Consider the following 144,179-nt stretch of genomic DNA (forward strand, 5'->3'; position numbering starts at 1 on the left):
CTTAAATAGTTCTGTGGATGTGGTGTTGGTTGGCAACAAAAGTGCACATAACATATCCTCATGCACATCCTCCTGAAAATAAATCGCACTGAAACAAGCATTGTTGCCTTGTCAGCATTGGTAGACTCTTCAACCTGGATTGTATGCCATGGTGATACATGCATTAATCCTTGCTAACAGTTGTGCCTCAACATTCTCTGCTATTTTACCAATTCTTCTAGCTTTGGTGCTAGTTGAAAGAGGAACACGTACTACCTTTTGAAATGTAGCCTCTCCTAAAAGCTCATGACAAATGTCCTCAGGATTAACTCCTCACCAGTAGTAAATGGCTTATTAGCTTTAGCAATGTGGTTAGCCGATAAGAATGATGCTTTCAGTGCAGACAGATTTGATGAAGTGGTGGCCTTCAATAGTCGCTTCTGTTCTTCACATTCACATTTTTCTTTTGAAAAACTCCAAGGGCTTGTTTTTTAAGGCAGGGTGTTTGGTCTCCATGTGGTGAAGCAGTTTTGAAGGTTTTATGGTTTTGTTGGATAGCTAGTCTCCACATATTATATTAAGCAGGCTTGGGCAATGTGAATCACCTGTTGCAATGAACCTGGAACTTAAGTAGGACTTGGTGTTTTCTTTCAAATGCAGTTTTCTTTTTGTTGGCACGCTTAGCATCTTTTTCTGTTGCATCATTGGGTCTTTTCTCCTTTTCAAAGCAGCTCCCCAGTGGTGTTTGTTTCCCACTCATTTTTGCTAGGGTTAACTTGTCAGCTTACCAAAATGTGAGTGAGACAAGTGCACAGTGTGGGAAAGAGGCACAGATGGAAGTGGTAAATAAAATAATAGGAGGGCACATGCAGACTAAAATGCGATTCTGACTTAAAGCCTGCCACCAAATGCAGCTTAATTATCACTTGCCACTCATGGATAAGATTATGGTCTCTGTGCAGTCGAACGTCTCTGCTAATGATAATCTGTATTTGCAGCCACTGTCCAGTACTAATATTACCACCTCAGCTCCACCTCAGATCAGGCATTAGATTCTCACAAGCAGTGTGGAACTTAGAACCCTTGCGTGTAGCGTTCACAGTAGGGTTCATGCTCCTATGAGACTCTAAAGCCACCACTGATCTGACAGGAGCAAGCACTCAGGCAATAATCTGAGTGATGGGGAGCAGCTGTAAATACAGATGAAGCTTTACTGGCTCACCTGCCACTCACTTCCTGCTGTGTGGCCTGATTCCTATAACAGGCCATGGATCTGTACCAGTCAGTGGGCTAGTGGTTAGGGATGGTTGCTCTACCCCATCGGTGATAATTCAAGTTAACACAATGACTTTGCATGCTATAGTTTACCTAGCGCACATTTTCCTCTTGTTAAAGAGATTGGAGCTCATGGCAACCAATTCATAATCTACATTGAGGGTCTATTTCCTGGGGTCACCTTGGGAGCACATCAGTCTATGTTCAAGGAGGAAATGGATGGCATCCTTAAAAAGATGAAACTGGAGAGCACTTAATGAAAGGATTGTTTACCAGGGTAGGGGCAGGGGTAAAATACAACCAGGGATGGTGAGGCAGTTAGGTTTCAGCAACAATGAGAAACTGTTACCACTCATAGATCTGAAGGCTCAAGAGGATGAAATAGTCTTGCCAAGCCTGGGAAGAGGTCAAGCTCTGAGAAGAGAGGATGTTGGACACAGGCTGCCTGATAAGTTTGGGCAACCACTGTCCAAACCACAGTTGGACAGGGAAGGAGTGGCTGACTAATACCCTGACCTTTCTCCAATCCCACCAGCTGATTTCCTGGTATGCTGCTTCCCATTGGTCAAAACCAAATGGTAAGGGAGCAAGGATGGTGTGGAGACTATCAATTATAGGCAACTCACCTCTCTTCCACTTCCAGGTAAAAGGAAATGGAGACTATGGCAACCTGAAATATTTTGCTAAGGCAAAAGCTTTCAATATATACACATATTATATTTGTTTTATATATAAATATGATGTGAATAATATTTCAGGCCTACTCTCAGATTTCTAAACCTGTTTATATTTTCATCAATTTTACTAAAAATTTTTGATTAAAACTTTGCAATATTGGCAGATTAGTACAGTTGCAAAGGATGATACAGAATGAAGAGGTGGGAGAAATGACTAAAGTTCTAGAGAAAAATATAATTTAAGATAAGATCTGATCAAATTACCACTCCGAATTACACAGTCTGACTACAATTTGACCTTTTTACTTTAACTTCCTTTAAGGGGAAAAGCTCAGGAGAACACTTGCCTATAAGTTATTACTTGAATAAGTAATTCAATAATGAATACTTATTATGTTTTGACAAGCATAAGTGTATATAAAGCAACTTGAAAGTGTTCACATTGCATTTGAAATGCTCCAATGTTTAAGAGAGTTAAGGTATACTAGCTGAGGGAAAACATGTTTTGAAGTTGATTTATGTTTAGAAAACACTTCAAGGACTCCCTCTGTAATCCAACAAAACCACTTGTAACAATAGTAGTTATAATAGCTTATTGCAAGTACCTCTTTAAGTCTCTCATCTAAATATAGACCCATAGTTTTCCTTTAACCTTGACTGATACATTTTGATGAGGTAGAGAGAAAGATTAACTTGGAAAAGATGAAAGAGAAAATGTATATCTGGGGGTAGCCAGGGGTCTCGGACAAATGAAAACAGGCACTTCTGTTTCATATTTCCACTTTGTGTTGAATACTTCTACTTTACAAATAAAAAGATTACTTTACACCTATAACAAAAGAAAGTGATAGCTGTGAAAGGACAGATCAACTGGGAAATTCATGAATTGCATTTTGTTTTATCAGGCAATTCGTCAATATCTGTGACACTACTTAAAACACTGATATTATCCTATTGAGTCATAGTACAAAAACACTGAGCATAAAAAGTGTACAATAGAAACCCTGGAAAACTTAATCTCATTTTAATATTGAGTCATTTAAGTTTTATGTATGTTTTGTATGTTAACCACTTATTAAATATATGGTTTGCAAATATTTTCCCTCATTCTGTATGTTGCCTTTTCAATTTTTTGATTGTTTCCTTTGCTGTGCAGAAGCTCTCTAGTTTCCCATTAGTTTATTTTAGTTTTTTTTAGTTTCTAGTTTATTTTAATTTCCAGTTAATTTAATTTCTAGTTTATTTTAGCTTTTGTTGCCTGCATTTTTAAGGTCTTATCCAAGACATTGTCAAGACCAGTGTCAAAGAGATTATTCCCTATCATTTCTTCCAGGAGTTTTATTGTTTCAGGTCTTATATGTTGTTTCAGGACTTAAGTCTTTCATCTATTTTGAGTTAACTTTTCTGAGTTGTGTAAATAGGAGTCTGCTGCTGCTGCTGCTGTTAAGTCGCGTCAGTCGTGTCCGACTCTGTGCGACCCCATAGACGGCAGCCCCACCAGGCTCCCTCGTCCCTGGGGTTCTCCAGGCAAGAACACTGGAGTGGGTTGCCATTTCCTTCTCCAATGCATGAAAGTGAAAAGTGAAAGTGAAGTCGCTCAGTCGTGTCTGACTCCTAGCGACCCCATGGACTGCAGCCCACCAGGCTCCTCCATCCATGGGATTTTCCAGGCAAGAGTACTGGAGTGGGTCTAGTTTCAATTTTTTGATATGAATATCCAGTTTTCCTAGCATAATTTATTGAAGAGACTATTGTTTCCCCATTGTGTGTTCTTGTTGCCCTTGCCAAAAATTCATTGCCCATATATCCATGGATTTATTTCTGGGCTCTTTGTTCCATTCCACTGGTCATGTGCCTGTTTTTTCTATGCCAAGCCTATAGCAATTTTGATTGCTATAGCTTTGTAATATAGTTTGAAATTAGGAAGTATAAGGCCTCCAGCTTTGTTTTCTTTTTCAGGAGTGCTTTGGCTATTTGGAATCTTTCGTGGTCCAATACAAATTTTAAGATCGTTTGTTATATTTTTGTGAAAAAATGCCCTTGGGACTCTGACAGAGATTTCCTTAAATCTGTAGATTGCTTTAGGTAGTATGGACATTTTTAATAATGTTACTTCTTTGAATCCATGGGCACAGAATATTTTTCTATTTATTGGTGTCTTCTTCAAGCTCTCTCATCAATGTCTTATCATTTTCAGTGTACAGGTTTTTCACCTCCTTGGTTAAATTTATTCCCAAGTTTTTATTATTTTTGATGCTTTTATAAATGATATATTTTGTCTGATTTTTAATATAGCCATTCCAGCTTTCTTATGCTTAGTGTTTCATGGTATATCTTGTTTTCCATCCTTTTACTTTTTTAACCTATGTCTCTATATTTGAAGAGAATCTCTTGAAAACAGCCTGTAGTTGGATATTGCTTCTCTGCTTTTTAACTGGTTGTCTAGTACCTCTACATTTGACATAATGATTGACACGGGTAGGTTTAAGTCTATCATCTTACTATTTGTTTTCTATTGCCCCATATACCTTTTTTCTATTTCCATCTTTTCCTCTCTTCTCAACTGAGCATTTCTTAATATAACATTTTAAGCTCTTCTTTTGGCCTATGGCATTTCACTGTTTTATTTCTTTAATGGATCCTTTAGGGATTACATTTTGCATCCTTGGCCTGCACCTTGCATTGACAGAATAACACTTCACATATAACATAAAAACCATATATAAACGTGCTTCCATTTCTCTCCCCACTTCTTTGCGCTATTTGTGGTGTATCTCACTTCTATACATTACAAACTCCACAACATAGTATTATCATATTTCAAATAATTCATTTATTTTTAAATAAGTTAAGGAAGTAAAAATGTTTAGTGTTCTTTATTTATTCAGGTAGATTTGAGTTTCTAATTTTGGCATAATTCCCTTTAACCTGAGTGAGTTTATTTAACACATCTTGGAGTACAGGTCATCACTTTAGATTATCTGAAAATATATTCATTGGATTAAAATTTTGATGAAAAATTTTGCTTTATTTCAATTTTAAATTCATAATTTATTTGTTATTTAGCATTTTAAAAACTGCCATTCCAATGTTTTCTGGCTTGTTCTGTTTCTGATGAGAATGTAGTGGTTATTCTATTGTTACTTTCCTGTGTGTATTATGTCTTTTTTCTCTGAATGCTTTGAAATTTTTATTTTTAATTTGGTTTAAAGCAATTGTACTACAGTATGCTTAGATGTGGTTTTCCTTGTGTTTATCCTGTTTGTGGCTTATTCCTTCATCATGGCCAAAATGAGAATTTGGGATTTTCAAAACTAAGTTTTAAAATGTTCAGTTATTACTGAAGAGATGAATGGTTGTCCTAGGGGACATTAGTTATTTGGAGATGGAAAATGTCCTCTGTGTTTTTATTTTTACTGTATTAAATTTGGGGATTTTCTTTACTATTATTTCTTTTAACACTTTTTTTTTTCCTGCTAAAAGTTCTCTTCTGCCTCTGAGATTTCTATTCCACAAATGTTAGATGACTCTACAATACCCTGTAGGCCATTGAAACTCTGTTCATTTTTTTGTTCAGCCTATTTTTCTTTATTGTATATATTTCAGTTTGCAAAGTTTTTATTTATCTGTCTTCAAAATCTTTTCTTTTGTAGTATCCAAACTGCTGTTAAGATATCACAAATCTTTAAATTCCAGGTTTATTTTTTAGTTCTGCACTTTTCATTTGATTTCTTGTCTCTTTTTTATTTTTTATTTATTTATTTACTTAGATCCCACATCTGTTTACTCGTCTATTTGTCTTTGTCTCTAGATTTTTAGCCACTTTTATAATAGTTGCCTGAAATCATTGTCTGAGAATTCTGACATGTTTGTCATCTCTGGATCTGTTTCTACAGCCTTCTCCTCCTCCTATTTTGGTTATATTTTTCTGATTCTTCACATGTCTAGTAATTTTTAAATTTTCATGCTAGACAATGGAATGTTACATTGTTCAGATTCTAGATTTGCCTTCCTGTAAAGAATGTTGGATTTTATTCTGGCAAATAATTAATTTACTGGTGGCTCAGCATGTTTTACCTAAGGTTTGGGTTTAAGCTTTGTTACAGTGGGGCCAGATAATCCCTAACGCTAGGGCTGGAGGAGTCCTTCTAAAACTATGATTCTTCTGGGGCCTTAGCCCTGGCTTGTTGGCATTCATTCCACTGTCTCCCAGCATTGTGTATTCTCTGGGATTTCTATTCAGCTCACAGCCCCAAAGTAGCCACTCCTTACTAGGCCTCTCTGAATTTGACCACATGTACACACAAGTACTCAAAGATTCAAGAGAATGGTAGTACAGATTTCTGGGGTGCTTTTCTTCTAAGCACCCTTATTTTTGGTGCTCTGAGATGCAAATTGCAGCTACTTCAGTAGTCCAAACTTTAATTTCTGTGTCATATGGTTGGCAAGACTGCTGTTGTCTGTTCAGGCTCCATTTCCCTGGACCACAACTTGGAAATTGCATTCCATGAATCAGAATGAACTTGGTGTTCACCTGGGCTTTGTGTCTCTCAAGGATCACAGCCCTGAGCTCTCTATTAACCGAGCTGTCTATTAACCAAGGCCTGAGAAGAGCTACTTCATGTGTTTTTTATCCCTTCCCAGTTTTAAAGTTGTTAATTGCAGGAGAGTAAGTCTAATATCTATTCCTTCAATCATAACTAGAACCAGAAGTCAGGATTTTCAGAACTCAGTTCATTTCTTGCTCAGTAAATGACTGAATGTCCTCCAAGACATTAGATATTTGGTGACTGGAAAATATCCTTTAATCACAAAAACACATATTTGTTGAGCAGTCTCTTGTGCCAGGCCTTATGCTAAATGCTTTGCATACATTTTCTTATTCAATCTTGTCAATAAATAAATGAGCTGTGGGTATTCCTATTAACTTCATTTTGGAGATGAAGAAAATATTTAGAATGTGTCAAAGAATTGCCCAAGAACCCATATCTGATGAATGTTACAGCCAGGAATTGACTAGGTTAGTAACTCCAGGTTCAGTTCAGAAGCTCAGTCATGTCCGATTCTTTGCGACCCCATTGACTGTAGCACACCAGGCTTCCCTGTCCATCACCAACTCCCAGAGCTTGATCAAACTCATGTTCACTGAGTCAGTGATGCCATCCAACCATCTCATCCTCTGTCCTCCCCTTCTCCTCCCACCTTCAATCTTTCCCAGCATCAGGGTTTTTTCCAATGAATCAGTTCTTTGCATCAGGTGGCCAAAGTATTGGAGTTTCAAGCTTCAGCATCAGTCCTTCCAATGAATATTCAGGACTGATTTCCTTTATGATTGACTGGTTTGATCTCCTTGCAGTAACTCCAGGATCAGACTCTTAAAAACCATGCTAGCTTGATTATTCTATTTCTAAACAAATTTATATAACCAAAGCTGTTTTCTCAATGAAAGTTGTTTATTTACTTTCCACAAAGAAAAATACAGCAATCTCTTTTTATTTGGGCTTACTACCTTTGAAATGCCTAATGGATTTTTATAATAGTTACCAAAATATCTTTATTGTAACTCCAAATACTTGAGAATGTGGAAACTGAAATTCCTGCATTTGATTTTTTTTTTCTTCTAAAAGAAAATAATTGATTTCCTTGAACTGGAATAAAACGTGCAGGGCAACTTACTGTTTTCCAAAAAAGGCACACATATGTGCTTTTTAAATTAATATTTTATTTTTTAAAGCAGTTTTAGGTTCACAGAAAAATTGAGCATAAAAAAGAGTTCCCACATGTCCCTATGTGTGTGTGGCAGAAAGGGGGATATCCCTTCTAGGGCCAGGAGTGGGCTCTCATCTAACATTTGGAAATGAATTGTCCAAGGAGACACACGTACTTAACAAAGCAAGAGACTTTATTGGGAAGAGGCACTCAAGCCGAGAGTAGCAGGATAAAGGAACCCAGACAAACCGCTCTGCCACATGGCCTGCAGTCTCAGGTTTTCATGGTGATGGGGATACCAGGTCTCTCGCCTACCCACCAAATTGGCTGGTCCCGATTTGGTGACTCAGGGTCCTCCCTGGTGGTGTGCTCCTTTTAGCCAAAATGGACTCCAGTGGGAGGGTCAATGAGAGGTTGATCATCTCCTCCCTCTTGTGGCCCCTCCTGAATTCTCCCAGTTAGTTTTCAGCACAGCACCATGTTCCTTATTGTGAGACAACTCAGGCAAGTGGGCAAGGGGGGTGGTTTCTGTCAACAGTTCCCTGACATAAGCAGTGCACCACCCACCATCAACATCATGTACCACGGTGGTACATTTGTTACAGTCAATGAACCAACATTGATACATCACTGTCATGCATAACTAGCATTTGGGTTTACTCTCTGTATTGTACATTCTATGAGTTTTGACAAACATATAATAACATATACCTATTACTATAGTATCATGATTTTCTAAACCAGTAAAAAATAAAAACAAGTAGCTCAGTGCCAAAGCCCATCAGAGGTTCATTTTCACCTTACACTGAGAGCTTCATGAAAACAAAACAGTAAAGGTGACTCCAGTCTTTGACAGAGGCTGCATGAAACAGGAAATTGTGTGAAAACACCTACTGAATACTGAACTAGTTGTCAATGACAGACAAGGAAACCAGCAAAAAATAGGCTTTCTTCATTGCTGTGCCCAATGGCTTGTTTTGTCTTATTATTTTATGCCTCTTCTTCCTAAGGCTTTGTTGTTGTTTAGTCTCTAAGTCATGTCCAACTCTTTGTGACCCAATTATGGGGTTCCCACAGTAAGAATACTGGAGTGGTTTGCCATTTCCTCCTCCAGTGGACCATGTTTTGTCAGAACTCTTTACTATGACCTGTCCATCTTGGGTGGCCCTGCCAGCACACCTCACAGCTTCAATGAGTTATACAAGCCCCTTAGCTATGACAAGGCTGTGATCCATGAAGGGGATGACCTTACTCCAATTATTCTCTATCTTTATTACCATTAACCCCAATGCCTCATTCTGCAACTAAAACGACATATTTCTTCCTCTTTTTTGCCCTCTGTCTATAATTGATTACCATGTCCTGTGGACTTTGTCTTTAATCTAGCTCTCTTTCTCTCTCTCATACTACTTTTAACTATAATCTCACTACTTAATAACCAATTAACCCTTTCTCCCACCAGCAATACCCCCCCATTCCAGTTCCTCTTCCAGATTAATGATAGTGAGAATGTAAGTTCATCTTGGGCTTCCCTGGTGGCTCAGATGGTAAAGAATCTGCCTTCAGTACAGGAGACCTGGGTTGGATCCCTGGGTCAGTAGGAACCTCTGGAGAAAGGAATGGCTACCCACTCTAGTATTCTTACCTGGAGAATTCCATAGACAGAGGAGCCTGGTGGGCTACAGTCCATGAGGTCACAAAGAGTCTGACATGACTGAGTGATTAATATACACACAAGTTCATCTAATTTGATCAGGATATGAAAAACGATGATCTACAAGACAGAAGTTTATTTTTGTTTCATATAAATTCCCAGTTTCCATTCTTCAAAGTTGCCAGAGCTCTAGAGTCCTTATGGATCTACAACCCTTTGGATTATGCTCATTGGCATAATCTGAGAAGGCTCATGACAAGGTTGAAATGTCTCTATTATTCGTTGACACATTTTTGTCTTTCAGACTTTCCTTTCCTTCAGTTTTCTATCTCCAATACAGCCTGCTTTCCAACCTTTCATCATAAAAATTTCTACCCACCTCTTCAAGATTAGCTAAAATGCTATTTCTTCTAGGAAGCTACCCCTTGCATCTCTGGCATCTTGAGGTACCTGAGTCTCTACAGTGCACTCATGGACAATGGAAGCTCTCAGGAACTGAGACCCCCCCCTCCCCCGCCACCGTCCTTTGGTCTAGACTTCACTTAGAATATACATTGTTAAACGTCTGTTTCATGTGCCAGATTGTGATTCCCTCCAGGGCAAGATGATAAGATGATATCTTACTCACAGATGTATACTTGCCTAACAATATACATGGCACATGAAATGTGTTCAGAGATACTGTGTTTGATTTCTAGGGCTGCCAAAAAATTAGCACAAGCTCAGGTACAACAGAATTTTATTTTCTAGCAGTTCTGGAGGCGGGGAGTCTGAAATCAAGGACTCTCTCCGAAGGCTCTAGGGGAAAATCTTTGCTTGTTTTTTTGAGCTTCTGGTAGCTCTTTGAGTTCCTTGGCTTATGTCTGCATAACTCCAATCTTTGCCTCAGTGGCCTTCTCCTTCTGTCTCTTTCCTTTGTGTGTCTCCTGTCATTGGATTTAGAGTCCACTCAGGTAATCTGGGATGATTTCATCTCAAGATTCCTAGTTTATCACAAAGACCTTTTTTCCAAATAAGGCTATATTCAACAAATTTTGTGTGGATTTATCTTTTGGGAGAGAGGACAACATCCAACCCACTAAGTGAGTAAATGAATGAAAGGGAAAAAATGTACTCTATGTATTTATGTATTTGCATACACAAAAGATGAAAATAACTATTTGCTTTTACATTTTTATTTGTTACCTTCTATCCGTAAGTTCACTTTGTAGACAACACAACATCATGCTTGTTGCCCTATTCATGTTGATAGAATTGTTAAGTCAAATAATATAGCAGTTATTTTTTAAAACTGTTCAAAAGTTGTTAAATCACAATTTAACAAGACACAATTAGAAAAACTATGCAGTCATTCTAAGTATATGGCCTTCTTTTCAGACATGAGTTTTTCTTTTCTAAAAAAGAACGTTTAGAAACCTGTTTCATACATGGCTTTCTTTTTTTCTCATGGAGTAAGACATAACTTGGGAGGTTACCACACAAATAGAACAAGAGCTTTCAAATAGGCATTTCTACATATAGTCACCTTACTCTTAGTCCCTCAAAACAAGTCTGCTTTAAGAAACAGGGCTTGAGAGACTGACAGCTGTTTCTTCTTGTGGAGAGTTATATTTGTCTATTTTCACAAACAGAACAGGTTGGGAAGTTACAGACCTAGAAAAATATAATAAAAAGATCCAGATTCATTTTCTGTTTGGTTTTAATATAGTCATTTTCTCTTTCCACTTTCAATGACTGCAGGATTTAATTTGAGTAATGCCACAGGCATGTGGTTTCAAGGAGAAAAAAATAGTTCAAATAGCCACTTCTCTGTTCCTCACTTTGAAAAAAAAAGAATAATTTGCTATAGTATATATTGAAAGACTTTTGAGATGTTTTCTTTTTGCTGGCATTTGTGTTCTTATTTAAATAAACAGATGCCACTATATTTAAATTTAAAAAATATAGTTCTTGAAAAAGGCCTCTTAGCAAAATACAATCATTACTTTGATGTATTTCAAACAAAAGCACAACTAAATTTTGTTATGAAAATAATAAAAAAAGTTTACTACCTTCCCTTATGTTTACCTTCCTTTTATCTCTCTCTCTCTATATATATATACATATATATATATACACGTGTATATATATACACATATGTATGTATATGTATCTATATGTGTGTATGTATGTGTGTGTGTGTGTGTGTGTGTGTGTGTGTGTATATATATATATTTGTTTTTCAGTATCATTACCTCCCGGGTGGTGCTAGTGGTAAAGAGCCCGCCTGCCAATGCAGGAGACATAAGAGACAAGGGTTCGACCCCTGGGTCAGGAAGATCCTCTGGAGAAGGAAATGGCAATCCATTCCAGTATTCTTGCCTGGAGAATTCCATGGACAGAGAAGCCTGGCAGGCTACATACAGTCCATGAGGTTACAAAGAGTCGGACACAACTGAAGCAACTTAGCATGTCTCCTGAGAATGCATATTGAATTCCTTCCTGAGAAGTTCATGGATCTTTATAAATAGCAAATTGGAAACATGGGATACCTAACTCCAAGCCTTTACTTTGCGTACATGGACAGCTGGGGCAATTAGAACACTACTTAATTCTTAAGAAGGCAACAGATTGGGGAAAAGAGATAGATTTAATTGACCTAGGCAAATTCCCTCTATTCAGTTCAGAACTAGATGGATTTGCCCCAGATGTCTCTTTCCTAGCATCTCCTAAAAGTTATCCCTTATTAACACTTCCTTTTTATATAGACCTTCTTCCTTTTTCTTCAACTCTGTCTTAATTCTTCTACTAAACCCAAGAATCAAAATTGGTCTGATGTCACTTCTCCCCCTAGTACTCATGGCAGACATCACCAATAGATCATGATATTCTTTATTTATATTCTTTATCGCTTAGCCTAAATTTGGTCTCAAACAGAAAGCTTTAGATAACCATTTGCTTGCTCAGAAATTGTACAAGAGACAAAAAGTTTGCCATTTTGCTTTAATTCATGAGATGGGATCCTTTTAGCCCACCTAATTCTTGCCAAATTCCTTTCCCAAGGAGGCCGTATCTTGCTTCTTGTATTGTCCTGCTACCACAACGGTCCCATTAAGAATCACAGTGCCACCCTCTGTATGCCTGGCTTCCCTTGTACCCTGGATGCTTGCAGGATTGGAGTCCCTGGGACAGAGGCCTGCTTGAATCACATATGAGATTACCACACCTTTTAACTACTATATCCTGGATTCCATTGTGAGGATAAGCCTCTGAATGGTGTTCCTTTTCACTGCCCCTAGACTCCCTCTTCTGGCTTCTGCTCTATTCCCATTGACGGGGATTCCTGAGATCCGGACACACTTTCTTCCGAGAAAATTCCTGTGAAAAAGCCCAAATACCAGTACCAGTTATTTCGTTTGCCGTATATGTTTTGTTGGAATAAAATGCAATAATTCTTATGAGACTCAGTATGGTTACTAGTCTATAACAGGCACTCAATAAATATCAGCTGCTAAAAGTTCTTTTGTCATCATAATCATTATTACCTCTATTAGAGTCTCCACCTGAACTCCAAAAAGATTTCTTATAGACCAACAAGGAACACGCTTCAAGTCTCAGAGATGCTTTGGCCACAAATGGACTTAGAGACAATCCTAACAAGTATTCAAATTGGAGACCAGAGCCAATTAATAAGACTTGCCATTTACTGATCTCCTGTGTTCCCATCACTTTCCACATGTCATCTTTTACTTAATCTGCACAAAACCCAGTTGGGTGGGAATTAAAATTCCCATTTTATGGATGAGAAAATGGAGGGTTTGAGTATCCCATGCCCAACAGAAACAATAGATAGTGAAAACAAAATCAAACCCAGCCCTTCTCAATTGAATGTGTTATTTCTCTGCACACAGCCTGTGTCCTAGATCAGATCAGATCAGTCGCTCAGTCGTGTCTGACTCTTTGCAACCCCATGAATCGCAGCACGCCAGGCCTCCCTGTCCATCACCAACTCCCGGAGTTCACTCAGACTCATGTCCATCGAGTCAGTGATGCCATCCAGCCATCTCATCCTCTGTCGACCCCTTCTCCTCTTGCCCCCAGTCCCTCCCAGCATCAGAGTCTTTTCCAATGAGTCAACCCTTCGCATGAGGTGGCCAAAGTACTGGAGTTTCAGCTTTAGCATCATTGCTTCCAAAGAAATCCCAAGGCTGATCTCCTTCAGAATGGACTGGTTGGATCTCCTTGCAGTCCAAGGGACTCTCAAGAGTCTTCTCCAACACCACAGTTCAAAAGCATCAATTCTTCAGCGCTCAGCCTTCTTCACAGTCCAACTCTCACATCCATACATGACCACAGGAAAAACCATAGCCTTGACTAGACAAACCTTTGTTAGCAAAGTAATGTCTCTGCTTTTGAATACGCTATCTAGGTTGGTCATAACTTTCCTTCCAAGGAGTAAGTGTCTTTTAATTTTATGACTGCAGTCACCATCTGCAGTGATTTTGGAGCCCCCCAAAAATAAAGTCTGACACTGTTTCCACTGTTTCTCCATCTATTTCCCATGAAGTGATGGGACCAGATGCCATGATCTTCATTTTCTGAATGTTGAGCTTTAAGCCAACTTTTTCACTCTCCACTTTCACTTTCATCAAGAGGCTTTTTAGTTCCTCTTCACTTTCTGCCATAAGGGTGGTGTCATCTGCATATCTGAGGTTAGTGGTATTTCTCCCAGCAATCTTGATTCCAGCTTGTGTTTCTTCCAGTCCAGTGTTTCTCATGATGTACTCTGCATATAAGTTAAATAAACAGGGTGACAATATACAGCCTTGATGAACTCCTTTTCCTATTTGGAACCAGTCTGTTGTTCCATGTCCAGTTCTAACTGTTGCTTCCTGACCTGCATACAAATTTCTCAAGAGGCAGATCAGGTGGTCTGATATTCCCACCTCTTTCAGAATTTTCCACAGTTTATTGTGATCCACACAGTCAAAGGCTTTGGCATAGTCAATCAAGTAGAAATAGATGTTTTTCTGGAACTCTCTTGCTTTTTCCATGATCCAGCGGATGTTGGCAATTTGATCTCTGGTTCCTCTGCCTTTTCTAAAACCAGCTTGAACATTAGGAAGTTCACGGTTCACATATTGCTGAAGCCTGGCTTGGAGAATTTTGAGCATTACTTTACTAGCGTGTGAGATGAGTGCAATTGTGCAGTAGTTTGAGCATTCTTTGGCATTGCCTTTCTTTGGGATTGGAATGAAAACAGACCTTTTCCAGTCCTGTGGCCACTGCTGAGTTTTCCAAATGTGTTGGCATATTGAGTGCATCACTTTCACAGCATCATCTTTCAGGATTTGGAATAGCTCAACTGGAATTCCATCACCTCCACTAGCTTTGTTTGTAGTGATGCTTTCTAAGGCCCACTTGACTTCACATTCCAGGATGTCTGGCTCTAGGTGAGTGATCACACCATCGTGATTATCTGGGTCATGAAGATCTTTTTTGTACAGTTCTTCTGTGTATTCTTGCCATCTCTTCTTAATATCTTCTGCGTCTGTTAGGTCCATACCATTTCTGTCCTTTATCGAGCCCATCTTTGCATGAAATGTTCCTTTGGTATCTCTGATTTTCTTGAAGAGATCTCTAGTCTTTCCCATTCTGTTGTTTTCCTCTATTTCTTTGCATTGATCACTGAAGAAGGCTTTCTTATCTCTTCTTGCTATTCTTTGGAACTCTGCATTCAGATGTTTATAACTTTCCTTTTCTCCTATGCTTTTCGCTTCTCTTCTTTTCACAGCTATTTGTAAAGCCTCCTCAGACAGCCATTTTGCTTTTTTGCATTTCTTTTCCATGGGGATGGTCTTGATCCCTGTCTCCTGTACAGTGTCACGAACCTCTTTCCATAGTTCATCAGGCACTCTATCTATCAGATCGAGGCCCTTAAATCTATTTCTCACTTCCACTGTATAATCATAAGGGATTTGATTTAGGTCATACCTGAATGGTCTAATGGTTTTCCCTAGAAGTGGTGTCCTAGAAGCAGAGCTTAATTTCTGGGATTCCAGATAATCAGGTTTTATCTTGTGGCTTGTATGTTTTTGCTCAGCCTTACATGAAGTAAGGCCTGAAACTTTCCTCTGACAACCTACCTTTTGATTGCTTTGTTCTCCTCCTCTAGCCAGACTCCTCGGCCCAATTATTCTTAGCTACTTTGGTTCTACTGTTTGACCATGATCATCCTTAAAGGCCCAAATCAGGTTTAAGTTTTACATTTGGTTTTCTTAGAGTAGTCCAGTCCACATCTACGCTATTTTACTCTCTCCTTCCAATTTCCTTTACCTTTCTAGTACTCTGCATCCATTGCTACACAATTATTGTCCTTAATGATTCCTGTTGTTTCCAGTACTCATTTATTCAGTCATTCATCTACTCAACTACTATGTATTTGAGTATATGTTATCAACCAGACACTGAATTAGGCAATGGATATAGAGGTATTTAGATAAACAACTATTTGAAATGCCTTAGGATACTTTTAGTGGGGTGAATAAGAAATATACACTAATATCTAGAATATTGTGTTGAATAAGAAAAACACAATGAGAAATAGAGCTAAAAGGATTCAAGCAAGGGAAGAATTACTTCTACCTAGAAGGGAGTAAGGAGGAGACAATGATTCCATTGAACTGAGGTAGAAGACAGGAGGTGTTGAAAAAAGTGGGTTCTTACTGATAGGTGCTGTCTGAACACAGGCACTGAGCTCAGAGCTAGGTAAGGGACTGTCACAAAGTAACAAGTAGCCATGGTTTGTCTGGACATTAGAGTATATCACAGAAAGCTGTGAGGATCAGGCACATGGTAGGGGCCCCTAAATACTGTGGGAGGATGTAATGATGTCATTGGGTAGGTAAAAGAAGGATCATATGTTTTTTAAATGATATATAAGAACTGTGTTTTGCATCCCTCTCCCCAAGTACACAGAAAGTGCATTAAGGTTTAAGTCATGATTTTATGTGTCTTTCACATTTCTTTAGAACTTAGCACAAACCTGGACACAAAAGAGTATTTAGTAAGTAGAGTATTTAATAAATAGCCAGATGATTGAAAAAAGAAGCAATTTATAATAATAGTTCTATTATATATTTTCCTACAAATAAACTTTCATGTTTATTTGAAACAGAATTTTTTTAATTGAGAAGTTTACCTTCCAATTAGAGGTCATGATATTTATGGGGAAAAAGTCCTTTGCCTCTGAATCAGTACTGATCTAAAGAAAATACTGTCTGTGTGCTCGGTTGCTCAGTTATGTCCAACTCTTTGCGATCCCATGGATTATGGCCCAGAAGTCTCCTCTGCGCATGGAATTTTCCAGGCAAGAATACTGGAGTGGGTTGCCACTTCCTACTCCAGGAGATGTTCTGGACCCAGGAATCAAACCCGTGTTTCTTGCGGCTCCCGCATTGGCTGATGGATTCTTTACCACTGCACCACCTGGGAAGCCCTAGCAGTTAATTTCATCTTCAAAAATATTTATTATTATAAGAAAAGAAGCTCTAGACCAGCTGCACATAAAAATGTGACAAATATTTATTATATCAACCTCATTTGTTTCTATCATAAATTTTAAAATTTTATTTAGAACAAGAACCTGGGAAAGATTCTTATTTTTTAATTTATTTTTATACAATTTTGAAAGATTACTTTACATTTACAGTTATTACAAAACATTGGCTATATTCCCAAGGACATATTGTACAATAAGTATTGTACATATTGTACATATGTACAATTGTACATATTGAGCCTTACACCCAATAATTGATACCTCCCACTCCACATGCCTATGTTGTCCCTATTCCCATTGGTAACCACTAGTTTATTTCCTATATCTGTGAGTCTGCTTCTTTTTTGTTATTACAGTCACTAGTTTGTTGTATAGTATAACAAACTAGTCATTCCACATACAAGTGATATCATACAATATTTGTCTTTCTCTATCTGATTTACCTAGCATAATATCCTCCAAGGCAATTAATGTTGCTGCAAATGACAGCATTTCATTCATTTTTATGGCTGAATGGTATTTCATTCTGTATATATGTACCACACTGTCTTTATCTATTCATCTGTTGATAGACACTTAGGTTGCTTCCATATATTGGCAATAATGCTGCTATGAGCATTGTATGTGTATGTTTTTGAACTAGTGCTTTTGCTTCTTTCTAAAATATATATATCCAGGAGTAGTACTGCTGGGTCATATGGTAGTTCTATTTTTAGTTTTTTGAGAAACTTCCATACTGTTTTCCACAGTGGCTAGACCAATTCACATTCCTACCAACAGTGTACTAGGGTCTCCTTTTCTCTGTACCCATGCAAAATAACATTTGTTATTTGTGTCCTTTTTTGATGTTAGCCATTCTGACTATGTTATCTTAAAAAGCCATTTATCTATTTTTTCTTCAAAAGATATTCAATCACTTCACATACTCCTTTTTCTGGTGAAGATCACTCAGTCGTGTCCGACTCTTTGTGACCCCATGGACTGTAGTCTACCAGGCTCCTCTGTCCATGGGATTTTCCAGGCAATATATCAGTGGGAAAGAATGTTTTCTTGAAGCCATTATCATCAGAACTGGCAGTTTGTACAGGACCAGTAAGTCCAGGAAAACCCATGATTCACACTTTGAACTCCTGAGCAAATGACAGTAGAAGCATCCAGGCTGTTCAAAGACCATAAATAAATAAAAAGTGCCTCTTCTCTCTTCTCCAAGGATTCCCTCACTGGAACTATGTGCATCCTCCAGAGGCCAAAAGTCAGGAGCTGAAAGATAGAAAAGAGTAGGGCATTAGTTCCCTCAAACAAGTTTCTCTGTGAAAAGCACTTTTATTTGAGTGGAAAGGGTCCTTTCATTTCAGATTTTGTGGTGAAGTGAATGATGTAGAGGTCATTTCCTGACCTCTGTTCCTATGTGTCAGCCTCTGATCGCTCTGGTGAGAGAATGAACTTAGGAAAATGACCCCACATTGTAGAAGGGGAGACATGTTTATATAACTTTTCCTACCTAAAATAAAAACATACTTTTCTTGGACCAAATTTGTTACTACTGGTCAGTAAAATATGCTTTAGGTAAAATGAATTTTCAGCCAGATAATACTTTAAAAGTAACAAGTAATTATAGAGATGTTTGGAACATTTATTTAGAACTGGAAATTTTCTTCAGGAAAACTCAAAGTTCCCTCAGGAGAGATGGATGGGATGTTTGAATCTAGCCTGTTAGTCTGCCAGTTGAGCAGGTTGTGCTGTTTGCAAATATCTTCTTTTTTAGGGAGGAACTACGTGTTTATTCTTAAAATGTCATCAATATTTCTTGCTTTTTTTCATTTGTCCAACTATTCCTATTGCTTGCACAGGAGAGGACTATGTGTACAGAGAGTTTTCTCTAATTGAGAAATTGTTTGGTCTGACCTTTGGAAAAATAATTACACAGAGTGTCCAATACAGATATTAACATTGGCGACATCTATTCCTGTAGCAACGCAGGGTTAGGAGAGATTTGTTTGAACTGAACTCATTGCATAAAAGACTAGCTTCCTTTCTACATTCATGAAGGACTATTGTTGCAAAGTGAGTCAACATCCCGCAGTGTATCGGGCTGAGACGTTATATTTTCTTTCTCATATGTGGTACTGTCTATAATGTCTCCCTTCTTTCTAAATCTGCTCTTCCCAGACAGAGTTGGTCTAGCAGTTGTTTGTACTGAGTGGTTTTTTTGGGGAGAGGTGGTTAAAAATAGCAAGTACAAGCACATCATTATTATTTTCAGCCCTCTCTTCAAAAAATGCCATGCACCGTATGTATTTACTTTTATGAAGTAAAAATGATAATTCCTGGTAAAAGTATGCTGTGGCAGATGGGAAAAAGATGCTTTGGTCAGATTCAGGGACTAACTATAAGCTACCATGGAAACATAAAAGAACAAGAGAGCACAACACTCTGACTTAAAGGAACTGACTGACCAGATGACAAGGATGTACCTTGTTTCAACAGTGTTACCACAGGCTGGCCTGATTTTCTACAGGGATTCAGGGGACATTTTAATATAGCTGGTTTATCCTATTCATCTCTGTTGACTACACTTGGGTGAGGAGATCTGTATCACAGGGAGGTACCCCTTCATTTAGATAGAGAAAAAGCAAAGTCTTAGAGAATGACTGAGTAATAACCAAACTGCCAGATCACAAATTTGTTGCAAACATGGAAAACCTTCTCCTACTGAATTGATAGAGACCTCTGTTTGTTAATTTTTCAATTCATTAGATAAGAATTTGTGAATTTCCATGTCTGCCTGCTACCACTATTCTAAATACTTTATAACAAGTTATACCACTATTGAATGGACTACTTAAACGGAGGGTGGCTGACTCCATCTAAGATTCCTCTGCCTGTTCTGACAACATTACCTACAACATTACTAAAACAATTAACAACGGGGTACATATTACTTTGTCTACTCAGCATCTTTTTTCTAAGAATCATCCTGTACATCCCTCTCCGCAGTCACACGATTACTGTCCCATTCCTGCACTGTGACCCTGCACTGTGACTCTCTTGTCACAGCTGATTGGTTTATTGAGCTCATCTTCCCTTTCTCTGTATCAGCAGCAGTAAATTCTTCATCAACAGGTGAAAGAGTAAAAGATGATTAGACCTAAAACTTAAAAAATTCAAAGCTATAACTGGCTACATGTTTTTTTTCCTCCTTTGAAATGTAGATCAGGAAACAGAGAGCTGGGATGCAGAGAAAAAGACTGATGAAGCTGACCTGCAGAGATGGATAGAAAAAAGAGATGGAGAGAATTTTAACAATTTTGAGTTCCTGATTTCAGTCTGTTCCTAAAGCCTGGCTGCATTTCTGTCTGTGTTTTATCCATTATCCTAATATCCTTCTAATAAATTTCTTATTTTCTTAGGCTAGCTACAAGGATTCACATCCTTGTAAGGAAAAAGTACTAATTAGAAATTGATATAAAAGAAATGGGGTGTTTCAAAAGACAGACCCTGACATGTGGAGCTTGATGAATTCAGATGAGAAGAATTGAGGATTCCATTGCCCTTAATGCAGGACAATGGGGAACCACAGGTATCGTGCTATGGCAAAGCAGGCAGCTAGACCATTCTGCTGCCTCTAGGAACTCAGACTTCATGCCCACTGACGCTGAAGCATTGAGACTTGTTGGCAACTTGGCGGGATGCCTGTATATTTAGAAGCTGTAGGCAATATTGCCTTTAGCAAGGGTTACAGAGACAGGAGCTCCCTTCAGGTAGGCCTATTGGAAAAGCAGATAAGGGACACCAGTTAAGTGTGTAGTCTCATGAAGAAAAGCTATTTTCCACCTGAGGCTAGCTAAGGAAATTTGTGATGACCAAAGCCTAGCTGAATGGCAACTGCCAAATTCCCTGAGACCTACAAAAAATCAGTGCATTGTTGAAGAAAATGAGGGATGTGGGGTATTTGAAGTGGAGCTATCTGGGGGACAGCAAAAGAGTTAGGAAGCACTGATCATCTTTCAAAAAATAAATAAATAAAAACCCTCTGCTGCAAAGCCCTGGTCAGTCCAAAGACTCAGTGCTTCTCACTGACCAGTATATGGGTGGGAATACAGCCCAGGAGAGGCCAGATCACGGAAAGATCTGCCCCACTTCACCACCACTGCCTGGCCTATCACAGAACCTGAGGCTGATTCCGTAAACGTCAAAATGAGGAGAAAGGACAGAATTTTCACTTACATTGTAAAGAAGTCAAGAGTATGGGGCCCAGTTTCAACCTGAGATTCAGAGTGTGATAGAAAACCCTTCTGTCATTGATACAAGTTTTGAAAACCATATAAACGATCAGCTGACTACATTTTTAAGCGAAGTGTGAAAGTCACTCAGTCGTGTCTGACTCTGCAACCCCATGGACTGCAGCCCACCCTACTTCTCTGTCCATGAAATTCTCCAGTAAAGAATACTGGAGTGGGTTGCCATTCCCTTCTCCAAGTTTTAAGGGAACTGTGTTGCAAAAAAACCACATGCCTTGCTCATAGGACACTGGGCTTTTTCAACCCTCAAACAATCTCAAGAGCCAATAGGTCATGGACTGTTAGGGTGGTATGATCCTCCCACCCAAAATCCTTCTCAATTCTCAGAAATGACCCTTGGGACTTCCCTCGAGGTCCAGTGGTTAAGAATCTGCGTGCCAATGCAGGGTACATGGCTTTGATCCCTGATCCAGGCAGATTCCACATGCTGCAGAGCAACTAAGCCCGTGCATCACAGCAATGAGCCAGAGCTCTACGCCTGTGCTCCACAAGAGAAGCCACCACAGTGAGAAGTCCTTGCACAGCAACAAAGAGTAGCCCCTGCTCACTGCAACTAGAGAAAGCTCACTTGCAGCAACAAAGACCCAGAGCAGCTAAAAATAAATAAAATTTTAAAAAAGAAAATAAATAGCCCTGGAAGACTGGACAAGGGAACTCACCCTAGCAGGTAAAACCTAAGGCAGTCAGACTGGCACAGCAAAGAACTCACTCTGATTAAAACTGCTACAAGGTATTTTTATAGATGAGGTCACCAAAGTTAATTTCTTACCCAAGGTCACAAAGCTATTAGAATTGGGCTATGAACACAGGCAGACTAGTTCTAGAAAACCCACACCCATGGCATTCACTGATTCTGTTTTGCCCATCAAGATGAATCTAGAAGATGAATTCTGGTTCTGCCACTCGTAAGTTGTGTAACACTGGATAAACTGCTTAACGTCTCTGTACCTAAGTTTCCCCTCCTTTAAGTGAGGATAACAATACTGACTTGTATCTAAAGAAGCCTCCTCAATGTTTCATGACTAGGTTTTGACAAACTGTGATCAGTTAGATCTCCAAATGGTTTGAAACATTAGATGAAGAAACACTGTGAGGTCTAGATCTGTTTGATATCTTCTACCAAATCTTATCAGGGGGCTTCCCAGGTGGCTCAGTGGTAAAGAACCCGCCTGCCAATGCAGGAGATGCAGAAGATGTGGGTTTGATCCCTAGGTTGGGAAGATCCACTGGAGGAGGAAATGGGAACCCACTCCAGTATTCTTGCCTGAAAAATCCCATGAACAGAGGAGCCTGGCAGGCTATAGTCTATCGCATTGCGAAGAGTCAGACACGACTGAGTACACAACACACCAAATATCATTAATTCAGACCACTGGAGGATGTGTTTCAATCAGGGAAAGAACTATGTTATCAGATCAGATCAGATCAGTTGCTCAGTCGTGTCCGACTCTTTGCGACCCCATGAATCGAAGCACGCCAGGCCTCCCTGTCCATCACCAACTCCCGGAGTTCACTCAGACTCACGTCCATCGAGTCAGTGATGCCATCCAGCCATCTCATCCTCTGTCGTCCCCTTCTCCTCCTGCCCACAATCCCTCCCAGCATCTGAGTCTTTTCCAATGAGTCAACTCTTCGCATGAGGTGGCCAAAGTACTGGAGTTGCAGCTTTAGCATCATTCCTTCCAAAGAAATCCCAGCGCTGATCTCCTTCAGAATGGACTGGTTGGATCTCCTTGCAGTCCAAGGGACTCTCAAGAGTCTTCTCCAACACCACAGTTCAAAAGCATCAATTCTTCAGTGCTCAGCCTTCTTCACAGTCCAACTCTCACATCCATACATGACCACAGGAAAAACCATAGCCTTGACTAGACAGACCTTTGTTGGCAAAGTAATGTCTCTGCTTTTGAATATGCTATCTAGGTTGGTCATAACTTTTAACTTACATGCAGAGTACATCATGAGAAACGCTGGACTGGGAGAAACACAAGCTGGAATCAAGATTGCCGGGAGAAATATCAATAACCTCAGATATGCAGATGACACCACCCTTAAGGCAGAAAGTGAAGAGGAACTCAAAAGCCTCTTGATGAAAGTGAAAGAGGAGAGTGAAAAAGTTGGCTTAAAGCTCAACATTCAGAAAACGAAGATCATGGCATCCGGTCCCACCACTTCATGGGAAATAGATGGGGAAACAGTGGAAACAGTGTCAGACTTTATTTTTCTGGGCTCCAAAATCACTGCAGATGGTGACTGCAGCCATGAACTATGTTACAGAGTATTCTAAATTTAAATACAGTAGAAAACTCACTAAAATCCTATATGTTATCCAAGTAAACATGATTTAGTTCTTATCCTATTGGAATTGACAATTTAGTGGAAGAGACAGATTAAAGCTTAATATGATGTGACAAGGGCCAATAGTGGTTTACAAAGGAGATCAGAAGGAAAGATGTATTGGGGGGAGATTTGAGAGATGAGTGATGAGGACATTCCAGGCCAAGATGACAGTGTGAACAGTCATGTCGAATTTTTAAAACTTCATTATATATTTAAGAGTGCTGTGGTGTATTGTGTAGCAAGCTACAGCAAGACACAAACAGTGGGAGATGCATCCGGAAAGGTAAACTGGATGTTGAACAACATGAACTTCAGGCTTTAAGTGCACATATGGGCAATGGCACCCCACTCCAGTACTTTTGCCTGGAAAATCCCATGGATGGAGGAGCCTGGAAGGCTGCAGTCCATAGAGTCGCTGAGAGTCGGACACGACTGAGCGACTTCACCTTCACTTTTCACTTTCATGCATTGGAGAAGGAAATGGCAACCCACTCCGGTGTTCTTGCCTGGAGAATCCCAGGGATGGGGAAGCCTGGTGGGCTGCTGTCTCTGGGGTTGCACAGAGTCGGACACGACTGAAGTGACTTAGCAATAGCAATGCTACTAGCATTAGCGAGAAAAGGCCACTAGTGAAACAGAGTGGGCCTTCATGCCCTCCATGCCTTCCACCTGCCTTTTATCGGTGGGAAAACTTTAGTCAAAGAATAATTTTAGTCAGAGAAGTGAGAAAATACAGAAAAAAAGACAAATACGAAACAAATACAGAAACAGTCAAAGGAGACCACATAATAATGGTTTAGTCATTAAGCAGAGTCGAGGACCTTTAGTTCCTTCTCAAGGGCTACAGATAATATTCTGAGCCATATCCTGTGAGCTGTCTTATAGATACTGAAACCTCTACCAGGTGGAAAAAGTTAACTACATGGTGACCAGACTGTGGCCATGACAAAAGCTGCCACAATTCCAAGAACTGGCCTTAAGGAAATGGGAACAAACTTCAGCCATGAACTTAAAAGACGCTTACTCCTTGGAAGGAAAGTTATGACCAACCTAGATAGCATATTCAAAAGCAGAGACATTACTTTGCCAACAAAGGTCTGTCTAGTCAAGGCTATGGTTTTTCCTGTGGTCATGTATGGATGTGAGAGTTGGACTGTGAAGAAGGCTGAGCGCCAAAGAATTGATGCTTTTGAACTGTGGTGTTGGAGAAGACTCTTGAGAGTCCCTTGGACTGCAAGGAGATCCAACCAGTCCATTCTGAAGGAGATCAGCCCTGGGATTTCTTTGGAGGGAATGATGCTAAAGCTGAAACTCCAGTACTTTGGCCACCTCATGTGAAGAGTTGACTCATTGGAAAAGACTCAGATGCTGGGAGGGATTGTGGGCAGGAGGAGAAGGGGACGACAGAGGATGAGATGGCTGGATGGCATCACTGACTCGATGGACGTGAGTCTGAGTGAACTCTGGGAGTTGGTGATGAACAGGGAGGCCTGGCGTGCTGTGATTCATGGGGTCGCAAAGAGTCAGACATGATTGAGCGACTGAACTGAACTGAACTGACTGTAGAACTGTAAAACAATCAAGGTGATACTGATCAGACGATGATCAATGTCAAGATGCTTAGTCAGAGCTGACTGCCATTTCTGCGTGTAGCTCCCTCCCTCAGCCTATATAGCTTTGCCCACAGATTGTCAGTAGGGAGAATCAGCCTTGGACAGGAGTGTGGCGTACAGCACCCCCTCCCAATTGCCGGCATTCAAAATAAGATAAACTTTCCTTTCCACAAACTTTGCTTCTTTATCAGCTTTTGAGAGGCCAGCAGTCAGACTCCACTTTCAGTTACACTAGGAATTACTTCAATGAGTAGGTAACAATATTTTAAATTATCCTGATAAATTTAAGGAGACAAATATTGTTAAAATATTTTAAACTAGTAGATTGTCTTAAATTTCTAAAATATTTCCTTTGAATTGTCACTTATGTTACTAATATGCTTACATACTCTATCTTGATCCAGAAACTGTGTTATTATCAATGTTAACAATCAAATGTTATTATTCCAAAGTATCCTAAGGCTTTGCTCATCTTTGTTCATAGATGATCACCAATTTACTTTTTCTTAATCTTATTGGAATTACAAAATTTGCCATGATAATGTCTGAAGCACCATTTCCAAGATTGTATCTTATATAAAAAGTAAACTGTGTCAAATAAATTTGGGAACCAGTAGAATGCACAAAATTAATGGGCTGTTGATAGCAGGACCATTCAGGGTCTTTAGTTTGACAATATTTCTTGTGAAACACCAAAAAAGGATGGAGAAAATAGCAGTTTCCTGTGGCAGATTCATTTTGATATTTGGCAAAACTAATACAATTATGTAAAGTTTAAAAATAAAATAAAATAAAAATAAATAAAAATAAAAATTCCATGATAAGTATTTACTTTGCGGACCACCTAGTAACCTTTTGAGGAAGTCCTGAGGGGGTTAACCTTTTTGGACTCCTCCAGGTTATCACATAATGCAGGTTCTATGAGCAGCCACAGCTGTTCGCTCCCTGCCATGCACACAGCTGAATGGTGACAATGAATCCCCCTTTCATAGAAAACCCTCCTATAGGATGGTTTGTAGAACAGTAATTAATTTTATTATAGCTTGGATTTTTCCTCTAAACCATTATTTTTTCAATAAATACTGTCTGCAGGTGCTTATTTTTATAATAACCACTTCTTTTATTTCCAGGTGTTTCTGAGCTTGGCAATTATCCGTTTCTCTTAGTCACAAAAGGTCATGACAACTAAGAAAATGGAAGGTACTTTCTGTCTTCAGTCATGCATCTCCAAGTTCAAGAAATACACCAAGCTTTCTTTTCTTCTGTAAGAAAAAAAAATAAAGTGTGCACTGAGGTGGTGAGGGGTGAAGGTGTTAGGAAGAAGTTTCCATAGCTGGTAGAATCATGGACTGAGAAAGCTTTTAAAAATACTGAGCCCTGAACCTCATGCAAGACTCCCTAAATAAAAATACACAGGCAAGGGCTTGGAATGTTTATCTTTAAAAAGCTTCCCAGTCGATGAGGGTGCCACTGGCTGGCAGACTGACAGTTGGCGTGTGCAGTGGAGATGTGTTAAAGCTTGTCCCGTGACCTCCTTCCCACTCAGGTTTATGTGGCATGTGAGTCAGATTTACTTCAAATGTTTTATATTGTTTTTCTTTTGAGAATATAATGATATTCCAAAAATCTTTGATTTTTTTCCTCTCCTTATGGATTTCTCTTAATCTAATCATGTATTATATACTGAAGTTTCCTCAGAGAATTTTGCTTCCTTTTTTGTTGTTCTTTTTTTTTTTCCCAATGTATTTTGTGTTTCCTGGATTAAATGATGGGTTTCTTTGTTGTGATACTTGGACTGAGTTCCAGTTCTTGGATGTTAGAACTCACTGTGTGTACTAGGTAACTAAAATTTGTTCATCAACTATTTATTTCTTACTATATGCCTGGGGATGGGAAAGGGTATTGAGTGCAGAGGGGCTTGATAAAACTTCATGGTGATGAAAATATCGTATCCATTAATCAATTGTGATGGTTCCAGGATTGTCAAAACTTATCCAACTGTATGTTATTATATGTAAGTTGCACCTTAATAAGCCTGACATTTTAAGAAGCTCCAAGTGCAGGAGTTGATGCACCTGAGCAGGGCCTGTTGACCAGGAGAGGCAACTGAAGCACAAGAATATCGGGCTGCTCAAAGTCATAATGTGGAGTGTGGACCACCAGAGACCACCGCACAGGCTGACTGCTCAGGCCTAGGATCCGAGACCTGGCAGCTTGGATCCTACTGCCAAGGCTCCGCCGGTGGGGACTGTAGGCATGAGCCTGCCCCAGTGAGGTGGAGAATCCAGGCCCCATAGGACCATGGATAGTGGATGGTGAAGAGCTCAGTGCTCCTTATGCTACTCAGGCTTCGCAGAGCTAAGAATCCACATGCTTGGGCAACCTCCTTCATGCTGTTTACAGATATTATATAGCAGTGTGTTGAAACAGATCAGCCATATTTTGGTGGGTTTTGGGTTTATGGATGGGTTGAAAGAGGAAGAAATGAGATGCAGAGAAAGAGAGGGTATACAGAAAAGATTCTCTGACACACTTACATCTGAAAAATCCAAGAAAGTAAATTCGAGAATAAGGGCGTCGATTAATTAAAGAAGGACATAGGCAGCAGGAAAGAAACACTGTGTAGACTGTTCCCCAAAACCAGGAAGGTTTAGCTATTTTCCTCCAGAGGGTAAGTGATGCTTTGGATACAAAGCACAGTTGTGCTTTGTTGTGCATATGTGCTAAGTTGTCTCTGACTCTTTGCACCTCCATGTACTGGAGCCTGCCAGGCTCCTCTGCCCGTGGAAAATTCTATGCATGGATACTGGAGTGGGTTGTAATTTCCTTCTCCAGGGGTATCTTTCCTGACCCAGGGATCAAACCACATCTCCTGTGTCTCCTGCATTTGGCAGGCGGATTCTTTACCACTGAGCCACTTGGGAAGCCCTACAGAGCACAGTAGGTTTTGTCTATTTAAAAACTGTTGCTGTTGTTGTGTTTTCTGGTGTACCATAACCAGGTGTTTGAAATTAGAAAAGAATGCCTGTATTTCTGGGAGGGATTCCATAAAGCAGAATTATATGTATTTAGATATATTTAACAGAGAAGGTGATGGCACCCCACTCCAGTACTCTTGCCTGGAAAATCCCATGGATGGAGAAGCCTGGTAGGCTGCAGTCCATGGGGTCGCTGAGGGTCGGACATGACTGAGCGACTTCACTTTCCCTTTTCACTTTCATGCATTGGAGAAGGAAATGGCAACCCACTCCAGTGTTCTTGCCTGGAGAATCCCAGGGACGGGGAAGCTTCGTGGGCTGCCGTCTATGGGGTCGCACAGAGTCGGACATGACTGAAATGACTTAGCAGTAGCAGATATATTTAATCATATTCATATTTATCACTGAAGAGCAATTATTATGGAAATACTATAATAAGAATGAATTATTTTATGTTTAATAATACAATGTAACCACTGAAACAAGACAGGTTTGAAGGGAGTAGAATGATGTTTTTGATTCTTTGCAGAGTTTAAGTTTGCCAGCAAACCATACAAATCTAGCAGAAAGGCATGGAACAGATTCTTCTTCATTTTCCTCAGAAGGAACCAACCCCTGGACATCTTGATCTTGGGCTTTCAGCCTCTAGCATGGTAAAAGAAAAAATATATGTTGTTTAAGACATGCAGTTTAAAGTATTTTGTCTTGGCAGCCCTGCAAATATACTGGGGCTATGAAAAAAACAGACAGTAAAGGGTATTAGGAATCCTTAACAGGGGCCTACTTCACACAGGGCTTCCCTGGTGGCTCAGTAGTAAAGAATCCACAGGCCAATGCAGGACACACAAGAGATGCAGTTCCGATCCCTGGATCAGGAAGGTCCCCTGGAGAAGGAAATGGCAATCCACTCCAGTATTCTTGCCTGGGAAATCCCATGGACGGAGGAGCCAGGTGGGCTACAGTCAGTCCATAGGGTTGCAAAGAATCAGACAGGACTGATCACATACCTTACCCTGGTCATTTTTATATAGAGTCTCCAAGAGGTGACCAGTTGTTTTCCTGACCATTCATACCCCTTGCTAGGGAACACTGAGTTTTGGTCTTCCCTCCTTGCTCCTAGCACTCTGTAAACATCTTCATCATTGTTCCTATAAAATTATCCTGAATGATTTATGTCTCTCCTAATCCCACCAGACAGGGAGCATCTCAAGAGCAAAGACTCTCTCGTTCCCCTTTATATTTCTTAATTTCTAGCACATATTCTGGCACATGATAAGTGCTCAATACACACTCATTAGATAAATGAATGGATATATTATATAAAAATGAATGGAGAATGTGCATCATTCAATGAGAATTTAATGTGTGTATGCAAGCTTTCCATTATCTTATAATTAATATTCAATATGAATTGAATCTAGTTTGTCATGAAACAAGTCAGCACTGCTTTTCTTCAGTGGGCACAGCAGCAGCTTATCTGGAACAGACTTCCCAGGCATGCAGGCTGGCTGTGGACACAGGCTCTGAGCGTTTTGACGCTGTGTGAGACTTATGCCTATTTTCCAATCTGAAAACCAGGGTTGTTGGGAGAGTTAAATAGGCTAACACATGTCAGAAATGCTTCTAATAGTGCCTGGCATAGGGTACGTGCTCAAAGAGTGCCAACCATTATTACTGGAGGGAAGACTCACTTGAGAAGACTTCTAAGGCACTTAATAATGTATTGGATAGCTCACTACGTGCCTGAGTCACTGTGGATAAAAGGAAGGTACAGATTTGTTCTCACTGCTCAGTGATCTGAGAGCCTAATAGGAAAGGCAGAGGTAATAAAATAACTGCAAAATAAACAATTCAATTGTGATCATTTCTGTGAATGAGAAATGCCTGGTACTTTGAGACCAACAATGGAGGATTTAACTGGCTGGCAAAGTCAGGCATAAGGAACTGAGATCTGAGATGTTTGTGGAAGTTGGCTGGTGAAGATGTGAAGAACAGTACTCCAGACAGAAAGAGTGGCTGTCCAAAGGCCCCAAGGCAGTAAGGGCTTTAGGGGCTTAAGAAAAAGAAAGGAAGTCAGTGTGGTTGGGGTGCAGAAAGTGAGAGAACTGGCAAACTTATGGTTATCAAAGGGGAAAGGTGAGGGGGGAGGGATAAATTAGCTGTTTGGGATTAACATATACACACTGCTGCTGCTGCTGCTGCTGCTGCTGCTGCTGCTAAGTCGCTTCAGTCGTGTCCGACTCTGTGCGACCCCATAGACGGCAGCCCACCAGGATCCCCCGTCCCTGGGATTCTCCAGGCAAGAACACTGGAGTGGTTTGCCATTTCCTTCTCCAATGCATGAAAGTGAAAAGTGAAAGTGAAGTCGCTCAGTCGTGTCTGACTCTTAGCGACCCCATGGACTGCAGCCTAACAGGCTCCTCCATCCATGGGATTTTCCAGGCAAGAGTACTGGAGTGGGGTGCCATTGCCTTCTCCTAACATATACACACTACTACACATAAAATAGATAATCAACACGGATCTACAGTATAGCACCAGGAACTCTACTCAATATTCTATAATAACTTACATGGGAAAAGAATCTGAAAAAGAATGGATATATGTATAACTTTGAATCACTTTGCTGTACACCTGAAACTAACACAACACTGTAAACCAATCATATAAAGTAAAAGTTTAATTTTAAGAAGATGAGGGTGTATGAAAACACAGCAGCCACCTCCCATGAACTTTATCAAGTTGATAAAAAACGGTCAACCCTGAAGAATATTAAGTTTCAGTTCAGTTCAGTTCAGTTCATTCGCTCAGTCGTGTCCGACTCTTTGTGACCCCATGAATCGCAGCACGCCAGGCCTCCCTGTCCATCACCAACTCCCAGAGTTCACTCAGACTCATGTCCATCGAGTCAGTGATGCCATCCAGCCATCTCATCCTCTGTCGTCCTCTTCTCCTCCTGCCCGCAATCCCTCCCAGCATCTGAGTCTTTTCCAGTGAGTCAACTCTTCACATGAGGTGGCCAAAGTACTGGAGTTTCAGCTTTAGCATCATTCCTTCCAAAGAAATCCCAGGGCTGATCTCCTTCAGAATGGACTGGTTGGATCTCCTTGCAGTCCAAGGGACTCTCAAGAGTCTTCTCTAACACCACAGTTCAAAAGCATCAATTCTTCAGCGCTCAGCCTTCTTCACAGCCGAACTCTCACATCCATACATGACCACAGGAAAAACCATAGCCTTGACTAGACGAACCTTTGTTGGCATTGGACTTCAAAAATAGAGAATCCTTTGGGTATCCAGGCAAATCAGATTGTAAGCTCCCAAGTTAACTTACAAGGGGAAAAAAATGTCAGAATGCTCTCAGACTTCTTGACAACAAAATTGCACATCAAAAGGTAATGTAGCAAAAATCTATAAAATTCTTAAAGAAAGAAAATATGACCCAAAGATTTCATACAAAGCCAAACTGTATTTCATGTATAAAGAAAAGAGGTAATCTATTTTGAAAATACAAAAATTCAGGAAGCACATTCTTCAAGGTGAAGGCTTTAAAGTCTTCTTGAAGAGTTCATATATTGTTAGGCTTCTTTCTCAGCATGTTGATTTGTAGTCTGTTTTTAAGTACCAGTGGTATCAATCAGGGTGCCTCTAGATCCTTGTTTAAGAGAGTGATGGCTCACAGTGATGGCTCACAGTGACCTGTTTTATAGTTGCTATATCAATGACTCTGAACATAAAGGAAAAGTTGAGTACATACTTATTCTCTCGGATTTGAATTATTTTATTCCCAATTTTTATGTAAAGCTAGTTTGTAATCCTCATTCAGCAGCTCACATTTAACTGAAGCTTGTAATTCATTGGCTCTTGAGACATGTAAATATCTTCCTGAAGTGAAGTGTTAGTCTCTCAGTCATGCCCGACTCTTTGCGCCCCCATGGACTGTACCCACCAGGCTCCTCTGTCCATGGGATTTTCCAGGCAAGGATCCTGGAGTGGGTTGCCATTTCCATCTCCAAAATTGTCTTCCTATCCACTGGCTAAAAATCACTGACAGAACTCATTCCTCTCTTCTTTTCTCCTGACTTACTAGAGCATACAACTCAATATTAGAATATCTCAGAAGACACTGCAAATCTCAAAGCTGTGTCTGAACCTATTCACAGCATAACTGCTACTAGCAGTTGGTTCAATATGAGAACTTGGAATTCATGTGCACAATTGGTATATCACATAACTGCATTTAAATCCCTTTGTAACATGCCATATTTCCAGCAATTCATGACCCTTACTTTTTTAGTTGTAACTCCTCCAGGACACAAAGACCAAAAAGAAAGAAACCATTGGGTGGCTGCTTGTGCACTGACCTCAGAACTAGTCCCAGAAGTTGGGTGTCCACACCATGAAAAATAAACACACCCCACCTTTGTTGACACTAATTGTGTCCTTCACTTGTATCTTCTCAGAAGAAAAGCCAAGAATGCAATTGCTGTGAAGGACAAGCTCCTTCTCATCGCTGGGGCTGGCCTCTTTACTACAGGGTTGAAGTCCAGCTCTTGCTTGCTATGAGCTCAGTGCACATGGCCAATGCCTGTGCTATGCATAGTGTGTGGAGAAGGAAGGCAAGATTACCTCCTAGGACATCTAGCTTCCATGACTCAGCTGCAAATCTTTTTGCAAAAGTTAAGAGAAAGTAGAATATGCAAAAAATAGGTGAGAGGAGACTAAATGTCATTACTCAGAACTTTCTTTTATGATACATAATTATCTGTGATATGCCATCACTTAACACAGTTTTACATACTACCAGATTTGTAAGTTATCAACTTTTTGAACATTGACAGAATTGGACTATTGATAGGAAAATGTGATACTGGTCACCAGTAGAATAAGTAAGTCTGAGTTACCAGGCTCATTTTACACGTTCTACACTGGTTCCACTGTAACCACATTGGTACTTAGACTTCCATATACCCAAGGCTGACTGCATATACACAGCTTGCTTCCTGAACAGTTGCACAGTTAGAAGGTTTCTGTGCTTAAAGGTACCTAGGCTTGGTTTATGCTCTGCTATCCCTGTCTTGAAATTCAAATTAGAATTAAACAAAGAGATTCATACTTTCATTTTGTACTGAGCCCTCAAATGAGGAAGGTGTTTTGCATATACCATCCATTAATTTTTATTTGTTACTTTGTTATGCTTAGGTATGCTTAGGTGACGCTTCCCTTGTGGCTCAGATAGTAAAGTGTCTGCCTACAGTGCAGGAGACCCGGGTTCAATCCCTGGGTCAGGAAGTTCCCCTGGAGAAGGAAATGGCAACCCACTCCAGTATTCTTGCCTGGAAAATCCCAAGGACAGAGGAGCTGGGTAAGCTATAGTCCATGGAGTTGCAAAGAGTCGGGCACAACTGAGCGACTTCACTTCTTCTTCTTCACTTCTGTGCTTAGGTGAAGAAGAGGGATGCTATTTATTGAGCAGCTCCCCCAAATCCCAATACATCAAATCATATAAAGAAGGAGATTATTTAACAATTAAAAGCATAATTTAGGGAATTGCATGATTATACCATGAACTATAGAAACAAAATGTATAAATTCAAGTATTAAAAGACAAGGAAAATGTGATAAAAATATGATTATAGTTAAAGACTTTAATTATACACCTCTGAAATAGGATGACAGTATAGTTGAAAACATTAACAAAGACATGGAGAAAATGAGTATCCCTATAGTAGAGATTCACATTTTTCTCTTTGTCTATGAAACATTTACAAAAATTAATGGTGTGCTTACTCAAAGAAACTTTAAAAAATTAAAACTTAGGGATTTTATACCTTACATTTGATTTGTTTTTGTTTTCAGTTGCTAAGTCATGTCCAACTCTTTGCGACCCCATGGACTGCAGCATGCCAGGCTTCCCTGTTCTTCACTATCTAACAGAGTTTCCTCAAATTCATGTTCATTGAATTTGTGATGCTACCTAACCATCTCATCCTCTGCTGCACTCTTCTCCATTTGCCTTCAATCCTTCCCAGCAGCAGGGTCTTTTCCAATGAGCTGGCCCATCACATCAGGTGACCAAAGTATTGGAGTTTCAACTTTGGCAACAGTCCTTCCAATGAATATTCAGGGTTGATTTCCTTTAAGACTGACTGGTTTGATCTCCTTGCTGCCCAAGGGACTCTCAAGAGTCTTCTCCAGCACCACAATTTGAAAGCATCAATTCTTCAGCACTCAGCCTTCTTTATGGTCCAACTCTCACATCCATACATGACTACTGGAAAAATCATAGCTTTGACTCTTCAGACCTTTGTCATCAAAGTGATGTCTTTGCTTTTTAATACTGTTTAGGTTTGTCATAGGGCTTCTCTGGTGGCTCAGAAGTCTAGACGCATCTGCCTGCAATGTGGGAGACCTGGGTTCAATCCCTGGGTCGGGAAGATCCCCTGGAGAAGGAAATGGTTTGTCATAGCTCTTTTTCCAAGGAGCAAGTGTCTTTTAATTTCATGACTGCAGTCACTATCTGCAGTTATTTTGGAGCCCAAGAATATAAAACCTGTCACTGCTTTCAATTTATCCCCTTCTATTTGTCATGAAGTGATAGGACTGGATGCTATTATCTTTGTTTTTTGAATTTTGACTTTTAAGCCAGCTTTTCACTCTCCCTTTTCACCCTCATCAAGAGGCTCTTCAGTTCCCCTACACTCTCTGCCGTTAGAGTGGTATCATCTGCATATCTGAGGTTGTTGATATTTCTCCTGACAATCTTGATTCCAACTTGTGATTCATCCAGCCCAGCATTTCACATGGTATTCTGCATATAAGTTAAACAAGCAGGGTGACAATATACAGCCTTGTCGCACTCCTTTCCCAATTTGGAGTCAGCCCATTGTTCCATGTATGGTTCTAACTGTTGCTTCTTGACCTGAATACAAATGGTTTCTTGGGAGAAAGCTAAGGTTGTCTGCTATTCCCATCTGTTTAAGAATTTTCCAGTTTGTTGTGATCTACACAGTCAAAGGCTTTAATGTCGTCAAAGCGGAAGTAGATGTTTTTCTGGAGTTCCCTTGCTTTCTGTACGATCCAACAGATGTTAATTTGACTCCCAACTCCTCTGCCTTTTCTAAACCCAATTTGTAATCTTGAAGTTCTTGGTTCATACTGCTGAAGCCTACCTAGCTTGAAGGATTTTGAGTATAACCTAATTCGCATGTGAAATGTGCATAACTGTACTGTAATACAATTATGAACTTTCTTTGGCATTGGCCTTCTTTGGGATTGGAATTAAAAATGACCTTTTCCAGTCCTGGGGCCATTACTGAGTTTTCTAAATTGGCGACATGTTGAGTGAGGCACTTTAACAACATCATCTTTTAGAATTTGAAATAGCTCAGCTGGAATTCCATCACTTCTACTAACTTTGTTTGCAGTAATGCTTCCTAAGGCCCACTTGACTTCACACTCCAGGATGTCTGGCTTTAGGTGAGTGACCATAGCATTGTGGTTATCTGGGTCATTAAGAACTTTTTTGTATAGTTCTTCTGTGTATTCTTGCTACCTCTTTATCTCTTCTGCTTCTGTTAGGTCCTTACTGTTTCTGTCCTTTATCATGCCCATCTTTGCTTGTAATATTCCCTTGCATTGGTTCTTGAAGAGATCTCTAGTCTTTCTGACTCTGTTGTTTTTCTCTATTTTTGTATTGTTCCTTTAAGAAGGCCTTCTTATTTCTCCTAGCTATTCTCTGAAACTCTGCATTCAGTTGTGTATGTCTTTCCCTTTCTCCCTTGCCTTTCATGTCTCTTCTTTCCTCAGCCATTTGTAAGGGCTTCTCTGACAGCCAATTTACCTTCTTTCCCCTTCATGGATCACAGCCTTGTTGTGGCAAAGGGGCTTGCATAACTCAATAAAGCTGTGACCCATGCCATGTATGACCACCCAAGATGGATGGATCATAGTGAAAAATTCTGACAAAATGTGGTCTGCTGGGGCAGCAAATGGCAAATCACTCCAGTATTCTTGATGTGAGAACTCCATGAACAGTATGAAAAGGCAAAACGATATGACACTGGAAGATGAGCCCTCCCAGGTCAGAAAATGTCCAATTTGCTACTGGGGAAAAGCAGAGGACAATTATGATACAATAATAACTCCAGAAAGAATGAAGTGGCTGGACCAAAATGAAAACGACACTCAGTTGTGACTATGTCTGGTAGTGAAAGTAAAGCCCAGTGCTATAAAGAACAATATTGCATAGGAACCTGGAATGTTAGGTCCATGAATCAAGGTAAATTGGACATGATCAAGGAGATGACAAGAGTGAGCATCGACATTTTATGAATCAGTGAACTAAAATGCATGAGAATGTATGGAGTTAATTCAGATGATCATTATGTCTACTACCGTGGGCAAGAATCCTTTAGAAGAAATGGAGTAGCCCTCATGTCAACAGGAGAGTCCAAAACAGTTCAGTTCAGTTCAGTTGCTCAGTCGTGTCCGACTCTTTGTGACCCCATGAATCACAGCATGCCAGGCCTCCATGTCCATCACCAACTCCCAGAGTTTACTCAAACTCATGTCCATCGAGTTGGTGATGCCATCCAGCCATCTCCTCCTCTGTCATCCCCTTCTCCTCCCGCCCCCAATCCCTCCCAGCACCAGGGTCTTTTCTAATGAGTCAACTCTTTGCATGAGGTGGCCAAAGTATTGGAGTTTCAGCTTCAGCATCAGTCCTTCCAGTGAATACCCAGGACTGATCTCCTTTAGGATGGACTGGTTGGACCTCCTTGCAGTCCAGGGGACTCTCTTGGGTGCAATCTCAAAAACACAAAATGGTCTGTTCATTTCCAAGCAAACCATTCAACATCACAGTAATCCAAGTGTATGCCCCAACCACTAATGCTGAAGAAGCTGAAGTTGACTGGTTCTATGTAGACCTATAGCACCTTCTAGAACTAACACCCCAAAAGGTATCCTTTTCATCATAGGGAATTGGAATACAAAAGTAGGAAGTCAAGAGATACCTGGAGTAACAGGCAAGTTTATCATTGGAGTACAAAATGAAGCAGGGTAAAGGCTAATAGAGTTTTGTCAAGAGAACATATGGGTCATAGCAAACACCCTTTTTCAACAACACAAGAGATGACTTTACACATGAACATCACCAAATGGTCAATAATGATTTCAGATTGATTATATTCTTGGCAGCCAAAAATGTAGAAGCTCTATATGATCAGCAAAAACTAGACCTGAGCTGCCTGTGGCTCAGATCGTGAACTTCATATTGCAAAATTTAGGCTTAAATTGAACAAAGTAGGAAAACCACTAGGCCAGTTAGGTATGACCTAAATCAAATCTATGATTATACAGTGGAGGTGCCAAATAGGTTGAAGGGATAAGATCTAGTAGACACAGTGCCTGAAGAACCATCAATGGAGGTTCATAACATAGTACAGGAGTCAGTGACCAAAACCATCCCAAAGAAAAAGAAATACATTTGACTAGCATAATCTAATAAAATTAGAAATAAATAATGAAAAAAACCACCAAAATTTTAATGATGTGAATATAAAGAATCATTACCTTGGAAAATTCTTCAACTAAACAGGAAATCAAACTGAAAATTATATCAAGAAAGCAATGAGGAGGAATTCTTATTCTGAAAACCAATGGAACTAAGATGAAAATCCATAGCTGTGATTGACCTCATTTTTAAAGATTAAAAACCAAAAAAAGGAGCAAGGTACTCATGTTAAGAAATTAGAAAAAGAAGCATAAAATAATCCAAAGTTATTGGGCAGATGGAATTATTTAAATAAAAAGATGAAACAAAGCATAGTGAAAGTTGCTCAGTTGTGTCCGACCCTTTGTGACCCCATGGACTACACAGTCCTTGGAATTCTCCAGTCCAGAATACTGAATTGGGTAGCCTTTCCTTTCTCCAGGGGACCTTCCCAACCCAGGGATCAAACCCAGGTCTCCCTCATTACAGGCGGATTCTTTACCAGCTGAGCCACAGGGGAAGCTCAAATAAAGCATAATAAAATACTAAATAGAAACAAGAAGTATATATGCAAAGTACTGTTTTTTTTAAAACAAACGAGATAGCTAACCCACTCTCAGATGAGCATAACTTAGAAAAATTGATGGTAAAAAATACATGACATTAAGAATGAGAAATTACTCAAAGCCACAGATACGGGAAAGATTAAGTTCTCCATAGGAACAAAATTGAAAATCTATATTGAAAATTGGAATCCACTCCAATATTCTTGCCTGGGAAATCCCATGGACAGAGGAGCCTGGTGGGCTACAGTCCAAGGGGTCACAAAGAGTCAGACACAACTGAGAAAATAACATATATAGGATGCTCTGGGCTTCCCTGGTGGCTCAGTCAGTAAAGAATCCACCTGAGATGCAGGAGACTGCCCGCAATTCATAGATCCAGGTTCAATTCCTGGGTTTGGAGGATCCCCTGGAGAAGGCAACTCACTCTGGTATTCTTGCCTGGGAAATCCCATGGACAGAAGAACCTGGTAGGCCACAGTCCATGGGGTCGCAAGAGTCAGACACACCTTAGTGACTAAACCACAACCACAGGATTCTATGAGCATGATGAAGAAGTATACGGATACATACTAAGTTGTTATGAATGGGAACATGATTTGTGTGGGAGAGGAGCAGGTTATATATTATAGAAGGGAAAAATGAGAACCAAAAATGCAAAAAACAAGACTGAACTTAAAATAACCAGAACTTATAATACAATCTGCATTATGCATTCATGTAAAATTATTCCCACATAAAGAAAATAAAATTTTTTTAAAACAGAGGACCAGAGCCTACGGCCAGCATGCAGGTCTTCCAAGAAAAATTCTAACTGAAGGCAGAACATGGAATTAAATCCAGCTCCTGGCCCCAGCCCTAGCCTTACTTCTGTGTCATTTCCTTTTTCAGATTCATTTCCAGCATAAACTGGTTTGAATTTCCACACAGGACCAGGAGATGGGAGCACCTTTAGGAAGGTGAAAATAGTATGAATGCAGAAAAGCCATGAAGTGCTTAATGGTGTCAGGTTTCCTTCAGTGATGATGAAAATATTTTGGAAATACATAAAGGTGATGGGTGCACAATATTGTGAATACATGAGATGCTATTGAATTGTCAAATTTTAATGGTTAGTTTTATGTACTGTAAACTTCACCTTAACTTTAAAAAAAGTATAAAGAATGTTACAGACAAATATATTCCACATGCTATTTTTGAGCTTAGCTCAAGAGTCACAGCCACTTATTCTAAACACGTGGAGACAGGTGTGAGATCATCTACTTTAATTATATTCCTAGGTTACCTTTGAAATCCAATTTTTGAATTTTCCAAAGATACACCTTACCCTCATTGACACAAACTGTAGGCTAAAAGAGATGCAGTCATGTCTGCAATGTTTATGTATTCAGCTGGTAGGTCTCAGTATTCCAGGAGACTGTGTCCTTCTGAGATATAAACTCCTCACTCATCTTTTTCTGAAAATCCATGCTGTATGAAATTTCCCTAAACCCAGAAGCAGGCCTCCTGGCCCTTGAATACTCTAGTTCAAGACTTATATCCTGGCACTCCTGATGATATTGTCTGTCAGTGCAAGAGACGCAAGAGACACGGGTTCGATCCCTGGGTCAGGAAGATCCCCTCGAGGAGGAAATGGCAACGCACTCCAGCGTTCTTGCCTGGAAAATTCCATGGACAGAGGAGTCTGGTGGGCTTCAGTCCATGGGGTTGCAAAGAGTTGGGCACGACTGAAGCAACTGAGCACATATGATGATCATATATCCAGAAAGACCTATGGGAATAAGTACAGACTTCAGGGGTGTGTGTGTGTGTGTGTGTGTGTGTGCGCGCACGTGCATGCGCACCTGTGTGTCAGAAAAAGCACTCATACAGCCAATGATGCTTGCTCAAAAATGACCACATTCTGGGACTTCCCTGGAAGTTCAGTGGTTATGACTCTGTACTTCCACTGCAGGGGCTGCGGATTCAATCCCTGGTTGGAAAATTAAAATCCTACATGCTGTGTGGTGTGGCCAAATAAACAAACAAATAAACAAAACTTACCACATTCTTACTCTACTAAGGAATAAACTCCCCCCAGCAGCTATGGAAACGTATGCTCAGAATCGACGTCTTCCTGCTATATAGGCTCCTTGGCTATCTTATATCAGACTAGAATCCACATTTTAATTTACAAGCTCTTTTCTACCCACTAGGTTAAAATTCAATGTCCTAGTTCACCATTCTTAAATAGTTCAAGAAAAGGGAAAATCTCCTCTTAGAATAGTACCTTCAGTGGTACTCACCTCCAAGCCAACTGGATATTTTTCCCTCCCACCACTGCATTAACTTAAAATAAAATCATCTGCTCCCACACAGGCACTGCAATAGCTATCGTAACACTTCCTAACTCCCACTCTACTCTGTTGTCTCAAACACAGATGATTTCCCTGGAATAGTCTTTGGTACACATCAGCTTACTACAGTAACTCTTTCTGCAAGAAAAAGTAACCTGTGTAAATTAATCATGAGGGGAGATCTACTGCAAATGGAAAACTAAATACCATTTATTAATCCAATATCTCTGTCAACTAAAAAAGATGCACAATGTGAGAATTGTGAGTTAAGTTTTATTTGGGGCAAAATGAGGACTGCAGCCCAGAAGGCAGCACCTCAGACAGCTGTGAGAAACTTCTCCAAAGTGGTGTGATTTTGGTGAAGGGGAAGTTCAATGCAATCAAGCACTTGTTTTTAAAAAGGTTTTCTGCTGGCTATGAGGAGTAGATGTCATCATGAAGGGATTTAGTGCTTTTCTAGATATGAGGAGATGCAAGGATTGAGATCATGAAATTAGTTCCTGAAAATATCTAACTATCTAAAGACCTGTTGTGCCAGTTTTCCTGGAGCACAGGTGCCTCATTCTCCACCCTGAACTCCCTTCAGGGCATGTCAAGGGTCAACAGCTACAGCAACACAGGATTCAGTCTCTGCAGAGGTGATGGCAAATAAATGTCCTCCTTGTTGTTGTTCAGTCGCTGGCAAATACCATTGGCAAGCGCCAATTTGTAGTTGACATTTCCAACCCAGGTCCCTGAACTTTCCTCTTTTTCCTAAAGTTTTTGTCCCTTTCAACTTCCTAATACAGTTTTGCTTTCATTAGTTGACATTCTTTCTTTCCATAGTTGTAATGTCCTTGCGTCCATTTGCTTTTACCACATTCATTGTATATCCTGCCAGTGCTACATCCAGTTTACTGTTGAGATTCTCCATTCCTACATCTGGGTTTTAGGTGCTTCCGGAAGTTACACAAAACCATACAATAGAATTGGTGTCATTACAACTCTTGAGTCTATGTTAGGCATATTTCCAATGCTGAAATTGGAGTTGAGTTCTTTCAAAGTACATCCAAGCTGAGATTAAGGAAGAGCAGAAACCAAGAATCATGCAGAACAGACAGGAGAGGAGAGATCACATAGAAAGCGAGACACAGACCAAGTTAGGGAGAAGAAAGGCTGACCCTAACATTCCAGTTTTGCTGAGTAGCTCTACAACTCCCCGTTTGAGGTAGTGTAAGAAAACTGGCTCTTGAAAACAAATGATGCTTCACAAAATAAGCACCTATCCTTCCAGACACTTTGGTTTTTACACCTGCCCCATAGACCACGCCCAAGTTCACCCCGCTGGACAATATGGCTTCCGTTGACAATCACTTTCTCAGCTAACTTATGGATTTGCATTGTAACATAAATTTTCTATTTAGTATTTTTCACCAGACTGCAGATTGTATTCATTTCTTTTCATACTCTTGAATGCCTAGCCTAGCATCCTATGACCATATTCATAGTAGATGATCTCTAGATACTTGGTGACTGAATAAACAAATGAATAAACAATTCATTCTTTATTAGTCTTCAGAAAGGTGATAATAGCAAGAAGCTCTAGAGTCTTTGGTCTTCAGAAAGGACAAGAAATCAGAAAGGGGGAAGCCCCAGAGAAGGAAATCTTGTTTTCACCAAGATTCAAAGGAGGACCAGGAGAAAAAGCCAACAGAATGTCACTCCTGAGACAAGGACAGCAGGCAAGCAGGCAAGGTCTTCCAGCTCTCCAGGACTCATTCTATTCAGGATCCTTCTGACCTGTGATTGACATTCAGAGGACCCCAAAATAAAGCTGAGCAGAAATATCTAATTATATTTACGTCTTAAAAGCAGGGGAAAATATATTTGCAGAGCAAAACATTGTTTTACCAGTAACCTTACTACCTGCAATCTAAAAGACATCACATTAGTTTTCTGTTTTGTTTGCTTTGCTTATTTCTGGAACTGTGGTTTCTCTTTAGAATAACTCCAGGGTGGAAACATGTGAATACTCTTGAGTTATTAAAACCACCACCACAGTCTTCAGTTCAAATGTGGCAAAAAGGTGACTCTCATTTCACCAAGCTATGAAAATAATATTTGTGGGATAAAATAAGAAGAAAGAAGCCTCTACATACATGTAAGAAATGCCTAAAAGTGATCTAACCCTTTGCTCTTCAAAGTTCAGGCATCTAAAGAGAAACATCATGGGGCCACACCTTCATTTGGCTAAAGATATGGTTTTAAGATACTAAGCTACTCATTTACAGGTTTCTGCTTAAATTTTCAACCACATTTTAAGCATGAAACTTTGTGGTTCATGAGTTAACAAGATGCCACCCAAGAAAATATTGCTGCCTGGGGTGTCACTCGAGATCCTTGGAGTCATTGGTCATAGTGGGTTCCTTGTGACCCTCTGCATTTGAAACACATTGGTTTGCTAATGGTTGGTTTCTGGCTACAGTGGTCCACAAATTGTTTGTTCTTTTTCTATGGTCTGTGAATGATATGCCTCAAGGAATGGTGGCTGATATTTTTTCATTTTCCTCCCTAATTTTCTCACTAAAATGTTTAATTAGTGAAAAGGCAACATATTTATAGATATAATAAAACAGTAGAGGAAAGGTTGTTTTAAATATATGCAAAACATATTATATTTAGATACACACATACACATATATATATATATATTAAGGTATATATTAAGGACACTTTACATTCATACATATGAGTTTTAGGAAACTATACATCTGTGTTTCTCTAGAGTATGATGAAAGTGAACTATCATATGAACAGTAAATTTTTTGAGATGTTTCAAGATAAAAGGAATATATGTACGCAAAAATTATAAAAGGAAGGTTTAATATTACATTTATGTAATCCTAACTCTCTTGCTTTTTCAATGATCCAGAGGATGTTGGCAATTTGATCTCTGGTTCCCCTGCCTTAAAACCACCTTGAATATCTGGAAGTTCACAGTTCACATATTGCTGAAGCCTTGCTTGGAGAATTTTGAGCATTACTTTACTAGCGTGTGAGATGAGTGCAATTGTGTGGTAGTTTGAGCATTCTTTGGCATTGCCTTTCTTTGGGATTGGAATGAAAACAGACCTTTTCCAGTCCTGTGGCCACTGCTGAGTTTTCCAAATTTGCTGGCATATTGAGTGCAGCACTTTCACAGCATCATTTTTCAGGATTTGGAATAGCTCAACTGGAATTCCATCACCTCCACTAGCTTTGTTCATAGTGATGCTTTCTAAGGCCCACTTAACTTCACATTCCAGGATGTTTGGCTCTAGGTGAGTGATCACACCATCGTGATTATCTTGGTAGTGAAGATCTTTTTTGTACAGTTCTTCTGTGTATTCTTGCCACCTCTTCTTAATATCTTCTGCTTATATTACATGTTAGGTCCATACCATTTCTGTCCTTTATCGAGCCCATTTTTGCATGAAATGTTCCCTTGGTATCTCTAATTTTCTTGAAGAGATCTCTAGTCTTTCCCATTCTGTTGTTTTCCTCTATTTCTTTGCATTGATCGCTGCGGAAGACTTTCTTATCTCTTCTTGCTATTCTTTGGAACTCTGCACTCAGATGCTTATATCTTTTTCTACTTTGCTTTTTGCTTCTCTTCTTTTCACATAAAGTTATGACCAACCTAGATAGTATATTGAAAAGCAGAGACATTACTTTGCCAACAAAGGTCCGTCTAGTCAAGGCTATGGTTTTTCCAGTAGTCATGTATGGATGTGAGAGTTGGACTGTGAAGAAGGCTGAGTGCTGAAGAATTGATGCTTTTGAACTGTGGTGTTAGAGAAGACTCTTGAGAGTCCCTTGGACTGCAAGGAGATCCAACCAGTCCATTCTGAAGGAGATCAGCCCTGGGATTTCTTTGGAGGGAATGATGCTAAAGCTGAAACTCCAGTACTTTGGCCACCTCATGCGAAGAGTTGACTCATTGGAAAAGACTCTGATGCTGGGAGGGATTGGGGGCAAGAGGAGAAGGGGACGACAGAGGATGAGATGGCTGGATGGCATCACTGACTCGATGGACATGAGTCTGAGTGAATTCCGGGAGTTGGTGATGGACAGGGAGGCCTGGTGTGCTGCGATTCATGGGGTTGCAAAGAGTCGGACACTACTGATCGACTGAACTGAACTGAACTGAACTGAATCCTAACTCTATCCCTAACTTTAATCCTAACCATCCAAGACGTGAACTGTATTTAAGACTCACAATAGCCGACATTCCATATGCACTATCTTATTGCTCATAAGGACTTAAAAATAGCTATCATGATCTTTGTATTAAAAATATGGGAACTGAAGGAATTTCCTGGTGGGATTGGATAAGAATCTGCCTGCCAATGCAGGGAACAAGGATTTGATCCCTGATCCAGGAAAATCCCACAATGCCGTGGAGCAACTCGACTTGTGAGCCACAACTACTGAACCAGTGCTCTAGAGCCCACAAGCTGCAACTTCTGAGTCCTCCGGCCACAACTTTTGCAGCCCGTGCACCTAGAGGCTGTGCTCCACAAGAGAAACCACCACAAACAGAAGCCCAAGCACCCAACAAAGAGGAGTAGCTCCCACTTGCTGTAACTAGAGAAAGCCTGTGTGCAGCAATGAAGGCACAGTACAATCAAAAAATAAATAAATAATTTATTTTAAAAATATAGAAACTGAGGCTGAGAAGCTAAAATGACTCTTAATTCTAATAAAAGATGAACAGTTATATCAACAATCTAAATTTGCTATTGACTTTTACATTATTTAAAAATGACAGTATATTAAAAATTGGTGACACATATTTTAATGACAAAACTAATGCTCTCTAGCCCATTTTGGTTTCCAAAACACTTAATAGAAAAGCCCAAACCAGGAAGTAATGGATACTGAAAAAAAAGGTACAGGATTCAGGAAAACAATAGAAAAAGCAATGAATTCCACTGGACTATAGAACATAATGAAGAATTATTATAACAAAATAATATATGAGAAAATGTTTCAGGGAGTCATGCATTAAATTGTGTTCCAGATTAAAGTAATGAAATGCAAATGTTAGTTTAAGCTGAGAATAGTATTGTACTTTACTACATTTAATACAAAATTCCAATTATCACCTCAGTTCAGTTCAGTCACTCAGTAGTGTCCGACTCTTTGCGACCCCATGAATCGCAGCACACCAGGCTTCCCTGTCCATCACCAACTCCCGGAGTTCACTCAGACTCATGTCCATCGAGTCAGTGATGCCATCCAGCCATCTCATCCTCTGTCGTTCCCTTCTCCTCCTGCCCCCAATCCCTCCCAGCATCAGAGTCTTTTCCAATGAGTCAACTCTTTACATCAGGTGGCCGAAGTACTGGAGTTTCAGCTTTAGCATCATTGCTTCCAAAGAAATCCCAGGGCTGGTCTCCTTCAGAATGGACTGGTTGGATCTCCTTGCAGTCCAAGGGACTCTCAAGAGTCTTCTCCAACACCACAGTTCAAAAGCATCAATTCTTTGGCGCTCAGCCTTCTTCACAGTCCAACTCTCACATCCATACATGACCACAGGAAAAACCATAGCCTTGACTAGACGGACCTTTGTTGGCAAAGTAATGTCTCTGCTTTTGAATATGCTATCTAGGTTAATCATAACTTTCCTTCCAAGGAGTAAGCATCTTTTAATTTCATGGCTGCAGTCACCATCTGCACTGATTTTGGAGCCCAGAAAAATAAAGTCTGACACTGTTTCCACTGTTTCTCCATCTATTTCCCATGAAGTGATGGGACTGGGTGCCATGATCTTCATTTTCTGAATGCTGAGCTTTAAGCCAACTTTTTCACTCTCCACTTTCACTTTCATCAAGAGGCTTTTGAGTTCCTCTTCACTTTCTGCCATAAGGGTGGTGTCATTTGCATATCTGAGGTTATTGATATTTCTCCCGGCAATCTTGATTCCAGCTTGTGCTTCTTCCAGTCCAGCGTTTCTCATGATGTACTCTGCATACCTAAGTAAATGAAAACGTTAAGTTTTTAGGGACGAATATGTATTTTTTAATTGAAATACAGTTGGTGTATGATGTTATGTTAGTTCAAGTGTATTACACAATGATTTGACACTTACATACATTATAAAAGAATCACTATAATAGGGGTTAGTAATCCCTGGTTATATCTGCAACACTTTTTATATTTCCCAGGCTGTCAAACGTTCAAACAAGAAGTGAGGTCTCCATTCTTACAAAAATTTGCAGCAGATATATTTTCCAAGTTCAAACTGTAGTTCCAGCACCATTTTCAGGCTTCCATGGAGGTATGAACAAAATTTTCATATTTTAAAACTTATTTAACAACAAAAATTCATTTAACTAATAAAATTGAGGAGTTGCCATTTAACTTCAATTGAAGGTGATTAATTTGCAATGTAATGACAGGAAAAAAGGCAAATATCAAGAGAAAAACTTAACAGAATTCTATCCATGCCTTCCCAGTAATGAATATGCTCAACTACAATCACATGTTTATGAACTGGTATCAGTATTTGGCTGGATCTATCTGCATGGAAAGACATTTTCCAAGATGAAGTATGTGAAATTTCACTAACAGATGTCCCTTTGCAATTAATTTTAATGATAGAGAATACCAACAGTGAACATTTTGCAAAGTTTAAGGGAAGGATCCCTAAATGGCATTTTATTTATTAAGTTGCTAACATTAGGGGGTTTATCCATCAAAGTATGTGGAATTTATTGCATCAATTTGCCCTATGTAAGTTCAACCAGAGAATCACCTGATTAAAACAAAACTTTCTCTTTTTGTATTGAGTTATAATTTATATATAACATTATATTAGTTTCACATGTACAACATAATAATTTGATATTCATATATATTGTGAATGATCACCACAACAAGCCTAGTCAACATTCAAGAACTAAAAGTATTTTTGGCCTTGCCACACAGCTTGAGCAATCCTAGTTCCCTGACCAGGGACAGAATCAGTGCCCCTTGCAGTGAAAGTGTGGAGTCCTAACTATGGATGACCAGGGAATTCCTCAAAAATGTTTTAATTTAAATCATCCCAGTGTATGAGCTGGAATTCAAATTATAGTCTAAACAGTCTCATTGAGGCTTCCCTGGTGGCTCAAATGGTAAAGAATCTTGTCTCATTATGATACATAAATTATGCTATCTGTGATTATATTTTGTACACATTAAATTTGCTGTGACCTTAACTAGTTTTTTACCCATCACACTAGGAATTTTTTTATCTTAAAGATGAGAATGCCTGAGGCTCAAAGTGGTCAATCAGTTTGTCTTAAGTTACAGAGCCAGAACTTAACCCAAGTATATTTGTCTCTAAGTTTGTCTTTTCGTGGTATAACTCTAACCATTGTCTACTTTCCCATGCAGCTCCCAGTGCAGTGGGGGTGAAGTGCTCAGAGCTGATGTGAGAGCAGTGAGTGTGGAGGCCTTGGTGTGTTCTGGTGTTCCCCTCCCTGTCCCTGGTTACAGACCTACTAAATGCATTGTGCTGGCCCTTGTCCATCTCTTTTATACTCTGATTTTACTCAAGGTTCAGTTCAGTTCAGTCGCTCAGTCATGTCTGACTCTTCGCGACCCCATGAATCGAAGCACACCAGGCCTCCCTGTCCATCACCAACTTCCAGAGTTCACCCAAACTCACATCCATCAAGTCAGTGGTGCCATCCAGCCATCTCATCCTCTGTTGTCCCCTTCTCCTGCCCCCAATCTCTCCCAGCATCAGAGTCTTTTCCAATGAGTCAACTCTTCGCATGAGGTGGCCAAAGTACTGGAGTTTCAGCTTTAGCATCATTCCCTCCAAAGAAATCCCAGGGCTGATCTCCTTCAGAATGGACTGGTTGGATCTCCTTGCAGTCCAAGGGACTCTCAAGAGTCTTCTCCAATACCACATTTCAAAAGCATCAATTCTTCGGCACTCAGCCTTCTTCACAGTCCAACTCTCACATCCATACATGACCACAGGAAAAACCATAGCCTTGACTAGATGGACCTTTGTTGGCAAAGTAATGTCTCTGCTTTTGAATATGCTATCTAGGTTGGTCATAGCTTTCCTTCCAAAGAGTAAGCGTCTTTTAATTTCATGGCTGCAGTCACCATCTGCAGTGATTTTGGAGCCCAAAAAACAAAGTCTGACACTGTTTCCACTCTTTCCCCATCCATTTCCCATGAAGTGATGGGACCAGATGCCATGATCTTAGTTTTCTGCATCAAAACAGTGAACTACTGATACATGATCAAACTGAATGGATATAAAAAGTATGACACTCAAAGGAAGAAGTTAGACATGAAAGAAGACTTACTGTACAATTTCATTTCTAAAACTTCAAGAGATAGCAGGGACTTCCCTGGTGGTCCAGTGGCTAAGACTCCATGATCCCAAAGCAGGAGACTCGGGTTCAATCCCTGGTCAGGGAACTAGATCCCACATGCCACAACTAAAAAAACCTACATGCCACAACTAAAGATCCTACATGCCACAGCTAAGTCCTGGTGCAGACAAATAAATAAACATTTTTTAAAAAGAGAGATAACAAAAGTTATCTATGGGATGAAAAGCAGACTTGTGGTTGACTGGCAGACAGAGGGAACAGACTAGGAAAGAATATGAGAGAACTTTTAGAATAAGACAAATGCTCTGTGTTGACCTGGGTATAAACAATTATCAAGACCCAATGAACTGTTCACTTAAGATCTATGTTGTTTACTATTTGTATTTATACTTTAGTTTTTTTAAATACCAAATTTGTTAAAGGCCCCAAGGTTGAACTGGAGTTTGATATTATTTTAAGCCTTAACAGCTTTGAAACAAATATTAAGTTTATACTAGCTGCTACTGCTAAGTCACTTCAGTAGTGCCCGACTCTGTGTGATCCCATAGACGGCAGCCCACCAGGCTTCCCCGTCCCTGGGATTCTCCAGGCAAGAACACTGGAGTGGGTTGCCATTTCCTTCTCCAATGCATGAAAGTGAAAAGTGGAAGTGAAGTCGCTCAGTCGTGTCCGACCCTCAGCGACCCCATGGACTGCAGCCCACCAGGCTGCTCCGTTCATGGGATTTTCCAGGCAAGAGTACTGGAGTCGGGTGCCATTGCCTTCTCCGTTATATAAGCAAGTATGCTTAATTCACTGCATCAACTCTGCCTTACATGGACACAATCACAGGACCACTGGCCAAAGCATGGTGCAATTAACAAGGAAAATGAAAAGGCATTCTGAGTTAGATCGTCTAAAGAGTTAAGCTGAAAATAGCACCATGGTTGTTTTTACAGTTGGATACTACAGTAACTACTGTTCTCCATATACATAAAGGTGTTTGAAAGTTTCAAGTGGGTCCATAAGTTTCTTCTTTAGTGTGCATGCTAAAAATGTAATTCCATTTGTAGAGCCTATAACTTTGGTATGGTTCTAAAGAATAATGTGAATGTGAAAATGAAATAAAAGAAACCCTGTTGTAAGAGGCAGGCAAATTGATTTCCAATCCCTTGGAAATGAAATTAATTCATGTATGTTGGAGCTAATTAAGTATTTTTCATATATTTAAAGCAATGAAAAAAATCTCTCACTTCAACTAAGTTTACACTTACCCCACATGGGAATCTTTAAGAAGTTTCCTGAGAATGTGTTTTTTTCTTTAGTTAAGTTTGCTATCTGTTCTTTGAGAAAGAAAAAAAAAGTCAAATGCGGAAATATTATAGAAGGCTTTGTCTGGTGGCTTCTTTTGTCACCTTAGAAGACACTTAGATATCCAAATGCCACTAGTGAGCTTACCTTAGACTCTTCACAAAGAAGTTATGGACAATTGAAATTTTATTGGGACAACTTTGTATCTTCTTATTGGGATATTTTTGTATCCCTAGTATTCATTTGTCATTGTGCCTAGTACCTAGCAGGTATTGAAAATGATGGATAGATGAATTGATGGATGGATGGATAAGAATTTTGGAGAGTCAATGGCTGACAACATCACAGACTTACCAAGAGAAAAAAACAGCTTCTATTACTACTGACTTATCTATATCAATTTGGACCTCATAAAAAAACTGAAATTGAAAGGCTCTTCCCTCCATGGGTACCTTTGCGGTCATTAAGTGGACAAATAAGTCTACAGACTTTGGGTGTATGGAATATTATTGCTTAGCAACAGTGTGTTTTAGAAAATTATCATCTCTCTTCAAATTTTTGGACAAGTGTCTAGATTATGTTAATCAATTTCTCTCTTGAAATATGAATTTTATTCTAGGAAAAAAATGAAACAAAAAAGATTTTCCCAGCAGTGTCATGAAAGAGCTTTGTGAAGTTCTGAATTTCTGTGCCTTTCTTATGATTAGGCATGGTAAAGTGTTTAGTTTCTCTATTAGATCCATCTTTTTCTGCCACTATCTTTGTTCCCACCTCCTACCCCCACCCCTGCTACCCCAGCTCCCATTGGTATTATGCTTGTAACTTCTCCATGGGCCCCTGAACTGGACAGAGGTCCTTTACAATCCAATGCTTCATTTGATACACTCTGCTTCCTGCTTTGCAGCCCTTTAGACTTGGTTGTTCTCAAATAACATGTTCTTTCATGAGGCACCCCCTCTCCATTCCTGAACAGAATCTACCACCAAACTTAAAATATCCAAATCCCTGGGGAACTTCTGTCTCTCATGGTGGCCAACACTTCTTCTACCACAGAGACCATTCCTGGTCTCTCACGGGTGGCGGCTTCTCACTGACACAGTAACACCAACAGAAGGAAAGGCTCTGCCAATTTACCTTAATAAAATATGAACTTGAATGTGGAGTAGGAGCTCTTGAGCTATTACAGGAAAACATAATTACAAGGAGGACTTGACTCTGGTTTTGAATCAGCCTGAAATTGTAGGCAAATCCCTTGACCCCCACCCTACACGTAAAGCCACAAGACTAAGGGAGGACATCATCTCCTGATGCCAGCTCATCAGATTTCAAGAAAAATAAGTTCCATGTGTTTTAAAAGATTTTCTAACTTGGTGGATTTATATCACAAAAACTTGAATTTAATGGGCTCTCCGGTCCACCATCCCATAATTATACTATTTTCCTTTTACTATTGGGAATACTGAACTTAGCCTTTTGGAGATGTTGTTTAATTTTATATCTCTATCAAAATATAATTATTTCTAGGCTTTTAGATACCTGTATGTAAAAATGCCAAAACCCTAACATTTTTGCATATAAAGGTTATTTTTTCAAAAGAAAAACTTTGTCAGATATCAGGTGAAATAGGCATTTCAACATTTTTGATGGTGACAGTGATGACAATGACAGATCATGTTTTCCAGAGTTGTTGAATTTCTTGCTTAATCTGATTGATTTTATTTCTGACTTGGCCTATTATCAGTTAACTTGTCATTCAGTTCAGTTCAGTTCAGTTCAGTCGCTCAGTTGTGTCCGACTCTTTGCGACCCCATGAATCACAGCACGCCAGGCCTCCCTGTCCATCACCAACTCCTGGAGTTCACTCAGACTCACGTCCATCGAGTCAGTGATGCCATCCAGCCATCTCATCCTCTGTCGTCCCCTTCTCCTCCTGCCCCCAATCCCTCCCAACTTGTCATTACTTTATTCCATCTGATTTTATTATGAGTTGTTTAATTTTTTTAGATTTTAAAAGTTGAGGAGAGACATGGCACCTTATCCTTTGCCTCTGAGCATGGCTGTACCTGGAGAATACAAGATACAGATATCCATCTTGAGTTTAAAATCTCTTTAAGAAATGTTTTTCTTATGCATTAAAATTTTGAATCTAGATAACTAATATTTTGTGGGACTTCCCTGGCGGTCCAGTGGTTAAGAATCTGTCATTTAATGCAGGAAACGGTTCAAACCCTGATCAGAGAACTAAGATCCCACGTGCCACTGGGCAACTAAGCCCATACGCCACAACTAGAAAGAAGCCCATGTGCTACAATGAAGAGCCCACATGCTGCAATTAAGACTTGATGCAGCAGAATAATAGTAATAATAAAGGAATAAAATAAATTAATTAATTAAAAATAGCTGATGATTTATTCTTTAGGGTAGTGCCTAGGATTAAGAGTAGGAAGAACTTACATACCAAATTCTGTTAGAGTAGGAAGACTTTGTCCATAGTAATAAGTACGAGAAAATCAGTCATTCAGTTTGTCACCCTGTATCTAATAAGCTCTTTCTATAGGTGTAGTACCATGACAGCAACACAGAGAATTATTTGGGAGCAGAGAAAAACAGTGAATTAACTCAAAAATACCAAAAGGAGAAGAAAAAATCCTAAAACTAAAAAAATGTTAGGGCAGAGGATCCGGATGAAACCCCAGATACAAGGATAAAAAATCAGCTGGAAGAAAACGAGACCTACACATAAAGATTAGTCTTCCAAAATGGAGAAACTTGCTTGGAAGGCACTGGACCACGGGTATCACGACGAATCTACACTGGACACATTCAAGCAGAACCTACCAAACTAAATCCAATAAGTGTCCACTATGTGAACAGCTGGCCTCAGCTGTGTTGTAACTTTTACGGCTGATGCAACGGAATGAGCCATATCATACAAAATTACAACACAAGACCACAACTAAAGACTGGCAGTGATTTGTTTTCTGTGGAATCACAAACTGTCATTATTGCAGGTCATTTCAGAAGGTCCAAGGCAGTGGAAAACCTAAGGAATACCAAAAATATAACCCTAGCTAGTAACTAAGACTATATTTGTCAATTGTGCAATCCCTGAAATGATGATTTCTGAGAACACATTTCTCGTATTTTGGTGTTTTCATATTTGGTATTTCTAGTATTTTGGTATTTTTGCTGAAGAATGTGCTGATTTGATAAATATACTAGGTGTTTTAACGTCACAAAGTAAACATTCAGGTTTTTCACGAAGTAATGGAATAATCAAGTAATAGCACAAAACCTTATCATTGGTAAGTAGAAATTTGCCTCCAGCTCAAAACACAAAGAAGGTACAAGAAAATTATTAACTGAAAAGTGAGATCAAAATAATCCTTCAGTCTGTTCACATATAGAAAAGAGTGTTCTTTCCTTACTATGCCTGATATAAATAGATATAGACAGGACAGCACTCTGGAAATCATAATTGGTTCCCTTCCCCATTCTCTTAGATATTACAATGGTTCACAGCCTTTCAAAGTTCAATTCTATTATTCCTTAGTATTTAATTTCTCTCCTTAAGAAGATGGGCTTCCCTGGTGGCTCAGTGGTAAAGAATCTGCCTGCAGTGGAGGAGATGCAGGAGACCCAGGTTTGATGCCTGGGTGAGTCTCTGCTGAAGCAACTGAGCACACACTTTTAGGGAGATATTATATTAGATTAATTTTTTCTTCTTATTGGACAATAATGGAAAAAATAGGTTGAGAAACACTGTGATAGATGGCCTTTCAGTCTTCATTCTTAGTTAGTCAGCCATTATTTCAAGAATATTTATTAAATAAATGTCCTACATCAGGCACTGTGATGACTGGTTGGAGATATAATGGTAAATAAGACCTTGATCCTGTTCTCAAAAAACGCCTAACCTATTCAGAGGTCATGAGAGATAAGCAATCAGCCCTGATAAAGAAGGGTCATTACTATCACAGGAGTGCTTTGGAAACAAAGAAGAGATGCCAACTTAGCCAAAGTGAGGCTAGGAACCAGGACAGGTTTCCTAAAGGATGTGACTTCAGAACTGAGCCCTGAATGACTGGTCAGAGTTAGACAGACAAAGACAGCATGTGTCAGAGCCTAGAGAAAGAGACATGATATATAAGGAAGGAAATGAAATACTTTAGCATGGCTTGAGCTTAGTGTGAGACAGGAAATTAAAGGAACGGGACTGGAGTCATTTGTAAAAAATCAATCACAAAGGGTCTTCTATGCAACTTTGAGAAGTTTAAATTTTATCCTGAGGATCCTAGAGTCATGGAGGATTTTAAGCAGATGTTGAAAATATATTACTGAAAATGCATTTTAGAAAGTTTATTTTGGCCACGGTTTGAAAAATAAAGAGGTTCTTATACTAGCCCATGTGAGATAACAGTCAAGTAAGATAACAGTTGTAGTGAAGGTGAATGGAAGTAAGATTTAAGGGGTGTGGAATTAACAGGACCACAGTGGGGGGGGGGGAGGGGTAAAGGACATACATGACAAGGATGATATCAAATTTCTAGTATGAGCAATTGGAAAAAAAAAAAAAAAAACAGAAGGGCATCTGGGAATTTGAGATAATCTGGGAACTTCCAAGGGGATATTTCCATTATAAGTTTGATATGTATGACCCTGAAGGCAAGAGGAAAATTTGAATTAAAAAAAAAAAAGCCCAGCAGATGGATAAGTGAAACTATGGGAATGAAAAAGCTCATCCAGAAAGACTCTGGAGAATGTGAAGAGGAGATGGACAAGAACAGAAACCTGGAAATAACATTTAAAAGACAGCTAGAGAAGGAGGAGCGCATGAGAGTAGTTGACAAATAGCAGGTGGGAGGAAAGAGGAAACGGGAGAATGCAGTACCATGTATGTGGGAGGGAGGTAGAACTCCAAAGAAGACATACAGATGGCTAACAAACACATGAAAAGATGCTCAACATCACTCATTATCAGAGAAATGCAAACCAAAACCACTATGAGGTACTATTTCACGCCAGTCAGAATGGCTGCTATCCAAAAGTCTACAAGCAATAAATGCTGGAGAGGGTGTGGAGAAAAGGGAACCCTCTTACACTGTTGGTGGGAATGCAAACTAGTACAGCCACTATGGAGAACAGTGTGGAGATTCCTTAAAAAACTGGAAATAGAACTGCCTTATGATCCAGCAATCCCACTGCTGGGCATACATACTGAGGAAACCAGAATTAAAAGAGACACGTGTACCCCAATGTTCATCACAGCACTGTTTATAATAGCCAGGACATGGAAGCAACCTAGATGTCCATCAACAGATGAATGGATAAGAAAGCTGTGGTACATATACACAATGGAGTACTACTCAGCCATTAAAAAGAATACATTTGAATCAGTTCTAATGAGGTGGATGAAACTGGAGCCTATTATACAGAGTGAAGTAAGTCAGAAAGAAAAACACCAATACAGTATACTAACGCATATATATGGAATTTAGAAAGATGGTAACAATAACCCTGTGTACGAAACAGCAAAAGAGACACTGATGTATAGAACAGTCTTTTGGACTCTGTGGGAGAGGGAGAGGGTGGGATGATTTGGGAGAATGGCATTGAAATACGTATAATATCATACATGGAACGAGTCACCAGTCCAGGTTCGATGCATGATACTGGATGCTTGGGGCTGGTGCACTGGGACGACCCAGAGGGATGGTATGGGGAGGGAGGAGGGAGGAGGGTTCAGGTTGGAGAACACATGTATACTTGTGGTGGATTCATTTTGATATTTGGCAAAACCAATACAATATTGTAAAGTTTAAAAATAAAAAAAATTAAAAAAAAAAAAAAGAACTTTTGAAAGAGCAGCATCAATTGCTATAGATGCTACCTAGGAGAGGGACTGAAAAGTGCTCACTACAACTAACCAGCAAGAACTCACTGGTTAACCAGAATGAAGTCATTGGTAATATTTACATGCCAAGTTTCTACAGAATTATGGGGGCAGAGGCCACACTGCTGTGGGCTGAGAAATGAGCTGAAGGTGAAGCAGTTATATCATTAAATACTGGTATCTCTTAAGAAACTTGACTGTGAAGAGGAAGAGAAAAATATATGAGTAGCTAGCTAGGTGGGAATATTATGGATGAAGGGGGGTTTTGTTTCTTTGTTTTATGAAAGAAACTCAAACATTAAATTCCAGTGAAAGAGAGCCAATAGGGAGAAGTAGATGGTAAACTAGAGAGATAAACTCCCAGGGAAGGCTGTAGAGAGATCCAACCAGATTTAACTTTCATTCATTTATCTTTTTCTAAATCTTTTTTATTCAAAATTTGGAAGGAGACAAATTCAGAAACTTTCCCTTGGAGACAGGAACCACAACATAGAGAACAGTATATAAGTATTCTTGGTTTAACTAGTTTACCGTCTGCTAATAGCATTGTGTGCTAACATATTTGCCTTCTCCTTTAGAAAGGACAAGGAATTCATTGATACATCTCATTATTGTTCACCTGATGTCAGAAGATATGAGAACATCCAGTCTCATGTAAATAACCATAGATGTGGTTTTCCTGACTCTATAAATAGCAATTTAAATAGATATAGTCCTTGCCCTCTAGAATCTCACAATAAAAAACAGATGACATGGACACACATCACCACCAACAGTACCACACAAGAGAATATGATGGTTCTTAAATAGGAATTTATACTAGGTACAGTTTGGTATTTGTTTTTTTCTGGCTATGGAATATGTGAAAGTTTTGCCGGGAAATTGAGTGTGGTTAGGAAAAGCAATACTTGACTTTCACATAAACAGGAGAGGCCTGGGAGAGAAGAGGGGAGGGAGAACTTGATTGGATTATAAACGCTAATCAAAATAAATGTATCTCTAGTGGCTCCCACCACCCAAGCTTATAATTCAATAAGTGATAGCAATTGATTGATTACATAAAAGTCCAGAGAAATAATGACGGAAAAATTAGGCAAAAGTTGAATAGGTAAGCCTGGTTGGAGGGCAAAAATGCATACTGGAAATAAAAAGGTTAAAGGGGTATGATATCTTAGATTGGGTAGAAAAGGGTCCAATGATGAAGTATCAAAGAGCAACCAGGCTGATGGTGAGATAGCTCAGTAGAACACTGTAGATGGGAGGGTTGATGTCCAAACTACATACTACCTTTGGTTTCAGAGAGAAAGAGTGGATGAGGGAGACATGGAAGGAACAGTAGAAGGGTTTAGTAATAACTAGAATGTTGGCACACCCAGAATTTTTAGCATTTTTCTGATAGAGAAGACAAAACTTTGACATTTCTAATAGAAAATTCTAGGTTATTAAGATTTCAATTAAGAGCTGCAAAGAGACTTCACATGAAACTACGTTTTAGAATATTTATCTTCTTCTTTGTTGTTGCTGTTGTTCAGTCACTATGTTGTATCCGACTCTTTGTGACCCCATGAACTGCAGCACCCCAGGCTTCCCTGTCCCTCATTATCTCCTGGAGCTTGTTCAAACTCATGTCCCTTGAGTCAGTGATGCCATCCAACCATCTCATCCTCTGTTGCCCTCTTCTCCTTCTGCCCTCAATCTTTTCCAGCATTAAGGACTTTTCCAACGAGTCAGCTCTTTGCATCAGGTGGCCATCTACTTCTTAGACTTGGCTATTCATAAGTCAATACAGAGCATCTTGAACTCTATATTCTAGCAGGCAAGAAGTAATAAACAATGTTGGAAAGAAAAGTTGAGGGGCAGAGTTTTTAGACTGAGAGAGTTTAACCCAAGGTAAAAAACTAGCAAGAGACAACACCAGGACTTCAGCTCAATCTTTGATTCTAAATCCTGTGGTCACAGAAGTCTGGGGACGGAGAAATAGGCCACAGTAATATTCTATTCTAATATTACTACTATAACCTGGCGAGAAGTAATGAGAACTTGAACTAAGGCAGAAGCAATAAGAAAAGAGGGAGGGTGGATTTCAAATAAACTGTGGAGGAAGCGTTAACAAGATTTGATACCTGAGTAAACATGGCAGGTAAGAAAGAAGTGTACATCACAATGAATGTGGGGTTTTTCCAGAAACGACTCATCAGACAGTGCAACTTAGCTGTGGCATCAATGAGATGAATGTATATTCGTGTGGCATCTAAGAGAATCAGTTCATAACAACCTGTTTAAATAAAGACCATTATGATAGTGAGATTTCAACAAAAAGTTTTGTTGGATCAGCCGTGATTTAAAAAAAAAAAAGCAGTAAGGATCTGTGATTTTTTTTCTAGCACCACTCCTTAGAATGTTCCAACTAGCATGCATGAATAAATGCAGCCAATTTAGATTAGAGGGTTCCTGGAAAGGACATATCAAGCTTAAATAATTTATAGAAAATAAGAGATTACAGAATATTAGAAACAGGAAAAGTCTTAAAGATCACTTAGTTCAATTATTTCCATTAAAAAAATAACTATGTACAGACCTCTACAAACATACAAAAGTGAAGAGCATAGTATAATGAATCTCCACTGACTTATCACCAATTTGATGATTATAAATTTATGGCCAACCTTGTTTCATCTTTTTTCCCCACCCCGTGGTATCTGTTTCATCCATGAATATTTTAAGATTGAATCTCTAAAAGATGAGAATTCTTCTAAAAACATAATATCATTATACATAAAACTTAACAATAATTTCTTAATACCACAAAATATGCAATTAGCTGTCAACATTTATGTTTCATAATTTCTCTAGAACTGTCTCTGAAATCTTTTTAATCTATATTTTCCCTTCTCTCTCTTTTTTTCAATTTCTCCTGCTAATAAGAGAGAAGCCAGGTAATATGTTTGATAAACTTTCCCACTTTCTGAACTTTGCTGAATGCATCCCAATGATGTCATTTTAAATAGTCATCTGTTTCCTATAATTTCTCCAGGTATAGAGATTTCATCAGGTTCAAGTCCTACTTATTGGGAAGAATGTTCCACAGGTGACGGAGGAATGATGGTCCAACTGACTGATGGTTAGTTCTTTTTTGGCGTGAAGATTCCCTTATTTTTAAAAGATGGCTTAAATTGAAGTCTTCTTGAGGTTAAGTGGTTTACATGTTGGTAGAACAAACTTTCAGTCTTTTGATTCTCAGTTCTCAACCCCTTTTATTGTATCTTATACTATTAACAACTTACTGAGTGATTATATTGTACCAATTAACTCTGCTAGGAACTGCATGAGATGTGGCTGCACCAATTCTCAAAGTTACCCAAGCCCTAAGTCCAGAAATCATCCCAATCTTCTCCACTTCTCTTACTTCTACGGAGTCCTATTACTTTTATCTATTTAACATCACTTTTCTTTGCTCCATTCTTTCCATTCCCCACTGCTACTGCTTTAGTTTAGACTTTTACTGTTGCTTTTCTGGACCACTAAAATATCTTCTTGAAGTTACCCCCCTCCACAACAATCTCGCTTCCCTCGATCCACCTCTTCCTTATCAACAAAAGATTTTTCCAAACTTCAATTCTAAATATATTGTTTTTCTGCTTTAATCTTTTGGGATTCTCTCATTTCCACGGTGGAGTCTGTACCCCTTAGCGCAGCCTAAGCCCCCTCCCTCATCTGGCCTTTGCCTATCTGACCAACCTCATCTGTCCCTACATCCACTCACTATATTCCAATCTATTGAATCACTGAAGTTTTTTCAATGTGCCAGCAAGGATACATAGCGATTAAAAGTAGACTCTAGAACTGGACTTGACTTTAGTCCTTAGATTCCCCCATTTATTAGCCATCTAACCCAGGGCATACTTACCATCCCTGGGCCTCATTTGTCTCACCTGTAGATGGGAATAATCTCGTAGAATTGTTTTCTGTGTGGGAAGGATAAGTAAAATTGCACAAATGAAGAACTAGCATGAGAGAACTCAGTGAATACTAGATGCTGTTGGTATGTTTTCCGTATGCTTCCATATCCTTTAAACTCATTCCCAAGAATGTTTTTTCTCTTCCTTCTTGATAACATCTTATCTATGGATAGTAAATTCCTATTCTGATGTCACAGCCCGGCTCCATTGCTCATTTGTCATTTAGAATTAAAACACCATACATTCATAGCACCTCTAAACCTTGTCTATATTTTGACTGCTCTGCCCCAGATCCATCTACACATGCATGCATGCTCAGTTGCTCAGTCATGTCTGACTCTGTGACCCCGTGGATTGTAGCCCACCAGGCTCCTATGTCCATGGGATTTTCCAAGCAAGAATACTGGAGTGGGTTGCCATTTCCTCCTCCAGGGGATCTTCCTGACCCAGGGATTGAACCTGTGTCTCCTGCAATGGAGGCGGATTCTAAAATTTTTAAAGACGAAGACAGGATCTGTCTTGTTTTTGGCTCTCCATCCTGGAACATTTGCTTTCCATTGTCCTGGGTCAGTGGACAGTTTAGTAATTTAAAGTTTGGCAAGTTGAACTAAGATGGGGTTGAGTTGAATTTTTAGAGCTTATCCAATTGTCTTTACTATGAGTCTATATCTTTTAAACAACTTTTCTGAAACCAAAGACAATTTATCCAAAGCATCTAACAGGGTGACTGGCACATACGCTTAAAACTAGTATTTATTGATTTTTGGTTTCTCAGGTAGACGTCACAGTTAGAGGAAGGTTTGATGACTGGACAAGCAGAATATGCAAGCTATTTAGCGAAGTTTCTCTTTGCAAATTAAAAAATTCAGTACTTTAGTTTATCAATCAGTTTCTTGTGTGTCTGGTTTCCCTGAATCATTTCTATAACAACAGCTCACCCTTGCCAGCTCTAATCATTGTTTTCTATAACCATGGGAAAAAAATTAAATGTGAAAATGAACCGAAAAGAGGTATACGGAAGCCCAAGAAAATACACTGAGGTGACATTTCTTGCACAACGGAAAAAGACCATATAAGTAGATAGTCTAAAGTAGTTTATTTTACAAAGCAAAAAGTGCAACCTGCTTCTCAGTAGCAGGATTCTCAAAAACTTAGTATAAATTTTATACTCAGCAATATATCTCAGGAAATTAATTATACCAAATTTATGAGTCACTATTTGAATAATATAATTGATTTTAAAGTATTAATTGCTTATTAGCTCCTGTCTTTTATTATTTAGTTTTTCTTTTTTTACTAAACTAATAATGTAAGATTGTATCTGATTACAGTAAGTTTTCCTTCCTTTAAACATAGTGAAAATTTGTATAATTATGAAAATTTTAAAGAGTTAAATCTCTTGCTATTTATTTTAATTCAAATCTAGTATATTTTTATATATATTCAGAATTCAAACTATTCATCTTCATCTTAACCTTCAATTAAATTCCACAATGCAAACCTCTTGGCACAGAACCACGGTTCATGTTTATTCAACTGAGCTTGTGTGTTGAGAAAGTGTGGAAGTTCGGGAGTTTTCTGGTGAGAATCCACATTCTGACATCACTTTGGCCATGACAGTGATTGGCTGTGGGAAGGCAAAAAAGAGTTTATAGCCCACAAGAGCAAGTGAATGAGTGAGTGAGAGAGCAGAGAGAGTATTCAATCTGTGTCACTCACTCCTGGGAGCCTGCCTTCTCACTCCAGCACTGCAAAAGGTAAGGTTTAATATAACAACTTCATTATCTTATAAATCAGGCACTCTGCATTTCACATCTCTGGGCTTGGTTTTGAACATTCTATTTAAATATAGATATTAACACACTGTAGAGAATTGCTATGTAATCTAACACTTGTTTACCATTAAACTAGTACCTCATGTTTTAGATTCTTTTGAAAAAGCTAAGTTTATTAACCTCTGCTTGTAAATAAGCTCTTATTATTATATACATTAACTAGAAAATTATGCTTTCTACTTTCTATCTCTGTACCTGACAGATAACTGTTTTTACTCATTCTAATGCATTCAAGGTAACCTAACTGGAATACCATTTTGCATTTATAAATGTGCCTTGATGTATGTTGATTTCTCCATCAGTTCCCTAGTCTGTACTTCAGTTATAAACAATATTTTCCAAAATATGTATTTGGTTTCAAAGTGTTAACATCTTATAGCTCTAAAATCCGAATGAAAAAATGCATAGTACTAGGGAAATAAATGATGCTGTTAGTTTATCATACTCTTCCCAATAAAAACTTGCAATTAGATTATCAAAACAGTCCTTTAAAATTTTTGGAATTGTTGTCCGGGTTAGTAGTGGGCACTATAGAGGTCTTTTGCTCTTGATGAATCACAAAGTAAATAAAATGAGATTTATGTAGGCAGCCGATTGCTGCCTAGGTGAGTCACTTGGTTCTTTTTATATTATTCCTGTTATATTTTCATCTAGTTGTTTTTAAGGTTTGTTATGAGAAATTTTATACTCCAAAATCTTTCTACAGTTTTATGTATTTACATTTTTAGCTCTTTAAGATACTGTAATTATTCCAACTCTTTTCATACAGCTACAGAGCAGTAATCTTCCTGTTTGTTGGTGGGCTCCATCAAGAACGGCCAAATTCAAAGTATTATTCAGAGAACCTCAATAGCAATGAAAGCTTCTCAAACAGACAAGTCCCCTTCAGGGGAAAGCCTCTTTATTCCCATGTGGCCATCAAGAACTAAAGTAGACAGGACTGTGAGCAAGTTAACAAGCAACAAAATCAAAGACCCACTCTACCACAAAGACAGGCGACAGAGGATCCAAGACAGCTTTTCCAGGCCTCTAACCCTTCCCCTGTGTAATGTTCATTTTAGCTTCAGATACTCAATAAGGATGTGATAAATCATGACCAGTGATGATAAAATGCAGAGTCTATTTTCAGATATAGTATATGACATGGATTTCATACATTTTAAATATTACTTCTCCCAGTGTATTTATGGGGAAATTCTGATCACCATTACATACTGCTCTTAAGCATTGCCAAAGCTGTCACTCTGGAGGAGAACTCTCTCAGTTAAGTGTGTTGGTGGCTTTCAGCAAAGTTTGTTCAACTTTTATTAAATTAGGATTTTTATCAAACAAAATAAAATTAGGATAGGATTTCACCATTGCTTTCCTTTACCTGTGAGAAATCTATGTGGAACTGAGATCTTTGCAAGGCTGAAACCCCATGACTGCTTACAAACTACTCCTATTCTGAGTAGGATCTTCTATGCAAGAGAGTTGCATCTTCTATTCCTCCATAGAATTGACTTGACTATTACCCTGACCCTGGAAAGGCCCACGTCCATTCCATAACAATCTCCCACACCAGTGATTATAAGCTTAAATGGAACTGGAGAACAATGTAATTTGAGGAAATTTGCCTCTGATACCCAAGATGAACTCGGATAACTTTTCTCATAGATTCTTCCTTAAATATGGATGTTAGGGTGCTATACGTTGTGAGAATAATATTTCACATATCATGGATTTTTCACACACATAAAAATTCAAGTATTCTAAGATACCCATGGAAAAATGCTCTTAGTCTTCATAGTACAAACAAACTTTTAGTTTAAAAGCTATATAGATGCTGGAAAGAGCCTGTAGGATAACTGGCATAAAAGTAATCATTCAAATGTATTCAAATTTTTCCTTAGTTTTTAATTATAAACAATACAAACAGGTCACATAACTACACCAGTTGGTATTCCATGTCAATGGTATTATAAGGCCTCCTTACCCCAATGTGAAACACACTAAGCATTCAAACTCTGGCAGTGATGCAATGGATATTCATTTACAAATCAGATGAGATAGGTCAAAACCAAATATGGAACTCATGATTATTCAAATAGATGGATAAAGTCTATCTTCTACCACATACATAGAAGGAAAATTTTAAAACAAAAGCAGAAATTTGGTCTTAGTTAGTCAAAACTTTAATTGGACAAAAAATGAAAACAAATTAAATACATCTCCTAGTATGTGAAGTATGTGAAGAAAAGGTACATTCTTAGTTTTACTCATTAACTTTACCACTTCATTAATTCCAGTAGCAATCACCGAAATGAAGACGGTTTTAATTTTGCTCAGCATTTTGGGAATGGCCTGTGCTCTTTCAGTAAGTTCTTTACTAAAAACCTATAGCTACTTCCATTTTTTGTCTTTTGATATTAAAGAGAGAATATATAATAATTGATTGCTCTTTTAAACAGATGAAAAATTTGAATCGAAGAGCCAAATTAGAGGATTCTGAAGAAAATGGGGTAATTAATTTTAGCATAATTCCTTGGTTTGACTACACTTACTCTAGATTTATTGTACATGAAATATGAATATATCATTTATTGTGTTCATGCAGGTATTTAAGTACAGGCCCCAATACTATGTTTATAAGCATGGCTACTTTTATCCTGCTCTAAAACGATTTGCAGTTCAAGTAAGTATAAAAGTTAATTTTTTCTCACTCCTTATAATTGAAAAGGGATTGAATTTAACTCAAAACACTGAAAATTCAACTCTCACTGAAATTCAGCCAGAAAGACCACTTGCTAAAGCAGTCTGTTTTTAATATAATAAAGTTTCTTCCCAAGGTTTCTTATAAAGCAGAGCTATACACACACAGAGAATAAACTCATTTGGGCCCAGTCTAGAATGATATAATGAAAGCACACGCCATGGAAGATCGAGTTCAGGTGTTTTGACTAATTCACTGACAAAGTGGACAATTTTGTCAGCTGTTGACATTTAAGTCAGTGATGCAGCCACGAACTGCCATTTTAGGTAGATTCAATACTGTCATATAGCTGTTTTATATCCAATAACGTAGAGTCCTTTAATTTACAGGGAAATGAATTCATAAACAACAAAGACCATTACAAAATTCCTGATAATCTGTGGTTTGCTCAAGATTTTCTTAACCTTTGACCTGTGTAATTCACTAGAATAAGAATGGCTCAAGAATGCAAAGGAAAGACAAATTCATGAAGCGAACTAAAAAACTTGTGAGAAAAACAAAACATTCTTAAAATTTGTAAACAAACAAAAAATAACTAACCACTAAAAATAAGAGTTTCTGTTTATACTGGGTTACTACCTGTGAAGAGGGTTCTGAAAACTAGAGGGTGTGGTGCTGATTTTAAATAGACAACAAACCAGCATTGTGCTATTTTTATTACTGTACAGTTTGGGTTCAGGGCACCAATTATGCACCATCTGACCCAGGACTTCTGAGACACTAAAAGCAGTCAGGACGCCGAAAACTATGCCTCAGCACAGTGGCTTGGCATAACATCCTGCCATATGTTGAGCTAACCCATTTCTAACTCATACAATGATAGGAAATGATCATTTTAAAGTATTTCTAGCACCATAATAATTATGGGGAATGTGTGTAGCCGCAGAAATATGAGCATGGTTGATACAAGCATTGTGGGTTTTCAGAATTGCCTTCCATTCTTTGGTTTGCCCATAAATATAACAGTGCTCATTTGAAATTTCGTTGTCTTTCTTAAACTAAATGATAATACATTCAAATTTTGGACCACTTCCTCAACTTTTCTAAAATATCACATAGAGATATTCCTATCTAGAAAATTTTACAGATATATACATGCGGTCCAATTCAAATGTCCACACTGAAAAGATATTAGGAAAGGTTATATTTTTCCTTATTGATAGACCCAAACTTCATAGATTTTTAAGCGGATCTTTAATATTCAAAATTGCTACAGACTGTATGCAGATAGGTCTATCTCAAGCAATGCAGAATTTGTAAATAAGAGAGTTGTTTTAAAATAGAATTCATAACACAACATTGTAAATCAACTATACTCCAACAAAATTTTTTTTAAAAAAGAAAAACTAAATTAATTAAATAAGTAAAATAGAATCCAATGAATATATCTTGCAATCTAACAGTCTGAGCTAGTACTGATGATCTACTGTTCCACTTTACAAAGTTTGATTTCCAAGATGTTTCTCCTTGCATGTCTATTTATATGCTTCCATAGCTCTTAATTACTCATTTTCTTAAGTCTATTAAGTATTTAGTACCCAGATTATCACCCCCAAAATCATTAAGCTTCGTTGGCTTTGACATTCATGTTATATTCAGATGGAATCTTTGTTTATATACAATCATTTCCAAAATACCAATATGCATGAAATATATTGATTGCCAGGCTGTCAACCTATTGCAGTTTATCTGCTTGGCTATAGAAATGGAAGTATAAATAAGGGTTTTTTTGCTATTGCTACGTCACTTCAGTCGTGTCCAACTCTGTGCAACCCCATAGACGGCAGCCCACCAGGCTCCCCCATCCCTGAGATTCTCCAGGCAAGAACACTGGAGTGGCTTGCCATTTCCTTCTCCAATGCATGAAAGTGAAAAGTGAAAGTGAAGTCGCTCAGTCGTGTCTGACTCTTAGTGACCCCATGGACTGCAGCCTACCAGGCTCCTCCGCCCACGGGATTTTCCAGGCAAGAGTACTGGAGTGGGGTGCCATTGCCTTCTCCGTAAATAAGGTTAATACCCTAATTTAATTTTTAATTCCTTAAAAAAAGGAAACTTTTTTTTTATGATTAAAACATTTGATTAGTGTGTGAACTCTTAGACAGCAAGGACTTTATCTTATATTTCTTTTATCAGACTCATCTCAGTTATTACAGTACTTGATGTGGAAAAACTGCCCATATTTCCAACTTCTTCTCTTGCTATGATTCTGATTATCAGTACAACACCTGGAATGTGTCTTCTGGAAGTGAATAAATCCAGTAAGGATAGAGGTTGGAAGGAGTATATGAAAGACTTCCAGAAGGATCCGTAGGACTTAGTAACAACTTGGTAATAAGGCCTAATTGAAAGAAAGGAAAATAAAAAAAATGCTGAGGCTTCAAGGCATTTCAAGCAGTTTTTAAATTGTCCTTACGTAGATACTAATTGAAGAGTGATGTGGTTGAAGTAGAATGAAAGCTAGGGGTGAGAAAGCTTGTAAAATGATTAAAACACTCCCACTGAGTATGATTTCAACACCTTTAGACCATGAAATTTTTGTAACTTGTTTTATGTCCCTGGATAAGTTCCAGAGTTTCCTGGTTTATAGTCTACGGGAACTTGAATAGAATTTTTATCCTGCTGTTGTATGAAAACTGAATAAATCTTAATTACATTTAAAAAACCACTCCTGCTGAGACAAAATATGCTACACAAATAAGCTGTTCTCTCTATATATAATTTAACTAACAAATAGAAATAGTTTCAATAGAACGTTATGCTTTTTTCACCTCTGGCTAGGGAAGGCACAGCCATTAAGGTCATGGCAGTGGAAGAGTCAGTCTAATTGTTCTCTTTTCCACCCAAGGTTATTCCTGGCTCAAGGGGAGAAGCATTCCTTTCCTTTGGTATATGGTGTGGCCACCTGAAGAATGAGCCCAATAGGCAGAGACCTGAGCAGTACTGGGACATAAATATTCCCTCAACCGATCTCTCACCCTAAGGTTCTTCTATAGCTATGTTTTCTAAGACCCACCGTACTTCACAAGTCACCAGAATCAAAGATAAATTTTCAGGGCAGAAAATGATAGAATCTTATGTTGGGCTTTTACTTATACCAAGGAGAAATAGTGGTTGCAGAAAAAGAAGGAAAATTCAATTGGGATTACCATTTCCTTTTAAAAAATAGCAAAGTTGGGACTTCTCTGGTGGCCCAGTGGCTAAGACTCTAAACTCCCAATGCAGGAGGCCTGCGTTCAATCTCTGGTCAGGGATTGTGGCCCTACATGCCACAACTAAGAACTGTAAATATACATAAATATTTATGTATAAATAAATACATAAATACAAAAATAAATATTTTAAAAAACATAGCAAAGCTCATTAACTTTTATTTTTATATAGACTCCTTGGTTTCATTTATTCTCATTCAATATTGAGCTTTCTAGAGAAATAGTACTCATAAATTTCCTAAATAGGTAAATTAATTTCTCTTCTTATATAACATATCTCTCATATGAATTTTTCTCTCATAAAGTTTTATAGACACACACACACTTCAATTTAGGAATGGCTTTAATTAGATTAAAAGGTACTAAAATTATATGCAAATTTAATTTCAAGTCAAAGTCTAATTTAAATTCACCAGGAGAACTCATCATTTAAGAAAATCATCCAGGTGGTGCTACTGATAAAGAACCTGCCTGCAGTGCAGGAGAAAAGGAGACACAGGTTAGATACCCAGGTTGGGAAGAGCTCCTGAAGGACGGTGTGGCTACCCGCTCCAGTATTCTTGCCTGGAGAATCCCATGGACAGAGGAACCTGGCGGGCTACAGTCCATAGGGTCGCACAGAGTCAGACAAGACTGAAGAGACTTAGCACACAAAAACTTATATTTTGTAATAAGTCTAATTATCATTTCATTCATATTTTATAAAGAAAATGAAACAATGATACCTATGTTATAGCTTAAGATTTGCCTTGAACGGATTGGAGAATTCAGCCATTGTGAGCTTCAGATTCCTTTTCTGTAAAATAAAAAAATTGGACCAGATAATCCTCTCATTCTCTCAGAGCTAAGTCATTCTGCCATTCATTGCTTAGTTTTTACATACAAAATGTTTCAATATATTGTCAATACTTTCGAAGTTAAAAATGGAGTATTTCAAAGCATATCCTGGTCACTGTAAAATTCCCGTTTTTCTCTAACCTCATTTCATATATGTCTAGTCTCCTCATATCTTTCTCACAGTAGCTGAGAACTGTTCTAAGTAAATAAATATATATGTACCTATATTCATATGTGTATGAATTCATGTATACATATTTTTTAGAGCAGTAGTGACTCATCTGAAGAAAATGGAAATGGTGATAGCTCAGAAGAGGAAGAGGAAGAAGAGGTAAGGAATTTCTTCAGTCTTTTTTTTTTTCCATAACAAACCAGGCAGCACAAAATAAATAGAAAACTGGTTTCCTGTAGCTTAGACTCAGCAAATAGCCATTTCCAGCTTACCAATTGCCCCCAGTCTTCTATTTTGGAGAAGGGGGATATTATTTAAATTAAAATTAACTAAAACGACCTGTTTAAAACACTATTACAATTTGGGGTTAAAGTTACCTGTAAGTGGTACATGAATACAAAAGTATCTCTATTTTAAGTGGAAGAAAGGTTGATTCTGAAAAAAAGGAAGAAAGCATTATTTACATTTATAGATGGACAGAGTGTGATGATAAAAGATAAATACATAATGATCCTAAAGTTAGTGCAATACTTGTTTTATGTATTGCACTAGTTAATAAGGACTGAACTTTAAAAATTCAATTTGATGAGTGCGTAGTATAAGAAAGTCTTAGATTCTCTACAGTGTTACTGTGATTCATCTGCCTTTCTTTTTTTTTAATGTTAATTTATTTATGGTTGTGCTGGATCTTTGTTGTTGTGTGCAGGCTTTCTCTAGTTGTGAGTGGGGCTACTCCAGTTGCAGCGCTCGGGTTTCTCATTGTCGTGGCTTCTCTTGTCGCGGTGAGCAGGCCCAGTAGTTGTGGTCCATGGGCTTAGTTGCCCTGTGGCACGTGGGATCCTCCCAGACCAGGGATCGAACCCGTGTTCCCTGAATTGGCAGGCAGATTCTTAATCACTGGACCAGGGAAGTGCCTCATCTGCCCTTCTTGACTCACACAGTAGGGTTGTTCTTTTTAATTGGAATTTCATATGTCTTTTTGTCTAATAATAAAATTCATGTCCTTGCAGAAATGCCAAGATGTAGAAATATCTTCCTATAAAGTACTACAAATTAGTGTAGTTCATGGCTAAAATTCATCTACATAACCTGGAAATTGTACTAACATGTTTACAGCTGATATCCTTGCCCATGCAAACTACTATTTAGGTACATTTTCCTGGATAGTCAATTACAGCTATCCACTGGTTTGAGAACCTTCTAAATTCAGGTATTCTTAGGTGCTATTTATGAAGGCACAATGACAGTCCAAAATGGATCATGGATAAATTCTGCTATCCTGAAAACAAAGTGGTGTGGGAACTTTAAAAGTGACAAATAATTAGTTTAATTTTTTGAACCATAAAATAACATTTTCAGTACCATAATTTAACCCAATAGCTTTTAAAGGAAGACCTTACAAGAATGTCAAGCCAGTACCAGGAAAAATGCCACCTACTGCCTGGAGTTCCACATACTAATCTTACACAAGAACTAAGTTAGGGTAATCCATTTAACTACAGCTGTTTGCTGTACAGTGACTGTAAAATTGCCTTACCAGCTAGACTTCCCAATTGGATTGCATACCTTTTGGCAATGGTTCTTCATTTGTTGTAATGGTGGTTGGGGATGGAGGAAGATTAAGAGTCCTTCAGGACTCTGATGAAATCTCACCTACTCAATATTTTCCCAACAGTCTGTGAACATTTCTAGTCCTCTCAGAACTTATCTGCAAACTCCCCATGAACCAGGACACTTGAGACCACAGGTTATATCCCCTGCTTTGAGGATGAACAGTGTTGTAATCTCTTTTGCATCTCTTCACGCTGCCCAGCTCAGTTTCTTATACGTATTTAGTGCCAAGTCAATATTTGGTGGTTTGGTTTTAGAACTTCAGAGGAATAAATGCTCCAAAGACCATTCATCCAAAGTGTTAATGGAAAACGGTGTGAATAAAACTTGTGGTCTTCCATCCTGAAGATAATTTAGAACTTCTTTTTTCCCCATCTCTTCTCTAAAATTTCACTGGCAATTTAGGTTAAATACAGAGTCCCCAGGAATTGTAGTTCCAGGATCAGGTGCTTAGGCATATTTTCTACTTCATGATTACACATTTTTTTTCCCCTCTCCTAAATTATCCAGTCTCATCTTTTAAAGTTTTATTGACACATTGGCTTCTGTTGTGGCTCAGCTGGTAAAGAATCAGACTGCAATGTGGGAGACTTGGGTTCAATCCCTGGGTTGAGAAGATCCCCTGGAGAAGGGAAAGGCTACCCACTCCACTATTCTGGCCTGGAGAATTCCATGGACTAGTCCATGGGGTCACAGAGTCAGACACAACTGAGCGACTTTCACTTTCAATATACATAACACAATTATCATAAGTTTGTTGATGATTGAAATTTCAGAAATTGAACACCTTAAGTATTACTCAGAACCTATAGAAAAAGCAGCACATGCCTTGTGCTCCATTCCATTCATTAACCAACCCCCACCAAGGGCAAATGCTATGATGACTCCTATCAGAAAGATTGTTTTTGGCTCAGTGTTTCATTCATATACACACATATATGTATGGAATCATGCAGCATATACTCTTGTACATGTAGCCTCTTTCACTCTTAGCTTCAGAGACTGACCCATATGATTCTGTAGTTGCAAATCATTTGTTCTCAATATCAGTATTTCATCACGTCTGTGTATCACAATGTGCTAACCTCCTGTTGATGGGCAGTTAAGGAGTTTTCAGATTTGGCCTGTGACCAAAGAGTGCTGCTGTGAATGTTCTAGTACTCCTTCTGGTGAACATATGCATTCATTTCTGGAGGCCACTTTACCTAGACATGAAATGTGTATGTTGAAAGGTCTGCATATATTCATCCTGAGGAGATGTCACCAATAGCTTCCCACAGCCGAGATACTAATATAAACTCCCACTATCCCTATAGGAGCATTCCATCAACTCTACATTCTCATCCACACATGTTTCTTTCAGTCATTTTAGTCTTTCTAGTGGGTTAATAATACACTCAAGTACAAATGACTGCTAATTTTTCTATTCAAAAAGATATTTGAGGCCCAGGGCTTCCCTGGTGGCTCCGATGGCAAAGAATTCACCTGCAATGCAGGAGACCTGGGTTTGATCCCTGGGTCAGGAAGATCCTCTGGAGAAGGGAATGGCTATCTACTCCAACATTCTTGCCTGGAGAATTCCATGGACAGAGGAGCCTGGTAGCCTATAGTCCATGGGGATGCAAGGAGTTGAACATGACAGAGCGACTAACACACACACATCCATCAAAAGTTTGACCTACTTTCCTTTTTAAGTCATTGCAGCAGGACAACCTTAAATAAGTACCAGAAAAAGAAAGGGTGTCGTAGGAGAAAATAGAGAATCCTACGAATTGGGAGTCTGGGTCTGTGGTCACGACCCTGCTGCTAATGAGCTGCCATGTCTTTGACCTCATGTAGTCATTTGTCCCACTGGACCTCAGATTTTCACTTGTGAAACAAGTGTGAAGGACCCAATCTGTGTATTTTCCTACCCAAAAAAGCTTTCCTCTTTCTCCCCTAAAAGGTTTAGTCTGTTGGACTAAAGCATATAAACATGAAAAAGTAAATAAACAGTATGATGTTTGTGGAATATTTGACAAAGTTAGCTTGGAGACTGTTTTAAGGTGGACTCTAGTAGTCCCAAGCATTCACTGAAACAGTAAAATTTACATATCTATGAAACAGACATAGTTTTTTTAGTAATAAGAAAAGCTAAATGTGGCTTTTGTTTGTTTGTTTTGAAGTCTTAAAATATAAGATGCCTAGTTAAAAGTTATCCTAACATACAATCTCTTTAAAAATGCATTGAAATAAATTCACTTTTCTAGTACTCATTTAAACTAAATAAATTCTCTGTGTATGAATTCCTGACTTTCAATACTAGCTATGAATTACTTTGGGAGATTAACTCAGTCTACAGTTTATTGCCTAACAACATGGAGTAAAGACAAAACAGTAAAATACTGAAGATGATAAAAATATTCATAGAGAAGTAGTAATTTTTAGAAAACATCTTCCTACAATAACATAATACATTAGTAAGAATTTATTGGAGTTAGCAGATGGAGTTTGAATTTAATATATTTCTTTTCCTTTAAATACTCTTGAAAGTAAATGAAATACATTCACTTCTTTTTTTTTTATAGTACATAAGACATGCAATTAACTTGTTTGAAGAGAAGGGGTTCTATATAAAAAAAAAATCCTTAAAATAAAAACATCCTAGATTTAGTGTCAGCAATTCACATAAATCCTCCTCCTCATCAAAAATCATCATGGTACAATAAAAGGGCTCAATTTTTTTTTTAGTTAGAAAGATACAGTTTCATCATTCACCATAAGAATTTAGTTAATTATTTAATTTATCCAAGCTCACTTTCCTTTTCTAAAGAGTGTAAGTAATAATCTTACCTTACAAGGCTACTCTAGGGAATAAGAAAATAAGTCTAAATTTCTCGGCTTATTTGTCATCAAATACAATAATTAATGTACTATTATGTCATCAGTTCAGTTCAGTTCAGTCGCTCAATCGTGTCCGACTCTTTGAGACCCTGTGAATTGCAGCACGCCAGGCCTCCCTGTCCATCACCAACTCCTGGAATTTACTCAAACTCACGTCCATCGAGTCGGTGATGCCATCCAGCCATCTATCCTCTGTCATCCCCTTCTCTTCCTGCTCCCAATCCCTCCCAGCATCAGAGTCTTTTCCAATGAGTCAACTCTTCACATGAGGTGACCAAAGTACTGGAGTTTCAGCTTTAGCATCGTTGCTTCCAAAGAAATCCCAGGGCTGATCTCCTTCAGAATGGACTGGTTGGATCTCCTTGCAGTTCAAGGGACTCTCAAGAGTCTTCTCTAATACCACGGTTCAAAAGCATCAATTCTTCAGCACTCAGCTTTCTTCACAGTCTGACTCTCACATCCATACATGACCACAGGAAAAACCATAGCCTTGACTAGACGGACCTTTGTTGGCAAAGCAATGTCTCTGCTTTTGAATCATAGTAGTTATTAATAAGACTTCAAGAGCCTAAGCTATATATAGTATGATACCATAGAGTCAGATGTGCTGAAATTATTATATAAATATTTTTGAATTGATTAAGTAGAATACAGAATATCTAAAACACACCATAGTGAGGTAAACAGGGTGAAAATACTTTGAATTCCAAGAAGTGAGAACTGCAACTGGCATAAGAGGAAGCAGAAGTGTCAACACTGGGCGACCAGACGGCTGAGGGAAACCATCAGCCATTGTTATTTTCCTAATAATGGTTCATGACTCCAACAAATCTTGAGTTATCTTTCAGCTAAAATAATTTTTTCTTGCTCTGGACATTTTCAACAGGAGACTTCAAATGAAGAAGGAAACAATGGAGGGAATGAGGATTCTGACGAAAACGAAGACGAAGAATCAGAGGCTGAGAACACCACCCTTTCCACTACCACACTTGGCTATGGAGAGATTACACCTGGAACTGGAGACATAGGTCTAGCTGCCATCTGGCTTCCCAGGAAGGTAATAATTCCTCCAAAATGTTCAATCTGCTTTCCTTTTTTACTGAAGTTCGAGGTTATCCTGACACTATACATACAGTATTTTATATTCTCTTCATTAACTTGATGAAAAAGTAAGAGCGGGTACAATATCCCTGTTTACAAATAAATAAGGAGAGATCTTTTCCCAGGCAAGATGTCTTCCCATGTTCTTACACTGACTTTTCAACATTATCACAGAAGACTAAGGCCAAGCATCTTAACAATGGATAAAAAGTGCTGAGAGATACCATTGTGTTTCCAAGGCAGAGAAAGCGGGTAGCGAAGTTATAGAAAGCATCTCCCACAGAAAAGACTTATTTATCAAGTGGCTTTTTCTCCATCAGCACCTAATGACAAAAGTTCTAATTCTGAATTTAAAACCTCCACCAGTTCTTTTGTAAGTTAAACTGGTTTCAATTCAAAATTACATGTAGTACAAAGATGTCAGTACAGAAAGCTTGTGTTGGATGAAACAATGGCCTTAAATTTTATGTTTTTCACACCTAGATTTGAATTCTTTCAAACTTTTCCTTATAGGCTGGGGCTACAGGAAAGAAGGCTACAAAAGAGGATGAGAGTGATGAAGAAGAAGAGGAAGAAGAAGAGGAAGAAAATGAGGCAGAGGTGGATGATAATGAGCAAGGCATAAATGGCACCAGCAGCAACAGCACAGAGGTAGACAATGGCCATGGCAGCAGTGGTGGGGATAATGGAGAGGAAGACGGCAAAGAAGAAAGTGTCACTGAAGCCAATACAGAAGGAATCACTGTGGCTGGAGAGACCACTACTTCTCCAAATGGTGGGTTTAAACCTACAACCCCACACCAGGAGGTCTATGGGACTACCCCACCACCGTTTGGGAAAACCACCACCCCTGGGGAGTATGAACAAACAGGCACCAATGAGTATGACAATGGGTATGAAATCTATGAAAGTGAGAACGGAGATCCTCGTGGGGACAATTATCGAGCCTATGAGGATGAGTATAGCTACTATAAAGGGCGTGGCTATGACAGCTATGATGGTCAAGATTACTACAGCCACCAGTGAAGGCCCAGACTGGGATGAATTCACCCGTTCTGGGATTTTGTGTGGCTACCGTTTTCAAAGTTCAACTCAGGAAGGTGCAACATAACAAATGTGCATTTTATAATGTGGAATGGTGCTACTGTTCCAAAGTGGTTTTCTATAATTGCTTCTTCAAGTAATGGGCTTCTTATTGCTTTTCCCTACTATGTTATTGAAAGGTCGTAAATCAGGGCCATTCATCAAGTGGTAAACCAATGCATGAGATAGTATGTGATTGAGTATTTTGAGGTTGTAGTCCTATAAATAGTAATTTTAATGTGTTTCCACTAACTGCTAAAACATATTCTGTGCAATAGCTGCTTCTTAGAAGAGATTAGATTCACTAACATTAGTGACACTGTATACAATAAATGTGCAGTTCTTTAATCTTTAGTGTGTGATTAAAGTGTGATTTAAAGTGATTAAATATACTGTCACTGTATATTAGGTTTAATTATCACTGTCATGTATTTTTATGTGACCTGTATGTATATTGTATCTATGGATTTTATCACAAATAAAAATGCAACCCTTCAGATGTGTTATAATTATGAAGAAAAATGAGAGATTCAGGATGGAAAAAGGTGAGACCAGAGGGAGGACAATTCAGCTAAAGGACAAAAGTTTATTTCTACTATGGTTTAAAACTCAGAAAGACTATAGACATTTTCTCATGGATAAATGAACTTGACTAAGATTTTTGACATGTTTGTGGGCAGGGTCGGCCATGTATATCAAGGTAAACAGCTTTTATTAGACTTGCCAGATTTTATGCATACAAATGTAGGATACCTAAATTTGAATCTCAGATAAATAATGAGTAACTCATTAGTATGAGGATGTGTCATGCAATATTTGGCCTTTGTGAACTATTTGGGACATATTTGTACTAAATGAATGATTTATTATTTGAAATTTAAGTTTAATTGAATGTCCTGTGTTATATCTGGCAACCCCATACCTATTTGATTTGATTTTAGGTAGGATAGGGGTGGGATGAGGTAGAAAACTCTTACACATATGTCAACCCATCATCTCCTAACTTTTTATTATGAAAAAAACCAAGCCTTCAGAAAGGTTGGGTAACTAGTACATGAGCACCTAGATTCACCAATGGTTAACATTTTGCCACATTTATCTCTATTTCTGTGTGCCTATCTTCATATGTGTACATATGTTTGTTGTTGTTCAGTCATTCAGTCTTGTTCGACTATTTGCGACCCCATGGACTGCAGCATGCCAGGCTTCCCTGTCCTTTACCAAGAGAGATATACATATACACACATACATACATATATACTTTGCCAAACCATTAAAGAGTGATTGTAGACATCATGGAATCATAATGCTTCACCCTTAAATACTTCAGCATTTAGTATTAGAACAAGGAATTCTCCTATATAGCTGCCATATCATTCTCATTCTCAAGAAATTTAACATAGGTATGCTAATATTTTCTAATACACAGTCCATATTCAAATTTTCCCAATGATTCCCATAATATCACTTATTGCTAACTCAGTAAATCCTCACAAAACTTTATCAGGTAGGTTTTATTGTCATTGCCAATATTATTGACAAAGGGGCTGAGGAACAAAGAGGTTAAGCAGCTTGCACCAGATCATTATGGCAAAACTGAAGTTAAGACATAGGTAGCCTAGCTTTAGGACCTGTTTCTTAACCATTAGCCTATGTTCATCAGGAATGCTATATTCATTAGTATGTATTCATTAGGAATGGATGTTAAGCCATGAGTGGTCAGAAAATCTTTAATGATGAGGACTTGTTGAACAAATTTCTTAGAACCAGCTATATTTTATGACTTGAGCCCTAAAGAATATTTCCAAAACAAGGATCCTCTGATATTTTTGGTATACCTTTCTATATAGGCTGTTTGGTATTGTGCAAAATGCATGAAACCTAGAATTAGTGGGCTTGAATGATGGAGATATCCAGAGCTTCCTTCCTTAGTCCTTGTTCCCTCACCTACATATGGAGTGTACTCTGCTGAGTACACTGTTTGCTGTGTACACTGGATTGCTATTCAGAATCCAAAACATTGTGAGATACCCAGATCATCATAACCTCTCTCCTTTCCAGTCCTTTCTTTTCTGTATCTTAACACTTAGATGTGTCTGATTGTAATAGAATTACCTGACCATAAAAATTGCCTTTTGAGAATTCATAGAACTTTTTTTTCTTGTCCTAATGAATCTTTGTAAGCAAAAACTTTTGATTAGATGGACGCCTTGGGAATAGTGTGATAAATATTTATTAGGTGATATAGGTAATTTTTCCTATTTATTTGTGACATTGTCATAAACTAACTCAATATATCATAGAATCATAAAATCTTAGATTTGGAAAGGATTGCTGAAATCTCTGAACTTTATTATTATTTTGAAGTTATTCATTATTATATAAGACTTCCCTGTAGCTCAAATCTTAAAAGACTCTGCCTGCAAGGCAGGAGACCAGGGCTTGATCCCTGGGTTGGGAAGTTCCTCTGGAGAAGGGAATGATAATCCACTCCAGTATTCTTGCCTGGAAAATTCCATGGACATAGAAGCCTGGCGGGCTATAGTCTATGGGGTCTCAAAGAGTCGGACATGACTGAGCAACTAACACAGTCCATGCAGTCTAGTCCATTGCTATATACAAAAATCGGTTAATCTTTTCTTTTAAGTTTGTTTGTTTGCTTTGCTTTTGACGTGTAATATGGGTGTTCACTATTCTATCTCAAGGATTCAAGTTAGTACACTTCAGTTCCTGAGTGCAGAATGGTGACTGTTCTCCACCATTGCTCAAGCATCTAGGAATCCCCTTCAGGCTTGCACCATAATTTTTAAAGGAGCACTGTGGCAAGGCCTTCACTTGGAGTGTGCAGTGGTAGCAGAGGAAAGATTAAAACTGAGTCCAGAAACTAGCACAAACGGGTAATCAGATAGTAAGGCCTGTGTACCATCAGCTACCCAGGGTCCATGGAGATGAAGTTCTTGGATAAAGACTAGGAGGTGGGGGTGAGGGCTATGATTTAACACAGTCCCTGCACACTTGTAGGCTTTCCTAGTGGCTCAGTCAGTAAAGAATCTTCCTGCAATGCAGGAGGAGACCTGGGTTTGATCCCTGGGTTGGAAAGATCCCCTGGAGAAGGAAATGGCAACCCACTCCAATGTTCTTGCCTGGGGAATCCCACGGACAGAGGAGGCTGGTGGGCTACAGTCCATGGGGTCGAAAGAGTCAGACATAACTTAGTGACTAAATCACCACAGCAAACCCTAATGATGCCCTTCATAGCCGCTCTCTTCTCTGTATCATGTAGTATCTTCTGCATGGAAGAACCCTCTTGAAATACTTTTCCTACTTCCATGTCAGAGTTCCAATCTCTTCCTGCCATTAAGCCTCCCTGGCCTCTTGCTCCAAATTCCCTTTGATCTTCCCTACCAGAAGCTCTATTTTCTGTAATTCCTCATAGTATCTATTGAAGGCTCACCTGGAAGAAACTTGATCCAAATTATTAAAAAAAGAAGAGGAACATTTTAACTTTTCCCAGAGAAAGATAATCCTTCCCCCAAGAGTGAATCAAATGACTCCTTTGAATGGAGAAAAGATAAAAAGTGAAATAAGTTATGCTTATATGGGGTGGTGGTGGTAATAAAGTTGGATATTTATACTCTCCTACACATAGAAAATTATTTAATCCTTGTTTAATGGTAGAAAGCAGTCTGTGGCTGTGACTGAGATCCTAGGTGCCAGTCAGTATCTGTTCACCCTTATTTCTCTGAAATCTGGGGGGTTTTAGCCAAGCCAGTGGTTACAGAATAAATTCTAATTTCTTCCACTTCCCTTGGAGCTAGATGTGTCCATTTGATTTAAGTTCTGGCGCGGTTAAATGTGTACAAGCTCTTGATTGTCTCCCTCAAGATAGATGTTATCCTCTTTCTCTTCCTCCCATTTCTCCCTCATGGCTGGAATTCAACCATGGTGGTGAGCCATCTGTGACAGTCTTTGGATGACAAGATCACAAGGTAGAAAAGGTCTGGCTTTAAGGAGCATGATACCAGTCCTGGACAGCCAACCCCTAGAAATTAACTTCTATTTTTTTTTAACCCACTTTACTAATGGGTTTCTATAATTTTTTTTCTGAAAGTTACATCCTAACCCAGTAGTTCTGAAAGTGTAGCCATCAGAACAGCAGTATTAGTATCATGAGAAAACGTGTTAGAAGTACAAAGTCTGGAACTCCATTCAAGATCTATTAAATCAGAAACGGGGGTGGTGGAGGTGGGCAGGTGATTCTCATGCACCTTAAGATTTAAGAAACACAATTTTCATTAATATAATCAGTAGCATTTATTAGACACTTGTTAAGTTTCAGTTGGTTTCTAAGTATGTTACATATATTCAGTTCAGTTCAGTTCAGTCACTCAGTCATGTTCAACTCTTTGCAACCCCATGAACTGAAGCATACCAGGCCTCCCTGTCCATCACCAACTCCCGGCGTCCACCCAAACCCATGTCCATTGAGTTGGTGATGCCATCCAACCATCTCATCCTCTGTCGTCCCCTTCTCCTCCGATCCTCAATCTTTCCCAGCATCAGGGTCTTTTCAAATGAGTCAGCTCTTCGCATCAGGTGGCCAAAGTACTGGAGTTTCAGCTTCAACATCAGTCCCTCCAATGAACACCCAGGACTGATCTCCTTTAGGATGGACTGTTACGTATATTATTTATATATGGACTGTTACATATATTCCTTTAGGATGAATGTTACATATATTACTTCACTCAATTCTTACAGTCAACTCCATTTCATAGGTAAGCGCACTGAGTTAGAGATCTTTAGTAACTTGCCTAAGACAATAGGACTGGTAAGTGGAGGAAAGGAGACTGGTCCAGGGTTCATGCCCTGGGTACCTCTCAGAGCTTCTTTCTTCATACAGAAAGGATACCCTGTTAAGATAAGTGAATCTATCTGGGAATCAGAAGAGGAAACTTTCAATAAGAGCATGTGTAACAACCATGACAATGTTTTACTCCTTGCTCTTCAGAGTTAATAAGATAAAACTTAACAGCTTTCATGTCATGCTCAGGTGATCAAAAAAAAAATCTGTTTGAGAACAGCAACTGCTACTAAGCAAGGAAAATCTCCTTTTATGCTGTTGCCAAAATAGGGCAATACCTTGTCCCTTTTGAGCAGTCAAGCATGCCCACATGGCAGTGTGATTCTAACAGCGCCATGAAGACCTAACTGCAGCTATTGGGTTTGGTCACTGAAATTCCACAGATTCAGCCAGTAGGGAGACTGAGCTCTGGTGGAGTCAAGTAGTTCACACGAGAGCAAGAGCAGGGTCAGCATGAGGTCCTTTCCCTGCATCCCTGGTCCCATGGGAGACCCTGAACCAGAGAGGCCAGACGACAGACAGCACGGGTCCTGGGTCGTTCTGCTGATAAGCGACCAGCTCTCGCCTCTAGCCAAGGAGATTGTTATTCAGTTTCTAAGTCATGTCTCTTTTGGGACCCCAAAAGACTGTAGTCCACGGACTGTAACCCACCAGGCTCCTCTGTTCATGGGCAAGCATACTGGAGTGAGTTGCTGTCTCCCTCTCCAGGGGATCCTCCCACCCCAGGGACTGAACCTGTGTCTCCTGCTTTGGCAGGTGGGTTCTTTACCATTGAGCCACTGGGAAAGCCCAGCCAAGCAGAAAGACTTATGCTGAGGTCTGCAACTAAACCCTAAGGCAAGGCAAGTGGGGATAAATTGAAAGTCCTATACTCAACTGAAACTAGGGAGGTGGATGAGAAATGACCTTGTGGTTATCTCCTGTAAGACAGAGAAGGGGTCTGCCTAGAGCATCTCCTCAGCTGGCTGCTCATCCCTTCTTGCTCCAGGAGAAATCACAGACTAATGCTGGACTGCAGTCAGTTCTTGCCCATATGGTTTACATGGAGATGTGCAAAGTTGTCAGAGAGCTACTCCTCTAAACGCCTCTTCTAAATACTAAAGTTTGGGAGGCTTAGGAGTGTCCCGGACCATTTAAAGAAGGCTGGCCACATAAGAAAAGGGAGTTTGAATGGACTAAGAAGGGTCCTGGAGCATGAAACAGGGCTATTTCTGCGAGACAATTCATGGAAACACGTGGGCCCTCCCCAGGCAATGAGACGCTAATTGGCCTCCCAGCACATGCCACACTTCAGGGGTGGTTGGTCTGGATATTAGCATAGCCACAAGATAACTGCTTCTGAGAGATGACTTTGCCCCTCTCCCTGTGGTCACTCCAGGGCCTATCTCCTCACTTCAAGTCCCTCTTACCTCCTCCATCATGATGCCTCAACCAATATCCTCCCCAGCTGGCAGCTAGGAAAAGCCATATTTAATATGGCTGCTGCTGCTGCTAAGTCACTTCAGTCGTGTCCGACTCTGTGTGACCTTTTGGCTGCTGCTGCTGCTAAGTCACTTCAATCGTGTCTGACTCTGTGCGACCCCATAGACGGCAGCCCACCAGGCTCCGCCGTCCCTGGGATTCTCCTGGCAAGAACACTGGAAAGGGTTGCCATTTCCTTCTCCAATGTGTGAAAGTGAAAAGTGAAAGTGAAGTTGCTCAGTCGTGTCCGACTCTTCACAACCCCATGGACTACAGCCTCCCAGGCTCCTCCGTCCATGGGATTTTCCAGGCAAGAGCACTGGAGTGGGTGCCATCGCCTTCTCCCATATCCCTCTTGGACCTTTCAATTTATTATTGAAACATAGAGTCTATACCCTGCCTCTTTCGTGGCTGGCCCTGTTGATTTTCTATCACCCTTTCCACTCAAAATCACTGCAGATGGTGACTTCAGCCATGAAATTAAAAGACGCTTACTCCTTGGAAGGAAAGTTATGACTAACCTAGATAGCATATTCAAAAGCAGAGACATTACTTTGCCAACAAAGGTTCGTCTAGTCAAGGCTATGGTTTTTCCTGTGGTCATGTATGGATGTGAGAGTTGGACTGTGAAGAAGGCTGAGTGCCGAAGAATTGATGCTTTTGAACAGTGGTGTTGGAGAAGACTCTTGAGAGTCCCTTGGACTGCAAGGAGATCCAACCAGTCCATTGTGAAGGAGATCAGCCCTGGGATTTCTTTGGAAGGAATGATGCTAAAGTTGCAACTCCAGTACTTTGGCCACCTCATGTGAAGAGTTGACTCATTGGAAAAGACTCTGATACTGGGAGGGATTGGGGGCAGGAGGAGAAGGGGACGACAGAGGATGAGATGGCTGGATGGCATCACTGACTCGATGGACATGAGTCTGAGTGAACTCCGGGAGTTGGTGATGGACAGGCCTGGCGTGCTGCGATTCATGGGGTCGCAAAGAGTTGGACACGACTGAGCGACTGATCTGATCTTCCACTCTTAAATAGATTTTCACATTGCAAAACTAAAGCTTCAGCTTTCCAAATGACTGCTTCTGCTGAAAGTTTCAAGAGCCTATTTCAGAACTATAAAACCAAATGTTGACTTTCTTTCCATTTGGATTCCCCTTATTAAAAAAGATAAAACAAAACAAAACCCAATCCATCTCTAGGTAAAGTGAATCTCTCTGAATGATAAAGAGAAGAAATAACAAAGATACAAAAAAAAAGCAGAAAAATACAAATACACTCTTCTGAAAAGGATAGTCTAATGTCGAGAAATGTGAATTTCACTTTAAAAAAAGAATCAACGTTGATCAAAAGGAAACCATGAAACAATCACTTTTGTTTATCCAAATACAAGTACTTGTAAATATTTTCTCCCCTATATCTTTAAAATCCTCAATGGGTTAGAAACTCATTAACTTGACTTGTTGTTCTAACAATGAAAGTTCCATACAAATTTCATTCTTTCGTATTCTGCTTTATTTCAGGAGGCTTTCCTTCCTGTATTTCATAACTCCCAGGATCCAGGAAGATAAGCCCTCCATCAATATGTGCAGAATTTGTCTTATCTCTTTTTCTAAAATTTTTTTATTGGAGTAGAATTGATTCACAACATTTTAATAGTTTTAGGTGTACAGCAAAGTGAAGCAGCTAAACATGTACATATATCCACTCTTTTTTTTAAAGATTATTTTCACATACATGCCATTACAGAATATTGAATAGAGTTCCCTGTGCTATGTCTTATCTTTTAAAAAAAATACAAATTCAACCTTTTTATTTTATTTTAGTCATGGGTCAGCAAACTGTCTCTGTAAAGGACCAGATAATGAATATTTTTGGCTTTGCAGGCCATATGGCTTCTGTCACAACTCCTTAAATCTGTCACTGTAGCAAAACTGCCATAGACAAAATGTAAACAAATATGCATGGCTGTGTTCCAATAAAACTCTCTCTATATGCAAAAACGAATGTTGGGCCAGATTTGGCCCACAGGTCAGAGTTTGCTAACTCCCATTTTAGATGACTGTATAAAGTCATAACCATAAAGAATTGATTAATTTAAAATTTTTGTTGTTGTTGTTGTTTAGTTACTAATTTGTGTCTGACTCTTTTATGACCCCATGGACTGCAGGCTCCTTTGTCCATGGGATTTTCCAGGCAAGAATACTGGAGTGGGTTACTATCTCCTTCTCTAGCATATTTCCCAACCCAGGGACTGAATCCCTGTCGCCTGCATTGGTAGGCAGATTATCACTGGGCCACCTGGGAAGCCCAATTTAAAATTTTAGCTGTTGTTAATCACTTTGGATACAAGCCAACTATCAATGAACTCACAAAACATGTGGTAAAATTTCTGGTATTTGGTAGAGCAATCTGTGAGTTATTTCTTTTTTGCAGCCACTTAATAAAATGCTTCTGATACTTCCCCAACCTGAACACATCAAGAATGCTATTTATCTTTAATAAACAATATTGAAGATAATATTTTTATTATCGTAATTATCTTTTGAAATTTCATGACAGAGATTTTCAGGCATGTCTCACCTTTTAGGAAGAAGGCAATGGCAACCCACTCCAGTACTCTTGCCTGGAAAGTCCCATGGATGGAGGAGCCTGGTAGGCTGCAGTCCACGGGGTCGTGAAGAGTTGGACATGACTGAGCAACTTCACTTTCACTTTTCACTTTCATGCATTGGAGAAGGAAATGGCAACCCACTCCAGTGTTCTTGCCTGGAGAATCCCAGGGACAGGGGAGCCTGATGGGCTTTCGTCTATGGGGTCGCACAGAGTCGGACACGACTGAAGCGACTTAGCAGCAGCAGCTCACCTCTTAGCAAGCTGAGGGAAAGCTTAATCTTGATTCTAGCTGTAGGACAGTTATAGAAAATCAACAGCATAACATAAACCATTACTTATGCCGTATAATTCTATGGTTGCAGAATGTGGGCTCAGTACTTGTAATTCCCAGGCTCTAGAGCACAGGCACGATAGTTGTGGCACACGAGCTCCACGTGGCCCACAAAAACAAAAATATTTACTATCTGGTCCTTTACAGAGAAGTTTGCTGACCCATGCTAGCAAGAAGCATGCAGGATCTTCCTAGATAAGGAATCAAACCCATGTCTCCTGCACTGATAGGTGGATTCTTTACCACTGAGTACCAGGGAAGCCCCAGTTAAAGAGCTTTTAACCCATGGAGTTATTTTAAGTCCTGATCCACCATATAAGAAGTTCAATTGGTTCTACTGGAGAAAGTCATATGGAGAAGCACCAAAGCACCATCTTAGATGGTGTAGCCTAATTAAGTCTTCAGAGAACTCCTGCACCCACTCAGTCTGAATGTCCCAAATAAGAGATCTAGTAAGGACCACACAGCTGAGCCAAGTCACCCTATAGTCACTTGAGAGAAAATAATCAGTGGGTGCTTTAAACCACTAAATTTGGATGTAGTTTGTTACATGGCAATAGATAACTGAAACAAGAACAAACAAGCACAGAGACAACCTGGGTTCGTGAAAATTAAGATAGTCATAAGAAAACAGCTAAAGTAAAATGATAACACAATACAGATTAACATGAAGTTTAAAAACTGAAAAGACTAGATATGCCCAAATCAGGTAAGAAAACAGCATGTGTCCAATACAATGAAAAACTAGCTGGTGTACGTCATCATGTTCTCTCTCTTAAGAGGATGCTTGGTCCTGTAAAACAAAATGGTAAGGACTATTTGGGAATGAAAGATATTTCCCCCTTGAGGTCACACAACAAAATTTTACAGCTACTTCCAGTAATGTCACCATGTCCTGAAGGAAAAGTCTGGTGTCATTATAATTACATTTGAACCACACCCTCTGAGTTACACTTTAAGGTGTAACAAGACATCTTTCTAATATAAAAATAAAAGTAAATTATATTGACATATCTTTCTTTGCTAGTAATAGCTGAATTGTAAACAAATAGCCTAGAGCAACGAACACGGTTAGCTTCACACTGTCTGTGACTCTTTGTGGTTCCATGAGTCTTTGTGGTTCCATATCTGGCTAAAATTTGTATGTACATCTGTTGAAATTCCCAAACACCAAGAGAAAAACAGTATAAAACCAAAAATAAACATAATTTTGGGGTAGATGAGAAAGTTGTAAGTGACGTTTTAAAAAGTGACCTTTCTAAAACTCAGGATGAATATTGATCCTCATGAGTGAACATATTTAAAACAAGTGTTTCCCTCTGTTAAAAACACAGCAAGCTTCAACAGACCCATTTCAGACTCACTTCTGGAAATCAATAGGGAATAATTCTTCTATGAAATGCTTAAAGCCTTGACAAGTCTTCAGCCTTGACAAGTCTTTAAGGGTCCATATGGTAAAGAGGAGATGCTCAACAAGGGTCCCCCTTTTTCATTCACAACACTGTGAAGCCCCCCGCCCCCGCCACTGATTCAGGAGGGAAAACTCTTTATATTTATTGTGTATATAAATTAGAAAACAGAGCATTATTTTAGTCAGAAATATGTATAGTATATACATACCTCTAAAGCCCTGCAATGAGACACAAAACTGTATTATCTAATGTGTTAACACATTAGATAATTAGATAATTAGATAATTTCTTAACACATTGTTAAGAAATGTTACGGCAAAATTGTTTATTACAGATAAACATTTAGGAAATTTATGTTGAGTTTTTGAAGCTCAAGCTCAATCAGGGGGCAAGTTTTAAGACAGTAGATGTAACATCTCTATTTCACAGAACTTCAGTAAATGCTCTGTTTTTACCCCATGGTTTCTTCTCTGCAAACTTTCAGCCAAAATAGGCTCATTTTTTTTTCTCTCTCTCTTTTTTTGCTTTAGTCAATTGTAGGTTCCAAATTTAAAGCTCAAGTTGCATTTTTATTTTTTGAGCTTTGAATTCACTTTAGCTTTGGGAGTGCATATATATTTAGCTACTCCCAGTTTACTCCTTGGTAGGGCCGGTAGCTAAGTTAACTTTTCTCTTAATAGTCTATGAATTTTCTCTCATAGAACACAGATTCATCTAGATAGAATTGAACACTTTCTCAACACTTAAATGAAGGGGAAATCTCTTATACTAAATTTTTTTGAAAAGGAAAGGCAAAGGAGAGAGAATGATTTCTTTTCTAGTTCAGGAAATTTCTTTTCTAGTCCTCTTCTATAATAAGAGGACAAAACCTTAAAACATTTCAGACTTTCTAATTGTTATAGAAATTTGTGAATGTGTTATGTAGCTGTATGCTTCTGTTCAGTCTTACAGTTGACTGAACACTATTGGCTGGCCTCTCCCTTCCTTTACTTCCATTTCCTTGTTAGCCTTTTTCTGTATCAGTCAAATCCTTTACATTTTGATGAAATTGTGGTCATTAATATTTGCGATGTCTAGGGAAATAGCCCACCATATGCTCTTATACTTCAACTCTATTATTTCTTTCACTATTTCATTGATTATTTTTTTCCCTTATCAAATGAGTCATAAAAGGAAACATGGTAGTAAAACAGAGGACAGAAAAGAGATACAGAAGGATGTCATCTGAATACAGGATTACTATATAATGATGGGAGAATGGGTGGGATGAGTAGCTATCACATACTTATCATTTAGTTTAGAATTATGAACATTTGTCAATTTAATGTGTATGCTGACTTTATGAGATAGTACAGTTTAGTGGTTTTCAAACCTCACTTTGGAGTCAGATTGCCAAATTGTAAATTCTGGCTGTTTATATTAGCTGGATATATGACCTTAAGCAAGTCACTTCACATAATTGCTTATGTCTTATCACTGAAATCAGAATGACAGTAACAGTATCTACAATATAGAGTTTTTGTAAACATTAAGTGAGTTAAAGACCACACTAAGAATAATACTTGGATCTTAGTAATCACTCAATGAAAGTTTAGCTTATTATCAAGCTGTCCATTCTCAGATGGAGAAATTGAGGCTTACAGAAGTTCAGTTTAGTTGCTTAAGAAACTGACCACAGCAAACAAGAGGTAAGAGTCAGTATCTGAACTCAGGTCTGTTTGACTCCAAAGCTACCAGTTAAATATCTCCACTGTCAATGACAATGTTCAAATACTCTAAACTTCTTTGTTAAATGGTTGTGAATCAACAGGCAGCCCAGCCCAAGAGCTAAAACTCTAATCCTGGCAAGTGTTGTAAGAACCAGCTTCAGACACTCAAAAGAGGATCTGCAGAATTTGGGAAAGCAAAAATAGGGATTCAGCCTGAACTAGAAAATAAATCACTCTCTCAGCTAAAGCCACCCAAGGGCTGTTGTGCTTGTTTTCTTTTACTTTTTGTGTTTTGAAAGTTAGAATAAATTGGGAGCTTACATTGAAATCTCATTACATACCATTTATAGTATGATACATGCAGAGTACATCATGAGAAATGCTGGGCTGGAAGAAGCACAAGGTGGAATCAAGATTGCCGGGAAAAATATCAATAACCTCAGATATACAGATGACACCACCCTTATGGCAGAAAGTGAAGAGGAACTAAAAAGCCTCTTGATGAAGGTGAAAGAGGAGAGAGAAAAAGTTGGCTTAAAACTCAACATTCAGAAAATGAAGATCATGGCATCTGGTCCCATCACTTCATGGCAAATAGATGGGGAAACAGTGGAAACAGTGTCAGACTTTATTTTTTGGGGGCTCCAAAATCACTGCAGATGGTGACTGCAGCCATGAAATTAAAAGATGCGTATTCCTTGGAAGAAAAGTTATGACCAACCTAGATAGCATATTCAAAAGCAGAGACATTACTTAGCCAACAAAGGTCCATCTAGTCAAGGCTATGGTTTTTCCAGTGGTCATGTATGGATGTGAGAGTTGGACTGTGAAGAAAGCTGAGCGCCGAAGAATTGATGGTTTTGAACTGTGGTGTTGAATAAGACTCTTGAGAGTCCCTTGGACTGCAAGGAGATCCAACCAGTCCATTCTGAAGGAGATCAGCCCTGGGATTTCTTTGGAAGGAATGATGCTAAAGCTGCAACTCCAGTACTTTGGCCACCTCATGTGAAGAGTTGACTCATTGGAAAAGACTCTGATGCTGGGAGGGATTGGGGGCAAGAGGAGAAGGGGATGACAGAGGATGAGATAGATGGCTGGATGGCATCACTGACTTGATGGACGTGAGTCTGAGTGAACTCCAGGAGTTGGTGATGGACAGGGAGGTCTGGCGTGCTGTGATTCATGGGGTCGCAAAAAGCCGGACAGGATTGAGCGACTGAACTGAACTGAAATTGTGTTAAGCTATAGGTAGTTCTTGGGCTTTCCTTGTGGCTCAGCTGGTAAAGAATTCACCTGCAATGCAGGAGACCTGGGTTCCATCCCTGGGTTGAGAACATCCCCTGCAGAAGGGAAAGACTACCCACTCCAGTATTCTGGCCTCGAGAATTCCATGGGCTGTATAGTCCATGGGGTCACAAAGAGTCGGATACGACTGAGTAACTTTCACTTCACTCCACTTCATAGGTAGTTTTCATTGTTTGGCATGAGTTCAAAATTCTTACACTACCTTTTATTGATGTTTCACATAAAATTCTAACATAAATTATCCTTCCAGGTAGTATAATATTTTAAACTAAATGGAACCTCCTGAACTCTTGCAATCATGATTTTGGCAGGCAGACTGGACCAAAAAACTGCCCTAAAAATGCTTATTCCAGTAGCATGTGCTACTTGTTTCATTGAAAAAGTCAGTGTCCTAAGTTGACCATTTTATAACATTCACGTACAAACCCAAACTCTCAATGTTTCCTTCCCCCATAACAATACCATAGTGTAACTTTATTCTTCCAGTCGCTCAAAGGGAAAACCGTGGTGCCATCCTTGATTCTTGATTTTCTCTCATAGCCACATCCAGTATACCAGTCATTCCTATTGGCTTTACTTTCAAAATAAATCTAGAATGTGACCACTTCTCACCATCTCTTCTGGTTCAAGTGTCAAATGTCTCATGACCGGATTACTGCAAGAGCTTGCTTGCCAGACTCTGCCTTTTCCTACTCAGTCCCTCCTTCAATTCCTCCTTTGCCCAAGACCTCTAAGGGCTTCCTTCTCACTCAAGTGAAGTCAGGAGTTTCCTGATGACCCAGGGGCACGACATCACCTGCCATCTAATACCCCTCTGGTCTCATTTCCTGCTATTCCCCTTTGCAGTCCATCCAGCCAAAGTGACCTCTTTCCTGTCTTGAAATAAGCCAGCAGGCTCTTGTCCCCGAGAAGTCTCCTCTTCTCTTTCTTTTGCCTAGAATGTTCTTCCACTACAAAGTCATATGTCTACAGGTCTTTACTGGAAAGTCACCTTCTCAACAAGGCCTTCCTGGGCCTCTTAATCTAAAATTTCACCTAATGTTCCCACTCACAGTGCTTGTTTTTGTCATCTCCTAGCAACACTTTTTCTTCTTAGACTGAGCCTGTGTCACTACCCAACATAATGTATTTTACTTATTTATGTTGTTTATTGCTTGTCTCCCCACCGGCTTATAAACTCCGTGAAGACCGGGATTCTTTTTCCTGTTTCAGCTCACTGCTGCTGCTATTTCCCTAATGCCTGTCACATAATAGAAACTCAAATGCATTTTTCTTAAATATTGCTGAATTTAATTCAGGCACAATTGAAATTACAAACTTTCTACACAAAAGAATAGCTACAATGTTTTCTATTTATAAACTTGCGAGTTACTCAGCAAGAACTAATAGTTCTGAAATCACTTTTAATTATTTGACAACATAATATACCAAGCTGAGGTATTTATATTTTCTGTTTATCCCATTTTCTGGAACATTTGATAGCAGCTTTTTACCACAAAAACATTTTTAGATTAAAATTACTCTGCCCCCTATGGTTATCTGTGGGCACTGGTAGCAAATTGTTTTCTAGTGCTAAGTGAGCCAGTGCTGATTGGCCATTGGGTACTCTAACAAACTTTAAATTTCAGCAAAATACCCAAAGACTGCTAATCCTGCAGAAGAAACCAGGTATTCTGAAGGTCAAAGATCCCCAGGTAACAATTCTCTTGATAGCAAATAGCCTTATAACATAGTTTACATTTTTAAGATGCATGCCATTCGGGTAGGAATATTGCTTTTGAAGAGAAATGCGTATTGAAAGTATTCTCCAGTGGGCATAACTATGTAATATTTAGTGCTTTGTTTTATAAAAAGAAAGTGTGTTACTAAGCTCTAGAAATGAACAACTAAAATTTGGGGCTTGGTAGCAGTTTTCTCTCTGGTTTGACTACCAATATTATCAATGTCCACAATGACTTGAAGACTTCAATTTTACTCTATACTTTTGCTTATAAGACAGAATAAGGATAATATGATCAGAGTTATGCTGTCAAACCTCATCTGTGCTGATATTTCTACTGATCAGCGTAAGTCATTAGATACATGGCTTATACTGTCCTGATCGCTAGAATGCTTAGAAGCTAAATCATGACTAGGATTAAGGTTCTTTAAATTGCATTAATTTAGAGGATAATAGCCCAGGATTTTAGAATATATTTAATAGTTTTATTTCACCAAAGCTTTTACTTTGAAATGATTGAAAATTACAACAGTATTCAGCTTATTTTTCCTATTAGAAGTATTTTTCTCTTAAGTACCACCAAAGAATGGTGTAAATTTTAAATTTTCATATTGATTGTAATATGTCTGTGTGGTGGTTAGTAAAATATTTAGTATAAAAACCAACAGATGGGTCATCCAAAGTTATGTCAATTTTCCTTTTCAATCCATTGGCTTTCTAGACTTAAACAAACTCACTGGATTCTCTTAACACACTTACCAAAGTATAAACATGTACCTTTATCCATAATAAAATGTTAGTCTTTTAAACATCATTTTGTTGAGCCCAATATAATACTATGATTAGCGTTCATATCAACTCCGTGTAGATTGTTCTGCAATAAGATAAAAGAATAGAAACTTATTCAAGGTGGTATAGACTCTGGCTCTAGAGCTACATTGCCTGGCTGCTAATCCTGGTTCTGCCCCTGAACACCTAGGAATTCTGAGACAAATCATTTGAACTTGTGTCTATTTCCTAATCTATAAAACAGGACTGGTAATGCTACCTCACTCCACAGGGTTATTGTTAGCTTAAATAATTGAATACATGTCAAATTTTTAGAACAGTGTTTGGCTCGTTTTAGTTTTCAGTAAATGTTAGCTATTAAAATAGGTATTATATAAATTGTCTTGGTCTCCAGGTCACAGGTGGCTCCCACTTCATATACTTTGCTAATGAGTATGAGGATATATATTTGGGCACCAGGCTGATAGCAAACAAGATTTCATTCCTCACAGTGGAGCTTGCTATCCTGGCAGATTCATTTAGTCTGTTATGAGTTGCTACACTAACTTAATGTTATTTTTTAACTGTTTGTTTATTTTAACGACAATGCTAAGTTGCTTCAGTCGTGTCCGACTCTGTGCGACCCCATAGACTGCAGCCCAGCAGGCTCCCCTGTCCCTGGGATTCTCCAGGCAAGAATACTGGAGAATACTGGGTTGCCATTTCCTTCTCCAATAACGACAATAGCTAACCTTTATTGAGTACTTACTATGTGCCAGGCTTTGTGTAAAGAGCTATCTACGAGTTTTTTCATCAGATGTAACTACAAATACTACTCACATCTTACAAATGAGGTAAATGACTTGCTCAGGGTCCCTTGGCTATTAAATAACAGAGCCAAGAACACAAACACAAATCTCACTTTAAAACCCCAGTTCTTAATTTTGCTATACTTCCTCTCTAAGATATAGAATTCTGGGTTGATCATTGCTATCATCACACAGGTCCCTGAGTAAGCTGAATACACTTACAAAGGGCTAAAAGAAAATGGTCATTTAAAAATCTTTTTTCCCTCTCTTGTTCAAATTACATTTCTATTGATCTATCTTCAAGTTTACTAACTCTTTGCTTAATATTATTCTGAATTATATAAATAATTCAATTAAATTTTCTCTCTCTAAAGACAAAAGGGAAAAGTTTGGGCTGACAATAGAGTAAATAAATATCTATAAATTCATTTCTATATTGTTTTAATAATGTTGGACAATTTTCACATTCACATTGGAATGATTAAACATAAGAAAGCTCTTAAAGTTTCTACACTTAGATTTAAATTATATACAGTTTTTTTTTTTTTAAAAAACAAAAGAAAATCGACTAATGGACTGCTAAGGGGATGATTGTTTGTATAGACTTTCGTATTTTATTTATTTTTATGGCTACCGTCCATAACCAGCAATACTTTAGGGTAAAATATTTTTGTCTTTTTACAGAGATCCTCAAAGATGCGAATCTTCTGTTTGGAACTGCTCCTTTTCAGCCTGACCCTGGCAGCACCAGTAAGCATTTACAAATTCAGTTGCACATCATATAATCTCTTGCTCTCTTTATCTATTTTTCCTTTAAGCAACATCTTTGTAAACTAGTAGCACTTAGCTAGTTCAGTTACAATAAAATACCAAACACAGAGGAAGTATTCAACATTTGGCACAAATGTCTGTCACCAAGGAGGCCCTGAATGAACATGTAAGAAGAATTATAAGATGTCCACATGTTGCCTTTGGAGAAGCACCAGAAAGAATATTTTCAAGAAAACCAATAGCCAGCCACAGTGTTTCAATCAGCTAATGCCAATGAGCAAATATACTCAAATTGTAACATGTCAAAAGAACTTCTCAGTATTTTACCAAAATCTGAAAGGGTTTGACTTGGATGCTCTAAGGCTAAGCAACTAGACTGTATAACTGCAATACTACACAAAGGAACCAGAGCTTTTCTGTAATTCTTCCAACATTCCAACACTGTGAGATCCTGGTAGTGATTTTCTCTTCATCAGCGAGGCTAAAGATGGAAAGAAGTTCCCCATAGCTTAACCCAAATCAAGCTCCAGTTTCCTTCTGTGTCTTTTCTTCTCCTTGGTTCATGCAGATGAACAGGATGTGACTAAATCGTCTTATGAAAATGCTGAGTGTTACAGATATTTTCTGCCAAGGAGACACAGTACTCATAAAATAATGTCTGAAAAACATCCTAACTTCTCAGGGTAACCTTTTCAGTTGGAGAAGCGTGGAAGCAAGTGGTCATTCTGTTGTCAGAGAAAAACTTACATACAGGTCCTGAGAGAGTGGGTAAGCGACCACTGACAAGCATGAGCCATGCCAGCCACAGAGGAGAGTAGGAGTTGAGAAAACAGATCCCCTCTCAGCACGCATGCTCCAACAGACCTGTGGGAGTGCATATGGCTTAAAATAGACATCTGCCAGGCCCAATACACACAACTGACTTTGCTCAGTCAGGGCCACAGGGGTACGTGCTTAGGCATGAGAAGGATGGAGTGGGTCCTGCTGACCCAGCTCAATCCCACCCGCCGAGGATGGGTCTATTTTGAGCAACACATTCCAAAGAACAGCTGGAGTGGTATCTCTGACCATTTTCCAGTAAATGTGCTAAGTCAACACCAATCCACTGACCACTGGTCAAGAGAGGATGCCAGTCTTCTTCCTCTGAAGGAAACAAGGCCATCTCCATTTCAGAGCCACGTTCAAGGGCAGAACTGCCAAGTGGGTGGGGAGGGGGTGCGGGAGGAGGAGGGGTGCAGATTTCAAGTGAAAGAGGTTTGGCAAGGATACAAAGACAAATTTGGAATTACAAATAGCTATATGTGATGTTTTCTTTCAGATATGGATTCTATTTGGGTAATTATCTAAATTATTTAATTACAGATTAGGCATATCAGAAATCAGTGTATACTGAGCCACTTACTTATGTTCTGGAAATATAATCCAAATTCAAACTCTAGGAGAGGAAAAGGTTTTCCTCAGTCTTCTTTGGGTCTCTGGCTGATCTGAAAATGAAACCAACAAAGACAGATTAACAGGAGAAGAGAACACAAATTTTTTTTAATAATTTGACCTGTACATGGAAGCCTTTACAAAAGAATGAGGATTGAAAGACATGGCGAGGGCAGGAGGTTTTTAATACCATTTAGACAAAGTAATAAGATATTGTGAAGAACTGACAGGACAAACAGGATAGGATTAGATAATTCTTATCTTCCATAATTAGGACTAAGATTAGTTTAACAAGATTTGTTTGCATATCCCTCTGTGCCATCTCTAGACTGATAAGAGATTGTCTCTAGTAAAAGAAGAATTTATTCCCTACCTTTAGGCAGAAAAAGGGAAATTTTTTCTACATGTTCTATTTCTTAATTGCCTTCAGCTCAAAATAATTATGTCAAAAACACATATTTAGGGGACTTCCCTGGCAGTCCAGTGGTTAAGACTTCGCTTCCCAATGCAGGGGGTACAGGTCCGATCACTAGTCAGGGAGTTAAGAGCCCACAAGCTTTGTGGCCAAAAACTAAAACATAAAACAGAAACAATATTGTAACAATTTCAAAGAAGACTTTTTCAGTGGTTCACATTTTTAAAAGGCATATTTAGGGGTAACATTCTTGTTTCCTTCAAAAACAAAATTTTAAGTGGAAAAAGTAAAATATGATTGTTGGGCCATGCAATTCAATTAATAATCATCAATATGTAATTAGACCATAAAGCCTTTGTTATAGGTTACTTTGTTACAAGTTCATGATTTATTATTGTGAACTATATTTAGGTGCTCTATACTATCATGTAAGTTATTAACACATTGCATGTGTGTTCTGTAAGAAGATACTGAATACCCCAAACTATCATTTCTTTCTTTTGCTTAATAGGTACCTATATCATTTTTTAATATTTTTTCTTTCCTATAGCACTATTTCCAGAACTATTTAAGCTCTTTTGATATTTCTGAGGAATAATACAATGTTCTAAATTTATATGCACATGATTGCATAAGAACCAACAAAAGGAGGGGGCAATAAAGGGTAGAATTATAAAATATGCCTTAGGGGGTAAAAATTACTATAAAATTGAAAAAAAAAGTAATTTTCTTGGTTTTTTTTTTTTGTTAGGCAAAATTCTGGATTTTTGATAGTGGAAGTAACAGAAAGCTTAATGGTTCATAGTGCCATTCTATAACTCACATTCTATACAATACAATCTTTCAAAATGTCATTTTCCCTTTCCCTGAAAGAAAAAACTGCCCAGGTGACTGGCAACACTAAAGTCCCCTCTCCAGTGTATTCCTTCCCCTTTGGTGCAGGGCCATGGCTTCACTCTTGATGGACCATCAGGAGCATCATATCCTAATTCTAAGAGCAATGACTGAACTTACACAATCAATGCACACACAATCCACACCTCACTCAACTCTGATTTTAGTTCACTGATACCAAACACTTCCAGTGTGCCAGGGAAAATTTTTCAGTGGATACAAATGACATTTAAGCTTTTTCACTTGGAGGGCCACCCCTCCCAACTCAGCTGTTCTCCCGCACTGCACGAGGTTCTGTAGTAGAGACAGCACTGCCTTCCTCTAGGAAGGAAGGTCAGCACCCTCCTTCAATGAAGAAACAAATGTGATGTATGTGCCCATCTTCTTCTGGTCAGAATGATTTTCTACATTGAATAACCCAGTGAGAGAAAAGGGTTTCTCAGGTGGCACACTGAAGAATCTTCCTGCCAACGCAGGAGACTTGGGTTTGGTCCCTGGGTTGGGAAGATCCCCTGGAGGAGGAAATAGCAACCCACTCTAGTATTCTGGCCTGGAAAATTCCATGGACAGAGGAGCCTGGTGGGCTACAGTCCATGGGGTCACGAAGAGTTGGACACGACTGAGTGGCTGAGCACTGAGCACTGAGTGAGAGAAAAATAAAGGAGACATTTATTGTTTGAAGAAATGAATGAAAGAAGAAATATTTGGTGATGTTTTATTTCTTGTTTCCTTTCAGACATTGCAACCACAGGCTGAGAAAAAGAAGCAAGACTATGTGGAAGAACAGAGGGTAAACAGAATTATTCTTCTTAAATACACCTCTTCCAACTCTATAAAGAGAAAAGTCAATACGGGGAAATTTTTAACTGCCAAAATATTCCTGTGTACCTAGAATGGAAATGGAAAATTACACAACATAATTTTGGCACTTTAATTCACACAATGTGTGATACAAAAGAAAAAAGCCTTCTGAATGGGAACTTGTTTCTCTTCATGTGATTTCTTCCTTCAGAGGGATAAAACTCTAGGATGTTGCTATTAGCAAACAATATTTTCCCATGCATGTACATGATAACAAAGTAATAAATGAGGGAGAAAACAAAGGGAAGTGAGTTAACAAGTCTTTATGAGGAATTCTGTGTACATGGAGTTAGTTTTCACATGCAACCAGAAAGTTAAACAAGAACTCTCAGTATTTCATGTCACCAAATTGCAGTTTACTTCTGCTTAGCAGGGTTTCTTCTGGCAGTCTCAGAAAATTCTGTTCTAAAAACTAACAATCTTCTGTTCTCTATCTTAGCTTAAAATTACAAAGGCAAAAACTACAAGCTTAAGAGCCTGAATGTTTATGCTGTGAGTTTTGCCAATTTTGACATCAGCATGAATTCTGTAAAATCTGCCTTTCTCCTCATCCCCCTGCCTTCTCCTACCTGAAAATATTACCAATTCTCCATTTGAATTTAAATTTGATAGTAAAATTGATACACTCTGGGGGGAGAGAGCTGTTTGATACTCATCATCAAACCGATGATGAAAACCGATTTAGAGACAGACGAAACAAGCTGCTCTCTTCGGGAACTGGCTGACATACGCCCTCCTGTGGTTATCAGAAGTACTACCATCTGTTAGATGCATAAGTAGACTTCATTGGAGTTAAAAATATCTTGTACTATTAAGAAGAGAGCCAGAAAACTTCTAAATAAGAGATAAACCCACATTAATACAATGTTGTGTTTTTGTAGATAACGTACAAGGGTCACCATGAGAAACATGGGTATTATATGTTTAAGTATGTTTCCACCTCGTCTGGAAGGAAAAACCAAACTGATATGAAGGTAAGCCGAATCCCAGTGATCCTTATCCTGAGCCAGCTCTGGATCAACACCAGGAGAAACTGTAAGGCAGACAGTTTACTTTCGTCTGGTCTGGAGTTTCTGTCTCTCGCTGGTGCTTTTGTCCTTTTCCCCTGGTCCCAGGCTCCTGGAGCATCTCTGCTATGGACCTCTGTGTCCCAGAGTCTTCCTGATACAGACAGGCCACCTCGTGCCCTGGCCTAAACCCTGCCCTGCTTCAAGACCTGCCATAGCACATGTGATGCTGGTGGGCCCCAGACACCCATGAGTTTTTCATGTTATTGCTTCTGTTATTGCTTTCATGTTATTGCTTCTGAGTAAAGTAAAGTTTCTCCACAATTCAAAGGCATCAATTCTTTGGCGTTCTGCCTACTTTACAGTCCGGCTCTCTCAAAAGTACATGACCGCTGGGAAGACACATATACAGCCTTGACTATACAGACCTTTGTCAGCAGTGTAATCTCTCTGCTTTTCATCACACTGAGAAGTTTGATCCTTTATAAGGAGGTTTTTGGACATAATGTATCATATGCTCTTATGGGGGAAGGGATTAAAAGGAAATAATTTTGACCTTTTTTAGGAAAAAGTGACACATTTTAATGTCCCTTAAATTAATTCTACAGATGACACTATCTGTGTCAGGATGCTTAGAAGAGAAAGAATAAGCGCTCTGTCACTGGAATAAAACAATACTTCTTTTTACTCAGTCCCGTTTTGTAAATTCATTGGCCAAAGAGCTAGAAACAGTTTAAAATGCCATCAGCAAAATGACTATTTACTTTTTTCCCAAATCTGGCTTCATTCCCCATAAAAGTAGCAGTTTCCCTTCAGAATGTTATTTTGTTCTGCTCAATATTCTTTAAATGCATCTCTAAGACTTAACATCTCTAAGACTCAGTGTCTTTTAAACTTATTGGTTGTAACAAATATATGTTGAGTGCTTCCTATTGTGCAAGATATTATGTGAGATAAATGATTGAGAAAACTTAACTCTTCCCAGGATTTCAGAGTTAGAAAAGAATAAAAGGTTCTTACAAAAATGATTATAACCTGAAAAAGAAAGTGCTATCTGAGTGGTACCCCCAAAAGTCATGCTTTAGGGCTTGGAGTAGAAAAGATCAGTTCCTAAACTGGTGCTCACGGAAAGCTATATATTTGAAATAATTGAGCTAGAGGATGAGTAGGATTTGAGCAAACATTTGTGTGGGAGAGACTATTCTCCATGAAAGGAATAATGTGAGCCAAGGCATGGAGATAGGAAAGCAGGATATAGGAAAGAAGATTGGCCAATGGATGTGTTCACTGTTCAACCATCATACAATCAACAATGCAATCAGAAGTCAACTGGCGTAAGCAAACACAAAATGACTGACCATCATATACCACAATTTAGAAGTTGTTTAACTTTTTTTATAAAAGAATTCTGTTTGATTTTTAAATAAATTTACACAGTTATTAGTATGCATGTTACTGTTTCAAAAGCAATAAAAGCATCAAATATAAAACAAACCTTCCCCCTTCAGAATAGGAAGGGGGAAAAATTAAGAAGGGATTATTATAGAGTACCTGTTTAACTCAAAAGTTTCTATTAGCAGTGAGCTAATGAACTTGGTTGCAAAGGAAAGTATAGACGTCCAGGTAAAACTTTCCCAGATGCAATGTCTTAAGTCAAATGTTTAAAATACTTTTTATTCTGAAATAACTCATTATAAAGCTTTTGTATTATATTTTCCCTCATCAGAAAACCTCACTTATTTTCAGAATGTACCTGCCACTATAAAAGATTAGTAAATAATAACTCCCCAAAATAAGTCATTTCAAATTATATCTTTAAAATACTACACATTGAAATGTTTGTGTACTTCATATTAGCCAGCTTCGTAAGAATAGAAGAAGTGAAGTGAAGTGAAGTCACTCAGTTGTGTCCGACTCTTTGCAACCCCATGGACTGTAGCCCACCAGGCCCCTCCAGCCATGGAATTTTCCAGGCAAGAGTACTGGAGTGGGTTGCCATTTCCTTCTCCAGGGGATCTTCCTGACCCAGAGATCAAACCCAGGTCTCCCACATTGCAGGCAGACGGTGGCTCAGAGAATAGAAGACACCCCCATAAATCATTTTTATCTTGACAATTACCCTCTGCCTCCAACGTTAATAAGATTTATGTATAAAAGCAGGCAGACTTCCAAGTAGAACAGTACTCCTATTTGAGGATGGATCTGTATCTAGTGACCTAATAACAACGACCTGCACATGTCAACCTGGTGAAGACAAAGCATTCAGTGAATATGGAGGAAACCTTTCCTTTCCCAGAAGGGTTGTACATGAAAGAGGAAATAACCTTAATGACTGTTTCATCAGGAAAAAAGGGATACTAGTTACTGGTTGCAAGTTAAAAAAAAAAAGAAAAAAAATTAGAATATCCTTAAGTGAAATTATCTGACATGAAAAGTAACAAGCAATTAGCTGATAAAATGTTCCAGGATGGACCAGCTGACCATAGGTCATATGTGTGAAGGACGTGGGCTGGGAGGCTGGGACACCAAACTCTGTCTCTAACTGAATGTTGCATTTGGAGCTCAGATTCTATAGTCTCTCAACAGCAATATATCTAATATAAAAGTTATCTTTTTTCTTGCTTTCACTATTGCATGTCAACATTCTAGTTATTAAAGAAAAGAAAGAAAGAGAAGCCGCTCAGTCATGTCTGACTCTTTGCAACCCCATGGACTGTAGCTTATCAGGCTCCTCCATCCATGGGATTTTCCAGGCAAGAGTACTGGAGTGGATTGCCATTTCCCCTTCTTCTATTTGGGCACCAGTAGAAGGTTTTTCTTCATAACTTTTTTCTTTGGCATATTCCTAATCCACGTGATTACATCTCACTCTTAGACACTGCAGCAGACTCCTACCTGTTCTTTCTTAGCTTGATTCCTCCTTGTTACTCTCTTGCTCATACACCATCACTGCTTCTCCATCCTCTATAAAATAAAACCAAATTCTTCTGCCTGAAATTCTGACACTCTGTATGTCTGTGCAAACCCTGACTGAATGTGAGGTCTCTGCCCCACCACATCACCCCCACACTTCATAAACCCTGTAGGACCACTACCTCTGCCATTTAATAAGTCATCAGGTACTGCCTGGAACACAAAACACCAGCCCAACTTCTTATATGTCTCAGTCCCTCAATAAATATCTCTTATTTTGATTTCATGTTATCCACCAGTTCAAAGGTTTATGTAGTAGTGTTGTAAATTTTAGCTCACCTTACAAGCTTGGGGTGGAGGGAAAGTATGCTATTTATTCTGTCTATAATTGTTCTGTTGCTCAAGAGCTCTTACCCGTGTGTTAATAAATGGGGAGGGAGTATGCAGAAATTAATTTAAATTCAACCTATTTAAATTAAGTTTATCTAATCTTTAAGACTTCAGTCTCTTTTGGATAAAAATGCTCAGATGCTCACTTCTGCCATCTCCCCCTAAGATGGCAAGCGTGCATACGAGGGAGTCAGGTATGGCTTGACACCATCCACTACATGTGCCCAGGTTACTCGGTCATGTCCAATCCTTTGCGACCTCATGGACTGTAGCCCTCCAGGCTCCTCAGTCCATAGGATTTTCCAGGCAAGAATACTGGAGTGGGTTGCCATTTCCTTCTCTAATCCACTACATACCATACGCCAAATGTACACACGTGGCTTATACACTAGTGGAGGGGAAGTCATGGCATCCTCAGACACGGAAGGGACAATACTGCTTGCCCTGCCAAGTCACTGGCTACAATGGCTTAGGACCAAACAGTACAGTCTTAGGGTGATGGAGGGGACAGTGGGGATTCAGCCTCTCCTGGATCTCATGGACAAGGTAGATCCCTCTTTGTCTGCATTTGTCTCACATTATTCCTAGTATATATGCTCCATCTAAATACATTGCTCCTTTTAGAGCCACTTCACTCCCTCTGGTAAGCTCCTGAAAACTCTCAGATGCTTCCATGTCTAGCCTGTGCCACAGAGAAAGAGTGAGTGGGCAAAATCAATCTCAGTCCCTTTTCTTCCTGACCACGTTGTTCAAGCTTCTTGCACCTTGGCTGTACCTCAGGTTGGTAAGGTGCTGTCTATGAAGCTGCATCCTTACAGACCTTCTTCCCGAAAAGGAAAAACTGAGGCACAAGCATAAACACTCTTCGTCTCCACTCTCTTTTTTCATCCCATTATTCTCTCAGAGGCTTTTCTTATCTGGGACTTCACTACTTAAACTTATGATCTAGAAGAGTAGTTCTCAAAGGGTGGTTACAAGCCAGCAGCACCAACATCAGCTGGGAACTTGTCATAAATGCAGATTCTAGAGCCTCACCCCAAGCCTACAGAATCACAAACTCTGGCCATTGGGTCCAACAATCTTTGTTCTAGTAAGCCTTCCAAATAGTTCTGATAAGTGCTAAATTTGAAAACTATTGATCTAGACTATCTAATTTGGATTATTACATGACAAAAGAGGAAGAAAATAAAGATAATGATTACCTTTTCAGACAATAACTAGGGTCACTAACAGTTGTTGCAAGATCCTTTGTTTGAATGTCAGAAGCTCAGTATTACCTACAACTTCTATTTGTATATCCTCTGTAAAAAAAAAAAAAAAAAAGGAAAAAGAAGAGAGGAAAATATTTATACCTTTGAAGGCCAGGACCAAAACAAAGAGAGAGAATAGGGGTGTGGGGAGGGGGAGAGAGAGAGAATAATCACGTTTGAAAGATGAACTCCCTTTCACTTGAAATGTCTCAAGGTCACCAGGTGAGGACCATGCTCTGTCTTCCTTAAATTCAGATCCTCCTTTAAAATCAGGCCCTAATCTATATTTCAAAATTTACTTCTCTTCCCTTAGGATTCTCCTTTTTATCATTCCCTTTGGCTTTCTCTACTCCAGCCTTATAGTTTTATTCATATTATCTTTCAAATGTTTCCTGTTTCCAAACATTTGAATATGCTACTTAATCTTAGGACAGTTTCACCATTTTCTTTTCATGTATTTGAATCTCACCCACTCTTAAAGCCTTGTTCATTCTTCTTTTTCTGTGAAACCTGCTTTGGCCATTTCAAAATTATCTCTACCAACAAATCTCTTTTGAGTTAAAAGATTCTTTTTATTAAGTATCTGGTGGGATTTTAAACATTATTGCCTAAGAATTATTAAATTTTAAAAGCTTAACATAAAATAATCACTTTATATTGAAAATTATACTTTAGCAGGAAGAAAAAAACAAAGGTATTGCTCTTCCCCATTCTGGCAAGAGAAGTCAAGAGCCAGCACCTAAAGAAAACATCGTCCTGAAAAAAGAGGAAGACTTGTTCCTTCCTAGAACCAATGAAAATAACAAAAGCACAAAATCTCAAAGTCTTTTGGGAAATAAACAGTCAACGAATGAAGACTACATTATCAGTAGCAAAGAAAATGCCCACAGTGACCTAAAGATGTCCATTTATCCTGAATCGAAGGGGAAGCACAGGGCTGAGGACAGAGACAGTGCTATCCGCAAACTACACAGCCAAGAAGGATATGGCGCAGCTCTCATCAGAAATAGCATGTACCACGGAATGGAGCCCAGGACTGTGACTGAACTCTTGGGGGGAGAAAACAAAGAGAACAAACCGAGGAATGTCCTAGGCAAAATTCCAGCAGATGCCAACTACGCTAAAGCCCCCTCACAACTTAAGAATCACCAAAGAGATTCCCAAGCCCAGAATATTCCAGTAAAAAGCAAATCTACCCACCTCACCCAACACAACATGGACTATCTAAAACAGCTCCCCAAAGTAAAGAAAATCCCCAGTGATTTTGAGGGCAGTGGTTACCCTGATCTTCAAGGAAGAGGAGATAATGATCTCTCTCCTTTCAGTGGAGATGGTCCACCTTTCAAGGACATTTCTGGTAAAGGAGATGCTATTGATCCTGACCGAGAAGGTACAGATATTCAAACAGAGCTTTCCAGCCCAAGTCAAACTGAGACCACCAGTCCTGATGCAAAAGGACCAGGTTATAATGAGATCCCAGAGAAAGAAAGGAATGGCAGAAAAACTACAGGAACCAGGGGTAAAACAGCCCAAGAGGCAAATACTGATGTAAGCCTAGTGGAGGGCAGCAATGACATCATAGGTGGCACCGATTTTAAGAAACTCCCTGGGCAAGAAGGAAACAGAGTGGATGGCGGCAGCCAAGATGCTCATCAAGGGGAAATAGAGTTTCACTACCCGCACGTACCCTCAAAAAACCAAAGGAAAGACGGCAGTAGAGATGGAGCTGAAGGTACTAACTATAATGAAATTCCCCAAAATGGTAAAGGTAGCAGCAGAAAAGGCACACAGCATTCTACTAGATATCAAGAGCCCTCAAAGGAAAAACAAAGATTTCCCAGTAAGAGCGAAGGTCAGGGCCAGCTCATTCCTCCTCGTGGTCTTGATAATGAAATTAAACATGAAATAGGTTCCCATAACGGTCCCAATAATGAGGGAACCATAACAACACACAGCAGGAAAAATCATTATGTGCCCCACCGACAAAATAATTATGCATGGAACAAGGGTGGGTCACAAAGCAAAGGCACCTGGGGTTACAGGAACTCCCATTCCAATAGGAGGTTTCGCCCCCCTAAAAAGCATGACAGTAGTGAGTCATCTGACAGTGGCAGTTCCAGCGAGAGTGATGGTGACTAGAAAATCCCAGCAGGACAAAGATTTGAACACTTAGTCATCAGTGACTTAACAGTACCAAGGGGGCCCACTTGATAGCAGATCAGATGAACGACAGAGTCAGGAACTGAATAAGCCAAGAGACCTGGCCTCCTGGGGAGAACTATTGCTATCTTAATGGTCGTAGTATGAAATCCTCATGATGCTTTATGAAATTTTATTCAAAGTTATGATGCTTTTTTAAGGAAAAAAAAATCATTAAGGATTCATGGAATAGGTAATATTTGAATAGGTATCATTTAAAAATAGGTTGTATCACAAAACCCCTTGTTGTTTGCTCTGTAGACATGAAAAACAATATGTCTTATATGATAATCTGTAATTAAATGACCTATAAGAAAGTCTACTGTCTGTGGTGCTTCCTTTAAGACTCAACAAGATGAGTTCTGCCTCTGGCAAAGGCACTACTATGAAATTAATCCACTGACTAAAGCTTGAAAGCCTCCCTTCATCCCACTCTGCTCAAGCCAGTATTTCCTTTTTTCTCTGACCTCCTCTGCTCTAATAAAGATATCCTGCTTCATGTCCTTCTGTGCTCTTTTCTCTGTTGCACTTTTATAATTTCTTCTAGAACAAATTTTACTTCCTGACACAACTGTTCATGTTACCACTTTTCTCAGTTCTACCTCTTTCTAAACAAAGAGGGGAATGGGTTTGCTGGAGGGAAAGAGGGAGAATTTAAGAAGGAGACACACAAATGAAAAACCAAGATAAAAACTTACTTTGGCAAATATTATTCATTGGCTGATTCCAATCATCTCAAGCCTATTTCTTTTTTCTGGTCTTTAGTGTAGATGCTTTCCCAGCTAATGGCCTGTGATACCATTCTGGAAATTAGCCCTAAGCCTCCTGATCAGAAACGGAAGCAGAATTCTGGAAGGCTTTTGCTCTTCTTGGTAAGAGTGTGTACAGTTAGTACCATCCTTCCTCTTTTCTTACCCTGTTCGTTGTTTAACATCAACATGATGCCTGGAGGTGCAGCAGCCATTTTGTGGCCAGGAGGAAAGGCATGCGATAATAGAAAAACAGAACTATTTTCATCTGCCATTTACTTCTTCTGGGGATAGAACCTACATTGGCAGGCAGATTCTTTACCACTAAGTCACCAGGAAAGCACACAGAAACCTGTACTAACATTTAAGTTGCAGATAAGTAAGTTGAAATTGACCTGCTAGCTTTATCCCAGATTATATCAGACCTTTACATGGTCTGGTCTGATCACATGAAAAACACTTGGTGCTGTAAAGGAAAAACAATGAGCTAACAGAGAGAACAAAGGTTTTCTTTGGGTGATTACAGATGAGATCTTCCAAAGGTCGTCTGTCCTAGTCTGCTACCTACTGGGGAAACTGCATTTCAATTCTCTCGTCAGATTTTAGTTCCTCTGTCCCAGCCTCAGTATTCATGCATATTTATTCAAAACACTGAAAATGTTTGATTTTCCTCATCCATTTAAGGGAAACACTAAATGTGTCAGCATCCATGATGCACTGCTCAGAGATGATGCAGACTGGAGCGATGAGTCCAAAACAGAAGGACCAGAGCTTTGGGAGAACCGCCTGCAGTCAGGCAGTGGATCTCTGCTTCATCCAAATCCAGGTTTCAGCCACCAAGCTGCACTACCTTCATTTTTTTTTTCCGTTTTTAAGTAAACATAGATTTCAAAAATAGGGCAGAAAATTTCAACCTCACCAAGGTGCTTTCCATGCAACTACTGAAATGGGTACCGTCTGCCACCTTGTGCCCAAAAAGAAAAGATCACTGCAGGCTCTGGAATTTATTTTTACACTTGCTACTCCCTCCAACCTCACTGCATCAGATTTCTCAGCTTGTAAATATCTACTTTGATTTGTTAGCCCTAATTAAACTGCTCTTGGCAACTACAACCAGTCAAGATTCCTGATCCTGTTTGGGATGACATTCAGCTCAATTGAAGAACACTTACTGAATGACCACATTTTACAAAACTCCATGGGGATCAAAAGAAAGAAAAGAGATGTTCCTGGCTCTTATCAAGATTGTAATTTAGTCAGGAAGACAGGCATACAAGATACAAAGTAGAATGTGCTAAGTTCAATCATAGAAAAAAAAAAAAGTAATTAAAGGAGTTCTGTGGAAAAAGATGAACTCTCGCTGAAGGAAAGAGCAAAGATGAGTAAAATCCATCCTCCTTGAGGTATGACACATGCAGAGGGGCTGTTGATAGTTCCAGTGGACAAATGAGGACCTGACCATTGAATGCCTTAAATGATACTATATATATTTTAGAGCTAAAGAAAGATCATTCCAACAATAGGACAGGGAAGTAGTGGTGATGGGACGGGGTAGGGAGAGTTGGAAGGCAGAAGGCAGGCTGTCAGTTCAGCTCAGTTGCTCAGTCGTGTCCGACTCTTTGTGACTCGGTGAATCACAGCACGCCAGGCCTCCCTGTCCATCACCAACTCCCGGAATTCACTCAGACTCAAGTCCATCGAGTCAGTGATGCCATCCAGCCATCTCATCCTCTGTCATCCTCTTCTCCTCCTGCCCCCAATCCCTCCCAGCATCAGAGTCTTTTCCAATGAGTCAACTCTTCGCATGAGGTGGCCCAAGTACTGGAGTTTCAGCTTCAGCATCATTCCTTCCAAAGAAATCCCAAGGCAGGCTGTAGGGACAACCAAAGAGCGATCACTGTAATCCCTAAGAAGCAACCTGGTCCCCTCATTCAGTCTTTAGGACACACACTCAATCAGGCACTCGAGATGCATTAGTTTTTAAGACACTATGAAGCCTGCATTTCAAAAGCAACATCTAACAAGATGAACCCTGCAGGTCAAGATATTGATACCTAGAATCATTGGCATTAAGATATTGTATTAGCTGGCCCAAAGGAAAAGGAGAAGAAACAGCTGGGTCTGTATGAAAGTCATGGAAAGGGGAGCTGGGAACAGATAAAGAAGAGGGAGGAATAAAGGCTTAGAAAAAACTTAATGAGGAAATTCGGAAAGAAAGGAAAACAAAACTCCAATAAAATCTCAGGGCCAGAAACCCAGATAAGGACAAAGTAAAAATGGTGAGGGGATTTAGCCAATAACTGCAAGTAAATCTACCATAACTTATATGGTCTAGACTTTAGCTAGTAAGGACAAGAAGAGCTGAAAGGTAATTCTGTTTTGCTAAAAGAATAATACTTTGTAAAGTCATAGAGAGCGTTTAGAATAGCAGATACACTCCCTGTTTAGAAATATGGCTACTGCTATACCAGTGACTCTTGAGCAACACGGGTTTGAACTGTGAAGGTCCACTTATACATGGATTTTTATCAATAAATACAACACTACATGACACAGGGTTAGTTGAATTTGAGAATGAGGAACCACAGATACCAAGGGCCAACCATAAAGTTATACAGGGATTTTCAACTGTAAGGAGGTCAGTTCCCCATAACTCCACATTGTTTAAGGGTCAACTGTATTTGATTTTTTTTATCAATTTATTTTTTTATGAGGGATAATTGCTTTACAGAATTATGTTGTCTTCTGTCAAACCTCAACATGAATCAGCCATAGGTACATATATATCCCCTCCCTTTTTTGTTTTTTAGAACTTTTAAAAAAATTTATTTTTTATTGAAGGATAATTGCTTTACAGAATTTTTTGTTTTCTGTCAAACCTCAACATGAATCAGCCATAGGTATACATATGTCCCCTCCCTTTTGAACCTCCCTCCCATCTCCCTCCCCATCCCACCCCACTAGATTGATACAGAGCCCCTGTTTGAGTTTCCTAAGCCATATAGCAAATTCCTATTGGCTATCTCTTTAACATATCATAACGTCAGTTCCATGTTACTCTTTCCATACATCTCACCCTCTCCTCCCCTCTCCCCACATCCATAAGTCTATTCTCTATGTCTGTTTCTCCACTGTTGCCCTGTAAATAAATTCTTCAGCATCATTTTTCTAGATTCCATATACATGCTTTAGAATAGGATATTTATCTTTCCCTTTCTGACTTCACTCTGTATAATAGGTTCTAGGTTCATCCAGATCATCAAAACTGACTCAAATGCATTCCTTTTTATGGCTGGGTAATATTCCATCGTGTATATGTACCACAACTTCTCTATCCATTCATCTGTTGATGGACATCTAGGTTGCTTCCATGTTCTAGCTATTATAAATAGTGCTGCAATGAAAAATGAAAAATGGGATACATGCGTCTTTTTCAATTTTGGTTTACTCAAGGTATATGCCAGTGGGATTGCTGGGTCATATGGTGGTTTTATTCCTAGTTTTTTAAGGAGTCTCCATATTGTTTTCCATAGTGGCTGTATCAATTTACATTCCCACCAACAGTGCAAGAGCGTTCCCATTTCTCCATACCCTCTCCAGCACTTATTGTTTGTAGTCCTTTTGATGAGGGCCATTCTGACAGGTGTGAGGTGATATCTCACTGCAGTTTTGATTTTCATTTCTCTGATAATGAGTGATGTTGAGCATCTTTTCATGTGTTTGTTAGTCACCTGTATGTCTTCTTTGGAGAAATGTCTGTTTAGGTCTTTTTCCCACTATTTGATTGGGTTGTTTCTTTTTCTGGCACTGAGTTGTATGAGATGCTTGTATATTTTGGAAATTAATTCTTTGTCAGTTGTTTCATTTGCTATTATTTTCTCCCCTTCTGAGGGTTGTCTTTTTACCTCGATTATAGTTTCCTTTGCTGTGCAAAAGATTTTAAGTTTAATCAAGTCCCACTTGTTTACTTTTGTTTTTATTTCTGTTACTCTAGGAGGTGCGTCATAGAGGATCCTGCTTTGATTTATGTCATCAAGTGTTCTGCCTATGCTTCCCTCTAAGAGTTTTATAGTTTCTGGTCTTACATTTGGGTCTTTTATCCATTTTGAGTTTATCTTTGTGTGTGGTGTTAGGAAGTGTTCTAATTTCATTCTTTTACATGTAGCTGTCCAGTTTTCCCAGCACCATTTATTGAAGAGGCTGTCTTTGCCCCATTGTATATTCTTGCCTTTCAAAAATAAGGTACCCATGGGTGCATGGGTTTATTTCTGGGTTTTCTCTCTTGTTTCATTAATCTGTATTTCTGTTTTTGTGCCAGCACCATAGTGTCTTGATGACTGTAGCTTTGTAGTATAATCTGAAGTCAGGAAGGTTGATTCCTCCAGCTCCATTCTTCTTTCTCAAGACTGCTTTGACTATTCTGGGTCTTTTGTGTTTCTATATGAATTGTAAAAGTTTTTGTTCTAGTTCTGTGAAAAATGTCATTGGTAATTTGATAGGGATCACATTGAATCTGTAGATTACATTTGGTAGTAAAGTCATTTTCACAGTATTGATTCTTCCCACCCAAAAACATGGAATAACTTTCTATCTGTTTATGTCATCTTTTATTTTTTTCATTAGTGTCTTATAATTTTCTGTGTACAGTTCTTTTGTCTCCTTAGGTAAGTTTATTCATAGATATTTAATTCCTTTTGCTGCAATGGTGAAGGGGATTGATTCCTTAATTTCTCTTTCTGATTTTTCATTCTTAGTATATAGAAATATAAGTGATTTCTGTGTATTGATTTTGTATCCTGCAACTTTGCTAAATTCACTGATTAGCTCTAGTAATTTTCTGACACTATCTTTAGGGTTGTCTATGTACAGTATCATGTCTTCTGAAAACAGTGTGAGCTTTACTTCTTCTTTTCTGATCTGGATTCCTTTTATTTCTTTTCTTCTCTGATTGCAGTAGCTAGGATTTCCAGAACTATATTGAATAATAGTGATGAAAGTAGACACCTTTGTCTTGTTCCTCATCTTAGGGGGAATGCTTTCAGTTTTTCACCACTGAGAATAATGTTTGCCATAGGCTTATCATATATGGCCTTTACTATGTTGAAGTAGATCCCTTCTATGCCCATTTTTTGAAGAGTTTTAATCATAAATGGGTGCTGAATTTTGTCAAAGACTTTTTCTGCATCTATTGAGATGATCATATGGTTTTTATCTTTCAGTTTGTTAATATGGTGTATCACACTGATTGATTTGCATATATTGAAGAATTCTTGCATCCCTGGAATAAACCCAACTTGATCATGGTGTATGAACTTTTTGATGTGTTTCAAAATTCTGTTTGCTAAATTTTTGTTAAGTATTTTTGCATCTATGCTCATCAGTGATTTTGGCTTGTAGTTTTCTTTCTTTGTGTTGTTTTTGTCTGGTTTTGGTAGCAGGGTGATGGTGGCCTTGTAGAATGAGTTTGGGAGTGTTCCTTCCTCTGCAATTTTTTGAAAGAGTTTTAGAAAGATAGACATTAACTCTTCTCTAAATGTTTGACAGAATTCTCCTGTGAAGTCATCTGGTCCTGGGCTTTGTTTTTTGGGGAGATTTTTGATCACAGCTTCAGTTTCAGTGCTTGTGATTGGGTTGTTCATAATTTGTATTTCTTCCTGGTTCAGTCTTGGGAGACTGAACCTTTCTAAGAATCTGTCCATTTCTTCCAGGTTATCTATTTTATTGCCATATAGTTGTTCATAATAGTCTCTTTAAATCCTTAGTATTTCTGTATTGTCTGTTGTAACCTCTCCTTTTTCATTTCTAATTTTGTTGATTTGATTCTACTCTCTCTTTTTCTTTATGAGTCTGGCTAAAGGCTTGTCAATTTTGTTTATCTTCTCAAAGAACCAGCTTTTAGTTTTATTAATCTTTACTATTGTTTCTTTCATTTCTTTTTCATTTATTTCTGCTTGGATCTTTATGATTTCCTTCCTTCTACTAATTTTGGGAATTTTTTGTTCTTCTTTTTCCAGTTGTTTTGTGTCAAGTTAGGTTATCTATTTGATGTTTTTCTTGTTTCTTGAGGTAGGATTGTATTACTATATAAACTTCCCTCTTAGAACTGCTTTTGCTTCATCCCACAGGTTTTGAGTTGTTGTGTTTTCATTGTCATTTGTTTCTAGAAATTTTTTGATTTCCCTTTTGATTTCTTCAGTAACCTGTTGGTTATTTAGAAACGTGTTGTTAAATCTCCATGTGTTTGTGTTTATTACACTTTTTTTCTTGTAACTGATATCTAGTCTCATGGCACTGTGGTCAGAGAAGATGCTTGATATGATTTCAATTTTCTTACATTTACTGACATTTGATGTGTGACCCAGGATAGATATGGTCTATCCTGGAGAATGTTCCATGTGTGCTTCAGAAGGAGGTGTATCCTTCTGCATTTGGATGGAATGTCCTGAAGATATCAGTGAGATCCATGTCATCTAATGTATCATTTAAGACTTGTGTTTCCTTATTACTTTTCTGTTTTGATGATCTGTCCATTGGTGTGAGTGGGGTGTTAAAGTCTCCTACTATTATTATGTTACTGTCAATTTCTCCTTTTATGTCTGTTAGTGTTTGTCTTATGTATTGAGGTGCTCCTCTGTTGTGTACATAGGTATTTACAATTGTTATGTCTTCCTCTTGGATTGATCCCTTGATCATTATGTAGTGTACTTCCTTATCTCTTGAAATCTTTATTTTAAGCTCTATTTTGTCTGATATGAAGATTGTTACTCCAGCTTTCTTTTACTTCCCATTTGCATGGAATATAGTTTTCCATCCTCTCACTTTCAGTCTATATGTGTCTTGAGGTCTAAAGTGGGTTTTTTGTAGACAGCATATATGGGTCTTGCTTCTGTATCCATTCAGCCAGTCTGTGTCTTTTGGTTGGAGCACTTAATCCATTTACATTTAAAATAATTATTGAGATATATGTTCCTATTGCCATTTTCTTAAATGGGGTTGATTTTGTAGATCTTTTTTCTTCTTTTGTATTTCTTGACTAAAAAAGTCCCTTTAACATTTGTTGTAAAGCTGGTTTGGTGGTACTGAATTCTCTTAACTTTTGCTTGTCTGAAAAGCTTTTTATTTCTCGATCAATTTTGAAGGAGATCCTTGCTGGGTATAGTAATCTTGGTTGTAGTTTTCCCTTTCAGTACTTTAAATATATCCTGCCATATTTCCTTCTGGCCTGCAGAGTTTCTGCTGAAAGATCAGCTGTTAAGCGTATGGTGTTTCCCTTGTATGTTACTTGTTGCTTCTCCCTTGATGCTTTTCTTCTTTGTGTTTAGTCTTTGTTAGTTTGATTAGTATGTGTCTTGGCATGTTTCTCCTTGGGTTTATCCTGTATGGGACTTTTTGTGCCTCTTGGACTTGATCAACTATTTCCATTTCCATGTTGGGGAAATTTTCAACTATAATCTCTTCAAAATTTTTCTCATACCCTTTCTTTTTCTCTCTTCTTATGGGACCCCTATAATTCAAATGTTGGTGTGTTTGATATTGTCCCAGAAGTCTCTGAGATGATCCTTAGTTCTTTTCATTCTTTTTACTTTATTCTGCTCTTCAGAAGTTATTTCCACCATTTTATATTCCAGCTCACTGATTTGTTCTTTTGCTTCAGATATTCTGCTCTTGATTCCTTCTAGAGTATTTTTAATTTCAATAATTGTTTGTCTCTGTATGTTTATTCTTTAATTCTTCTAGGCCTTTGTTAATGTATTCTTGAATTTTCTCCATTTTGTTTTCAAGGTTTTTGATCATCTTTACTATCATTATTCGGAATTCTTTTTCAGGTAGTTTGCCTATTTCCTCTTCATTTATTTGGACTTCTGTGTTTCCAGTTTATTCCTTCGTTTGTGTAGTATTTCTCTGCCTTTTCACTATTTTTTTTTTAACTTATTGTGTTTGAGGTCTCCTTTTCCCAGGCTTCAAGGTTGAATCTTTCTTCCTTTTGGTTTCTGCCCTCCTAAGGTTGGTCCAGTGGTTTGTGTAAGCTTTGTATAGGGTGAGATTTGTGCTGACTTTTTCTTTATTTGTTTGTTTTTCCTCTGATGGGCAAGGCTGAGTGAGGTGGTAATCCTGTCTGCTGATGACTGGCTTTGTATTTTTGTTTTGCTTGTTGTTAGGTGAGGCGTTCTGCACAGGGTACTGCTGGTGGTTGGGTGATGCCAAGTCTTGTATTCAGGTGGTTTCCTTTGTGTGAGTTCTCACTATTTGATACTCCCTAGGGTTAATTCTCTCGTAGTCTAGGGTCTTGGAGTCAGTGCCCCCACTCCAAAGACTTGGGCTTGATCTCTGGTAAGGAACAAAGATTCCACAAGTGGTTTGTTATGGCATTAAGTGAGACTAAAACAAATATCCAAAAGTGAGAAGCCAAAGATGAACCCCAGACAAATGGCAGGTACAAAATAATGCAAATAATAATTAAAATAATGGAATATACACATATACATATACACCCATGAGCAAAGTAAAAGCAATCCAATAAAAATAAAGTACAGTAGACTGACCTGGTGAACAAAGGAAATCAAAAATTATATTTACCAGTTAAGAACAAAACTAACTAAAGCACAAACTCAAAAACAAAACTAAAGCAGGGTGCCAACTGGGGAATAAAGCAATGAAAACAAAACTAACAAAATGTTGAGAGGAAAGGAAAGAAAGAAAAGAAAGGAAGAATAGATATGCAAAGTTAAATAGAGGTAGATGAAGAGGATTTATATAAATTAAAGATTAATTGCAAGGGGAAAAGAACAGTAGGAAAGGCAAACAAAGGAATAAATGTAGAAAAAATATAATAGGTTTAAAAAAATTTTAATTATAAAAAAGAGAAAAAAAATTTATTTTATTTAAAAAAATATTATTACCATTGTTATGTTAATAAATTAGTAATAGATCTGAAATAAGTTTAATTTGACAATTTTTTAATTTAAAATAATAAGAGAAGCCTTCAAAAGATCTCACAGAGACAAAGAAAGAATAAGAAATCTATGGTAAACTGGTAATGAAAATAATTATAACCACATAAACAGACATTCAAAATATAAGATAAACTATTTTAGGATTACAAAAGTAGAACACTTTTATGAAGTAGTCTTCTCTGAAAACATACAACTCCTGAAAAATCTTAAAACTTGAATTTATCACTAACCATAAAAGAAGCTGGAAAATATTATTTTCCAACTACCTCTCAAAAAATCCTCAGGGCCATATGGCTTTACTGTTATGTCCTTTCAAACTTTTGACAAATAGATAATTGGTATGATACACGCAGTTTTGGAAATAGTGGGAAAGATGGAAAGCTGTTCCTTTCATTTTATGAAGCTAAGATGGCCTTAATACCAAACCCTTAAAAAATACAGAGAAAAATAAGAAAACCATAAGATAAACATCATTTATGAACAAAAGTGAAAAAAATCGAAGCAAATTTAAGTGTAAAAGTACTTTCAAAGAGTCATTCAGTATGATCAAAAGAATTTATCCCAGAATATTAGCAAATCCAGTCTTATAATATATCACAGGTCCTGTAACACAGCACATCAGAAGTTCCTCTCTTATTAAAAAATTTTTTTAATTCATTCAACAAATATTTGAGTTGAGCTGAATCCCTTCAGTTGATTGTTTACTGTGTGCCAGATACTGCTAAAAATGCTGGAGATGCCTTTCTCGAGCTTATATTTAACGGGAGTGAGACAGTAAACAAAAAAAGAATAATAGAATACGTTAGTTGGTGCTGAATGCTGTGGAAAAAATTAAGTAGAGAAAAGTGACAGAAATTGGTATTTTAAATAGGATGGTCAGAAAAGGCTGAATGGAGATAACATTTGGGCAGAGTCCTGAAGAAGGTAAGGGAGCTAGCCACGTGGACCTAAAGGAGAGAAGAGTTCCGGGCAGAATTTATAGCAAGTGTAAAGGCCCCGAGGCAGCACTCTGCCTGGTGTACTGAGAAGAGCAGGAAAGCCAATGGGGTTTGAGTGGATGTGCAAGGGGGCATGGTAGGAGATTAAGCTCAAGCACTGGAGGAATAGAAGACCAAGCCTGTAAACGAAGGAGTGAGATGGAAATCCAACTGATCATTGTGAACAAAAAGTGCATGACCTGACACCTTAAAAGGATGACTCTGGCTATGGTGGCAGAGAACAGTAAAGGTGGAACGGTAAAGGTGGAAGCAGGGTAAGGTCTGGAGGCTGATTAATAATCTAGATGAGGGGTATGGCGAGAAGTGGTTGGATCCTGTGTGTGCATGATGCTGCCTGAGCTGATGAGATTTACTGATGATTTGGATAGGAGGTTTTAAAAGAAAGAAAAGGGGAACAAATGATTTTAAATTTGGACTGAGACACTGGAAGACTACAGATTGTCATCTTTGAACACTCAACATCCATTTTCTGATTTTCAAATTATTAGTAAACACAGAATATCAGGAAAGAATATACTCCTAACTATGATAAAGAATAGCTATTTCAAAACAGCTAATATTATGAGTAATGGGAAAATGTCAGTGGCAGTCAAGATTTAATTTTTAAAAAATAACCAAGAGTTTATAATGGAGAAAAACTGAGAAAACACTTAATATCAATCAATAGTAGACTGAACAAATTGTGATAGAGATATATAATGAAGACAGAGGAGCCATGGGGTCACCAGAGTTGAATATAACTTAGTGACTAAACCACACCACCGCAAAATATTAGTAGCGCGGTGAAATGACATATTGGTTTAATAGAAGAGGGTACCAAACAGAACATAAAATGTAATACTGTGCATGAGTGTTAAGCTGCTTCAGTTGTGTCCAACTCTATCTGACCCCATGGACTTTAGTTCACCAGGCTCCTCTGTCCATGGGATTCTCTAGGCAAGAATACTGGAGTAGGCTGCCATGACCTTCGCCAGAATGTAATACTGTAATTATAGTTTCCTATAAATGTATATGAATATATATTTAGAAACTAAGGACTGGAAGGGAAAATGTGATGCATCTCTAAGTGATTTTTTTCTTTACATTTTTCTATATTCTTTGTAAGTTTATGTCTGGAATTATTTTCTTTTATAATCAGAAAGACCATAAATACTATTTTGAAAAAGAAATATATACAAAAACTGATTCACAGCTTACTCTCACATGCTTTGAGTAAGTGATAGGTGAACAACCAAGAGTGAACTAAAATAATGGAGGCTCCTCACTTACACAAAACTATATAATGGGATGTCCATGGTGGTCTAGTTGGCTGAGATTCTGTGCTCCCAAGACAGAAGGCATGGGTTCAATCCCCAGCCAGTGAACTAGATCCCACATTTTGCAACTCAGAGTTTGCATGCTACAACTAAAGATCCCACATACTGCAACTAAAATCCAGTACAGTCAAATAAATATTTTCAAAAACTATATAATAATCTCTGTGAGACCATGTGTTGGAGAGTCAGACCAAAGGCTCATTTTCATTGGCTGCTGGGAGGCTTGGGAGTCCAAGGAGGCTTTCACACCATATTCTTCATCTTCATCAATCCCTCCAATCTCCCACTTCTTGTTATAAAACATGTGAGCCCAACTGAGGGACCTTCCCTGTAAGAGGCTGTTTCATTTCACCAACCTGACACTAGACAGGTTAGAAAGGCAACTTCGTAGGAGAACACTGTGGACTCATGGATTACTGCTTACAGATGCTACTAATTGAAAAGCAGACACATTACTTTGCCAACAAAGGTCCGTCTAGTCAAGGCTATGGTTTTTCCAGTGGTCATGTATGGATGTGAGAGTTGGACTGTGAAGAAAGCTGAATGCCAAAGAATTGATGCTTTTGAACAGTGGTGTTGGAGAAGACTCTTGAGGGTCCCTTGGACTGCAAGGAGATCCAACCAGTCCATTCTGACAGAGATCAGCCCTGGGATTTCTTTGGAAGGAATGATGCTAAAGCTGAAACTCCAGTACTTTGGCCACCTCATGTGAAGAGTTGACTCATTGGAAAAGACTCTGATGCTGGGAGGGATTGGGGGCAGGAGGAGAAGGGGACGACAGAGGATGAGCTGGCTGGATGGCATCACTGACTCGATAGACGTGAGTTTGAGAGAACTCCAGGAGTTGGTGATGGACAGGGAGGCCTGGCGTGCTGCAATTCATAGGATTGCAAAGAGTCGGACACAACTGAGCAACTGAACTGAACTGAACTGAAAATTAAACAAGGGACAATCTCCCAGAACCCAAGCCTTTGGGAAACAAAGCAGCAAGTGTTAGTCACTCAGTCATGTCCAACTCTTTGCGACCCCATGGACTGTAGCCCATCAGTCTCTACTGTCCATGAAACTCTCCAGGCAAGAATACTGGAGCAGGTAGCCATTCCCTTCTCCAGGGGATCTTCCCAACTCAGGGTTAGAACCTTTACCATCTGAGATTCTTTACTGTCTGAGCCACCAGGGAAGACCACCTTTAAAGCAGCACACACTCAAATCAGCCTTTTGTGATGCTTTGCTTCTCGGTGCTTTCACCTCTTGCTCCCTCGGCTCTTTGTTTCCTTGTTGCACTTTCTGTTCTGTCTTACAGAGACATGTGCTGCTAGGACAACCAAACTCTACGTGACCTTGAGGCTCACTACAGCTCCACAGTCATCAGATTACTGTACACACTTGGGTAAATCGGGGAAGCCCCACCACATACTGGGAAAAGGTTTTGCAAGAGCCTGTCTAAAGGTCCTGTTTGAAGGCTGTCTTGTAAATTTACTTTAAGTCATATTTTCATTTGTTCATAGAAACAATCCAGAAGGCAACTATCTCTGTGTTATAGACTGAAAGCATTCACACAGGGCCAGGTGAACACAAAGGAAGATCTGGACTGTCTACAGACCTAGGAGAGAACTGGGAGACTGATTTGAGGGTTCCTGGGGAGATACTCATGTTAGTGATTTCAAACTTTGGGTTTGTAGCAAAATTATCTGAGCAACCTCTTAAAAATGAAAATCACTGAACCCAATTCATAGCCTTGAAGCACAACTATTACTCTATGATTCACTAATGCAGTGTCTCTGAGATGAACTCCAGACTACCTGCATCAGAATCTGCTCTTTGCTAAAAGTAAGCCTGCCTTCTGCACATGATATATCTGGAGTATCAGCACATAGAGAAATACCTCATTCTTTTTAAGTGATTGTATAGAATTTCAATGCTTGGATTTACTGTGATTTTTAACCAAAGTCTATTGATGGCCATTTAAATTCAGTTCAGTTCAGTTCAGTCGCTCAGTCGTGTCTGACTCTTTGCAACCCCATGAACTGCAGCAAGCCAGGCCTCCCTGTCCATCAACAACTGCCAGCGCTTACTCAAACTCATGTCCATAGCTTTAACTAGATGGACCTTTGTTGCCAAAGCAATGTTTCTGCTTTTTAATATGCTGTCTAGATTGGTCATAACTTTTTTTCCAAGGAGCAAGTGTCTTTTAATTTCATGGCTGCAGTCACCATCTGCAGTGATTTTGGAGCCCCCCAAAATAAAGTCTCTCACTGTTTTCATTGTTTCCCCATCTATTTGCCATGAAGTGATGGGACCAGATGCCATAATCTTAGCTTTTTGAATGCTGAGTTTTAAGTCAGCTTTCTCACTCTCATTTTTCACCTTCATCAAGAGGCTCTTTAGTTCTTCTTCACTTTCTGCCATAAGGGTGGTGTCATCTGCATATCTGAGGTTATTGATATTTCTCCTGGCAATCTCGATTCCAGTTTGTGCTTCATCCAGCCCAGTATTTCTCATGATGTACTCTGCATATAAGTTAAATAAGCAGGGTGACAGTATACAGCCTTGACGTACTCCTTTCCCAATTTGGAACCAGGCTATTGTTCCAGGTCCGGTTCTAACTGTTGTTTCTTGACCTGCATACAGGTGTCTCAGGAGGCAGGTGAGGTGGTCTTCCCATCTCTTGAAGAATTTTCCGCATTTAAGTAGTTTTTAGTTAATAAACTTCTTTGGTTCTGTATCTTTGGATTTAGTAGTGGAGTAAACTCTAGCCATGCTAAGCCTATTTAAGTTTCAGAGGTACACAGAGGTAGCACCAACCTGCATGTTCCTAAAACCAAGTTGTAAGAGCAAAAACATTCTGCACTTTAAATAAATTTGGCTCTGTGACACTTTATTCCACATACAATGTGCCCTCAGGACGGTTGATTCCAAACAACAGTGGTAGACTAGCTCCAGCAGCATCGTCTGAAGAACTTTAGAATAGAGCAGCCTCATCTCAAAGATTCTACTTTCAGATTCAGGTGGGTCCCAGGAATCCAAAGTCTAGGAAAATTTCAAGGTGACACTAATGCACAGCCAGGTTCAAAAAATCACTGCCAAGGGGACCATGTTCAAGAGTTTCCAAAATTGAGTGGGCTTTCCTTGTGGCTCACCTGCTAAAGAATCGCCTGCAATGCAGGAGACCTGGGTTCCATCCTCGGGTTCGGAAGATCCCCTGGAGAAGGGAAAGGCTACCCATTCCAGTATTCTGGCCTGGAGAATTCCATGGACTGTATAGTCCATGGGGTCGCAGAGTTGGACAAGACTGAGCGACTTTCATTTCATTTCACTTCAAAATTGAAAAGCAGAAAACAGTCACTAGATGGCAACCTCTCTCTCTCTCTTTTTTTTTTCTTAGTTTTTAACACAAAATTTAGCAGAGTCCTTGAGAGCATCTTTTTTTTTCTTCGTATTCATGATTAAATTCAGAGACATCTCCCTATAGGAGGTTTTTTTTTTTTTTTTTTTTTTTTTTTAATACACAAGCAGGTGCCTGTCTTTTATAATGCCCAATCCCATTGCTTTTGAACTCCCTAATCAAAAACAAGAGCTCTTTTGTTTGAATAGTCCCTCCAGAAACTAAATCCTGCTTTTGTTTGTACACATTTCTCCTATAAAATTCTGAATTTCCTGTTTCCTAAGATAATAATTGGAATTTATCTTAACTGGAAATATCTCTCTTCTTTCTTACTAATGTCTGGATCTCATTAAAGCTAAAGACCATCTGTGCTCAGTTTTGTGAGGTTAATCCACCCAAGAGTCTGAAATGCAGTACTTGGATGCAATCTCAAAAATGACAGAATGATCTCTGTTCATTTCCAAGACAAACCATTCAATATCACAGTAATCCAAGTCTATGCCCTGACCAGTAATGCTGAAGAAGCTGAAGTTGAACAGTTCTATGAAGACCTACAAGACCTTCTAGAACTAACACCCAAAGAAGATGTCCTTTTCATTATAGGGGACAGGAATGCAAAAGTAGGAAGTCAAGAAATACCTGGAGTAACAGGCAAATTTGGCCTTGGAGTACAGAATGAAGCAGGGCAAAGACTAATAGAGTTTTGCCAAGAGAACGCACTGGTCATAGCAAACACCTGCTTCCAACAATACATGAGAAAACACTACACATGGACATCACTAGATGGTCAACACCGAAATCAGATTGATTATATTCTTTGCAGCCAAAGATGGAGAAGCTCTATACAGTCAGCAAAACCAGGACAAGGAACTGACTGTGGCTCAGATCAACTCCTTATTGCCAAATTCAGACTTAAATTAAAGAAAGTAGGGAAAACCACTAAACCATTCAGGTATGACCTAAATCAAATCCCTTACAATTATACAGTGGAAGTGACAAATAGATTCAAGGGATTAGATCTGATAGACAGAGTGCCTGAAGACCTATGGAGAGAGGTTAAGACATTATACAGGAGGCAGGGAACAAGACCACCCCCAAGAAAAAGAAATGCAGAAAGACAAGATAGTAGTCTGAGTAGGCCTTACAAAGAGCTGAGAAAAGAAGAGAAGTGAAAGGCAAAGGAAAAAAGGAAAGATATACCCATTTGAATGCAGAGTTCCAAAGAATAGCTAGGAGAGATAAGAAAGACTTCCTCAGTGATCAATGCAAAGAAATAGAGGAAAACTAGAGATGGGAAAGACTAGAGATCTTTTCAAGAAAATTAGAGATACCAAGGGACTATTTCATGCAAAGATGGGCTCAATACAGGACAGAAATGGTATGGACCTAACAGAAACAGAAGATATTAAGAAGGGGTGGCAAGAATACACAGAACTATACAAAACAGATTTTCAGGACCCAGATAATCATGATGGCGTGATCACTCACCTAGAGCCAGACATTCCAGGAATGTCTGGAATGACAAGACATCCTGGAATGCAAAGTCAAGTGGGCCTTAGGAAGCATCACTATGAATAAAGCTAGTGGAGGTGATGGAATTCCAGTTGAGCTATTGCAAATCCTGAAAGATGATGCTGTGAAAGTGCTGCACTCAATATGCCAGCAAATTGGAAAACTCAGTAGTGGCCACAGAACTGGAAAAGGTCAGTTTTCATTCCAATCCCAAAGAAAGGCAATGCCAAAGAATGCTCAAGCTACTGCGCAATTGCACTCATCGCACACGTTAGCAAAGTAATGCTCAAAATTCTCCAAGCCAGGCTTCAACAGTATGTGAACCGTGAACTTCCAGATGTTCAAGCTGGATTTAGAAAAGCTAGAGGAACCAGAGATCAAATTGCCAACATCTGCTGGATCATCGAAAAAGCAAGAGAGTTCCAGTAAAACATCTACTTCTGCTTATTAACTCTGCCAAAGCCTTTGACTGTGTGAATCACAACAAACTGTGGAAAATTCTTCAAGAGATGGGAAGACCAGACCACCTCACCTGCCTCCTGAGACATCTGTATGCAGGTCAAGAAGCAACAGTTAGAACTGGACATGGAACAACAGACTGGTTCCAAATCGGGAGAGGAGTACATCAAGACTGTATATTGTCACCCTGCTTATTTAACTTATATGCAGCGCACATCATGAGAAATGCTGAGCTGGAAGAAGTACAAGTTGGAATCAAGATTGCCGGGAGAAATACCAATAACCTCAGATAGGCAGATGACACCACCCTTATGGCAGAAAGTGAAGAAGAACTAAAGAGCCTCTTGATGAAAGTGAAAAGTGGAGAGTGAAAAAGTTGGCTTAAAACTCAACATTCAGAAAGCAAAGATCATGGCATCTGGTCCCATCACTTAATGGCAAATAAATGGGGAAACAATGAAAACAGTGAGAGATTTTATTTTTTTGGGCTCCAAAATCACTGCAGATGGTGACTGCAGCCATGAAATTAAAAGACTCTTGCTCCTTGGAAGAAAAGTTATGACCAACCTAGACAGCATATTAAAAAGCAGAGACATTATTTTGGCAACAAAGGTCCATCTAGTCAAAGCTATGGTTTTTCCAGTGGTCATGTATGAATGTGAGAGTTGGACTATAAAGAAAGCTGAGTGCCAAAGAATTGATGCTTTTGTTGGAGAAGACTCTTGAGAGTCCCTTGGACAGCAAGGAGATCCAACCAGTCCATCCTAAAGGAAATCAGTCCTGAATATTCATTGGAAGGACTGGTGCTGAAGCTGAAACTCCAATACTTTGGCCACCTGATGCGAAGAGCTGAGTCATTGGAAAAGGCCCAGATACTGGGAAAAATTGAGGGCAGGAGGAGAAGAGGGCAACAGAGGATGAGATGGTTGGATGGCATCACCGACTCAATGGACATGAGTTTGAGCAAGCTCCAGGAGTTGGTGATGGACAGGGAAGCCTGGAGTGCTGCAGTCCGTGGGGTCACAAAGAGTCAGACATGACTGAGCGAGCGACTTACTGAGCTGAACTGAACTCACTCCCAGTACCCTGACATGAATAGTCTGCCATTCTTTCTCTAACTTGGCCCATAGAGGAACCTAGATTCTTGAAAGGAACCTCAGAGGTCATCTAGTCCAATGCTCACCTAAAGCTAAAGATCACTTTCTTTCATCCCTAATGGCTGGTCATTTTGCCATTGCTTAAATACTTACATTAACAGGGAACATACTACCTTGCACTTCTGGTTCTAGGCAGAGTAATCATTTTCTTTCCACCTGACATCTTTCAAATTAAACCTTTTTCAATAACCTTTCATACGACCTGTCACCATGCTCGTCACTTCCATTTACCTGGGCACTATGTCCACAAGTCACCTACACATCTCAGCACACAGTGTGACAGTGACCTCCCTTACTCTGGCCACTCACTCCTGTTAATATAGTCTAGGATTGTGGTCGATTTCTTGACACCTACAAAAATGCCTGTTCCAGTGCTTGACCTGACAAACAGGCTGAATTAATATCAGTTTCCTTTGCTTCTTGTTTAATTCCTAATGATATAAGTTCGAACCTCTTCCTGTTTTTGTTTGCTTGTTGCTTGCTCCATTAGAACCAATATCAGACCACCTCTGCCCTTTATACCGTTATTATACAATTTACTTTCGGAAACAAAATGCCTAATGTAATATTTCATAAGTAACTCAGCTGGTAAAGAATTTGCCTGCAATGCAGGTGACCCCAGTGTAATTCCCGAGTCAGGAGATCCTCGAGAAGGGATAGGCTACCTTCTCCAGTTTTCTTGGGCTCCCTTCGTGGCTCAGATGGTTAAGAATCCACCTGTAATGTGGGAGACCCAGGTTGGGAAAATCTCCTGGAGAAGGGAATGGCTACCCACTCCAGTATTCTTGCCTGGAGAATTCCCTGGACAGAGGAGCTGTACTGTTTCATCAATATTTTGGGGGCCTTGGTTTTATGATCTTATATATTAACTATCGAGACTTCCCAGATGGCTCATGGGTCCTAACAGGTTTTTGAGATGCAAATATATCATTACCTTTAGGCATTCATCTCAGCCATTTGCAAGAATTTCAAACAGGGTAGAGGATATGACAGTGCCCAGTGCATAATGATGTTGGCTCCCCTATGCTCTTCAGTATATTCTAACCTATAAAACCAGTTGTTGTTGTTGTCGTCGTCGTCAATGTGTTAATGTTCAGTCGCCCAGTCACATCCAACTCTTTGAGACTCCATGGACTGTAGCACCCGAGGCCTCTCTGTCCCTCACCACCTCCCGAAGTTTGCCCAAGTTCATGTCTATGGCATTGGTGATGCCATCCAGCCATCTCATCCTTTGATGCCCTCTTCTCCTTCGGCCCTTAATCTTTCCCATTATCCGGGACTTTCCCAATGAGTCAGCTGTTCGTATAAGGTGACCAAAATACTAGAGCTTCAGATTCAACATCAGTCCTTCCAATGAGTATTCAGGGTTGATTTCCCTTAAGATTGACTGGTTTGATCTCCTTGTGTCCAAGGGACTCTCAAGGCGTCTTCTCCAATACCACAGTTCGAGGTCAACAATTCTTTGGCACCCTGCCTTCTTTACGGTCCAACTCTCACAATCATTTGTGATCACTGGGAAGATGATAGTCTTGACTATACAGACCTTTGTCAGCAGAGTAAAGGCTCTGCTTTTCAACACACTGTCTAGGTTTGTCATAACTTCCCTATCAAGAAACAATCATCTGATTTCATAACTGCAGTCACCATCCACAGTAATTTTAGAGCCCACGAAGAGGAAATCTATCACTACTTCCACCAGTAATATTACTAAAATCAGAACAATGACAAAAACTATACAAAAAATGTGATAGTGTACATTTAAAAGAAATAATACCCTATTTCACCACTCCTTTTCAACATCATATAGGAAATTCTTGCTAAGGCAACAAAAGTTGGGGGGAAAGGTATACATATTAGGAAGGAGGGCATAAGATTGTTTTTGTTCATAGGTGACATGACTGTCTATACAGAAAACCTGAAAGAATCAACAATAGTAAACTCCTGGAACTAATAAGTAATGATAGAGAGGTTGCAGGGAACAAGTTAATATATAAAAATCAACTGCTTTCCTGTATATCAGAAATGAACAAGTAGAATTTGAAATTAAAAACACAATACCACTTCCATTGTTGTTTAGTCTCCAAGTCGTGTCTGACTCTTTTGCAATGCCATGGACTGTGGCGCCCCAGCCTCCTCTGTCCGTGGGATTTCCCAGGCAAGAATACTGGAGTGGTTTGCCATTTCCTACTCTAGGGGATCTTCCTGGCCTAGGAATTGAGCCTGAGTATCCTGCATCTCCTGCACTGGCAGATGGATTCTTTCCACTGAGCCATGAAGAAAGCCCATCCACCTGACTTCAAGACTTACTAAAAGCTATAGTAGTCAAGACAGTATTGTCCTGGTGAAAAACTAGACAAATAGATCAATGGAACAGAATAGAGAGCCCAGAAATAGACCCACATAAATACAGTCAACTGATCTTTGACAAAGGAACAAAGACAAAATAATATAGCAAAGACAGTCTCCTGAACAAGTGGTGATGGAAAATGAAACATCCACATGCAAAACACTGAATCTAGATACAGACTTTACACCATTCACAAAAATTAACTCAAATTGGATCATAAACCTAAATGTAAAATGCAAAACTATATAACTGCTAGAATATCACATGAGAGAAAACTAAGAGGACCTTGGGGATGGCAATGGCTACTTAGATACAACATCGAACATAGTCCATGGAAGAAATAATTCATAAGCTGGACTTCATTACAACTGAAAACTTGTGGTATGTGAAAGATAATGTCAAGAGGCTTAAAAACAAGCTACAGACTGAGAGAAAATATTTGCAAAAGATATGCCTGATAAAGGACAATTATCTAAAATATACAAAGAATTCTTAAAATTCAACGTGAGAAAACAAGAAGCTAATGAAAAAAATTGGTCAAAGACCTTAACAGATGCCCCATCACAGAAGATATCCAAATGATAAATAAACGTATGAAAAGGTGTTCCACACCATATGTCATCAGGAAATGCAAAATAAAGCAACATGAATTACCAGTACACATTCCTCTATTAGAGTGGCCAAAATCCACAACACTGACAATACCAAGCCAGCCAGGATGTGTAGCAACAGGGACTCATATATTGCTGATGGAAATGCAATATGGGACAGCCACTTTGGAAGACAGCTTAGCAGAATCTTACAACCAAACATATTCTTATATGACCCAGCAATCACTTTCCTTGAAATTTACCCAAAGGAGCTGAAAATATGTTCACACAAAAACCTGCACATGGATGTTTATAGTAGTTTTATTCATAATTGCCCAAAGTGGGAAGCAACCAAGATGCCCTTCAGCTTGAAAGGATATATAAAAGGCAATATATCCAGACAGTGAAATATTATTCAGCACTAAAAGGAAATGAGCTCTCAAGCCATAAAAATATGTGAAGGAAATTTAAGTTCATATTACTAAGTGAAAGAAGCCAATCTGAAAAAAGCTATCTATGTATGATCCCAACTATATGACATTCTAGAAAAGGCAAGACTATGGCAACAATAAGAAGATCAGTTGGGGAACAACAAGATCAGTTGGGGAGGAGGGAATGAATAGGCAGAAAAAGAGGATTTTTAGGGTGGTGTAAATATTTTGTATAATGTTATAATTATGAACACATGCACTATACTTGATCTTAGCCAAAAGGTAACAGGCAAATTTGGCCTTGGAATACAGAATGAAGCAGGGCAAAGACTAATAGAGTTTTGCCAAGAAAATGCACTGGTCATAGCAAACATCCTCTTCCAACAACACAAGAGAAGACTCTACACATGGACATCACCAGATGGTCAACACTGAAATCAGATTGATTATATTCTTTGCAGCCAAAGATGGAGAAGCTGCATACAGTCAGCAAAAACAAGACCAGGAGCTGACTGTGGCTCAGATCAGGAACTCCTTATTACCAAATTCAGACTGAAATTGAAGAAAGTAGGGAAAACCACTAGACCATTCAGGTATGACCTAAATCAAATCCCTTATGATTATACAGTGGAAGTGAGAAATAGATTTAAGGGCCTAGATCTGATAGATAGAGTGCCTGATGAACTATGGAATGAGGTTTGTGACACTGTACAGAAGACAGGGGTCAAGACCATCCCCATGGAAAAGAAATGCAAAAAAGCAAAATGGCTGTCTGGGGAGGCCTTACAAATAGCTGTGAAAAGAAGAGAAGTGAAAAGCAAAGGAGAAAAGGAAAGATATAAACATCTGAATGCAGAGTTTCAAAGAATAGCAAGAAGAGATAAGAAAAACTTCTTCAGCAATCAATGCAAAGAAATAGAGGAAAACAACAGAATGGGAAAGACTAGGGGTCTCTTCAAGAAAATCAGAGATACCAAAGGAACATTTCATGCAAAGATGGGCTCAATAAAGGACAGAAATGGTATGGACCTAACAGACGCAGAAGATATTAAGAAGAGCTGGCAAGAATACACAGAAGAACTGTACAAAAAAGATCTTCACGACCCAGATAATCACGATGGTGTGATCACTCATCTAGAGCCAGACACCCTGGAATGTGAGTCAAGTGGGTCTTAGAAAGCATCACTACGAACAAAGCTAGTGGAGGTGATGGAATTCCAGTTGAGCTATTCCAAATCCTGAAAGATGATGCTGTGAAAGTGCTGCACTCAATATGCCAGCACATTTGGAAAACTCAGCAGTGGCCACAGGACTGGAAAAGGTCAGTTTTCATTCCAATCCCAAAGAAAGGCAATGCCAAAGAATGCTCAAACTACCGCACAATTGCACTCATCTCACACGCTAGTTAAGTAATGCTCAAAATTCTCCAAGCCAGGCTTCAGCAATACATGAACCGTGAACTTCCTGATGTTCAAGCTGGTTTTAGAAACAGCAGAGGAACCAGAGATCAAATTGCCAACATCTGCTGGATCATGGAAAAAGCAAGAGAGTTCCAGAAAAACATCTATTTCTGCTTGATTGACTATGCCAAAGCCTTTGACTGTGTGGATCACAATAAACTGTGGAAAATTCTGAAAGAAATGGGAATATCAGACCACCTGACCTGCCTCTTGAGAAACCTGTATGCAGGTCAGGAAGCAACAGTTAGAACTGGACATGGAACAATAGACTGGTTCCAAATAGGAAAAGGAGTACGTCAAGGCTGTATATTATCACCCTGCTTATTTAACTTATATGCAGAGTACATCATCGGAGAAGGTGATGGCACCCCACTCCAGTACTCTTGCCTGGAAAATCCCATGGATGGAGGAGCCTGGTGGGCTGCAGTCCATGGGGTCGCTAAGAGTCAGAGACAACTGAGTGACTTCGCTTTCACTTTTCACTTTCATGCATTGGAGAAGGAAATGGCAACCCACTCCAGTGTTCTTGCCTGGAGAATCCCAGGGACAGGGGAGCCTGGTGGGCTGCCATCTATGGGGTCTCACAGAGTTGGACACGACTGAAGAGACTTAGCAGCAGCAGTTAGCAGAGTACATCATGAGAAACGCTGGACTGGAAGAAACACAAGCTGGAATCAAGATTGCCGGGAGAAATATCAATAACCTCAGATATGCAGATGACACCACCCTTATGGCAGAAAGTGAAGAGGAACTCAAAAGCCTCTTGATGAAAGTGAAAGTGGAGAGTGAAAAAGTTGGCTTAAAGGTCAACATTCAGAAAACAAAGATCATGGAATCCAGTCCCATCACTTCATGGGAAATAGATGGGGAAACAGTGGAAAGTGTCAGACTTTATTTTTCTGGGCTCCAAAATCACTGCAGATGGTGACTCTAGCCATGAAATTAAAAGACGCTTACTCCTTGGAAGGAAAGTTATGACCAACCTAGATAGCATATTGAAAAGCAGAGACATTACTTTGCCAACAAAGGTTCGTCTAGTCAAGGCTATGGTTTTTCCTGTGGTCATGTATGGATGTGAGAGTTGGACTGTGAAGAAAGCTGAGCGCCAAAGAATTGATGCTTTTGAATTGTGGTGTTGGAGAAGACTCTTGGGAGTCCCTTGGACTGCAAGGAGATCCAACCAGTCCATTCTGAAGGAGATGAGCCCTGGGATTTCTTTGGAGGGAATGATGCTAAAGCTGAAACTCCAGTACTTTGGCCACCTCATGTGAAGAGTTGACTCATTGGAAAAGACTCTGATGCTGGGAGGGATTGGGGGCAGGAGGAGAAGTGGACGACAGAGGATGAGATGGCTGGATGGCATCACTGGCTCGATGTACATGAGTCTGAGTGAACTCTGGGAGTTGGTTATGGACAGGGAGGCCTGGCGTGCTGCGATTCATGGGGTCGCAAGGAGTCGGACACAACTGAGCAACTGAACTGAACTGAACTGATAATTATGAAAACACATCACTATACAGTTGCCCAAACCCATATAATCTATAACATCAAGTGCCGGGAGCTGGCATGAGGAGCTCCACCCATGGCAAAGGTCATGAGGAAGGAGGCTCGGCATACGCAAAAGCAGGATCGAGCCTCAGGAGTCCCTTGGAAATTCTCGAGCATCTACCCCCAAAACCAGAGTCTGCCTACTTTCTGCTTTGTGCTCTCACCTCCACCTCTGACTTTACGGGGGGCTGTCCCCCACTACCTCTCTCTGAAAAAAGAGTTAACTTACAGCTCCTGTTAATAATTCCTGGGTGTGACAGTGTTTCAACCTACAAACTCCTTTGGAAATCCTCTAGCCTGCCTGAATAGGTTTTTCCGGCCACATGTGATTGTTCAGAGCCTCCCAACTGTGAGAGGCATGAGATGTTCTAAACTGTCTAAATACAGATTGCTTTGAGCAGTTAAAAGATTGATTAGAAATTGTATTGGTGAAGGGTTTTTCACTTGTTGGGCCTATGTTTGCTGCTAAGTCTCGTATCCCTTACCTACTGTGTCCTTGGCAGTGTATTGATTGATATAATTGGTGTATAGAAATGTAAGTAGTAGCCTCAATGTTTGTAACCTTGGACCCTTGAGTTAATTCTTTTCTTGATTGAGCCTACCTCACCTTTGCCCTATAGGAATGCAACTTTATCTAATGCTTTTGGAGGCTGGCGCCTGACTTTAGAATAATTACCTTTAGAGAAAAATAAGTTTCTTAAAATGTTAACAGGCCTCCTGGCCAGAAGATGATGTAAATCACCTAAACTTTTGCATATGATAAGTTTGAAAGCCTGGCTTCGATTAGGATCAGGGACTGCTGTCCTTGCATGACTCTACCCCTTCCCCCATTATCCTCTATGCACAACTTAAGGTATAAAACTACTTTGGAAAATAAAGTACGCCTTTTTGTTCACCGAAATTTGGTCTCCCCATGTCGTTCTTTCTCTCACCTTCTGGCTGAATTTTTCCTCTGGGGCGGGGAAGCTCGTCAAGTCTACTAATTTTGCCTGGGCTTCTAAGATCTGACCAGGGAGGCCTTAGTGTGTCCTCTCCTTCAGGAGAACGGGAGGACGCCTGCGGCCTACGTAGGTGACACAAAATTCCTTATTTTGGAATTTTATTAGCTTTCCTCATAAACCAAGTTATTCAGCCTCTTTTCTCCACTGAATTTCCTCACTGAGCTATCCTTATTTAACCACTCTTTATATCTTTAATTAACATTTAAATAAGCTGTTGTTTCCTGATCGCTGAAGCCATCTCCCCTTCGAATTCCCTGGACCCGCGGGGCTGGTCCCCGGCAACCAAGGTTGAAACATAAGGTAATATATACATTTTGAATGATGTGTCAATGTAGGTTGATCCTTGGTAACAAATGTACCATCTGGTGAGTGATGTTGATAATGGGGGAAATTATGCACATAGGTGGAGGGAGTATGAGGGAAATCTCAGTACTTTCCTCTCAATTTTATTGTGAACCTAAAGTTGCTCTTTTAAAATTATTTTAAAAATAACAATAATAGATGACTTCTACTTCAGTGAAGATAGATTAGAGGTACTTTTCCCTATTGCTCTTGCTAAGCACAACTAATATATATGGACATGTGTTACAAATATAATGGACATACATATAAAACAAACCAGTGAAAACGCTGAAAGGTGGAGAGAATTAGGCAGACTAGTCAGGGACCATGGGACCCAAGGAATGACAAGTTATTAAATTCCCTGGGTTTTCTTTTTGCTTCCTGTATCTCTGACCTGGAGCTGAAGATATTGACAACATAGCAATGCCAACCAGAGTAGACCAAAAAAAGCCCCAACTGAAGCCTACACTCTCTGGTCAAAGGAACCGGAATGGGATCACCTGGCAAGACTGAAAATTTTAGACAATAATGGCTATACTTCTTAGTTAGTTATTTATTCTTTTTGGTTGTGCAGGGTCCTCATTGCTGTGTGGGTTTTCTCTAGTTGTCAGGAGCATGGGCTACTCCTCAATGCAGTTTGTGCTGGCTTCCCTGGTGGCTCATATGGTAAAGAATCTACTTGCAAAGTAGGAGACCTGGGTTCGGTTCCTGGGTCGGGAAGGTCCTCTGGAGAAGGAAATGGCTACCCAATCTGGTATTCTTGCTTGGGAAATCCCATAGACAAAGTAGCCTGGTGGGCTACAGACCATGGGGTCACAAAGAGTCTGACATGACTGAGTGACTAAGACTGTCTCTCTTGTGAAGTACAGGCTCTAGGGCTCTCAGGCTTCAGCAGTTGCAGCTCCCAGGCTCTAGAGCACAGGCTCAGTAGTTGTGGTGCTTGGGCTTGGTTGCCCCGTGGCATGTGGGATCTTCCCAGATCAGGGCTCAAACTCGTGTGTCCTGCATTGGCAGGAGGATTCTTTACCACTGAGTCACCAGGGAACCTTAATGGCTATACTTCTGCCCCACGTCCCACACATACAAGCAAAGGGGAGCCCAGATTTCTATGCTCAAGAGACTATAACAAGGTGCCCCAGTGTCCAACCCCACCACAGGATGGAGTCAGAGAAATCTAGAAAGGGAGCTGAAACTTTCATTTCAGCCAGCCTGTGGGGAGCTGGTCCTGTGGTGTCAATGGAGACCAAGTGGGAAGCCTGGGTCCACTCCCACCCAGCACCTTCCTGCTGAGGTGATATAGGGGAGATTTACTAACGGGTTAAGACATTCACTACCACCCAGCAGTGATCATGCTACCCACCCAGGGTGCCAGTGAGACCACTTGGGGAGCCAGAAATCTCACTCCTGCCTGCAGTAATGCTGAACCACAGACACACAACATTTAATGCCCACAGAGCCCATGTGCGAAAACTGGTCTTGCATCTCTCCCTGACCCTGACGAGGTAGGGCATACGACTCACTGGCTGGTGTGGAGCCATAGAAGGTCAGCTAAAACAGAAATTAAATGAGATCTAGAGTTTGGTAATATATTATAAAAATATCTAGGACTCAACCAGAATATCCTGAACTGAATGAAAAAAATACATGCCATGAAACAATAGATGGCAACACGGAGATGACAGACATGTTAGAATTACCTAACAAATAACTTTAAAGCAATCATCATAACATGCTTCAATGACCAATTTAACCAACACTTTGCACAAATGAAAAACAGAAAGTCTCAGAAAAGAAAGACATAAAGAACCAAAAGAAAGAAGATATAAAGAACCAAATAGAACTTTTAGAACTAAACAATATAATAACTGAAGTAAAAAAACTCAGTGGATGAGCTCAATAGAAGAATAAAGGGGACGGAGGAAACAATCAGTGAACACAGACAGAAAATAGAAAAAAAGTGGAAAGACTCTAAGAGACCAGTGAGACTATCATATATGTTGAAACCTAATCCCCAGTGTCATGGTATTAGGAGGTGGGGCCTTCAGAAGGCAATTAAGTATCCACAAGAATGGAACTTAGTGCCCTTATAAATGAGACCCCAGAGAGCTCCCTTGCCTCTTTTGCCTTGTGAAGTTACAGGAAGATTCTTCTTCTTCCTGTAACTTCTTCTTCTACGAATCAGAAGTGGGCTGTTACTAGGCAATGAATCTGCAGGTGCCTTGATCTTGCACTTCCAAGCCTCTAGAAGTGTGAGAAATAAATGTTTGTTGTTTAAGCTACCCAGTCTATAACACTTTTTTATAGCAGCTCAAACAGATTAAGACAATGACTATCATAAACTTCTACAGAGTACTCTAAAAAATGTTTGCAACAAAACATTATGATACAAGTTTAATAGGTGAACATGACCACTTACAGGAGAAAACTCTCAAAAGATGTGGTATAATTAGTAGAATAAAAACTGTGAAGATCTACAGAGACAAGACCCAGCTATATAATTTGTGAGGCCCAGTATAAATGAAAATGCAAGGCTTCTCATTCAGAAAGTAGGGGGAATTGCTATTAAAGGTACTAAACTAGAAAACACCTTCTGTTCTCCTATACACATCATCTGCTCAAGAGCAGGCTGCATTGTCCCATCAGACTTGACTTTAAAAACACAAGTTCAAAGATAATTATTAAGAATTTCAAGATGGCAACACCAGCACATTAAATCAAGTGTGTGTCCCTTTTAAGTATGGGTCTATGTGAGAGCACAGCCCACCCATCTGCCCATGGAGCAAGCCCTGCAAGAGATCACTGCCATTTAGATACTACTAGGTTCTACTGATGCATATAAAAGCTAGAGACTTTGTCTTTATTTCTTTTTTTTTTTCTATAAAAACTTCTTATGTTTTGTTTTTTTAATTAATTAGTTTCAATTGGAGACTAATTACTTTACAATATTGTAGTGGTTTTTGCCATACATTGATATGAATCAGCCATGGGTGTACATGTGTTCCCCATCCTGAACCCCCCTCCCATCTCCCTCCCCATCCCATCCCTCAGGGTCATCCCAGTGCACCAGCCATGAGCACCCTGTCTCATGCATTGAACCTGGACTGGTGATCTATTTCACATATGTTAATATACACGTTTCAATGCTATTCTCTCAAATCATTCCACCCTGGCCTTCTCCCACAGAGTCCAAAAATCTGTTCTTTACCTCTGTGTCTCTTTTGCTGTCTTGTATATAGGGTTATTGTTACCATCTTTCTAAATTCCATATATATGCGTTAATATACTGTATTGGTGAAAAACTTCTTATGTTTTAAATAGTTGTTTCCTTATAGATAAAATAGAAGAAGATTTAGATGAGATCAGGTGCATTCATGGTGGTATGGCTGTAGACAGAGTAAGACGTGATCAAGGATGCTAAGAAGAGGTGTTTCAGTTGGGCATAAAAGTAAGACATTTTAAGTGGGGTGAGAGGCAGGAAGGCTCCTGGAGATAGTGTCTTTCTGGCTAGCTTACTGAGGTCAGCCAGTCAGTCCAGGACATGGCAAATTATTTTACCTCAAGTTCAAACCAAACAACATTTCCCATGTAGGTGGGTTTCAGTAAACATCCTAAAGCCCACTTTATACAAAACTTCATGGAAACACAGTAAGACAGAACTAACATCTCCCAACCCACTCTCTCCCAACACATCATCCCATTCCACCTCATTTCCTATGCTTCCTGTGGCTGCCATGTCTAATTCAGTAGACAGTCACAAAAATGCTGCCTATTAAACAATCTGAGGTTAATTTATTTTTTCATCATGTTTTAGGTTTTTGCCAAAATACACATGGGTGAATTGAAGGAGTATACTAGCTCTAAAACTAAGTTCCTTTAATTCCCTGAAGCATTTCAAGTGAGTGCTTTCTTATCTTTTCAATGATAATTTTCTCCCTGGGAGAAAACCACTTAGTTAATTGTATGCCCTATATTCTTTATTATATACTTTATATTATTATATACTTTGGCCACCTGATGTGAAGAACTCACTCATTGGAAAAGACCCTGATGCTGGGGAAGACTGAACAGAAGCAGAAGGGGACAACAGAGGATGAGGTGGTTGGATGACATCACTGACTCAGTGGACATGAATTTGAGCAAACTCCTAGAGATAAGGGCTCTGCTGGTGAAGAATCTGCTTGCAATGCAGGAGACTCTGGTTCAATTCCTGGGTGGGGAAGATCCCCTGGAGAAGGGATAGGCTACTCACTCCAGTATACTTGGGTTTCCCTGGTGGCTCAGATGGTAAAGAATCTGCCAGCAATGAGGGAGAACTGGGTTTGATCCCTGGGTGGGGAAGATTCCCCTGGAGGAGGGCATGGCAACCCACTCCAGTATTCTTGCCTGGAGAATCCCCATAAACAGAGGAGCCTGGAGGGCTATAGTCCATGGGGTTCCAAAGAGTCAGACACAACTGAGTGACTAAGTACATAGACTGGAGATAAAGAAGGACAGGGAAGCCCAGCGTGCTGCCATTAACAGGGTTACAAAGGGTTAGACACAACTGAGCAACTGAACAACTAAGCATGGAATTAATTACATACTGAATACAGCTTAACGATATAACGTAATATGTAAAAGTTATGTATAAATGTCCCCATCTTTCCCCCAAATGAAGCCAATTTTATATGTAAATCTTGATTTTGATGCAGTTTCCTAATTAGTACACGATAATTCACAGTATTACTCAAATCTGGTATATGTTGAGAATATCAGCATGAGGTTACCATATTTCAAACCCATTCATTTCTGGACCCATTTGTGGTACAGCACAAATTTCCATAAATCATTTTGAAATACTTTCTGAAATTCTTGAAAAAGTTTCTAAACAAAGCAAACTTTAATTGCTATTAATATTAACCACCTAATAGTATAGGAAAAACTGGGGATATCATAAAATCAATTTTTAAAATATCAAGTATTTTTTTCCACTTCCACATAATTCTTCTATCACTTCAATCATATTGATACCATCTGAATCAAGGTTGGTATCACAACTATACTACCTCACATAACTATACTACCTCACAACATAGGTTTAAGCAAAAGTGAACAATATTTGCTGTAAGGGAAATAGTAATTATTAAAATATAATCTATATAATAAAATGAAATCTTAGAATGATCCTAAGGAGGAAAACTCTTAGAGAAATGAGTTGAATTTTCCATGACTCTTCTCAAACAGAGAAGAGGCAAAGAGAAGGAAGGACTAAAATTTCCCCAAAGTGAGCATGAGGTAAAAGGTTTTCCAGTCACAGTGAAAATAGAACTTGCTGACAAGGTCATGATCACATCAGACAATGCACAACTGGGAAAAAGAAATTTACAAAACCATTCTTTATTTTTAACTATACAACTTGGGAAGTTTCCAGACTATGTCTGGGAAGTCCCTGCTTGCCCTTGACCATTATATTGCTCCTTTTCTATCTTCTATCTCTTATTCCTCTACCAACACATATGCCAACCTAAAGCTAGCGAGGAGTCCACGTACATGAGGTAGCTAGAATAGCCTTAAACCCACAGAAGCAGAGTAGACTGGTGGTTGCTGGGGGTTGGGGGGAAGAGGGTAAACGGAGTGTTGATTTTTGATGGGTGCAATGTTTCAGTTATGCAAGATGAGAGATGGGTATAAAACATTGCTCCTCTAGTTATCAACATTGTATCATACACTTAATTTGTTAAAAGGCTAGATCTCATGTTAGAAATTCTTACATTTTTAAAGGTAGTAAGAAAGCACTCAGTTGTATTTAATTCTAGATGTACTTTGCTCCTTTAATTTATAATATATTAATATAATTGATTCAGGTGGCTCAGGGACTTATCATTGGTAAGACATTCTTTATTAAATGGACTAGAACATCTGTGCTCCTAATATAAGGCAAAAATCCTATGCCTTTTTGACCTTTGAGGTCTGGCATTATTTCTGAGAAGTCTAATTTGGTACTTGTATTGAAATCCATTTAACAAACATCCTCATACTTTAGTATAGTGAAGTAAATCTTCCCTGATAACAAAAAGACTTTATTTACAATACAATTGATGATTCTGAGTACATCACTCACAGTGGAAAATGGACCATTCACCTGAAGAAGGATCCTATCATTTTAAGCTAGTAAGTAGAACAAGATGGACTTGAACCCATTTCCCAAGAATGACATTGATTTTTGCAGTAAGATATCTGTAGGGTCATTTCTCTACATCATCAGAAGACACGACTCCTTCCTGACATTATATCTTTGGATTTCTCTGGACTGGTGGCATTCATACAGATGAGTATTCAAAGTTGAACAAAATATACTTGAATGTCTTTGAGGCAGCTTTAAAGAAATGAAACACACACCCAATAGACCATTCAGCCTAAACGACTCTGGAATAATTACATAAACTCCATAACCCAAATAAAGTTCAGGGTTCATGAGACCCAGTCTCTTCAGGTCCTGCTTTCAAAGAAAATCAATTGTTGTGGCTTCTAAATAACATGGGCTTAGGGAGCTGCGTTATTGGAGTGTTCAAGAGAACCCATGGTGGTGGCATTTTGTAGCACTGATACAAGATTGACTTTTTGATGCCACCACTAAAGTTCGAAGTAAGTGTAAATCCTTACTTCTTTAGACCAGCATCAAAGGGATTTTATTCACAATCCACATTAATACTTTTTAACCCTCTTTCCCCAGTTCTCTTACATTCATTTCCCTTCTCCCCACAGATCCCTCAGGTCTTTCTTGCCCTCATAATGTTTTCCCTGAAGCCAATTTACTTATTAGCCTTTTTCTTTTGGTCTCTTTTCATTTTCTCTGTACATACTAAATCTCATCTTTTGATTCACAACCTCTGCCCACCCATAACTTCTTCCCAGGCTTTTGCATTCTGAATTACTCTAGTCTACATCTGTTTTGCAGTTTTCTCTTTATTACTGCATCCCCCAAGATGAAATTTTAGACATATTTTCCCTAGCTCCTTCTCATGAAAATGAAAAAAAAAAATTTATCCATGTGTTTATTTTATTTATTATTGACTCTGCTGGGTCTTTGTTGCTGTGCAGGCTTTTCTCTAGTTGCAGTGAGCTGGGGGTCAGGGTTACTCTCTAATTGTGGCGCTCGGGCTTCTCATTGCCATTGCTTTTCTTGCAGAGCACAGCCGCTGGGGTGCACGGGCTTCAGTAGTTGTGGTACATGGGATGAGTAGCTGTAGCTCCCCGGCTCTAGAGCACAGGCTCAATAGTTGTGGCACACAGGCTTCGTTGCTCCACAGCATGTAGGATCTTCCTGGATCAGGAATCAAACCTGTGCCCCCTGTATTGGCAGGTGGGTTCTTTACCACTGAGCCATCAGTGAAGCCCCTCTCCCATGAAATTAAAAAAAAAATTCTCTAAATAAACCCTAAATCACAAAAGAGTAAGTCACTCAGGTGACACATGCTCTGCCTCTTCATAATACTTCAGAGGCGTCCCCTTACCCATCATCTCTCTCCCCACTAACATTATCTGTTTCTCTAGACTGGAAGCCAGTGGTGGAGCGGGGAAGAGAGCACTTTTTAATATCCTTATATTCACCATGGCTTTTAGTATGGTACATTGAGTTTTGCTGAATGGGCTGAGTTTGGCTTTAAAACTGAAGCTAAAATGAATTCTCAGTTCCATATATTTCTCATTTTAAGAAGTAGTCCTGGGGGAAATCCAAGTCCAGTGGTTAGGACTCCAAACTTCTACTGCAAGGGGTGTGGGTTAGATCCCTAGTCAGGGAGCTAAAATCCTACACACTGCTCAGAACAACCCCCCCCAAAAAAGGTAGTCCTGCTTTACTTCTGGTCCTCAGCCTCTTCATTCATCAACTAAAAATAAATAAATCTCTGTTTCTAGTAATAAATTTCTTAATTCTGATTAAGATTTCCCTGAGAGGTTGTACTTTTCAAATTTCTTTGGCTCCAACACATAGAAAGCATTACATTTCACATCATGACCAAGACTAAGTCCTCTTACACACACATAAAAAAGTCTCACAAAACAATGTGGGATGTATTCTGCTCATTTTTATCTTATTTCTTAAAATTATAGTTGTCATCCACTAATTTATTCTCAAGACATAATAGTGAACTGGGATCTGAAGTTTGCAGAACAAAGAATAGAGGTTGAGAGCAGCTGTGAGGTTTGAATCAGAGTCAGAGATGGGGCCAGACTCGGGCAATTTGCTCTAAGAGCTATGTGCTGCTGAATAAGCGATTTAGCCGATGCAGGCTTTGGTGCGCTTGCCTTTAAGACAGAAATAATAACAATACTCACCTCAAAAGACTGTTGTAGGGGAATAAATAAATAAAGCATCCACAGCCCTTTGTTCAGCATATGGCAGAGTGCTAGCTGTTGTTAGCTCTTACAATTTATACCTTGAATTTCTTTGAGAAACTTGGAGAAAGACGCATGTGCAAGTAAAATATAATATTTGTATTTTAGTCACTCTGCACTTAATTATGTTCTATAATTTTATGCCCTATTTCATTCAATAATTTTATGTGCCTGTAAATCTTGTCTTCTTGGCTGTGTTTTAACTCTCTATTCTGGGGCTGCTCATGAAGTTTTTCCTCTACCACATGTAGCACTGAGCCCAGAGCCGAGGTTCAAGTTCTATAAAGTTCACGTCCAGCTACTTTTGCAAATGACTTTTTATAAAATGTAAAGGAAAAGAATAGCATAAAATAGACTGGGGAATAGGGAAAGGAGAAAATTACTTGCAGCTTTGTATTAATTCCTCCAGCAATGGCCAACATTTATCTTAAAACACTTAGTTTTCATTACTATAATATGGAACTTTTCCTAAACAGTAACTTAAAATAAATATGAGAAGCCCAAATCACAGAATCATGGTTTTGAGAAGTACCACTTAGAGCGAAAATGTCTTATGAAAACAAGCACTCTCTACTTGTTTTGCCCCCATAAATCAGGAAGCGGTATTCTAAACCAATGTAGAAAAACAGTGAAAAACAGTTTTTTAAGATCACAAAATTCTATATTGCTATACTCAGAAATCTAACAAGGCTCCTCCCTAATGGAAGACTATGACATTTTGGTATTATACCAAAAACGCATGTTTTTATGAAAGCACTTTATACATATAACAATAGTGTTAAAATTGATAATAAAATAAAGTGGGTCCAAATTATGCCAGAAAGAGTAAAATGAATAATTATTCATTGAACACCTAAACTAAATATTGTGGGGAATCCAAAGAATTAAAAGATGCTCAAGAAGTTAGCATCTGCTTGGGCAACAAAGACAAATACATATAAAGTCTTCCTTAGCAAAATGAATTAAATGATATGTTGAGATAACATGAGAGCTGGCAGAGAGGCATGGATGCTAATTGAACAAGGCATGGCCACTTGTTCAAGAGGGGCAAAGATTGCAGAAGTCCCAATGATGAGGGACTACTTTCTAGAGTGAAATTGAAGACTTGACATCAACTAATCTCCACAGACACCCTTGTGGGAAAGGACTGGTATACTCTGTCTATGCCAGGAGAAGCCCCTGCCAGAAGGAGCTAGTTAAAGCATTACTGAGTATGTTGAGTTCTGAACTCAACCCTTGGCTGGACCTAGGACATAACAGGGCAACAGAATGCTTCCAAAATTCTGATGACTTCTGTTGTTTACAAATCGGAAAAGAATGATATACTTTAGAGTCTGTGGGTGCCACTCTGGCACCCGTAGAGGATCCACACAATTCCCTCCCTTTTTAAATATAGTAGTTGTGTACTTAGGACTTGGGGTTGGACACATGTTAAAATATGACACAAGTCTTTCCTGAGGGATAGCTCAGAACACCCAGTTATAATTATGTAAACACTGAAAAATGTTACAAAGGAAGTGAGAGGTTTACATATTAAAATGAACACTAGCATTACCAATGGTACGCAAATATAATTTAAATCTATTCTAAGAAAAAGTCCAAGATGTATTCCAATTGTTTCTGCCAGATTTTGCTCTCACTTTGTACTAGACTTTTTAAAGAGTAGAAAAAGTCTTAAAGAAAGATTTGGGTTTTATATTATTCAGGAAGATGATTTTCTATTAATAATTGTCCCCTGGCGGCATCTGGAGGCTTAGCAAGAATAATGAGGACAATGGGACTAGTGATTAAGCATTATTTTATTGGTTTTTCAATTTATCCTTCTTTGATCAAGGCTTCAGGGACTTCCTGAAGTTGACAACCACAGAGGCCCACCAAAGAGGAAATGAGTTGGAACAAAAACAAACCCAATAGTTGGGAGGATAATTTGCAGTTAAATATAATAAGTATGTATCTAAAATTACTCTGAACCATACTTTAAAAAATATTAATAGCTAGACAAACTAATCAAATAAAAATTTGTTGGCCTTGGAGTAAACATACAGCCTTTCCATTTTTTTTTTAAAATTTAGTTATTTACTGCAGAGTAAAATCACAGAAAAGAAGAAACATTATCTGTTTGAAGGTTTAAGCAAACACTTTCTGTGTTTGCCTAATTTGAGTCCACACGGCAAGAACTGACCAGGTGCTCTGGCCTATGGGTCTTGTTTCACAAAGCAAATGCCCTAGAAAAATGTCAGGAATGTGTTCCTCTAAATGACCACACAGGTATTCAACAATTTTGTCCTTTAATTTAAAATGCAGGAAAGTGAGCTGACCATAAACTCAATATGAATCAAAGGTGGGACATGTGTCAAAAAGCTAGGAATTACTTTAGCTCACAAACAGATACTCTGGCCAGATTATACCTATCTGAAAAAGTTAAAAAGCTAACATGTATTAGGAATAGATGTTGTCTATTTTTACATAGAGAATAGCACTTAAAAGGGAAATTGGAAGAAAATATTTCAGCCCAATAAAAAGGAGTTTTCAATTAAAACAGTTGATCTTGTAAATCAGTAAATCCTCCATGCCTCTCTCTACAGGTTTAAACAAAGAATGCAAACTTCTCAGGAAATGTTAGAGTGGGGATGAAAAGTTACAATAGAGATACTAAGGATTTGAAATTCTAAGCATGAAAAATTTTATATTCCATGTCTCACTAAGTTTTATGAACACAATCTAAAACTTTCAATTCAAGCAAAGTTGCTAGAACTCACAGAAATGGAGAAAATGTATTACAGGACTATGGGAGAGTAGAAGTTTTACGGGAAATTGATTGAAAATACCTATTATACCAGTTCCTCCATTTGAAATGTATTTAATCGAATAGAAGTTACTGAATATGAGCATGATCATACTTACTGGCTGATTTATTTCAAAAAGCATAGTATTCTGTTACTCTTTTGAAATCTAAAAATACCCTTCCCCTTGAATAAATAAAATATGTTATTTAGACATAATAGTGAGGGAACATGTAGGCTTGACTTTGGTTTAAACAGCAAAACAAAGCATTCTGCTTTTGCCAGTTATAAAATATGGAAAATTGTAAGCAGTACTGTTGGTTGCACTAATCATAAGACTTAGTGTTTCTATTTTTCCCCTTCTCTGCATACTGCTTAGACTTGTTGCTTTCCTTTGCTAAATATAGCTAGCTTCCTGCTATTTTCACAGCCAACTGGAGAATTTCATTAGGAAGGTGGAAAGCTAACACTGTCACTCCGATGAGTAAAGTGGTCAGCTGATATCTCTCCTTGCTCCAGTGGAAAAATTTACAATGACTAGAGGTGCTGAGAGACAGAGTTTCACTAAAATAGCCACTTAGTGCAATAAGCAAAAGGTAAAAGGTGTTAGTCTTCTTGTCACTGTTTTCTTTTGGCAGGAAGGTGTTAAAGCTCCTCTTGGCTCAGAGTACAAAAGAATATAGTCTTCTCTTCTTGTTCAAACCTAGTCTCAGGGTGATTTCATGCCTGTAGCCTTATAAAATATGATTAGTGATCACTCTTCCCTGATTCAGTGCAGTTCAGTGAGTCTCTCATCCACCAATTAATCCTATAAGTTTTCAGTGACTTCTCACTGACTGCAGAATAAAGGCCACACCTCTAAACCAGGCTTCAAGGCCCAGATACATTTTCTAACTATACCTGCTTGCACTTCCTGTCTAAGTGAACCCTTAGTGCCAACCAAAGAAGTCTGCTCACCTTTCTCCAAGCACATCATTACATCTTTGTCTGAAATGCCAATCACACCTGTCCTGCCTATCCAACGTACCAAGTCAAGCTCAGTCTCCTCATCTCATCTCTGATCATTCTTTCTCCAGTTAGAACTCACTGGTCCCTCTATCACTTATATAATATCATGCCCTAATCCAGTGTTCTGACCTCTTTCCAACTGACATGAATCATCAATGCAAAGAGCTAAAGTTCCTAACTATTGCTCATTGTCATTGGTTAATAATGCTCAAGATTTAAAGCGAGATTGACCCTCATGATTTAATGACTGTCAACTGTAAGATTCTGCATGTGCACTAAATGTCCTTACAGAAATACTGAACTTCTATCAAATTAGTTTTCCCATCTTATCTAAAATTATAGATTACTTATTAGGTTTTATTTTTCTTTTAAAAAGTATTTTCATTTTTTAAAAAACTGTAGGATTATACACAATTCATAGAAACAGACTTCTACTTCCTGCTGGGTCACAAACACTGAGTTTACAGACTGTAAACTCTCCATATCAGTACACAAAGGTTTACTTAATACTTTCGAAAAATGTCACAGCAGTTCACTTGCTAGGATGTAAAACTGATCAGTCTTCTGCTAAAGGAAATTGAGGGTTTTCCCCCTTAGTTTTTATTATAAATAATATTTTAATAATTTATTCATATATCCTTGGAAATTTATCTATAGGATAAGTTTCTTAGAAGTGGAATTTCTAGTTCATAGGTTTTCCTGCATTTTTGATTTTGAGAGATCTTGCAAAATTATACTTTAAAAATACCAACTAACTCCCTAACCAATAACTTAAAAGTTGTTTTGGTGCTTACTAGTTGAATTAATTCATTAATTTTTCTTATGACTTAAAGATATTAATGTTCCAAATTATTAAGAAGAAATACATTACATTGATTCTTGTATTTCAGGAACACATGACCTTAATTCCAAGCCCATACAGATGTGTCAAGGAACTTGTTGATAAAAGTCGACAAATTTATGGTTACCAAAGGGTAAAGGGGAGGGGTGGGATAATTAGCAGTTTGGGATTAACATATACATACTATATGTAGCTCAGTGGTAAAGAATCCACCTGCCAAGCAGGAGACACAGGTTCGATCCTTGGTTCGGGAAGATCCCCTGGAGAAGGAAATGGCAACCTACATCAGTATTCTTGCCTGGAAAATCCCACAGACAGAGGAGCCTGGTGGGCTACAGTTCATGTGGTTGTAAAAG

The 144,179-nt window shown here is 39.0% G+C and overlaps 2 protein-coding genes and 1 long non-coding RNA gene across 4 annotated transcripts; 2 read left to right on the forward strand and 1 right to left on the reverse strand.

Moving 5' to 3' along the window:
* Nucleotides 1–16,335: 16,335 nt before the first annotated feature.
* LOC147370932 (uncharacterized) lies at nucleotides 16,336–94,691 on the reverse strand. Its single transcript, XR_015165640.1, has 2 exons — nucleotides 94,609–94,691; nucleotides 16,336–18,094 (listed from the first exon to the last, which is right to left on the reverse strand). It is a non-coding gene; the product is annotated as an uncharacterized LOC147370932 (long non-coding RNA).
* On the forward strand, nucleotides 61,612–75,797 carry IBSP (integrin binding sialoprotein). 2 transcript variants are annotated; one of them, XM_086406400.1, is made up of 7 exons: nucleotides 61,612–61,717; nucleotides 64,087–64,151; nucleotides 64,246–64,296; nucleotides 64,392–64,469; nucleotides 68,859–68,924; nucleotides 74,146–74,316; nucleotides 74,874–75,797. In XM_086406400.1, the coding sequence occupies exons 2-7, from the start codon at nucleotides 64,098–64,100 to the stop codon at nucleotides 75,384–75,386; spliced, it is 933 nt and encodes a 310-aa protein (XP_086262526.1). In that variant the 5' UTR covers nucleotides 61,612–61,717; nucleotides 64,087–64,097; the 3' UTR covers nucleotides 75,387–75,797. The 2 variants fall into 2 exon arrangements, with proteins under 2 accessions (XP_086262526.1, XP_086262525.1); XM_086406399.1 differs by having other exon boundaries at nucleotides 61,615–61,717; nucleotides 64,084–64,151.
* MEPE (matrix extracellular phosphoglycoprotein) lies at nucleotides 93,132–104,506 on the forward strand. Its single transcript, XM_086406402.1, has 4 exons — nucleotides 93,132–93,185; nucleotides 96,683–96,736; nucleotides 97,689–97,781; nucleotides 103,043–104,506. Exons 1-4 carry the CDS (start codon nucleotides 93,132–93,134, stop codon nucleotides 104,504–104,506), a joined length of 1,665 nt encoding a protein of 554 aa, XP_086262528.1.
* The last annotated feature ends 39,673 nt before the right edge of the window (nucleotides 104,507–144,179 follow it).

Source organism: Bos grunniens, chromosome 6 (genome assembly GCF_055505025.1).
Source record: "Bos grunniens cultivar Pamir isolate PY7600 chromosome 6, Bosgru_T2T1.0, whole genome shotgun sequence".
NCBI classification, from domain to species: Eukaryota; Metazoa; Chordata; class Mammalia; order Artiodactyla; family Bovidae; genus Bos; species Bos grunniens.

Bases quoted from the DNA above. Each gene is read 5' to 3' on its own strand.
- IBSP (XM_086406400.1), top strand. From the start codon at position 64,098: ATGAAGACGGTTTTAATTTTGCTCAGCATTTTGGGAATGGCCTGTGCT. The intron at 64,297-64,391 runs GTAATTAATTTT...GTGTTCATGCAG, and splicing joins AGGATTCTGAAGAAAATGGG to GTATTTAAGTACAGGCCCCA. The intron at 68,925-74,145 runs GTAAGGAATTTC...CATTTTCAACAG, and splicing joins AAGAGGAAGAGGAAGAAGAG to GAGACTTCAAATGAAGAAGG.
- MEPE (XM_086406402.1), top strand. From the start codon at position 93,132: ATGCGAATCTTCTGTTTGGAACTGCTCCTTTTCAGCCTGACCCTGGCA. The intron at 93,186-96,682 runs GTAAGCATTTAC...GTTTCCTTTCAG, and splicing joins GCCTGACCCTGGCAGCACCA to ACATTGCAACCACAGGCTGA. The intron at 96,737-97,688 runs GTAAACAGAATT...GTGTTTTTGTAG, and splicing joins ACTATGTGGAAGAACAGAGG to ATAACGTACAAGGGTCACCA.